Raw genomic sequence first — 108,584 nt, forward strand, 5'->3', positions numbered from 1 at the left:
GAGTTTTCAAGTATTCATTGCATTGCTCTCTTGCACTGCAATACAAATGCTCTTCTCTTCCATCCACTGAGATAAAACTTAATGCACGGCTAAAGATGGAAGTCCTTTATCATATCTCGTAAGTGCTACTGAAGTGTTTATAAATATATTGTATATATTTACACAATTATTTATTTTGCTACTACTGTGCCTCAGTGATCGTGACCTGTGTCAAGTCTTGGATAGGAAGCACCAGCTCTGCTATTGTTACAGGCAGAACTGCAGAAAGGCGGCTGCATACTTAGATCTCATTTAATTTGTTTCCCCAGGGGGTTGTATTAGTAGTGTTTTCATTAGAAGTGTTTTTACAGATGTCAGCTATCCAGATATGAAGTCTCTGTGGTGGAGAAGCAGTCAGGAGTTTGGCATTCAGAAGAAAAAGAAAAAAGTCAAGTTTGAGAGACTAATCTATAGAAAAATAATTTACTGACTTTCTGACGTAGAAATGTGCAGCAACCCCATGGCAGCTCTAACGTGAGTCATTGAAGTTTTGCAAGCAGTTATTTTCTGTTCTTAGCTTCAAGAAATGCTACAGCCTGTTGTTCCTCATCAGCAAAGACTAAAATAGTCCTCATTAACAACATTTCTGGAAAAGTGGCATCCAGTACTTTTTTTTTTTTTTCCTGCAGCTGAAATACTTGTAGTAGTTTGACATCATTTTAAACAATTTATGTTTTGCTACAGAAAGTTTTCTTCTAACAATATACATAGCAAGTAGATGATTGTGCAAGTATGGTGTTACGGAATATATGACTGAAAGAGGTTTGATGAGGCATAACTGCATTGACAAAATAAGGCATTAACATTTAAATGGGCTTACTTGTAGCAGGGAGAGTAGAGCACAGCTACTGTGTATTGCTCGTGGATTTAGCTGTTCTCTGAGAAAAGGATGGAACAACTGTTTTCAGAGATTACTTGTTAGTCATCAGATCTGCAGTACAGATGCGGAGAGGCTGTTTATCAGGGAATGCAGTGAAGGTAAAAGAAAGACTTGCATATGTGCTTGAAATTTGGGCTGCACAGAAAAGTGTGGGTGCCACGTCCCAGAACTGGGATGGAGATTTGGACACCCTGATGGAGTGGGAGGTGTCCCTGCATATGACAGTGGAGTTGGAACTGGATGGTCTATGAGGTCTCTTCTGACCCAGACCTTTCTATGCTTAGAGCAATGAAATTAAATCATCAGGTTTTAAGTTGAGCAGGCAAATTAAGCTAGTAGGCATTTTATAGAATTTAGGTTGAAGCGGTAATGGTAAGCCTTCAGTGCTTTTTATTTGCTTAATAGCCTAGTTGTAAGTGAAGGAATTTTTTGTTTTGTTTCTGGAGATAGAGTAGGATTGAATTGTTCTCCCATCAAGAGACACTGGTTGTACAGTACCCCAGGCCATTCGTGTTCTTCACCTAAGAAGGGTGTTTGGGCAATGAGATGATAATACAGTAGATGTTGCAGATGAGGGCTGTAGGGCACTGTAAGCTATTATTTGCTCTATTATCAGAGTTACACACAAAGGTTAGGAAGACCATTTGTTGCAGGCATTAAACTGACATGTAGCTTCTCATGCAAATAAGTCAGACAGCTTCGTGGTTCATTCTTAAAGCTAGCACTTTAAGCCACTAATACTCATACATTTGCATGAATATTAGTGCCTGTTTTGTGCAAACTGCTGAGCCCTCCTGCTTCACTAGGAATCAGTCAAGCAACATCGAGAATCTTTTATTTAGACTGTATAGCAGTTTTGATGTTTGTACAGCAATTTAACACTTCTGATGTGTATGCATATGATGTTTTGTATGCTCAGGTTTATTTTGCATCCTGATTTTTCTGGTGATTTCACAGCAGAAATGGGGCTAATAACTCTAAATAAACAGACTAAGCAGGATGTCAAGATCAAGACAGTAACACTGCCAGAAGGAATTGGTAGGTCTATCTACCTCCATGAGAGGGCACTGCTCTTCATGGAAAGCCTTGGACACCTTGACAGTGTGTCATAACCTAAATAGAAAGTGTTAAGCTTAGCAAGAGGACATTTTAAAAGGTGTTATCTCTGCATAACAGCATAAGGGCAAAGCAATGCTTGTGTTGCATTATTTCATGCAACGTGATGGCATCTTTCCTGAAGCAGTTGTGAGGAAGGGCTCCTGTGGGCAGACGGTGGGTTGTCTGTATAACAAGTCTCTCCTTTTCTCAGCAGCAAAATGAGAGTAAGGGGGGAAAGGTTTTCTGTGTAAGAAGTTCACAAACTGCTTCAGCCTCAGACTGTATGCTAAGGTGGATGCTGTGTTCTGAGTGCCCCGAATGTGGTAGTCACTAGTTTCTAACAGGACACTTCTTCGGCAAATAATTAGAAATTATTTAAATTACCTAACTTCTCTTAGTAAATGAATCAGTATCTTTTTCCATTTTTCTGAATAGCTATAAATTCAACCGAAGATTTTCAGGAGAAAAATGAAAAAAAAAAAGTTTTAATCTTTAACTCCTTATTTCTATCTGAAGGAAATTAAGCAAGTTGAGTTGCGTGCAGCCTTTCAGGAGAAGCTGTTCAAGGAACACCTATCAAGTTTTGCTGCCCTGGGCACAGCTGTATCAGATGTGAGGCAGTACTGTCTGCTCCTGCTTCCTTCTCTGTTGGGTAGAGGAGGAGGAGGATTCCTCATTGTGCTGATGTTTTGATGAACACCTAGCTAGTTAATGCTTGGTTGTTACAGGTGTTTGGAAAAGGTCAAGCACTGTTTGCCGTACAAATAAGCAGTTGCAAGGGTTTTAGTGAAAGCTTTTATAAGAAATCTTTTCCTGATTTACTGAGATATTAATAAAAGCAAATTCCCATTATTCTAACAGTCAGGACAGATACAGCTGGAAATAAGTCTGGAAGGCACTCACTGTGATGGGGAAGAGCTGCAAGCTCTGCTGCTTGTGGAACCTCTGCCTCTACATGTGTAACAGCAAGCCCCAACTGCTCACTGCAGCCATACGGACACACAGTGAAAGGAAAAGCAGATTTCACCAGCAGGCAGTGATTCGTTTATGATGAAAGCCAAAATACGTATTTATTAGGTAATATGCATGCATCATTTTATATGCTTTTGTTGAAAGCAATCTTGAGCAGGGAATTCATTTTTTTAAAAACGCTACTTGTGCCCTTATTTTGCTTGCTGCTCACTCAAGATAAAAAGCTTTTGTGTGAACACTGAGGGTTTGAGAACAACTACTGAATCAAATGAGCTGCAAAGCAATTTTTAGTGGGTTTGGTTATTTAGGCTTTCCAAAAAAAAAAGAGAGAGAAAACGGACATTGGGTGCTGTTCTCTTTCAGTAAATGAACTCTATTGCGAATGAAGTAATTAGATGACCCCTGTGCAGTCTGAACACATATATATGTGTTTTGAAACACACAGGTGAAGCGGGAATGTGGTCACTGGAATCCACCTAGTTGCTCTGCAGGCAGAGGGGCTTGCTCTGTCCTACAGCACTCTCCTGATTTCCCCCTGTTGCGCAGAGCAGATCTTGAGAGCTCAGCATCCAGATCACCTAAAGTCATGTTAGGATGGAACGAAGTTGTCCTTGGAGAGATGAGAGGCAGCATAACCTGCTCATTTTCCTTATGAAACTAAAACCAACCACACAGAATCCCGTTGCCACTTGTGCCTTTCCTTGCCGAGATTTCTGAAATCTTGCATTTAATCATCTCAGTCTCATAAATACATATTTTTAAAATGCTGCAACCTCAACCCCCTCCTCCAGCTCCAATTTTGTTATCACAGTATCTATTTTAATGGCTATTAAGCTGCAGTGTCCGTGCCTTATCTTTGTCAGTTAATGTATCTAATTCCACCATCCCAGAGGGAATAAACCTGAAGCTAAAGCCTGCAATATATTAAAGAATCAAGAACGCTTATGCAGAACAAACAGAGGATTTAGCTTGGATAAACAGCAGAGAGCTCAGTGTCTTTTATGTCCAGGGCTCAGGACTGGAAGAAGAAAATGACTATAAATCATCCCTGTGAAACAACATAACATAAATGTTGTATGTTTATTTAAAACTTTATACAATCATTTATCTGGGCTATAGCTCAGTTTCAAAAAGTGCTCTGCTGTAATGAGGTACTGAGACTAGCAGTGATCAAGAGTGAAATGATATATGGTCTTCAGCCAGAATTTGCTTATGGGAAGAATGGAAAGCACTTAGGCAGACACCGAGTATCTATAGCCAGCAGATCAAGCAGGAGGATAATTCAACAATAACAAAATCCTTGATAAATTTTTTCCTGTTTCTCTTCAAAATATCACATTTCTTGTAACGTGACATTGTTTTGAGAGCTAAGCAACCAGCAATTTATGCCTTAATTTTCACAATTGAATAAAGGCTGATTTGTTTTCCACGTCCAAGCTATGACATGTCGCTCCACCAGACTCTAATTTTAAAAAGGCTAAATCTTCTGGGCTTGCATTCCAGCGAGAAGCACTCCTTAAAACATGCTGCTGCTGCTGCTTGCTCATGCCCTGAGTTCCTGCAGACTCGCAGCAAGTCACAGCTAACCTTTTACTTACAGGAAAACTGAGAGCCGTCAACTACGTGTGTTCTGCCTATGGAGATGGGCAGAAGTTAATGCAGCTCTTAGCACAGGAGGAGAGCTTTCCCCACATGCTCTGTGGTCTTCCAGAGGGGTGTTTAACTGCCCCCGAAGGCACCGAGGGGCAGTTGAACCAGCTTGCCTCAGACAGGAGGGCTGCCAGGACAGGGCTGAGCCCCGGCTTTGCCTCTGCCACATCCCAGCCATAGGTCAAGCTGACTTCCATTTTTGTGTGTACATGCTTGCACGCAGCACTTCCTATCACCATATTTTTCCCCTTGCATTTCCACGCTGTTGGAGCATATGTCTGGGGAATTGCATTGTGACATCAGGGATCTCAGCAGTGTCACTGGCTGGGATGGCTTCTGCTGATGCTGCAGGTGCTGTCCCCTCCCAAGCGTCCACGTGCGTGGCAGATCTCCCGTTGCCTTAACAGCACTCTGAGGTTCCAGTGCCTCTGGGTTTTTAAAGCTTCCAGAGGTGGACCCTCAAAGCCTACACTGCTCTGCATTTCCAAAACACATTATTTCAGTTTGCAGAATTTTACTACTGGCCCAAGAATTGGCTGTAAAAAGAATAAGAAATGAGGCACACACTCTTCACCTTGAACTGTTTTATTTATTTTAATTTCACGTCGTTGCCTGTGAAGACGAGGGCCTGTGGAGACCAGGTAACTGAGGAACCAATGCCAGAGGTGAGACCTTCTCTGTCTGCACTTCCCCTCTGCTGACAGTGCCCTGTAACACAGTGCTGTACAGGGCACAGGCTCATAAATATTTCTGTGGCTATGCAGCTGCGGATGTTTTCAAGCAAATATATTTATTATGTCAATAACAATAAAAAAAAGATGACTTATTCAATAATTCATAATGGTTGCAGGGCTGCTGGAGGCGAGCATGGCTCACTTTACTTTAGATAACTTATAAATGTAGATAATTTCCATGACAGTCTGAAATTACTTTCTGGTGAGCATTTATCTGAGATTTAATTTTCTTATTAACCCAACCTATTCTAGAAAAGTAGACAGCAGTGCTGCTGTCTTCCTTGTTCTGTCTGCTGTCCCAGATGCAAGCAGCCACATCCAGAAGCAGTTGGTGGAGGCAGTGCGGCAGGAGGAGCGCCGTGTTCTGAGGGCACACAGCTTCCCCCTCCATACTGAGGTGAATCACCACCGACCTCGTGGCATGAACCTACCAATATACCAACAGCCCAGCATGTCGGGTGAGTTCTGTTCTGCGGGTGTTCAGATGCCAACAGCAGTCATGGGCAGAAAAGTGTACATGGAACAAGCTTACAGAGAACAAGATTAGGACAGTGTTTCTGGCTTGTTGTTTAAAGGCTCATCTTTACAAGGTGATACGTTTAGAGTTTATTAATAGGTTTGTAGTGAATGCGAAGTAGAGAATCTATAATTTAGAAATATGAGGTTGCTTATGGATTTAATTTTGCACATGCTAAAAAAAAAACCAAAAAAACAACAAACCTTGCTCTAACACCAATAAAAGTTAGCAACAAACATTAGAAAACTCGAGATATGTACAAAGGTGGCAGATGGCTGTGGGACTCCACTTGGTGTGGGCTCCTGTGCAGAGGCGGTAGTGCGGGATTGAGTCCCACTGTCCTGCTGTCCCACTGCCATGCTGTCCCACTGCCATGCTGTCCCACTGTCCTGCTGTCCCACTGTCCTGCTGTCCTGCTCCACACCACACAACACAGAGCACCCTTCCGCCTTCATCGCCAGAGAATTTACTGATGATATGCAACTAAATATTTAGTTGTGCAGAGGACAGCTTGTCACAGACAGCTTTGTGGCTAATGTATACAAATGCTGGTATGGTGCTGGCTTCCTCCCCGCGTGCACAGAGATACACACGCACCAGCCGCAGCCTAAATAAGCTGATTTATTTGTTTCAGTTATTTGATAAGTGCATCATACCTCAAACCCTAGGAAACCACTTAAGGAGGATTATAAGTTTTATGATGTGAAAAGATTACCCTGAGTACGCTGAGCAAAGTTTACATTCAGAGCCTGTGCAGGAGGTGAGGCAGTCACAGAGGCTGGGGAAGGGCTTGCGAGCTGGAAAAGGGATTTTCTCTATTGCTGCGCCTCTAGTCAGATTTTTACTCCCTTCTTTCACTAAAGGAGTTGCCCTGGAGAGCCTCAGTGACAGCCAGGGGGCCCAGAGCTGGGGGAAGTCATAGGCTGGGTTGGGCCTGGCACTGTTGGCCCAGCACACATGGACACAACACAGCAGTGCTGCAGTGTGACAGTGCTCATAGTGCATGCAGTGCTGCAGTGCTCAGATTACTCACAGTGCTCATTATGCTGCAGTGCTGCACTGACACACAGTGCTCACAGCACCCACAGTGGTGCATGGTGCAGTGCTCACAGTGTGGCCACACCAGAAGCAGCACTGGAGAGCCGCAGCAGCCACAGATGACACTCACAGTGTTCTGCTTTCATTCATTCCCCCGAGCAGCACAAACCTTGCTCCTGCTCTGCCCACCGCCACCGCTGCTGTGTGAGTGGCATTCGCACTGCATTGTGCTCTGTCTCCTGCACCTTTCATGAGGGAGTGCTCTTGTGTCACCAGGAAATACTGGGCAGCACACTTTATTAGCCTCACAATCCCAGGGCCCATCAATACTTGTCGGGGCCCGATGAGATCATGCCACCATTGTTAATCAGAGCAGAGGAGGAGGTGAGAAGTGGGATATACCTACAGGAAGGAATCCATTTTGTGAAATGTACTGCAGGTTCACATGCAAAGAGCTTTTTCGGCACAAAAGAGCGATGACCAGCAGATGACCAGCCTATCACTGAAGTTTAAGCTAACTTCCATTTAGAATCAGACAGCTCATATTTTTACAAGAAGAGAAGAAATATGGCATAGCGGAGACAGGCAAGTGGATCCTTCTATCAGCTTCTGTAAGGCCCGTTACTTAGAAAAGCACTTAAGAGCACCACTGCCTCCAAGCACAGGGGGTGTTAGTTAATGGAAAGCTGTTAGACTGAGGTCTGTGGGAGAAGCCTGAGATACCCTGCTGACACCCCTGGTGGAAATGCTGTCCCTTACAGAGCCTCTTTTGCACACCCAGCTGAGCGTGAAGCACAGCACTTTGTGTATCACATCTTTCACAGAGCACAAGGTCCCCCTCTATCACTTTGGGTCCAGTTGGCATAGGAATGGGAAACGAATGGTGCTCAACAGGCTAGCAGAAGAAATGCAGAGGAGTGGAATGAGCCATAGGCAATAACTCCTCCTGAAGCCATAGCAGTCACAGCCAAAGGGATGCAGCTGAAAGATCTCGGGGAGTCCACACAGCTATTTTAAGAATTCTCACAGAAAACTCTTCATCTGAGCCATATCAGCACTCCTGAGTGTCTCCCTGGGGTCTTCTGGCACAAAGTGCCTCATCCACAGCTCATGCGGTCTCTGTTCTCACGGTGCAGTGGATGCACTCTTGTGAATGTTAAACACAGCACCACACTCGTGCCTTTTGTTAGGAGGAAGGAGTAGGTTTTTAAGAGAGCATTTCTCCTTCTCTAATCTAAATGCATGGGTTCAGAGGATAGAGAGACTGGAACGCATTATTAGAAAAATTCTGATGGGAATTAAAAGCAAAAAGCAGCAATCAGAACTCAGCAGATGCTGTTACAAACCAAACACACTTGGCTTCACTGAAAAGCACTTGCCTGTATTTCTAAGTATACAGACATAAGTATGTCTAAATGAGATGCAAATATGTTTCCCTGTGACCTCTCAGAACTGCTGACCCTGCTGGGTCTCTGCGTTTCGGTTCTGCTCTGAGGGGAACATGCATTTAGCAATAGCAGCCCACTTCCAGGGCTCTCCTGGAGCAGACGCAGAACCAAACCACTTCTGTGCAAGTCCTGATGTATGTGATGACTGCACTGGGTTCAGGGACAACAAAGACATGAATTTACTGCCCATTGATTAGTGTAATTCCTGCAGGCCCCATGAAATTCTTTTAAATGAATATCAGATACAATAATAAAGCTGAGAAATCAAATGCAAATCAGCTTTGCTCAGGGCAAAATCTTGAGTTCATGCTTCTATTCCTTATCAGACTGTTCCAGGTAAGAGCGCAACTGACAAACAGAATTAAAAAGCACTTAATTTGCCAGTTTTGGTGGAGTACCTGAGGACAGAAGAGGCCATTAGATCATGCAACCTCATGTTGTGCATCCGAGGGCTTCACGTTTCCTCCAGCAGTCCTGCAGGAGCCCCACGGCCTCCCTGGCAGCACAGCACCCACCTTGGCAAAGGCACGTCTTGCAGGAAGGCACACAAGCTCACGAGAGGACACCGGTTTGGCAGTTAGCATTCTGCACCAGGGTGATGGGAGGAGAGCTCCTCAGCTCTTCTGACAGGACTGGATCCCGAAGCAACCAGCAAGAGGCAGAAAACTTTTCTAAGCCCATTTGCAAACAATTTTCATAAAACTCTTCTGTAAAACTTCTGGGCTCTGTAATTCAACGCCAGCCCTGAGCTCCAGCCTTTTACTGGAGATGTATCTTGGCCTGATCTCACGCTTCCAAAACTGGGAGCCAAGTTTTGAAAATTAAGCTCTTGGGCTGAATATGGGTTAGATGTGCCCTTGATCCAAGTGCAGCAGTTCTCCAAGCTGTTTGTACTGATTTACAGTGAAAACAGTCTTTCAATGACTCTAGGTAGTTTTTCCTATTTTTCCACCAGAAAAAGAAATAAAATCAATCACTTTAAACTGCTTTGTTTCTACTGTCTTTGGGAATCCTTATGGAACAGGTTCTGGTTTAAAACTTACCATTTCCTTGTGACAAGCATGCAACTTAGTTTTACCATCTCTCTGACATCTCCCTCAGCCACCTACCTGTGATCAGTGCTGGCTCGCTTTGTGTTTGGTTCTGCTCTCAGACAGATGTCCGTCGGTTTGCTCCTGTGCTGGAGGCTGCTGCTACCGGCACTGACCTCAGCAAATGGGACTTCCAGTGTCCTTAGGATAAAATGCAGGCAAGAGGCAGACAATAAAAGGTTTTCTACCTATGTCTTCGAAAGGATACATGTGCATAAAAATATACATATGTGCATTTCTGGTGCATGTGAGGCTTTTTTTGTGAGAATAACTCTTCCCTTTTCTTGCTGTCTTGTGTTACTCCATTTCTGCTTGTCAAATAATACAACAGCATATTAATTTAAAGCTAACTTCAGAAACTATATAGTGTCAGGGACTCATAACTTCTGGGAACTTGCTGGGGCAAGCAGTGTTATCACAATCAGGTGGGCAAAGTGTTTGCTGGCGAGGCATCGCATGGCAACTTTGGGATGCCTTTCATTCATCATCTGGGTTTTCTGTTTTTTTCCTAACAATCTGTTAGACCTCTTGGGAAAGCTGCTGTACCTTAACAAACCTCAGTGGGGGTGAGTGGAGATGATATTCAGAGCACTTTCCCCACCCGAAGCACCACAGAAGGTCACTTGCTCTCTGCAGTCAGTCATCCTCATCAATCAGAGAGGCACTGCTCTGCTTTGCACTCATTTAAACCAGGATGTGTTTGCATTTCTCATTAATTTGTCAGCTTCCATTTGGGAAGCATTCTCATACAATCAATGGAAGTCAGCAGGTAAGCCTAAATATTTGCACAGGCTGTACCTAATGAGATCGCTTAGACAGCATTTGACACGAGGTGTCACCGGGATGGGAATCCATCCTTGGAAAAGGAATGCCAGGACAGGTAAAGTGGGCACACCTCTGTGCACACACGCTTCCCTTCTTTCCTCCACAGGAAACCCAGTGCTGACCCCACACATATGGGCACCGTGGGCATGCAGTGCCAGACTGAGGCTGAGGCTGCAATTTGAACCTGTTTTCTGAGGAATGAGACTGTTGTAGGTTCCTGTAAATCAAATCTAAGCCAAGGAGCAGTTCTTCGATATGCACTTCCCAGCTCACTGCTTCGATACACGTGCGGGCTGAATCCTGCTCAGCTCTCATGTGTAGCTGGCCTTACACCAATGGATCCAGTGCCCTGCTCGTGCCTTAGGAAACCCAACGCCACGCTCGCTTCTGAGTTATAGTAGATATAAACGCTTTTTCTCTCTCTCTCTTCTTTTTTTTCTAAATCATTTTAACGCCATCATTTGTTGGGCCTTAGGGTAAAATTACATTTCACAGCTCCCTTGTTCCCATGCTATGGTAAAAAAGAGATTGATGTCTGAAATTTCAACTGTATTTGTCTTACAAATTTGTCCGACTCCCTGGAGAATAATTGTCTCATATCATTTGAAGGCTGGTAATTCCTTTGGAATGACCTCTGTGTTATAATTACAGCGAGAGCACTAGCATGTAGCTGGGCAAAGTGAAAGTTAATGTTTTTGGTTTCTAGCTTTGTTATTTTTGTTGAACTGTTCCCCTTCAAAAGAAATACCTGGAGATACGGAGCCCTACTCTAGGGGGCTTTTTGCAGATAATCCAGAGCGATTTTTTTTCTGAAGAACACTTACACGCATTAACAATTATCTGAAGGTTGCAATATATTCTTAAAGTGATTGCACATTTCTGGAATATATTAGCAGAAATGGTGGCTGTAGCATGCTGCTTACCTCAGGATCATTTTTTTTCTCCCACTCCAGACGCTTTGAAATTTTCTGGAAGCATATTCAGCAGTGGTTTATGTACTTTTTCTGTCATGATATGGGGTCGAATTGAGAATAATTTAAATACACATTCTGCTCAGGGAAGAAAATCCTGCAGAGCTGCAGAGAAATCTGGAGAAAATAGTGAGCGGGCCAGCAGATGAAGAACACAAGGCGTGTGCTCTGGGAATCAAGGCAGGCAGCATGCAGTTTGCAGCAGGGATGTCACATGGCTGCTGCTGCCCCAGGACCCCACGAGGTGCCTGGGACCCCTCCTGGGAGCTGTGGGTGCTGGGCAGTGCGTGGGGCTCTCTGCTGCCTGCGGCCATCACTGAGATTTACATGCTCAATCCTTCTGCATCAGCAAACCGATAAATACCTCAAAATGCTGTACATTATAGGGCCTATTCTGTTCTTGATTTACAAGGCCAGTTACCTATACTAACCTCTGCTAATGTGGGTGGGAATTTCTTTTATAAATCTTTGGCGCAATCAGAAGGGTCACTGGACTTAAACTGGCACAGTTCTTCTCTCCAGACAAACCTAGTGGCTCTCATCCCCTTTAACTCAGCTCTTGCATGTGTTTTTAGGTCATTATTTGAAGGTAAAAATGCCCTTTGGAGAGACTGCACACTTCATTTAAAAAGCATAGACCCTTCTCAACACAGTTGCTGTGGTCATAGTTTCTAAACAGCAGTGCTTACCAATCATTTTAGTAGCATCTTTGATAATGTTGCCATTTTTTTACTGACTGTCCACAGAAATCATGACACCCCGTAATGGATACTCTTCAATATGCTGGTTTTTTTTCCTTTGCACTTTCTTGAACAGTGTCTGCCTTAAAAAACTGAGAATTGAGACTGCTGAAGGTGGCCAGCAGGACAGTACACACTGCCCTATGCTTGTTGTCAGCATGAAAATCCTGGTCCAGGTTACCACTGCTAAATTCATCTCTATTTTTTCCTGCATATTTTCTAGTGATCCTTAAACCTCCCCCAGATCCTTTTCGTTAGGTGACTGGAAATGTTTGCAAAGCAGTATTGCATATAGGCAGTCTGGTGACAGAATTAGAGGAAGGAACTTTGTTGAAGTATAATGAGAATTAATGTTTTGGCTATTGCAGTTGATGGATGTGTTGGAAAAAATGCTGCTTTCTCTGTTCATGTCAGCTGCCATAACAATTGTTTCTAGAGAATGCAACTTCTGAATTCTCGTGTAGAGCATGGGGGACTCAAACAACACAAAAGAATATGGGTCTTGAAGGGAAAGGGGGCAGGGAAGGGAGAGAAAAGCATTGTATAAGTTTAACTACTTCCACCTCACTTTTCCCCATTGCAGTAATGAGCATAAGTGCTTCTCAGCTGCAACCCAAGCCAAATCTGGAGACAGCTCCAAGAGTGCTGTCTTTAGTACAAGAACAACCCTGCAGTTACAAAGTCACACCAGCACAGTCTCTATTCCATGTTTTTAGCCTCCCTTTGCTCCCTTTGCTGAATGCAGCAGGCAGACAGAGCCACTGGCACAGCACTGCTGCATCCTACCCAGAGCACCAGCCCTTCCCCACAGACACCCAGAGCTCTCAGAAATCTGATTCCCTTTGTACACTCCTTTCTGTAAGGGAACGTGTCCAGTTTTCTAAGTGTGTCCTACAGCCTAAGATGCTACAGAGCAGTTTTATTTGCACTGGATCAGCCACTGTTTGACCTGGCAAATGCCTGCAGAGGTCCTCTGCAGTGGTTCTCATGTTGCATGCACTCATTAAGGCACTCCTACAAGGAGGCCTGAATAAAATAATGGACAGGATATGCACAGCATTACCAGTTTTCACCAGTATGAAGGCCAGAACTCAGAAGTTATCAGAAAAGAAGAGAGTTTATAGTGGAGGAGTAAATTAGGAGACATGTCTAATGACTGTGATGCCAACACCAAGTTTTCAACATGAGGAAAGACATGTTCATTCTCACTCCTTGCATGCACAACAAACATCTTGATGGGTTCCCATCTTGGAGATGTATTAGCAGAAAATGCAAGAAAATATATCATCTCTGTCTCCTCTTCCTCCTACACAATTTGTTGCAGCCACGTAGGAGTCTCCTTGTAGTTTTTTTGGAAATGCTCATACATGAAGGCAGTGGGGGGGGATTGACAACACACAGCTTGTGCAACGAGAAGCTTTGTAGCTGTTGCATCAACTCCAGCACTCAGCTCTTGTGATCCAGCACGGCTGAAGAGAGGATTTTGAAGGGATGACCCTTGGTTCCCACCCACTACTGGGGCTATGATGTGGAAGACTGTTCTTCCAGTTTATTGCATTGGACCGAAGAGACAGCTGTGAATCAGCGAGAAGCAGAAAATGTCCATACAGCACGCTGTTTGAAAGGCTTGATCCAGTGGGAGCAAGCCTTTCATTACAGTTTAGGTTTCAAAGCTTCCCTGGTCCTCAGACAGGGGTACCCCATAGGTTGCTATGCTGCCAGCATATATGATACTTACATGATGTCCTGTTAGTTTCGGTGTTGTCAGCTTTATTCCTGATATCACTCAAATATTCACATCTAGAGAATCAGTTTCAAAAGCTAGTGGCTCTGATTAGCCCAAACTCTGTGTATTTTACTTTGATCCTCCATTTTTAAGACTCGTAGCTCATTTTAGAGGTGCTCACCTGCTCTGTTCCTGACGTCTGCATGTGAAATGCTTCATGTGAAATGCTTGCATGTGACAGCCTGCAATGAGACCTCTGTAGCAGCACTGTAGAGCTAGCAGAAAGGTATTAATTTCAGCATGTGGGTTCCCCATTTGGCAAAGGCTGAGCATCATGCTGACCACATCCTTTCCTGTGTTAGGATTTTGATACAAGGTAAATGAGCAAGACATGGCCATGCCCTTGATCTGCTTCCTCTTCTGCAGGGGTGGTGATGCCTGTGACACTGCTAGACTGAGAGGCTGCCATTTCCCTGGCCTGCCTTTGGAGTCTCATGAGGGAGAAGTTCAGGAACAATTTAGAGGTTATAGACCAGATCATAGAGCCATCATAAAGCTTTCATCAGTCAATAAAACAGGCTTTTCTTTTCATATAAAAAAAAGGACTCAGACTTTTTTGTCTTATAAAAAGAATATTGATGTTGGAACCCTGAAAACTGTCTGAACTTTTATTCTCTGTGCTTTTCTTTTCATTTCCTGTTTTTCTTTTCTTTGTATGCAGGGAGCTCTTTCATGAGAGCTTTAATGCTTTTTGATCCACTTATGGGTAAGGTGCCTCAAATAACACCTCCATGCGCCCATCTCCGATTTCCACCAACAGGTCACCAGGCAGCTGCGAACTCCAAGTTGCTGGGAGAGGGAGGTCATCACCCAGTCCTGTCCCCGCTGGAGGAGGAAGGGTGAGTAGGGCAACTGCCCTCCAAACTCCTCTGGTGCTCCCAGAGCCTCTGAAAAGAGCATCATGAGCAGCACCTACACTGAATGATCTGCTTGCTGGCTTGGCAAGAAGAGCATCCCTTCTGTGAAGCGCTTGTACAACCGCTATCACATCACGTGCCTGTCAGGCTGCAGTCAGCAGACAGAGCAGGTGCCTTAGTTTCCTGTTCCGATTATTTTTCCGAGTTTCCTTAGTAGAAACCAGAACCAATTGCTGCTCCTGGCTGAGCTCCTCTCATCTTGGGCTGCAGCCTGCAGGCAAGCTGCTGACTGCACTGCCGACCAACCTCAGCTCACCCAGCAGTTGAGAAGAAGCACTGCATCTGATCCACCTGGACTCAGGACAGCATTCTCAGGCAATTACAATAAAACAAAATAGTTTTAAAAGACACAGCAGTGCCGTCTGTCTTCTCACTTCCTTCTCTGCCTTCTCAGTATGTCCCACTCCGCAGAGCACTACGATGTACAGTTGGTGTAGATTGATCTGGCGCATATATTCTGGATGTCTTATTATTTGCAAGTACTTTGGGGAAAAGGCTTAGTTATATTTTTTCACCATATATATGCTGGCTAAGCTAATCACAGTTAAAATCCTTGCAGTCAATATAATACCACTAGTGACATCTGCTTGTGCTCGTGGTCAGGTGTCTACTGCTAATTACAGAAATTCTGAGACTAAATACAGGAAATAATTTCAGGAAGAAATTACAGATATTGTCCTTAAACTTGTGTGGCAAGGGTAAGGCACAGACTATCTCGTATGGTTTAATTACTTTTATATACTCATTTAGTGTCAGCAAATACCATGGATATTTCATGCACAAATGATACTTTCTTTACAGAGAGTGGTGATGTGCTGGAACAGGCTGCCCAGAGAGGTTGTGGATGCCCTGTCCCTGGTGTTCAAAGGCAGGTTGGATATGAGGCTCTGGGCAGCCTGGTCTGGTATTAAATGTGGAGGTTGGTGGCCCTGGCTGTGGCAGGGGGGTTGGGGCTTCATGATGCCTGAGGTCTTTTCCAATCCGAGCCATTCTGTGATTCTGTGATTCTATTATACTGTGCATTTTGGCTGCATAAATATTTTGTGACTATATGCCAGGAAGATGTCTGGAGAAACCAGTGTTGATTGACAGACTGAAATAATTTTTTTCAAATGTTAGAAAAGACAAATTCATCACATAACTTATTTGCAATGAATTATTTGTCCCACCCTGTCTCCATACAGGTGATACTGCACAGCAGCACAGCACTCTAGGGATGATGACAGTCAGGAAATGAGCTCTCTACAGCATTGTTCATGAGTAAAATCTTTACAATTTAATGATAAGAGTTTTTGAATTATTGTTGGGCAGTTGATTGAAAGTTGCTGTACTTATTTTCAAAATGTGATAAGTAAAAATTGATGTGATTTTGAAAATGGAAAACTATTGTATGAAACTCTTTAGCACCAAGAGAGCTTGCTGGATGATGGCCATATGCTGCATTTGTTCAAGTCAATTTTGCATTAATCAGTGTGCCATGAAGATTGTGTCCTATGTTTTTTTATTTAGTGGGTCGTATATTTTAAGTAGTGCCTTTAAGTGTTTTGATGAAACACATTAAAAATCCACTGTAATGCCTAGGTGGCTGACAGCGTTAATATATAGCAGGTACATTTGCCTTTGCAGTTTAAATGATCTGGAAGAGATGCTTTATTATTTATTCTTAAATTTTATCACCAACAGTCCATAATATATGAGGACCAAATTTACAGCACGTGTCCTCGATACCTTCAAAAATATCAATGAGTGTTTTCCCATCACTCAACAACAATATCAGACTTTTAAATGAAGTTTTCCATCAGAAAATTATATAAATGATCCACTGCCCTTCTGCTCCAAGAGAGTGCAAACCAGCTGAGGAGGTCTTTTTGTTAGACAGCACACGGACTATCCACACTGTAACATGTAGCTGAAGTGCAGCACTCAAGTCCCTGAGCACCCTGATTTTCTAAGTACTCACAAGACTGGCACCTGTTTGGTAGCTTATCTGGAAGGTGGTGAGGCACTGGAACAGGTTGCCCAAGGAGGTTGTGGATACCCCATCCCTGGAGGCATTCAAGGCCAGGCTGGATGTGGCTCTGGGCAGCCTGGTCTGGTGGTTGGTGACCTGCACATAGCAGGGGGTTCAAACTGGATGATTGTGGTCCTTTTCAACCCAGGCCATTCTGTGATTCTGTAATTCTGATTCTAAGCATCTTTGTGCCACAAAATGTAACTGGTCTGACGGCAGCGAGATTCCATTTGCACTTTCTGGTCTTGCCAAGGACAGCCTGCTGTCTTGATGACCCTGCTCCTACACAGCCGCACTGCAGCCTGGTGTCTGTCCTGACTGTAGAGCTGCATACTCATGTGGATGAAGGATTTCAGGGCTTGATCCTCCTTTTCCAAGTTAGGACAAGCACATGGGAGCAGAGGGACATCCTCCTGAATACATGTAAGAGGAGGACGAAGTGCCAAGCAGTATGCACATGCTGCTTTCACCAGGAAGAGCTCCCCGGAGCTCAGACGGGTACATCGGGCAGCGCTCTCAGAGCAAAAAAAAAAGCTGAAGCAGCAATGAGATGTGCTCTTCAATTGCCACCAGACATTGCTTCTGGTCTCTTGGAAAAAAATAATAGTAACAACAGTGGTCAGTCACCACTTTCTGAGGCAAAAGACCAGCCTGGTTCCTGCCGTGAGCGTGGCCTCGTTGGCATCCCGGCACGGCGCCTGCGGGGTGAGCTCCTGCGGGGAGAAGGCCTGCTCCTGGGCCAGCAGAAGGACTGAGCAGGAGCCTGCAGGGCCGGGAGGGAGAGACCCAGCTGTGCGTATGGATATTTGCAAAAGGCACAGAGCTCAACGCCAAGGGCTGGCCTCACATCAGCCGAGGTTCTGAGCGCGGGTTTTGTTTCATTGCGAGTCTATCCAAGCTCATTTGTCCGTTGCTAGTAATTTGCCCAGTGGGCCACGTCTCACAGCCCTCGGTCTTTATTCAGGCTGCGTGCCCAGTGACCTCAGCACACGCTGTGCCAGGATAAAGATTGCCTGAGGGCAGCAGACTTCAGGCCGGATACCTCGAATGCCGTTTGGATGTGCTTTTCAACCTAAAAATCTCCGTTTTTCTTAAATAAAATCAGAGATTCGGGAGGACAACAACTTTGGTGACATGATTCAAAATAAGCTCTTCTCTAAAGCATCTGTGAGGCGGAGGATGGAAATTGAACCCCCTGGAAGAAACACAGACTGCGTAACACTCAGGGAGTGGCTGATGGGTAAATGCCTGCTGGTGGCACTGCAAAGACACAGGGCTTATTTAGCACTTGTCTCAGGCTGTGAGCAGGACCACACAAACACAGCCTGTCACAAATACATATCTATGGAATGATGGCTCCGGTCTGTTACATTTAATGGCATTTCATGTGTTTTGCTGGGCTGCTGATCCAATGCAACAGCATTGAAATGCACCGGGAAACATTTCTTAAATCACTAGGAGAAAATATGAGAGGAGCCTTTACAAGGCTCTGCAGAGAAATCCACGCACGGGGCATCTCCCTGAGCCCACAGTGCCATTGTGTCTTGGTCAAGCCCCAGCCCGGGGCCAGGCACACACACACCGTAGAAGTCACTTGGCAGATTTCAAAAGCCACCTTCTCATCTCAATTAAAGTATTCTGATCTTACGTAACCAGCAGCTCCATACCACTCTCAGTGCCCAGCAGCTCCATTTGCTAAAAGGAGAGGGAGCACACAGTATCCCCACCAGCACTCCAGGCTGTGAGCAGGGGCTGTGTAGAAGCTGAGATCCAGCTCTGAGATCCAGCAGTGAGTTCCAGCTCTCTTATCTTCACCAGCTCTGAAGTTGAAGCCTGCAGTGCTTTCGTGGCCTCCCATCTAGGTCTGACCTATCCTCTGAGAGTGTGAGGATATTTTTGGCTTTTTAGAATGTACTGCGCAGATCACAGACCAGAAAAATTACAGCTGGCAATAATCTTACCTCATTTAGCCTGTCTGCCTGTCTGTGAAGGATTGCTCCCTGGAGCCTGCGCTTGTAGTATTCGTAACGCACTGTGGAGCTGGTGAAAAGGAGAAAGTGTGTCCTGAGAGGTCTGCTGTTTTGGGGAAGTGAAAAGGGTTGTGTTAAGGGTGTTTTGGGTAGCCGTTGTCATTTTGTTTTATTTGGATGAAATGCACAAGAATTGAGACAGCCTGCCAGCACCTCTCTGTATAGGCAGGTGAAAGAGATGCCCTGCATAGCTATTTATTTCTGTTGTGGTCTGTGTTTCATAGCGATCTGAAGCAGCTTCTGAGTACCATCTGAGCTGATTTGCATCTGAGGTGAGAATTAAAGACTATTGCATGTCACATGAATGATGCAACCTGAGGCTGTAATTTAACATTTCTGCTGCAGTGGCACTTCCCATTGAACCAAATATACAGATGCAGGTGAACAGTTTCCAGGCTAACACAATACCAATGACTTGGCAGCTGGAAGTTCAGATTGCATGTTGTGAAGAAAGACACACAACCAATCAACCAACCAACCCAAAAAAGCCACAAGCAAGCAAAAAGTGCCATGCACAAGACAGCCTCTGAGGAGCCTTCAAACTCAATTGAGTTTGCTGCTCCTGGACCACTTGGGCACTGCTGGACTGCAGCAGCCAGGGAGGGGGCAGTACCCAGCAGAAGTCCCTGGGTATGGGGGTGCTTTTTGCTTTTGTTTGCAAAGTGAAGCATGCACACTCAGCCCTTTGAGAGTGCTGGGATCTGGCCAAGGGTGAGAGTGATCACTTACAACCACTGTCACAGCTCCAGAGAACCATCTTAAACTTCACTTTTGGTAGGTCAAAATTTAGAGAAACTAAAATGAGAAAAATGCAAGAAAAATAATGCAGGTATTGCTTTCGTTAGAATCATTATATCAATGAATAACATCATTCTTACAAAGTTCTAGAGCTCTGTGTTATTCTTGTTTTTTAATGGGTCTGACTCTGCTTCATTAACTGGCTTCTTCTGGCACAGCACTTTCACCCATCAGATTTACCTGTTTTTAGCTGCCTTTAAAGGAACTCCAAACTGTGAGTAGTAGTTAATATTTAGCTCTGTATCACATCTGGTATTGCTTAAAGTTATGCATATTCTCTTAGCAGAGTCATTTTCCTTTCTGCTGTACAAAATGAAGCACATTGATTATAATTTGTTTTCACTCCTTTATCTTTTCTTTTTTTTGACTCAAAACTTGGTAGAAAATATTTGAAAATCGCCCCTTCCTTCCTTCCTTCCTTCCTTCCTTCCTTCCTTCCTTCCTTCCTGCCTTCCTTCCTGCCTTCCTTCCTGCCTTCCTTCCTTCCTTCCTGCCTTCCTTCCTGCCTTCCTTCCTGCCTTCCTTCCTGCCTTCCTTCCTGCCTTCCTGCCTTCCTGCCTTCCTGCCTTCCTGCCTTCCTCCCTCCCTCCCTCCCTCCCTTCCTCCCTTCCTCCCTTCCTCCCTTCCTTCTGAAAGTAACCTTGAATGAAGGCAGAAGGATAAGTTGTGCATGCCAAAAGCATGTTTCCCTTTATGAAAATCCTCTAATAAGTTCAAAATATTGGATAGAGATCTTACATTTAAGACACAAATATAAATCCAAGCATCCCTCAGAGTTCTGCAGCTCTGTGAATCAATCTAATGTTGCTGCTGGGTTATCAGGTGATTTTGTGAAACATGTGCACAGCTTCCAGTGAGGTGGACCAAAGGCCTTGAGTCAGGAAATGTTCTGTTACCAGCAAACTAGGGCAGTTGCCCAACTACAAGAATGCATTAAACTCTTAATGAAGTCACTGGGAATTTTTTTTTTTCCCCTAAAAGAGGACCTTCCAGGCAAAATGAGTGGGTAACAAGTTTATTCTTCCCTAAAACCTCCTCTGGATCTGCTTTGCAGTTTTTCCCTATTTTCTCTGTTTTTATTTAAACTACACCAAATTTAAGGAGGCACTTAACTCCTGCAACAGAGATAGCAACCAGATGGTTAAAAAGAAAAAAGTATTGCTTCCTAAAATGTTGCTCTTATCTTACTTTTCAGTTGGAATTAGTTGCTCCTAATGCCATAGAGTAGAACCATTACAGTTGGAAGGCCCCTCCGAAGGCCATTCAGTCCAACTCCCCTGCAATGCAGAGGGACATCGCAGCTCCACCGTGTTGCCCAGGGCCTGATCCAGCTTTGCCGTGAAAGTCTCCAGGGACAGGACATCAACCACATCACTGGGCAACCTGTTGCAGTGCCTCACCACCCTCACTTTATATCCAACCTAAATCTACCCTCTTTAAGTTTGCAGCCATTTCCCTTGTTCTGTCACCACAGACCCTGCTAAAGAGTCTGTCCCCTTCTTTCCCGTACTCCCCATTAGATACTGAAAAGATGTTCTCAGGTCACCTCGCAGCCTTTTCTTTTCCAGGCTGAACAGACCCAGCTCTCTCAGCCTGTCCTCATAGGAGGACATCCCTCAGATCCATAGCGTTCCATCCCTCAGATCATTTCTATAGCCCTCCTCTGGACATGCTGCAACAAGTCTATGTCCGTCCTGCACTGAGGACTCCACATCTGGACACAGTACTCCAGGTGAAGTCTCACCAGTGCAGAGTAGCATAGGGTTGGTCTTCTGGAATAGCAGGGGTTGAAACTAGATAAACCTTCCAGTGCTGAGTGTCAGCTCAGTCCGAGTGACCTGGGAAAACCAGGTCCCAGCTTGAGTATGACAATAAAGACCCATCTGACCACAAACTGCAGCGTGGCTCAGGCACACGTGGCCTCTCTAAGTCTTCTCCAACCACGGTCTAGCTACAACCCTGGTCCAGATGGAGATCTAGCTAAAGCTATGACAGGTGCCATGTGGAGCTGATTCCTTTGACATAGTTTGAAGGAATGATTTAAATCCTAGCAAGTCAGGTAAACAGGGTTTTAGATTATTTTTTCAACAAACTTTTCAACTTGTGCACTTTTCTTACTCTTTCCATACATAAACTCAGCCCACTGCCTACACTTCTCACTGGTATTCTCCAAAACCTTTCCATGTCTATTTCTTGCTTTGTTTTCTGTTCTTGTTTCTCCCTTCCTGAGATGAGCGTAGCACTTCTCTCACACTGTACTGTCATGTTTGCTAGTTCCCTTCACCTCCTTGCTACTGTTTTGTTCCCAAAACAAACCACAAGATTGAAACACAAAGAGAAGGGTTGGCACAATTTTCCACACTGAGAATAGCCTTTGAATGTGCTTTGTGTAGTTTGGACAGTGAATGAGGGCAAACAGAAGGAAATGATGGAAAAAAAGTTAAAAAAAAAAAAAGAAAAAAAAAAAAAAAAGAAAAAAAGCAGTCTGTATCTTCCCAGTTAATTCCTTTGCTTCTGTCTTCTCTGCTGAATGTGAGCTTTAATAATTAGAATATACTTACTAAGGTATGAGGTATTTGAGAGCAGACTTCCTGGCCAGGATGCATGATTGGGATGCAGTTCTGCTAGTCCTCATCCTCACAGCTGGTAATTTTCAGTTTCTAATGTTGCATTCAACTTTTTTATTTTGCTCACAAGTTTGTTTTAACAGGAAAAACAGCAAAAACTTTTAATGTATGATTGTCATGTAGAAAGTTTTCTTTGTGTTAATAAACTTATCTGAAAGACCGGGCCCAAGCATCTCTCTAGACAGCCCCACAGAGAAGTAGAGGCATCCTGTACAGAGGCATGTTAAACGCTGCATTTTCTGAATGCGTTCTTCACTGATGAAGCATGTTCATCAACAGCCATCAACATTACCCTGCAATTTGTTCTGTTCGTGGTATCACTGGATGTTGCATTCTGAAATGTCTGCAGGGAACCAAATGTTATCAAGTGGATTTCACATAGGAAAAAGAATTACTTAAAGGAGCAGCTGAAATGTATTTCTGTTCCGAATGTCCCCTAGAGGCTGGCTCATGGGGACATTCAGCCCATAAATATGGACTAAACTCTATTTTCATAATTGATTTGCACTTCATCTTTAAGTGCTAAGGAGGCCAGTGGATCAGCAGACTGCACCTTCATTCTGGTACAGTGAAAAGTCTATGCATGCTATGATCAGGCAAGGTATACCATAGGCAGTTGAGGCCAGCAGGAATCCATGTAATAATTCTCACTCTAACATTTTCAAACATTAGTGACTTACAGGCTCTGATCTTAGTTCTGAATTTCCCTTTGCTTTCATTGATTTTGTGGTATATCTTACCATTGCAGTAAATTACTGAGATCATAAATGATGACTCATGAAGCTGAGACTGAAGTCAATGCCACTGGGGCAAAAGAAATTAATGGATGCTGTTGGACAGCCATAGTGCTTTTCTGTATCTGTTGTTTGAATTTTTTCATTGTGCCTGGGCTGCAGAAAAATGGGGGATGTGATCACAAAGAATGTTCCTGTGGCTTTCTTTTGCACCTTGTTAAGTGCACAGGTGTATGAGGAAGGGCGATACTGAGGATTTTGGTTATTTTTTAAAATTTCTGCATTCCAAAGTTAAAAATGTATTGCTGGCCAGCCATAGTTGCAGGACGGTGCTCCTTACAAGGAATGCACGAGGAGAAATTAAGATAACAGTACCTAAAGTGGTCATAAAATTTGAGCAGTAACAATCATAAGGTTGACCAATAGATAGTACAAGTTTCCCCTTTGTGTTCTGTGGGTGTAAAAAAGAATCATCCCCAACTTTACATTCATTGATACTATTGGAGAACTTTGCTGGAGAACTTCTCACACTGCCCGCATGCCTGGTGTTATCTTTCCTTCAGGGGCCAAGTCATAGCGAACAATGATGAATCCTTTGAGAAATACTTTCTATGCTGCATAATATGCAACTTGGAGAAAACGCTTCCCTAAATTCAGCCACAGTATGTTTTCTAAGGAGGAAAACATAAACCAACTGGGAGTAAAGGAGCTTGCATGGACTTGCTGTAATAAAGAGCCTTTTGATAGAATTAACCTAGTTATTAGTTGGCCATCCAGAGGCTGCCTGTTACCACAGGCTCCACAGAACATCATCAGTTATGTGATGTGCAGCAATGCAGACCGCATTGATCTGCCGCATGGTGACTGTGCATTAACCAGCAGCATTTGGGCAGCTGAGATACGTCCTGACACAGACATGAGCCTGACCACTGCAGTCAGCGCTCGCTGGTGTGAGCACAGCATGAGCTGTGTATGCTCCATGGTGCATCAAGCACCAAGCATCCAGGCCCACTGCCACCTACCCACAGCAGTGTCTCCTTCTCCTGGGACACTGAGCCCCCTGAGCCTCACTGTGCAGCCACTGGGCTCTGAGGTGTGTGCACCCAGCAGAAACTGCAGCTGAAAATAACTCCAGAGACAAAGGGTGTGGGAGTTGAGGCAGAAAAAATCATCCCTCATAAGAAAGAACAACATCTTTAAGAAGAGGATTGGAAGCTGACATGCTGACATTCCTTGGCACTTCTGGCATTAGCTTGTTGTCCCCGCTGCAGTGCTGAGCAGTGAAATAGCACCTAAGTGGGAAAGGGCTTGGTCACACAAAGCTTGCACCCCCGACCAAACACAATGCAAAAACGCCGCTCTGAGGATTTCCAACATTTACAATCTGTATAGAAGAGGCATTGTTACAGAAACCTTGCCAAGTCTATAGGGCCTTTTAAATTCTTTAATAAGAAGCCTAAGAAATTTATGGCTATGTTGCTAGATGTGGAGGCCAAGTAAACTCACAATGTTGATCTTAGTTGTGTTTAAATTTCTCCTGCCTTCTGGCACTCCGAGCAGTAGTGGAAAGAAATCATTTTCTCCTAGCATAGTTAAACCTTTGGAAACACAAGGGTAGCATGGAAGAGCATTAAGAACATAAATTATGTCACACAAACAGTCCCCAAACTGGTGGTAGGCACATTTCCTCCCAAACACTGCAGATCTGTAGTGACATGGGTGGACACAGAAAGCAAACAGCCCCTAACCAGCCAGATCTGCGGAGCCAGCCCCCAGCTTACCAGATTTCTGCATCAGGCTGTTTTCATTTAAAATGCTGTTGCAAGCAAACAAATAGGCAAAAAGCTAGAGCTTTGAAACGTTATCGTTCCTTGCCAAGAACACCACTGTCTTTGTCAGATGACTGGCACTTGGAAGCATTCTTTGTTTTTCTGTCTATATAAGCCCATTTGTAATGAGGTTGGATTTGGGATGGAAACAGTAGGTGAGTTTTCTCCTTCTCTACTTTTAATTCTGCAAGTTTCAGTTGTAAGAATGGGTCCTGTCAAATCATTGCCCACTAGGGACAGGATCTTGCTGGCTTTTAGCATTGTGCCCAGACCAGGGGCATCAGCAGTGTGGTGAGAGTGCAGCAATCTTCCCAAATGCAGCACGTGCTGGGCAGAATGCTTCAGAACAGAGGGGGAGTGATCTGCCTCTCTCTTAAAGGTCTTGGTTAGAAGAAGCTTATTTTTCATTTCCTTACAGAGCATTTAATTTTAATTGTAGGGTAGAGACTGTCAAATGTCCCAAGTACTACCGTACATAAGAACAGCAGCCAGATGATCTATCATGTGAAAGATTACCTTGATTTACTGCAAGGCATAAAGCGGTGTAGTGAACCCTGAGAAAAAATGAAGCACCTATCTGAAAAGTAATTTTAAGGAAAAAATTATGTGCGACATATACATGTTCTTCTGTTGAAGCTTATTAAATTTAGACGGTTAGATTTTCTGGTACGAAGTTTCTTTCTTATTCTCATGAATATTCAGCTTTACCACCTCCCTCCCTGACGTTTCCATTTTCTTTTCATTTGTGAAAAGTTTAGAAAAGTTTAGAAAGTTTAGAAACGTTTGGAATAAGGAAAGACTTCGTAAAGATTAGAGAGAGAACCAGAACGAATGCCCACGTGTGTACATCTGCACACACAGGGAGAGGGCTTGTACTTGTCATCTGTGAGCTACGCAGGCCAGCAGGCCTGTACACTACAGGAGACACTTATTAAGAAAAATGTGTCAGACAAAAGTAGTATAAAAATCATCATAGGTTTTGATTGTTTAAATCTGGCCTTGGTCTTTACTGAAGTGTGATTTATTTCCTTGTGCTTCAAAGCCATCTTTTAAAATTATTATCAATCATTCTGCATTTCTCATACTGAAAGTAATGAAAACATACATTTCCATGCAATCGTGATTTTTTTCCTGTTGTTTTCTTTCTTTCTTTCAGTTATTTTCTTTTACATGTCTTTCACCAAAAAGAAAACAACCCAAAACCTTTAAATCAAAAAAGTATGCATACTTCTCCCTGTTGTGTGCTGTTGTTCTTGTGCCACCTACAGCACCTCAGCAACAAAATGTTAAGTAAGAAAGAAACCTTTTTACTCTCTGACCAAAATTTTGTCCCACTTTCTAAAGAAACGCAGCATTGCTGAAGTTTCATTTTTTAGCAAAATGAAGTACAGTGTTTTTCTTTGCTTTAGTAGAGTATGCTAACCATCTTCGATACTGCATGTAAAACTCACAGATTGTTATTAGTAGTTGATCTCATCTCTGAGAATGCAGCTTATTAAAATGCATTATTACAGTTAGACAGAATCATGGTTACTTTCTTTTTAATATACAAGATTCTCTGTTATACACGTTCTCTGCATGCGTCCTCTGAACAAGAATATGATGACTGCAAAAAAAGGCCAGCGAAGAAAGAAAAGGGTTTGAAGAGGCTGTGTTTATTGTTCAATAAATCACAGTCACTGTAAGTGACCTGCTGACTTCAAGTTCTTTAGGCCAAGGAACCCTTTGCTGTTCTGCAACTTCACCTCTTTGTTGAGCTTCTTAATCAAAAGTGTAAAGCCAGAAAGAACATCGAACAATCAAGAGCTGGATGATTGGATTGGTTATTTTAAATGACTACATCTTTGGTTGTGACAGATTTGGGGATAGATTGCATCTTCTCAGGCTCACTAAGTAGGTTGAATAGGTTGAGCTTTTTGTGGAAAACAAGCCCCTACCCCCTTGAGGAAAAAAACCCAACATAAAACAAATGAAGCTATCACTCCAAAGTATGCACTATCCACTACTTTAACAGCCAATTAATTTGCTACGTACATAAAAGCTGTAGGAGTTAAAAATATTTTCCCAGTACAGTGATTTCTCTACTTTTCTCTATCAACAATGAATAAATTGGTGGCATTATAATAATTTTTAATTTAACGTATAAATAGTGTGATGTGTTATTACTAAATCCCTTACCTCAGTTCAGCATGCTTGTTTGTATTGGTTCTTGTGATTTCAGCTGATGTGTTAAGGAGACATTCCAAGGTGAATGAATGAACAGCAAGAAGAAGTGAAGATTTACCTTATGTAAACAATACTGCAGACTTCTTTTCTGCACTTTCTGACATTTATGGCTTAGGTGAAGGTAAGAGGCAAGAGAAAGAGACAATGAGGCAGGTAACAAAAAATCAGAAATTAACATCTGGTTCATGACCACATGTTGCTTAACTGCTGAAAGTGGGCAGCTTTCAATGGGATGGAAGCGGATCTGCAAAGTTTTACCACTTGAGGAAATCTAGAAGCATGACTTTGCCTTAGGATTTTGCAAGCAAACAACAATTGTACTCTGCTGCTGGTGAAAAGGGAGCTCTCAACACAGGAAAATTCTAAACTAGAAAGGCAGTGGCAAGCCAAAGAGAGAGAAGAGAAAAGCTACACATGGTTTCAAGTTCTTTCACTGTCTATAATATGACTCCATAATACATATGAGAAACTGCACAATGCAGTACCTTCATCAAGACTGGACTTGAGGCGAATTAAGACCATATGACCATGCGAGACTGAAAGAGATATATGATCTTTGTAGCCATAATAAAAAGTAGAAGAGTAATTTAAAAGTCAACGTTATTATTGAGAAGATTACACAAAAGAATTAATCACTAAAACTCAAGGAGAGCCATGACTGGGAGTATGCAAATGGTCAGAATTAATCCTCATATCATTAGTCCTAGACAGAGATCTTCTCTCAAATGTTGAACGGCAAGGAATCAGGCACAGACATTTTTTCTTCTTTTTTTAATAGAAGTCATGGAAGAAAAATCCAAATTTATTGTGTTTTCCCAGCCTAGTTTTGTGTGTGTGATTATCTGTGGAGTTTTGTGGGGGCTTTTTTTTTCGTACTTCAATCAAGCTCTCTGTTGTTTTGGGTTTGGTTTTTTTTTTTTTTTTTTTGAGAATAAATTCTGAGAGGGAAGAATGAAGGAAGAACTTTACTAAAAATGCACACTTGGGAGAAGATCTTTCTCGGGTACCTCAAGTATTAGCACAGAGCAAAGAATTGCTAGAAAGATGATAGGCAGATAAAACCTCCCTCTACCTCCTTTAGAGCTTAAAACTTCCCAGATCTACTTATCTCCCATTAAAGAACAGTGCAGCCTCCTTGCTTTCATTAGCTCATTAAATAAAAGCAAGGTAAGCAACCTCACAGCAGTGTCAGATACTGCTTTTAGTTGTATCTGCCTATCTCTTCATTGAACATACGTCTTCCTCACACAAGCAGTTTCAAAAACTGAGACAGAAGCTACACAATCTTCTTATCACTGACTGATCAGACACTTCTGCAGCATTTCATCATGCGGGAATATCGTGCAGAATTACAGTAATATATTATCTCCTTTCTTGAAGATCTTGTGTGTAAGCAGAATAAATTGCTTTTTGTACTTCAAGGGGAAAAGGAGAAAGTGAAGAAAGACACAGGCAGACTAACAGACGCACGTTGCAAGTAAGGCTCAGTATGTGCATGTAATTGTGCTTTTTTAACTTGCTAAAAAGTATTTTCTATATGAAACTTTCAGTTTACTGGCTATCTAATTACACTGTATGCCATAGGGAAAAAAATAAAAGAAATTACCCTGATAAAAAGTTAAAGACAAAAAATTCTAAATAGCTTCCAGAAGAGAATCTGATCGCTAACAGTGTGTGTGCACTGTAGGCCAAAATGTTCTTGGCTTCCTAAAAAAAAAATTCCAGGTTAAAGTCTCTGCATGACTATTATACTTTGACTCATTCCATTGAGGCTGAGATTATAGAGAAAAGAAAATGTATTTTTGTGACTTGTTGTGCCAACATAAACAAATACAAGTTCTTTCTGTAGTCATTTGTAAGCTTATTTGGAGAAACTCTAGAGATGGGGAAAATGATTGAATGCAGTAATGTCAGAGAGGGGAAGAGGAAAATGAAGATAAAAATGAAATATAATAGATGGAAATGACGAGAGCCAAGATGGGAGGGGAGTAAGGACTGGAAAGAGTTTAAATCTATTGGGAAGCACTGGTATGGATGATCTGCTTTGCTTGTTGGATGAGGACATCTGGGGCAACCTGGAGAGACCCAGGTATGGCTACAGAGCATAGCCTATGATTCATTAATACGACTTTCCATGAACAGACTGTGGCAATTGTGCTAATTATGTTACTAACTACTATGCTACTATGTGTTTAGTTATGTAACTAAGATATATTTAATTATTTTTTAAAAAATATTGAAGTTGTATCAATGCAGTCTTCAAAAGTGAGACCTATTGAACGTAGTGTGAGGATTTTGATCTCTTTCTGTGACAGATTGTCCTTTCTCTCCCATTGCATCATGTTTGGATGGGTTCTAGTCATGTTTGGAGATCAAGTCTTCTAGAGCAGTGATTTATTCTTGGCCTTAGATACTTGTTGTTTGTCCAGCTATCAATGGCCTTAGTTGTTTTGCCTACGAAAATGACTCAGAGTTAGAGCAAGAAAGCTTAGTATGGCCACCAAGAAATACTGAGGAGAAAGACAAAAATCCTCTTCAGTGCACTGATTTCTACAGATCATCTTCTTAGGCACTTCACTGTTGCATGTTAATTGGTATTCTATTTTACCACACAACAGGTTACATCAGGCCCATCATCCCTCCACCTCTCTGTCTTGTGCTGTCAGACTGCTCCAAGACATTATCAGATCCCTACAGCCACAGAAGATGGAATTGATCAAGTAATCTGCCAAATCTTTTCCTGGCTTTTCGGTAGAGAAAGAAGTAACAAGTGTTACCTGTTCAAATATATTCGGATTTGTGATACTTGATTTGTGCTTGTTTCAATCTGCAGATTCTTACTGATGCCAGAGAAGCTACTTAATGTACTCCATGTCTTGGAAGCTGCTGATTTCTATTTGTTTGGGAGAAATTGTCCACCTTGTTTAGAAAAAAGCTCCAGCAATGTAACATCGAAACCAGTTTTGCTTTGTTCTTCTGATTTCCATGCTGTACTTTAATACTGCACATGATCCTCCCCTAAATCTCAGTAAATATACACAGGGACAAAAGCGAGAAGGTACCAGACTCCCAGCCCTCAATCCAAATGAAAATGTTCAGTTAAGGACTTAAAAGAAAAATATTAGCAGACCTGAGCCTCACCCCTTCTAAATCATCCACCAGAAGAGTTCCAAGAAGGTGGACCCCAGGACCCACAGGACACTTTTATATCACAGATTGGGCCATCAGCCAAAGGACTTCCCCACTGCCACCCCCTCAGACATTTGTGTCTCATTAGCTCATGACAGATTACACGGGTTTGGCAATATAATCTCATACAGCGTGACTCAATACAATTTTGTGTTATAAAGAATTTTCCTTGCATGTTTAGAAGCTTGCCTTGAATGATTGACTATCCCTGCTACTTGCAAACCAGCAGGCAGTCTGCTGGCCAATTTACCTGAGTATTTTCTCAAGTACAGTAGTTTTGTGCAATTATTCTACCGTGGTGGTTCTGGTGCTTATGTAAAAGGTCATATAGCATGAAAAATGACAGAAACTGACATATTTTTCGCAGACTCAAGTGGTATTTTTTCAAGTGGAACAAGGGGTGACTTAGTGAACTAATCACTGCTCTTTGACATATACAATGCAGTGAAATAATGTTACAAAAAGCACTGAAGGTCCCTTGCAGTGAGCAAAGCTAGTGGTTATAGTTTTGGTTTTAGAATGAGTTTTTTTTAACTGAGCTCAGATATAACATCAGCTGGAGTTTTGAAATTCTGTCTCAGTCCACTAGATGGTGATCCTTGTAAATCAGGCTTTAAGTAACTACAAAAGACTTGGGCTGTTAACAGTAAAAATACGCATTTCAGCATGCAGAATAGGAAAACTGGGATACAGCAGAACACGATTTGTCTCACAAACCTACACCCAAAAAATCCAGTGTATGGTTGAGAGTTATTTGAGCATATGACTGCACGGTGCTCTCAGTGTTACAACAGTAGAAGTATTACAATGCCTTCCGCCAGGAAAAATGAAATTGCTCTCAATTCTCTTCTCCCTGCTAATCAATTTGCAACATCCAAGCTGCAGCCCTTCTGGAAACTCAGGATAAACACTACAGCAAAGTCCTGTGATTATTTGGAGCTACCTTCAAGGCACATTCATTTAAGCACACATTTTTCTGCACGCTGTGCACAAAATTCCATAACATAAAACAAAGACTTAGCATAGGGTAATAGAAATGTTTTATTAATCAAATATATTTACATTTCTTTGTCTTCTTTTTAAATGTGTGCCTGTTATTCTTATTTAAACACAATGTAATCTTTACAGTTTATATCACATGAATACAACTACATGCATGACTTCATTGGTCCTTTGCAGTAAAAAAGATGCTAGCCGATGAAATTTTTCAAAATGCTGCCTACCTTTCTAGCTACACTGTCATTATAATTCTATAACAACAGAGGGCCCTTTCAGTGTGCTCTGCATTTTATTGGGCAGTTTATGCTCTTCAGATTGGCTTGTCTCGTCAAAACTTAACAAAATGTTGGAAGAAATACCTCATGTTGTTCCAGAGCATTTTATTCTCTGGGAACGCATTCACAGAAAGAATTTGGAAGGAACAGAAGAGTGCACTGAAGATAAATAAAGAAAAATAAGAATAATTTTGAAAAGTAACAATTGATGCCTCTCAAAAGCAATGAGCACTTACTTTTGGACTTTCACCTATTTATTCTTCAGAATCTACATCCTTTCATCAGCTGTAAGACAGCAGCACATAACCTAACGGCACCATACATAAAATAAATAGTAATTATAAGGAGAGATTATGTTGCCAAGAGAAAAAAACAGGTGTACACATCATTGCTTGCAAGTTTCTAGTATGTAATGTGGTATAATTATTACATGATTCTCAACTCTGTTTTCTCACATGGGAAAACAATCAATTGTATTTTGGAAGATCGCATTTAGGATATACAACCAGAGGTTCACAAAGGACCTAATGTCATCCTGAAAGGAATAACTCCAACAATGTAAAAAATTCAATTCCACACACTGAATGAAATCATACCTTGGCACAGGCTTTAAATAGACTTCCAATGTGTCCGGAATGGAACACAATCAAGTGAAAACAAACAGGAATACCCGAACACTTGTATTTATTTACCCATCTACAAAGCAGAGATGCCAAATGCTTCTGAAATTCTGAAAAGGCAGGCACAGAATCACAACATTCCAAGATGATCGTACTACACTTACTGCTTTAGTTTACCATGTGCAAACACATATCATCTTCATAATGGATCTAAATGTATGGTTGTTCCATTGATACATGAGCAGAAAGTCACTCAGCATTCAGGAAGTGCAGACAGGAGCTAGATTCTGTTTAGTTCAAACCTAGGGTGTATTTTAGCTTCTCAATGCTAGTTTTGCATTTGCTATATTGTAACTGAATGCCAATCATTGTACTTGAGAAAAAACCCCATTTGAAACCATGAATATTCAGTGAATTACTTTTGTATGCTGCCAAATCTGTTATGAAAGTGCCATACATAAAATAACACAGTAACTGAAATTGTGCTCAGGAATCTGGCACATCACAATAACTTACACAAGAATTTTGGGAAGAAGAAAAGTAAGTTCTGCAGAAATCCACTCTGGTGCCTTAAAAAAAAAAAGAGGAGAGGAGAGGAGAGGAGAGGAGAGGAGAGGAGAGGAGAGGAGAGGAGAGGAGAGGAGAGGAGAGGAGAGGAGAGGAGAGGAGAGGAGAGGAGGGGAGGGGAGGGGAGGGGAGGGGAGGGGAGGGAGGGGAGGGGAGGGAGGGGAGGGGAGGAGGGGAGGGGAGGGGGGAAGGAAGGAAGGAAGGAAGGAAGGAAGGAAGGAAGGAAGGAAGGAAGGAAGGAAGGAGAAGGAAGGAAGGAAGGAAGGAAGGAAGGAAGGAAGGAAGGAAGGAAGGAAGGAAGGAAGGAAGGAAGGAAGGAAGGAAGAAGGAAGGAAGGAAGGAAGGAAGGAAGGAAGGAAGGAAGGAAGGAAGAAGGAAGGAAGGAAGGAAGGAAGGAAGGAAGGAAGGAAGGAAGGAAGGAAGGAAGGAAGGAAGGAAGGAAGGAAGGAAGGAAGGAAGGAAGGAAGGAAGGAAGGAAGGAAGGAAGGAAGGAAGGAAGGAAGGAAGGAAGGAAGGAAGGAATAACAACAACATTAAAAAAAAATACCAATAAATTTGAAATAACTGAACTTTATTTCACACCCATTCAAGAGAACACTTAGACAAATGCTTAATTAGAAACCTGTGAATAACCTATCTGTATTCAGCAGGAAACTTGGCATGTCAGTAAGCACATGCTTACATGCAGTCTGCATTACAGATTCAAATGTAAGTCTCTGCAAGAGGCTGATCAGTTTGGACTGCCACAAACTGCCTCCAGAACATGAGAGCACAGCAACAGCACAAGTCAGTGACCTAACACATAGCTCACGTTTGCTTTTCAGAGCATGACATATCTCTTTTCCCATTTGCTCTATTTCAGCTATTTTTCTTGTGGGAACATCTCTTTGCTCGCAGCAATGATCTATAGCTGCTGCTCAAGTGTTAGCTAAAACCTGCTGACCCACCTAGAGGTTTCTTTAAGTCTCTAGAATAAGTGAAGATGTGAATTACTAGAAGAAAGTGTACAAAAGTCTTTTCATCAGGTTGGATGTTCTTTTTCCTTTTATTTTAGCCTTGCTAGGAACATAACAATGTTCAGATAGTCAGCTTTAAGTTATAATACTCCCTATCCAGCTTCTTTCAACTAAAAGAAAAACAACAACAACACAAAAACAAAAAGCAACATACTTATATAGTAGCTACGAATCTCTTATAGCTTAGAGGATAAAAACAGGCAAGCGATGACTGAATTATTTAATCCCCATAACTCCTCACTGAGAAACAGAGCTGAAAAGCTCACAGGACAAAAGCCTCTTTATAAGATAATCTGGTACTCAATAGACCAATGATAAAAATCACTATTTTTCACAGTGTTTTATATTTTTTTAATGGACAACCACAGAAATGGTAATTCCTGAAGTTATTCCCTAAAGAACTTTGGAAACTCCAGACTCTGCAATGTAGTTTTGCAGTGTGATGAAACAGCATCCTGATGTAAGAATGCCTTTAGATTTGAAGTTCATTTTAAATGTATTTGAATTTTTTACTGTATGCTCTTTTTCTGCTTGAGCTCTTCAACGTTTTAAAAGTATATGATACAACCAACTGAGCCCTTAGGAGTTAGCCAGCACTTCAGTTTTGGTGTAAAAGTGAACAAATGTGGTTTATTTCCTATGATCCTAGCAAATTTATTTTGCAGTATTATGTCACGACATAGCATGACCTTGGAGAAGTTAACCTCTCCTTTTCCTTTCTTTTCTTCTTCTTTTTTTTTTTTTTTTTTTTTTTTTTTTTTTTTTTTTTTTTAATTTTGTACGTTTATCAAACTACAGCTCTAGCACTGAAACAATCAATATATAAACACTGCTGGTCTCTAAAAGTGAAAATCATTCTTTAACTTGACAATATGATGAAATCTGAAGAAAATTAATGATACAAGCTTGAAAATAGCCACTGTAACTGAGTATGAAAATTGTGAAAACCAACATAACAACATCTGAGCTTTTTGCATTGATGCTGTGAAGACTTTGGCTTCCTTCCATTCATGACTGTATCAGGCAAAGTGAGCATTATGAAGCCTCCAAACCTTTTACAAGGTATCTGAGTACAGACTTATTTTGTTTTGAAGCTCAGTCCAAGAATAAAGTTTCATCTAAAACAGGAGCATTTTTCAGTTTGATCCAAGTTGAAAGAATAAAAATGTCAGTAACCATAGCCTGGATTTCTGTTTAGCTTTTCTAAACATAAGCAAACCATTAAATCAATCATTGAAACATAGAAACATTACCTTGCTATTTTGCTCCTCACAGCATCATTTGCAAGTCGACTGTCTTTCATATCTATGAGGCTGAATTTGATAGTTCTGCTAGCTTTACTACCGGCTCCTTTACTTAATGTATATTTGCAGATATACAACATTCCTTTTTTTTATTTTTTTTATTTTTTCCATTTCTCTTTCTTCCTCCTTCCCTTATCCCCTCCCCCCCCCCCCCCCCCCCAAGAATATCTGTACCAATGCAATGTCGTTGAATGAAACTACTTGTATGAAAAAGTGCACACAGTGTGAGGCATGAGACTACGGAAATGAAATGCCCTTTGGTCTGAGGAGGCTGACACTGACCCAGATATAGCTCTCGATTGCTCCCCATCCCACACAAATTTCTGTTACAGCCACATCAAGATCAACTTAGCCCAGTCCAGCCAAATCTAAGGGTTACATCTGGATTCTTTGAATCATGCTACAAAAAGGTGCAACGATAAACAAGTCCATGTGCATTCTCAGTCATAACTGTGGGCAGAAGAACCCTTGAGATTCCTCACTTTGGTATTAAATAACAATTATAAAGGCTTTTAGAATTAAAGCAATACATGGTGGGACTTGAAATGTTAACAGTCCCAAGTAACTTGTCAATTGAAATAAGACTCATCCCTAGTCATAAATAAATAATCTCTTTCCTGGTCTCACTTTCATGCCAGGATCAATATCTCTTAACATCTTATTTATTTTATTACTGCTTTTGGTTTTCTGGGACTGATTGAAAGTTGCTCAGAGGAAATCTTTGGTTTTGCTTAAGTGTCCGTGACATTTAATCATGACTTTCCTTGCAGTTTAATTCCAACCAGTCAATCAGTTAATCCACTTCAATTGATTCTGTGCTCTCTGTTATTGGCTTGCACTCATTGGGCATCCTCTGGTGTCGACTCAGCTGGGTGGCTTGTGTGAAGCTCCTCTCACACCTCTCGCACCTGGTGAAGGCAAGGGAGAAAATTGAGACCAGGGAGCTGCTCTGGGGGGGTGATGGGCTTTGTCTCATCCTGCCTAATCAGAACAGACACTCAAAAGTGGCTTCAGATTTTACTGGCTCAAGAGGTTTAATTGGTGGCTACTTCCAAGACCTTGATGCCTATGATGGGACAAGGCCTGTCTGATTCAGAACAGAGGAATCTGTCAATAGACAAGGGGAAGGTGATTTCTCCAGAGAGGCCTGTCCTGCTGCAGCTCTGATCACTGTCAGTTCAAATAGATAAAGAACAAAAAGAGATTTTTAGGAGTGAGCCATCAAAGAAGCAGCTTGTCTGCAGTTTTCTGCTCTGTAACCCTAGGAGAAATTGATGACAAATAGAATTTCACCTTCTGCTAATTTAAAATCCACAATTGCCTGTTTGAAGAAGAGAAATCAGAAAGCAATACTTGTTTAGCGTTAGAACAAGAGAAAACTCATTGCTTATCTGATCTGCAGTTTATCTGACTATGCAGTGGGGTTCATTTTAAAACAGGCACATATGGAGTTAGTGATTACTTAATTACCTGAAAACATGCACACTATTTCTAGGTTGAGAGAGAACTCATAACTATCACCTGCATTTTCTTTGCTGCCTGTTATGTCTTCAGTCTTTCTACCCTATTCTGTCTTCAGATAACTATAATCTCTGAAAAAATAAAATGTGAAAACATTAACAAAGCTATTGGATTTCTAAAAGGGAGGTAAGGTGAGGGATGTTACTCGCTCCCAGTGGATCCCCTGTCCCTGCTTTCAAATAGAATCTACTGTATCTAACCCCCCCAAAACTATCCTCTTAATTTGCATTCCAAATACTATATAGAGATGATTAATGAACTGCAAATACAGACGTACTGGGTCCCTCTTGCATAGCACTCCCTCCAAAAGCCACCTCTGATTTAATGCTGCTGTGTGATGTTTTATCTTCAGAGAAGATTATCATACAATCATCACTACCATGCATTCTTCATCTTCAAAGGAGAAATGAGAAAAACAATGGGCTAAGCTAATTCATAGTTGTCTTTTTCTCTTCACTGATATGAGTGATAGAAGGTGAATTATCACTGATGTAGCTGCTTACAAAAGAAATAGAAAAGACAGATATTTACATAGATGCATAACTGTGGAATGTTCTTCACACTAGTAGCATTTAGTAAGAAAGTTCTGCTAAAGGAGCATTTAGCACAGACATTACAGACACATTCATCCAAGTTACTGTACCAGCCTAAAATGTCAGCACTTTTAAGTTGTGTTTCTTTGATTGTCTTTCGTGGAATATTTTTAGCAGCCTGTTCCACTGTTAAAAACTGCACTGTGATCTCGACAAATGTAAAATGTCAGCTTTAATGTATCAGAGCTATCAGCTCAATGAAAATAACTCAGAAGTATTGATTACTTAATGATTTTTGGTGTATTCATTAACGTCTATGTGCAGATCATCCACTCTCCAGAGCTCCTGAAGTGCTGATGACACATTAGTGTACTGCTGATTGTTTATTAGAAAACTGATTAGTTACTGGATTAGTGTGTCAAAATATACTACCTTCCATTGCCTGACAAACTTACAAATTATTATATTATTTTTACATACATTTATATGTATCTATCACAGAGGCACTGGAATCAATTTTAAGGCTGGGGGTTAACTTAGTCAGTGTGAGATATTGCCATCTACTTGAACTTGATAGTTTTGCTATTTTGATGTCTACAAAGACAAGCAGTTTCCCTTGCTGAGTAATGGGAGGTCTGGATCCTTGCCCTATGGAGATGCAAGCAGTACAGTTTCATAGTAAGCTATAAAATCAGGTGTGGCAAGAGCCAACTTCAAAAAGCCTGGGCGAAGCAGTGGAATATGCCATATCAGGTCATCCAGGGCCACAGGTGAATCAGAGAAAGAGAATAAGGTTATCAAATGACCTAAAGCTCCTCAGTTAAACCACTGGCTATGTACATATTCTTCTTGGATCTCCTGAAAGCATGGAACAAGGGTCCCAGTAATCCTTTAAAATGCAAGTTCCTGTCCTTTGTCCACTGACTTTCACCAGTGATGATGCTCTCGTTTTCAAGCTGCAGGTTGTTCTGGGACATGTTACTACTGAGGGACAGGAATCCTCATGTATCCTGCCACTAGGAAGACACTAGAGAAGAGTAAATTTATTGCTACTGCCATTTGCTCTCTAGACCAGGTATTTCTGGTCAGACTGTGCTGTCTTCACTAAGGAGCCCTTGGGTAGAAGTCAGAACAAAGCCTTCAGCTGGACAGCTAAGCCTCATGCATCTGAGTTACCTTCAGATTGCACCCTATGTACTGAGTATTGTCTAGGCAGTTGCAAAGAGCGTGATTAAGGTTTACAGCCTGGAATACGTAAATAAAAGGCATGCAGAAGAGATGAGCATTATCCCCCTGATTCCTCTCTTCAGTTTGACCTGAAGTAGGTGTTGCTAGACACAATATGGCAGGAAAGGTGTGGACAGATACGTACTAATTGTAACTGCCTCATAGCAAGTGGGAATTGGATGAGATCTATCAAGGTCTTTCTTCTGAATTATGCTATACACTTTTCCTCTAGCAGTCATCCTTTCCTAGTCCATTTTAGCATAATAACCACTGCAGTTACCCACATCTGAGTTTGCTGAGTACATGCATGCATGTTTCTGTGTGTGTGTGTTCTGATATTACTAGCCACATACGGCTAACACTGTGCTGAAAGATTTAACAGTAGCCAAAAGATTCAAAACCGAAATGACTCCGCTGCTCCTACACTAATCATGGGAGCTGAGCCCAAGCCTGGCTAAACTGGGAGTAACCAAAATTTTGTTAAAGCCTGAAACACAGATACAATTGTTTGCAATAATGCTGCCTGCTAATCAAGAGGACACTCGAATTCCAGTTAATCCTTCTGAGGGCACTGCATATTAGTTAAACAGCCGCCAGCACAAGGTAGATTAAAAGAAACAATTCAAATTCTTCACGCAAGTTAGACAGTGTCAGTGGGTCCATGCTATCATTTCTTACAACATGCACATGCTTCCATTTTACATACAAAGTCTCATACTGTCTCACAACAATCAGCTTCATCCTACACAAAACTTCATCCTACCACAAGGCCTCTCTGTGTCACTTGGGAGGATAAGTTGAACAAAATGATACTTAAATTCAAAGACATTAACAAGTTTTGGGGCATTTCTGTGGTGCCAGGTTCTGAATTTGGTTAGATATCCCTCACTGGTCTGTGTGCTTTAGAGTGCCTTTAAAGTATTGGCATTGAGAATTATAATCGTGACTGCTTTGATTTCTAGGTTTATATCAACTTCTGTGAAAGGCTTTAGCTGAATTAAACAAAGGCCTAGCTTACAAAAAAACACTCTCATTGGATATTTTCACAATGAATACTTTAAAATTTTGATCAATAATTAAATTTAACTCTGAATTTTGGCATAGTTTGGATAAGTTAAAAAAACAACAACAAAAAGAGTAGAAAGGTAAGGTATCACTATTAGATATAACATTTTTGTTCAGCTGAAATGAATGTTCTCTAGTTTTGTATTTCCGTAAGAAAAATGAAAAGCACCTGGTTTATCCCAATCAGAAGGAATCTTTCATTATTTTCAACTGACTCCTGAAAACTACGTTTGCCCAGCCCTGACTCCGCAAGCAGGTTCTTTAGTTAACCTTACATTTTTCAGAAATAGAAAAGGCTGAGAGGAGAAGAATTTACTAAAATGAGAATCAACAGTAACTTCCCTTTTCCCCCTACCTTTAATTTGCTAGAGGGCTTTGTTCTCAGACTAGCAGCCATAGCGGAGACTTTAGAAAGATAAGAATACACAAAAACATTACAATGGTGAGGCTGACTTGATAGCTTGTAGTGACATGAAACAAAATCTCTTCTAACTGGACCTGCAGTCCAGGCTGTGTAGCTAAAGCTTTGGCTACAGATAACCTCACTTAGCATTGTTATCTATAATGAAAAGCAAATAGAAAAGTTTTCCTTCATGCATCCAGAGCTAACTAAGACCTACAGAGAAAGTGTCTTCTCACATCTAAGATTTGTAACCAACCATGGTTGATTTTCCTCTTAAGCAGAAAATAATTTGAAATATTTAAAAATACTTTCACCCTCTATAAATCAAATTTGCTTTCTAGAAATAATGCCCACACAACATGCACTTAATGGCTGACACTGCCTGCTTAATATGTGTACATGATAATTTCTCCAAATGCCACTTACAAACACAGTTGGCTTACTGAACGAGAAATGGCGAGGTTGCATTCACAGAAGGTGCACATTAACTATGCAGCTGATTGCACATTTTTACCCATAAAATTGAACTTAGTACATTTTAAATGATGCCTGTTATTTTTAATACATCTTACTGACAATGTGAGTAGTTTAGTACTTTCCATACCTGGTCTTTCTTGCTAATAGTATTGTGTGCACTGCCACAAGTACAGAACTTTTGAGGTACAGAACACTCAAAATACCTTTGCAGACAAACATATAAAACCTAAACTGCATGATCAAGACAGAAATATTTGTCCCATTTACTGTCCCTGTTTATTAGAGTTTGTTGTGTTGCTTTTTTTTTCCTTAGCTTACATAATGCCAGGTCTTGGACCCCCCCTGTTCAAAGGAGGATCTAAACAGTCAGGAGGTACCAGGACGAGCTGCAGCTATCTGTTTTTCCCCCAGCAGAGAGCCTGGATTGCTTTCTGGGTAAGTTCTCTGCCCCTCCTCCCGCAGGCGCAAGCTGTCCTGCAGGGATGTGAAGTCTGTGCTTCTAAACAGCTTTCAGGATCAGGGCATCTGCATCCCCTTATCTGACTACCAGGGGCAGGAAGAATGGCAGCTCCTGTTTTAGCTTCATGTGAAATTACCAGTCAGCTTCCTCCACATGCTTGGACAAGTCTTCCAGTGAGAAAGTGGAACTGCTGCTTCTGGAGTTCAAAGAAGGAACTGAATAAAGCCACTGACATGCACCATAAAGTAGCTGTACAAAGCATCCATATCTTTTGTTGCTCTACGCTGTGACTTTAGGAAAAGGAAGGTGAAGCCCAGAATGCATAAATACTTCAGCTTAGGCACTGTGAAGCAAATTCCAGACCACTGGTTAATTGTACTACGTACATTAAGCCTTTTCTTTCACAAAAGGAACTGTACTACAGTCAAGCCCATTTTGGAAAATGGAAAAATTACTAAAGTAACAGGGACAAATAATGGCCTTAAATGGGGCAAAAGAGCAGATCTATTGGAAACGTGACAAAAACAGGATGTTAGGGAAAAAATTAAGTGAAGTCAACAGGGTTACACATAAGTAACACCTTAACATTAAAAGAAATCTATTTTCCATTTTGACCCAGAAACCTCTTCCATTAATTACTAAAATCTATTTACACAGCAACTAGGTAAAATCAATGTGATTGCTCTCACTGTTTTTAGCTCTCTTTCTGTGGGCTCTCAGCATCCAACAGCCTGGTTCTGGCAGACTCATCGCTGAGATGCTCCCAGTTTCCAAGTTTTGCCACCTACAGGACACAGTTTCTGGTATGCAAACTTTTTTTTGTCCTGGATATGTAGCATTTGGCTCCTGGCTCTGCCCCCTTGTCCCCAACAGAGGCATGTATGGAGGACATGCTTCCTTTCAGCCATATATGGAGGCAAAGCATTGGTATCTCTGCTGAGCTTGTTATGAGGGGTTCTGACAGGCCCTGTGGCTGAGCTGGCTTACATTAAGCAGACCTGGAGCACAGTGCGGCAAAAGTGGAAAAGAAAGACAAAGAGAGGAAAATTGGCTGAGTACAAGTGGCCCTTGTAGAACAGGGGAAGACCCACTCTCTCCCAGTCTTACCCCAGCCTCCTCCTGGGAAGGCTGGGCAGCTCTCAAAGGAAGTGATATCAACACGTTACGGATTCATATCAATATACAGTTTTTCTAACAAAGTGGGATTTTCCAAATACAGTAAATATAACACTTGTGCCTGTCAATTCAAAAAAGACACACACATCAACACGGAAAAAGTGTATTCTGTCTTGGAGAACATCTCCTGGTGAGTAGGCAGAGTCCTGCAGAACAGAAAGTAAAATGGACCTGGATCAGCTGTACTATTGCTGGAGGTAAAAGTAGAGAAAGTTTCTGAGATGCAGATGTGTCCTTTGCTTTAATTTCAATAAGCAGAAACTGCACAAGTCAGCAAAGTCTGCTTAATTTAAAAAATGTCCTAATAGGTTCCTTTCTCTTAGTATTTTGGGTAGCTAAATGCTAGCAGCTTATTACTATGATCTTATCAAACTTAAGCCACAAGACAGGGTTATGTTTTCTATGCAGTGGTTCTGAGAAAAATACCAAACAAATAGATGCATATTGCACCCCCAGCACCACCTGCTCTTCATTTAACTGCTTCCCAGTTAGCTGAAGGCAAAGCTCCACCCAGCTCTTCACACAGGCATCGCAGAAAGTCAGTAACTTACAGAACTGCCTGTAACAGCCTCGACTGTATTTTCAGCTGTGGTTCTATGGCAGCAGCTTGTCATTTAACTAAAAGAATCAAGTTCTCATCAGAGGATAGGAAATCGCTCTGGGTATGCAAGGCAGCTGAAAACAAGCCTGGTTTAATTCTGATTTCGGTCACATCACAGATGGACTCATCTGCTTTAGCTTTCCAGGGGAGCTCTCCCTCACACCGGTGTGTTGCTACAGGGCGGCAGCTACACATTTCCCTGTCCAGTGGCAGCTGGCATGCTGCTGGCTTCACGTACTCACTTGAAGGGCTTTTCCCCAGTGTGCGTCCGGATGTGATTGTTGAGCGTTGTAGCACCAGCAAAGGCTCGGCCGCAGTAACCGCACTTGAAAGGTCTGTCACTGGAGTGTGTGACGACGTGGTTCCTCAGCTCCGAGGGCTGGGAGAAGGACTGGGAGCAGTGACCACACTGGTAGGGCCTGCAGAGGAAAGAGGAACATCGGGCCGTCAGTTCATCCCGTGGTCACAAATCAAAAACCATGTGGGGAGGAGCGCCCAGTCGTCCCAATAATTTCCAAAGAGAGCTGTGGGTTTGTTTCTCCGGGACTTTCTTGGTAGACACAAATCCCAGCCTTCATGGTCTTTAGCAACTACAAAATACACCTGCAGGAGTTACCTGAGAGCTTAAGGGCACCAGACCCTGCAAAGCATAATCCAGCACACTAGTGAGCGAGCACTACACATTCTGTGCCTTTCTTATTTTTTCCACACACGGCACAGTACGCCCAGCTCACAGGGAACTCCTCACGTGCTGGAGTTAGAAGGCTCAGGGAGTCCCATGGGATTGCAAGCCAGATAGTTGCAGCTACGCTCCAGGTGGGCTCTGTGACCACTTGAAATGAAGCTCTTCACAATGCTTTGGAAGAATCTGATTATTTGTTATTATTATTACTTTTATTTTGACATCACCTTTGCTGTGAGAGACATTGGAAAGATTAAAAACACTTTTATGTTTTCTTTTATATTTGCTTTTAATTATCAAGTTTCTCGCAGCCAGATGAAAATGACTTTTTTGTGATCTTGAAACGAAACCCACAGATTAGGTTCTTGACATTATCTGATTAAAACAGATCTGTTAAAAACAAACACAGGAAACAAACAAACCTGACTGAGACGTTACAAATTCAGAACCATAACAAACACACTGTAAACACAAGAAAAGAAAACAAGACAGCAAAGTGAGACAGGACAGCTGAAATGCGAACACCCTTGCTAACTGAAGTACAAAGAAGTACTGTCAATACACTTCTGCTTTGCAAAACTGATTTCATAACATATTACAGATCTTTTCCCTTTTCGTATTTTATTTAGTTCAGTGCCAAAGTCCCTAAATGTTCACCAGCCTTTTTGTTAAGAAAATAAATAACTGCAGGGAGAGGAGGATACGAATGTTTTTTTACCCACATTTTAAATCACAGCTCTTGATATATGCATCTCTAGGGCCAATGGTCAACACCATCTTAATTGCTTTCTCTTTAATAAATGTATATGCTTATGTGGCAAGAAACTGAAGCTAGAGGGAAAGGGACAGTGGTGACCAAACACACACAATTCACTTCAGTGCAAAGTAAAGTGAACTATCTCATTTGTCAACTGAACTGCTTAATTGTGGATACTTGCATCACTGAACACAAATACTATTATCTTACACTGCTTCAGAGCACTGAACCCTGCTTATAGAATTTTTTAGCTTGATTAATAACTCAGTATTGGTCAATAACTCAATAGCTTACAATTTTAACTACTTGCATTTGAAAACCTAGCTGCTTTCCAACAAATTTGAAATAAATATATAAAAGCTGTGAATAGGTTACTTAACCAGGATGATTCAGCCTTTGAAAATTACACAAATGTATACAAAATCATATTTTAAGAAAAAGATGCCGTGTGCAGAATGCCTACTTTTTTAATGGAAGACAAATAGCTATGTGTTTTCTAGTTTTCTTTCTGCAAAAGTATGGCTAATTTACACAAAATGTATTTATCCAACTTGACATGAAATTTCAAATGCTAGCTAGCAAAACAAATGTGGTATGTAAATGCAGACTTATTTGTAAGGAAATCTTAAAATCAGGAACTTTTAAGCAAAAGGAACATGTTAAAATTTGCACTATCCAAGAAATATTGATTTTTCAATAGTGAAAGGGACCATTAACATCTATTAGCCCCTGGTTATCTATTTTTAACAGCTACCACAAGAAATGATACAAGACAATATAAAACCAATTAATCTTTTTTTTCTTTTTTTTCCCTTTTTTTTAACCAGTCAATGTGATTAATTTCATACTGTGAAAAGCCACAACGTAAGTTGTACTTAGATTGCCACAATTCTCAACCAGTTATCACAGAACATTATGGTACCAAGAATAATCTTTTTGCTCTCTACACTGTCTGAAAACAAGCTTCTTTTTTATAAGGGATATGAGTATATATTATATACTCGGAACCAGTTTCACTGGCTGATGTACAAGACAAAGAGATGTGTAAAAGGTGGCCTACTGCTATATCACTTAGACTGTCTTTTTCCATTCATCTCTTTCTTGGCAGAACAGCTATTAAAAAAGTTATCCTACTTTTTTAGGTCATATATTTCTCCAGTTTATACACATATGATTCTGATTAAGAATCAAATGGGCTAAGTAAGTAATTTTTTCAAACTCGATACACGACACATTAAACAGCTCATTTTAAAAGGAAAGCCCATCTAGGCATTGCAGTACAGCAACAATTCTGAAATGCCATATGTAATTTATGCAATAGACAGATTCAAATACGCCAAGTTTTGATAAATTTTGCATACAATATTTTTCCAAAGGCATTCAATAAGTAGAAAAGTTTTTTTTTTCCCCTTTGGTAACCATTTCACTCAGAAAATTTTCCTGGCAGAAAAAAAAAAAAAAATCAATACTTTTTTGTAGTTGTTGTTGTTTTTTAAACTGGTGCAGAAGGACTGAACATGAGCAACGCTCGGTTCAGTGAGTACATTGACATGGGCAGTGCAGGGCTGTCTTTGATGTAACAGCTATGTTTTCTGCCATCACGTTGGTCTGCACTGGGACACTGAATTGAAATGGTGATCTCTGTACACCAGAGGGCTGCAGACTGAAAGAGAAGGGGCACAGTGGCAAAAACAGTGATTGTCATAGGCTGTTTTTGCAGTGATGTGCTGCTAGCTGGATTGTTGTCGCGGATCAGAAATGCTGGTTCCCACTGGAATTACTGAGAACTTACCATACCTTCCTGAGCTCCAAGGTGTGCAGGTGAATACAAGCATAGCTTGTATACTGCTGTTGCAGACAATTAATGTTAAAGCAAAATAGATGTGCAAAAGCCTGCATACCTACCTACCTGCAGGTAGCTGCATAGAGCGATTTGCAGGTATGGAAGTCATCATTTTGATGAAAGAGCTGTACCGGGGCTTGACAGCACATGCTGACTATCTGAAGAAATGATTTCTTTTCTATAAAATTATTCAACTATCATTATCAGGAGCAATGCAGTTTGGGATTTTTTCATCTGTCTGTTTTTCTATCTTGTGGATGTAACTCAAGCCTGATCAAAATCTTCTCATCTAGTATTTTTAAGAATGTTAAGGACATTTAAGGACAGCTGAGCTGATGTACAGAAACGTGCTGATGAAAGTGCTGTGCTGACAGCCATCAAAAGCAGTTCTAATGTTTTTCATTAATCACATACCTACATATTTTCCTAGTTCTCTGTCTTCCCGTCTGAGCTTAAAGGAATGATATCTACTTACCTAGAAGTAACCTCTCATGTTAGAAAAATTACACTTGTCATTGACCCCATGGACCATCAATCCAGTTATGTAGCTTTAGTGCCATGTAGCATCAATCAGCATTTTCTAGAGAGTATAATCTTACAGTTCCTGACTATATGATGGCACACGAAAGTGAAATTCAGGAGAGGATACCAGTAATGTAGCAGTTTTCAGGATTTGTAGAGATTTAAATTTTGAGCTTTTCCAAGGTTCTCAAGTTACATTTTCAAAATGAAATCAGTCAGGAGCAGTTTTCCAATTTAGAAAATCCCTCAAACAATTTTGCCATTTGGTGATATACTTTTTTATGCCATATACTTTTAGATCTTAATTTTTCTAGGAGAAATCTTGTACAGGACCAGTACAAAATCCACGTTCCTCTGTGAGTTTCATTGAAGGCTACCAAAGACCATGCTTTGTGTGGAAGGTGGGTAACATGTTAGGAGGGAACCACAGAAAAATAAACTTTTTTGCACCTGGACTAGCTGCTAACAGACAACTGTACATTTAAATTGATTCCGATTAGATTTAGTAAGAACAACTTATCCCTCCAACTATTGCCTTTTACTGCTCCTCCACTGGAACAGTGCTCTTTCCAGCCCCAAGATCTCAGTGCATCCAGCCAATATAAACATATACTCTAAATCATAAATCAAAGATCTGCTGAATTATTACGATCTTGAAAAATATTATAATTATTTTCCACCAAATTTTCAGATTCTTTCCTTTACAACGAATTGTTTTCCAGTGAGGCCTCTTCATAACCAGACTTGCTGTTGTCAGAGGTTACTTGGAATGCCAGTGCAATATTTAAGATATTAATTTCTATTGATAGTGAACTCCTGAATACCAGTAATTCTATCACTGAAAGGCTGTCACATCAGGGAGACAAACTAGCACATTGCTGTCATCTTAAAATCCCAGAAAACACAAACTGAGAGACTGACATGCTGTTGAAACTGCTTTCCTGTTTCTTAAGAGCTAAGGAGAAGGAATCAGAGTGCTTGTCTGGGCGCTGTGGTGGCACAGCCATTGGCAGCACACACAGCTGAACCCCAGGCAGGGCTGCATGGTGAGGGAGGGGAAGCTGTCAGAGCACAACCTGTAGTGGAAGTGAAAGCAAGGCATGCTGAAATGCTGCAAGCAACGTTTTCACAACCAGAATCTATGTATCTCTACAACGTGCAGTAACAGCAGTGGGGAGCTGCAGTCAGAGGAGCTAGGCCACAGCTTTCCTAGTAAAAAGACGTTTCAGAGGGAGATCTTCTAGCAAGCTGACCTCAGAGGCAGGCGAACAAAGCGGAGCCTGAGAGCACTGCAGACTGCAGTATACCCAGCACCAGAGGGGCCATGAGAAGCTACTGACAGTAACTGCAGGCCCAGCTCTGCGTGCTCTGCTGCTGCCTTGTTCTGCTAACGCAGCATGGCCACAGCCCCAAGCACGTCGTGCACCGCGTCAGCGCGTGTGGGGAGCCGAGCCCAACGGGGATCCTCGGGTTGCCTCTGCAGATGTTTGCGGAAGAGCTAACACAACCAGAAAGTCAGAGCAAGTGAGTGTTGTCAGACTTTTGAAGCTGTCAGGGAGAGGTGCTGCTCGGTGCACGCTTTGTTATTATTAACTACAAGTACTGGGAGTTTGTGAACCTTTGTGAAAAGATTATGCAAGAACAAGCATTAACTTCAGCATGATGTTTACTTTAATTGAGCAATATTCCATAGCCGTGCTATAAACAGAAATAGACAACTCTTGATCACATTTACTTTTTGTTTGTTTGTTTCAGGAGATGTTTGAATTAATTAGTGGACGTGGGGCGAGCATCAAGGTCAAAGACATGGAACCTATAAAGAAAAGGATAAAAGCAGAATGGTCTGGTCCATGGTCTTAGAGAAAAAGACCTTTCAAATTGGTAATTTAAAACGTCAAGCACCTGTTTTAAAAACAAAATGAAACAAAGCTCTCACAATTTAATTTTGGGGTATAGCACCAAGAGTGCACATATAAAAAGATCTTTTGAATAAACAAGAATGGAGAGGGTCCGATGACATCCTCAATTAATCAGTCACAGTCACAATTATATAGAGAAGGTTTTTCCTCAAATTGTCAAGATTAAATACTTTGACAATCAACAAAAACAAACATCACACAAATGTGCAAGTCATATGAGAAATGGTGCCACATGTTAGCTCCCGGGAACTGCAGACATTTGCCTTACCCAGCAACAGTGCACACTGAATGCAGTAGTCAAAGTGAGAAAGAAGTAAGCTGTTAGAAGAAACTGTGTCAGAAAAGTGATTGTGATATATATATATATCATATCATATCATATCATATCATATCATATCATATCATATCATATCATATATCATATATATACACACACTAAATTAGTCACTTTGCTCAGAGGCCTCTCCATGTCCCTTTCTGCAGCCCCCCAGATAGTGTCATTGGAAAATTCTGCAGCAGGGGAAAAAATGCAAAGCAATAGACAACAGCAACAGCGACAACGGTAACAAATAAATAAACAAACAGAAACCTGAGGAGAAAATCTGTTTGTGACTCCTGCTTCATAGAACAGTTGCTCAAAGTACTTCTGCCTGGGCAGTCCTTAAAAAAAGTACGAAATGCCTCAGAACTCAGATGGATTTAAGTTTTCATCTTCCTAATTTCCTCCATCTCTATTTACTATTAGCTTCCAAGAAGAACTGTAAAACATTCAATGGGCTAAGGTGTACCTCAGTGGGAAGACAGAAGTAACAGAAGTTAATTTTAATCTAAATTACAATAACAAACACTGATGATCTTGAAAACTCTGCCTATTTTGGGTTCATCTCTTTCGAAAAATTTATATTTATTTATCACATCATTTATATCTCAAATGGGACCCTGCTTTTTTTTCTTTTTTTCTTTCCCCTCCCCCCCCCACTGCCTAACAGAAAAAAATATATCTGTGGCTTTTTATGTCCATCTATTACCCTGCTCCCATTCAGATGTCTTCTGAATCTAAGTGGCTTTAAGGTTTGGTGAATTTTGTTGGTTTTGGGGTCTTTTCTTTGTAATTCTCAAACCTCAGATATCCTGCTGTCCTCGAATTTCTGCCCGTGAATGAGACTCCTGTTCAAATTCAAAGAAGATTTCCCTGTACCTCATGTTGTAGGTAATCAGCATTGTTGAAAAACAAACACAAAGCCAGAACAGATAGTCTGAGGCCATTTCCTAGAAAAGACAGCCCCTGCTGCTTCAGTCATATCAAAGACAAAATGACTGGTGTGCTCACAAATTGCTGACAATAAATGGGGAGCTGTTTATCAGCAGGAGCAGTACTGCAGATATTGGTGAGGAAGTACCAGCCAGAGAGCTGTGTCCAGCAGGCCAGCAGGCAGGTATGCCTTCACAAATCATACCCTATTTTCTTGACTCTAGTAAATCTTGTACTGCACTTCAGAAATTTTTCATCCAGAGAAATATTGTACACTTAAGAAACAAAGGGCAACTCTTTCCCTGCCACTGTGTAGCTGATCTGCCAGCACCTGTTTATCAACAGAAAGGTAGCCAGGATGTAAGTTGAGCATGTGATGATTCCTAAATAGGAATATGAGAAACCAGATTCTAGGACAGCTGGGATCTGCACTGTTACTCTGGTAATGCAAATGCAATGAGCTTGAACAGATTTGTATCATTTTGGTCACAGAAGAGCTCATACGAAATGTTTTTACAACACTTTTGTTGAGATGTGCTTGATTACAACAAAGAAGACATTACGAAATTGGCCTCCACAAGGAATGTACACAATTGGCTCTCCATGAGAAGACTGAGGTGCAAACCATTCTTCAGCACAGAGGAAATGCCTTTGTCACAAAACATAACATCACAGTGACTGTATTTGTGCAGCAGATTGATCCTAAGTTTGTCTCGCATCTTCTGCTAGGTTCAAAACTCTCTGTATAACACCATGTACAAATTTCTGTTAAGAACAGATTCGAAAAAACAAACTAGCCAAAGAATTAGCAAGCATGAATGTTGAAAATGTGGCCTTAGGTATTAAGATTCAAATCTTCCTATAAGTTTATATATAAGTTTCTACTTTTCAACACTTCTGATGCAGTATTCACTTACCAACTAATCTCCATTTCTTTTCCTCTATCATCCTCCCCTCGTTGCTGCTATGGGAGAGAAGCAACCACCTTACTGTCTGATCTAGATTATTTGCCTAGTATGTTTTACGATATTCTGAGGAAACAACGCCCTGCAGTTGAATCTGTTCTGCATTACATGGAGAATTTAGATACGCACTGCAGAAGCAAGATGGAAAGACAGTAACCTACCAATAATGGTGTTCACTTCAAAGGGGAGGAGTTATACTTCTGTGTTCTGAGATACATTTGTCACAAAATAATTCAAAGAAAATAGAATAACAAAGCCAAACTTCTCACCTCCAAGATGACAGTGCTAATTATCTTCAAGTGTTCTCACTAGAAAAATGAAGATTTAAGTGCCCCTTAGATTGAAAAAGAGCTCTGTTAGAAGAGGCTCTTCATGCATTATTACCTGCAGCTTGGTACTTTATAAAGGGAGACGCAGATTCAAGCAAAGGAAAGGATGAAGTCTAGTCTTCACATGTAGCTCGATGAATTGCTGAGACAGTATGTGTGGGACTGAATAACAAACCCCTTCTGGACCTGATGCAGCATTTTCTGCTCTGTAGTGAGCTTACAGTGCTTTATACTGGAAACATAGAAGTCTATGAAACTTGGGAGACTGGACCTTTCAGGACCTATATCTTACATTGGGGCATTAAATTGACCATTGTGTCCTGCAGCTTCCTCAATGTAGCACCTACTTTTGTGAAGACCAGCATGATATTCAGAAAACACTGGAATAAGAAAATGTTGAAATGTTTTTGCAGCCATGACACAATCGACTGTTCAAAGTCTATGGAGATTTGTATGGAATAGAATTTTTCATGCTTGAAGTGTCATCCTGGAAAACTGGATTTATGTGCCAGTACTTCCATAGTCGTAGTTTCAGACAAGCCAGTGTGTACACAGACATAGGTAACCAAGTATGCAAAGAGACAGACACAAGCACATTCACACAGAGACTCACAGCTAACTATTTCTACGGTGTTTTGTTTAAATGTAATTCACAATTAAATGCTGTTTTTAGAATAATCTCTGAGGGATTTAGCTGTTCTGTTCAAACCCTTTTGCAGCTGAAGAAGAGACAAAACTTGGGCAGCCTTATTTATTGAATTAATTTGATTTTTGTCTTTTGTCCCGCCAGCTATCAAAATTGTCAAATAAACCAGCTTTGATTCATAAATAATGGTTCCATTATATTTACTGTGCCACCGGTCAGAGTACCTGAAATTTTAATTCACTTGTTCAGCTAAATTTCATCCTCAGTTCACGGCCATAAAATTCTGTATTGACAAACTTTCAAACCAACTTTGACTCTGAGGTATCTAGTCAACATTTTTCTTCTGTGTGGATATTAGTTTATTGAATAAGTGGCATCTGTTTTCCTCCACATCACTAGTAGACTAGGTATTTCCTTTTGACAGCTTTGCACAATTTATGGTTTGCATGCTCTGAAGAAAAATAGTACTAAGCAAAAAATTCCAATTCATTACCTCTTAGTACTTAATTAAGTTCATACACATTGCACACTATAGGTGAACCCTGAAATGACTGTGACAGCCACTGAGCAGCAAGTTAGATTATCTTTGGAAGACAGAGAGACTTTTAATTATCTTGACCTCATTTTTCCTTCTATGATATTCATAAATTCTCCTTCTATTTTGCTGCCTCCAATAGATGTACCAAACCATTCTGAAAAAAAAAAAAAGATTATATCCTTAGCTATTTCCTTTTATCTGTACACTTAGGCACCAAATGTTTTTACAAATAGTGAAGTCAGGCAATGGTTTTTATCAGCTTACTTCACAGAGCTGCAGGTGAATTATGTTGTACAAGCTCCTCCTAATAATGGTTCAGTTTTGGAAATGATAACAGCGTGATAAAAGAATAAAGCAGTGGATCTGGCTATCAGTAGATACAGAAATAAAGAGAGCCTGGTTTTACCTGTCGGGGTTCTGCGTACACACATGCATCTGTAAGAGGATCCGCTGGGTGAAAGTCTTAAAGCATTGCCCACATTTCCAAAGATGCCAGTCACTGAACTCAGAATTTAGTTGGCTTGTTGAAGTTGGGCTTGCAAGAACTCGTTGGTTTTTGACACTGATCTGGTTAAATCCTGACTCGATGGACCCAGACTTATCCAGGAGAGAAAAATTTCTGCTACACGGAGTCTGTGGAAATACTACAGATCGCTGTGGAGTGGCAGGGGATAGTTTGCTACTTTTATTAAATGGCTGTAGGGTGTCTTGTCTGGACATGGCCTCCGTTACAGTCGAAGGGACATTCACTGGGAGAAAACAAGAAAAGTAAGTAAGATCTTTGTTAAAGCCTTTTTAAAACTTACAGAGTACTGGGAGACAGCAAAGAATACCGATATCCATTTTCTTCACACTAGAATTAAACACTTATTTTAATAATGAAAAAAAGGAGGAATGAGACAGTGAGCTGAACAGATGATGCTGATTCTGTGACACTGGAATGAGAGCTCATGCAAAGAATTGTCTGGGACTGAAAGCACTCAGAAAAGTCTGACTGTGATAAACATTGATTACATAAAAGTGATTGTCATCTGAAAGAATGCACTTCTGTACTTGTGATGCTTTGATTCTACACACTGCAGTCAGCACATGTAATTGCTATACCACAGACAGGCATGAATTTTGAAAGTGAAAAAAACCATAGATGGAATGGGGAAAAACCATAGATGTTCCTTGAAATAAAACAGAGTTTGCATACCTACGACACCAATAGATCCCTTACGAGCTCAGTGTGCAGCCACTAAGGATGTTACTACGTCTCAAACTGTCGTACAACATAAAGCGAGTGGCTTCACGACAATGTGTCTAATTAATGCTAATAGCATGTAGACTAACATGAAACAGTGCAAAGTAAATGTAGAGATATCTTTGTGCATCAATTTCTGCTCTACAAAACGGGAATTAACTATGACTTGTGAGGTGCTCAGATACTGGAGCTGTGAACACAGTACACTGCGCTCACAAACAAGAGACTTAACATTGAATTTGGATATAACATGATAAGGAAGGCAGGGCTTAACAAATAAAGAAAGCTGAACAGCTGACACGTTCCTTCAGTACCATCTAGATCATGCAGTGAATGAAACAAGACTTATGGACAGAATGGAGTCAGCTAATGGGAGAGTGAGTGTAGCTCTGTGCAAAAAGAGGCATTGCTCAGGACAGCTGCGCCCATTCTCATGCTTTCTAATCTTTGTGGGCTCAACTTCATGACATGACATTTTAATGGACATCTTAAAATTAAAAATGTTGTATACTTATGAGAACATATCTGTGTATGTTTTCACATATTTAGTTGCACTCAAAAGTGCTTATACATGTATACACAGGTACAAATTACCTAATTAAACAGGTGATTAGAAACTGCAGATTTGTTTAAGTAGGTTGTTGCAATAGATTTCTAAGAGCAAATATGAGATTCAAATTTTATTTGTGAGTTGGAATCATCCAACATTATTTAATACACAATAAAATTGTAATGCAAACTTATGGTAATATCTCATATAACATCAGTTACTTCAAAGAGTTATGTTTTACTATCTTTTCTCAATAACAATAACCCTATTATTGTAAAATTACATGCTGTTTTATTTACTGAAGTTGAGGTCCTTCCCATGGTATTCTCCCCTGGAATATCTGAGGACCTGATTTCTGGAGCTGCCTGTTTCAAGTTTTGAGATATAATGCATCTTTCATACCTCTACAAATGTTCAGTGCAAGGGGTGATGTGTATGCTTTCATTTTCCCTCAGCATCCTCACACAAGAAGTAGCTCTTTTTCTTTTTCTTTTTCTTTTTCTTTTTCTTTTTCTTTTTCTTTTTCTTTTTCTCTTATTGTTTTCATAGTAGTCCATGGAAACAATAAGGTCAGGATATTAAAAACTAAAGAATATAGGCAGATTTTGCTCTAAAAGTGTAAATACCTCTATGCAGTAGACCTGCAGAAGTCTTGTCTGAGGGTTTAAGCAACACTTAAGTCATACAGATGCTACATTTGGCTCTTTGCTCAGAGATTAATTTCATCTAGACTTGTCAGTCAGTCTGAAGATGAAACTCAAACTTCTCTCACAGCAAAATTGCAAGTGACAATATTTATATATTTTAACCATAATGCTTTGCTTTTTAAATAAAAGTTTTGTAAGCTTCAGCTCATGAAAGAAAAGATAATATTTCCACATTGTACACTGCAGAGCGTGAGTTTTATCAGCAAACATTACTGCCAGTAATTTAATTTCTTTTAAACTCCTCTCAAGCCCAACAGATTTGAAAACTCAATATGAAACAGGATGTTTATTTTTGACAGTTTAATCCCTGCTATCTTACTGTTTTATTGCTCTATGCTTCAGTACTTAAGTTGCTAGAAGATGTGAGTTCATTTTAGAATAGTTGTTTAAGTATGCAAGTACTTGATAGAAAAAAAAACATTATCCATATAATTGATTATATATGGGCAGCCATGGAGTCACTTTAGACCAAAGCCAACCAAGCAACTGTTACTAGTTTCTCCCATCATTTAGATGCATATTGATGTGAAAATAGAATAAAGGTTTTGATGCCACCTCTAATCAGGTACCTCACAAAAAACAGTCAAACTGGTGAGTGTGCTTGGAGCACCTTATCCCATTACAGATGAAGGTATCCAGCACTAGATTGCAATTGGTCTGTGTTACAAACTACCTGTGTAACTGTGCAATGATTCCTAGTGAAATAAAAATTTAGTATTCAAAAGAAGTAGAAGAATGATCAGAAATAGAGATGGCCAAGATGGAATGGAAGTTCACTGTCATTTCAGGTTACTTAACTTGTACTGAGCTTTTACCTTTTAAGCAGAAGAAACTCATATCTACAATCACTCCAGCAAAGCTTTTCTCAACATACTCAGTGTTGTGGAATGAAGAGGATCACTAATAGAGGGCTGATGAACCTGCAACACTTTATTATTTTGGCTAGGCAGACTCTTGTGATAGAACCGATGACAAATGGAGAGGGTCAAACAAATCAGCGAAGAATAAAGTAGTGGTGAATCACTTAGAAGAACAACAATTTCACACACTATTAAATTAGCAGGGGCAATCACAGTAAGAAATCTACAATTATCTGCACAAACCCCTCAGATAATTTGGATAATCATACCATGATGTTGAGCAGCTTAAGTGTACCAGATTCAAGGTTTTTATTTTGTGTACATCAGCATTACTAAAAACAGTCATTTTGTTTTAATATACCTTAAAATACTCAAGGAATAAAACTGAGTAGATATGAAATGGATTGTGCGTGTAGAAAAGCAGAACAAACTTACAATTTTCATCTTGTGCAATGCACTGGAGAGGGATTCCAAAGAAAGATGTGTAGCTGTCATTGTACCACACCAACAGCTCTGTGCCACGAGGGATATCTACACAAGCCCGGTAGAATATATTTGATCTAAACAGAAGAAAAGAGAGAGAAAAATAAAAAAGGCCTCAGTTAAAAACAGAATACTCTTGTGATATGCAGTATTACAGTAGAAACCAATTGTTCTGAACATTTCTTCAGATAACTAAATTAACTTCTTACCAATTATTCTAAAACTGACTCTATTATAATTGAAGGACTTTGTTCAGCACCTGTAGGATAGGTTAACAAATTATTTTTGCAACCTTGTTTCAAAGTGATTTTAGAAATTCAACACTATGATCAGGGTGCACACAGTTCTGTGAAGTTGACATATTTAGTAGTAAATAAATAGCAATGCTTTTCATCTGAATAAATGTTCTTTTAGCACAAGTTTGATATGGTACAACGTGTTCTTTCATAACAGCCATATATACCACCAAAAAGAGAGATCTTGGATTATTGGGTGAAGCAGACTTCAGCTTAGGGAAATCCAAAAACAGAGTAAATCTGAACATGCAGCCACAGAAATCTTCCTCTGAATGGAGTGGGAGGAAGACACGGATGATCCGTCCGTGAGTATAAATTAGTGTTACCATCAACATTGTGGCCTCACTTTGTGGGAAGACTGTGGATATTCCTAGGCCAAATAAAAGAGAAAAAAAATGGAGTTTGTAGCATAAAAAGCTAGAGCATTATCCTGATCTTGTACTGGTATAAATAGCTTCAGAGTGACAATTCTACTGCGAAAAAATTTACATAGGGACTAAAGCTGTGTCAGATTAGAATCGGGCACAAGATGAAATAAAAATGTTATCAGTTTGTAATGCCTTTTCCCCTAGGCTTCACACAGAACAGTAAAGCACCCTCACATGAGATGGATGGAAATTCGATATATACAAGAAGAACACTCCACTCTGGCTGAAGGATTACATACCAAAATGATACAGTCAAAGTACTAAGAAATGACCATTTTTTATAACAGCTTATGTAAGGCAGAAAAACATCTATAAACCACCAAAAAAAAATGTTAGGCCTCAACTGGTTTTCTCAGTGAAGAATTGCTACAAACGTTAGCCTGAAGTTCAAGATAAAAGTGTTTAGGGTGGTAGGCCTTAAATTCAGACTTTCTATAAAGAATTGGCTGTAGCAATGCAATTTGTTCCTTGTATAACACTGCAGACATAAGGAGAATCCTTTACCACATTTTTCATGGCAGTGAGATATGCACTTGTCAACATGTTTTGTCACCGCAAAGTGGCTCTTGGCAACAGGATCATAAAGATCAATAAAAAAGTGCAGATTCTCAATATTTTACTAGCAGCTGCAAAAATTTCATTTATCTTGTTATTCTCCTCGCTTACTGCCACCCTGTCTCAGGAGGGCACTGCTAGCTAAGCAGAATGGTTTTCTTGCCGTTCTATGAATATCTGACAAAAACTCTCCCTTTTGTGTCTCCTTCCCTCCTCCTCCTCTCCTCTTCTCCCTCTCCTTCTGCTCAGCGCCACACATTTCATTAATTCTTTCCACTGTTACATAAAAATGAAAATTGGAGCCGCGCTATAAATTACCAGCATCTCCTAACTTGAGAAAAATTGAGTCTACTTTGTACTTCACCCTTGTAACATTTCATCTCTCAGTTTGGCTTCCCTTAACATAAACACAGCAGCCCAGCAAATGAATGTGCTAAAAACCAAATGACACACTTTGCCGCTGAAAGAGCAGAACTGTTTTTGAGCAATGGGTGGTCTGTGAGGCACGGAGTAGGCCGGAAAAAAAAAGTGTAAGCGTACACCGTTCCTTACAAGCGTGCAGAGCTTCCAAAACTCGCAGAAATCTCTGCATGCTGAAGTACATCAAAGGGATTTTTCCCTTTTCGGATAATATTTCCTTTGCTGACATGTATTTAGTATTGTGGTTGGATGACTCATAAAGATAGCTTCATGGCGTCCCAACGCAGTTGAAGCAGAACACATGCCAACAAACATTATTGTCAGCCTCAAAATAAAAACAAAACGTTCAGCTAAGGGTCAATCAATCAAGAGCACTTTGAAGAAAATTCCATTTAGATATTACAAATCATAACAGAATGAATTTAAACCAGCTGACTTTCTGTGAGGAGGACGTCCATGTACAATAAAAATTAGGCTGGTTTTTCAGTGTCCAACTTTTCTATTTTCTTACACTTGGATGCAGTCACTGGTGATGGATGCCAGTTTTTTAAATTGTGTTTTTGTAGTTCATTTTATAAAGATCTGAAGTAATCAAAAACAGATCAACAGAGGGAACTCTAAGTAAAAAACTCCACCATGAAAGGAGACTTGTAAAATCCACTTAATACTGACAGATGTGGAATGACTTTCTCATGTTCATGTTTCATTTAGGTTTGTCATCTATATATACATACATACGCACATTTTTATATCTTTATACATATACTTATGTGCACACACACACCACCACACTGAGAAATAGTTCACAAGATACCTACAAAAACATTCTTTCATCATAGCCATCTTTATTCATTGCCTTCTGTGTTTATTTAAAATCTGAGAGGATTCAAACTATCAGATATTTAGGAGTATAATAAAATACTTGTAGTGTATAAGTAGGATTGTTATTTTTTTAATTGTGGCGTTATTTAGTCAACTGGCCAGAGAATAAAAAAGCAGAAAATGCAATTGAAAAATTTTACCACTGTTAAATTGGAACACTATGGGAAAATCAACCTTTATATATGTTTAATTTTAGTTTGCTTTTTGTATGTTTTATTTTTAATTTTAAAGATACTTTAAATAAGTTTAAGATTCCTCCTAAGGAAAAGAAACTCCACTCTCTAAAATAACTAGCCAAAATCAGGATTGCTCACTGTGGCTGGCAAACACAGGCTGCTCTTTGATGTGCTTCCTATCATGTTTAACAAGGCCAAGCAGTTGCTTCTGATTCTGAGGCAAGAGTTTTGTTTATAACTGAGATCATGTATTTATGCAACACATTGTCTAGGTTTTCTGGGTCTGTTTGCAAGCATAAAGTAAGATGTGAAATAAATCCTGTACATTTTCTCCACACAGTGACCTTCTCTAACCGGTGACACAGCAGGCCCAAGCACTGCTAGCAGCCTTGGCCAGCAGGTGCACACCAAGTATCAGCCCTAGGTGCACACATGCATCATGGCTGACTCCCCGAAAACCTAATTTCTACAGCGGCTCTTTCCTTTACCCCTTCCCTCTCACCTGCAGCATGCTATTGGCACACACAGGGCACCCAGGAGCAACAGTCTGATGTATGCACTGCCATGGCCTCAGCTCTTGGCAACCAAAGTTGAACCCATCTTCACCACACTCTGCAGCTTTATTATTGCCCTGGAAGAACACATTCACAAAAGCCCTACCGTTGGCTTTGCAATCCAAAGTAAGAGTACGAGTGACACTTACAATCTGAATTTTCACTATGAACTTTCTTCTTTTGTTGCACTGAGTAAACTGAAACACGCTTTACCTGTACTGAACCACTGTTAAGTTCTGTTCCCCGCAGTGCCTCGCACATCGGATGTACCTCATCCAGCTTGACTTACTGGGTTCTCCACCATCAATAAAGTGCTGCAATGTCCCATCTTGGTCATATATCTGTGGAAGAGGTCACAAGGTCAAGTAGTTAGAACAAATCATCAGCAATCATTTTCACTGCTTTGCTGGTTTCTCTCTGTGTCTTTTCCAGGAATTTATTGCCTTGAGATTTGTCATTGCATACTGATGCTTTTAGAAATCTACATGGAACAGCAGAAAAGTATTTTAGGAGATGCAAGTTTATCATGTTTCTTTTATCAAGCCAATCTTTTTGTATTAAACATGTTTGTGGTGTCTCAAAGATGTGACCATGTTTCCCAAAGAATATTTAACCTATTTTGACAGGCTGGCCTTAAATAATGAACTGCCAGATAAACAAGAAAATCTGGATGTAAAGCCTGCATTTAAATGGTTAGAACATCTGAGCAAGGGGCAGTAGTAATCCCCAAACAAGCATTCCTTCCTTTGCATCTCAGTTGCAGCAAGAACACACGTACTTCAGTAACCTCACGTGGCATATAAGGGAGGTGTAGGACTAATCAGACAAAAACAAAAGAGACTGGAAGGAAAAAGAGTTGAAGACAACCTTTAGAAACTCTCTGGAGACATATAATGTTTTGAAGTAGTCAGTGCAAATCAGTCCGAAGGGAATAAGAGTTTTCCTAAATATGATACCCCTGCCAAGGATGTGAGAGTCACTTAGGGTAATGTTTTAAAAAGACAATAATACCTCTTTATTCTGCACTGGTTGCTCCCTCTGAACTCGAAGATTAAGGCTGCTCTGAAGGAGCTGAAATGTGAAGATACGTATTCTGTGCACAGCTGCCCTCCTAGTGTCATTAAAAATGAAATCTAGGAAGTGCTGCTCCTAAGCACAGGATCTCACAAGCTTTTTAACCTGTTTCTGTTAACATTCAAAGTTGCATCTGAGCAATTAGGTGTTTATCCAAAGCAAATCACATCTTCAGATCTTTTTAATAATTCCATCCACCCCGAAGTTTTCCTTTTGAAATTCTATGAGCCTAACTTGATCTGTTTTCTTGAAAGTACTAACCTGTAAATTAAAGATGAAAAATATTTATTGTACTGAATTGAACACCTGTAGGGGAAGCAAATTAACAATCCTGCATTTCTATTTCAGTGTCAAGAGACGTCATCTCAGAAATGATATGAAGGTGTTCAATATTTCTGAAATATTAAATGTGATTTTTCTATGGTGCGAACAAAGCCATACATTGTAACCTGAATCCAGAGCCTTATTTCCCCATGTAAGAATTTCCATTTCAGGAATCTACCTTGCTTTTTCTCTTGACTAAGAGGGATCTGAAGTACTCAGAGATTACTTATATATTGCTATGGCATGAGAGAGAGGGAAATAAAGTTTACAGAGAAGGAAGATGCTGAGCAGTGGGACAAAATTGGGGAAAACAGAAGGAATGTCGATAGGCAAACACTCCAATACTGGTGACTTGGTTCATTTTTTTAAAATACATGGTAGCTTGCTGATTACCAGCAGGGACCTATTGTTATGTAAACATGCTAATGTTCTCTGATTATATGAGCAAAGTAGGCTAAGCAATAAAATTCTGTAATGGAAGTTGAAAAATTATACAGGAAACCAGCCATCAAAGAGGATGAAAAGAAAACAAAAACAAAAACAAAAAAACAAACAAAAAACAAAACAAAACAAACAAACAAAAAACAATGATTAAGTGTTTGGATGCAACCATTTTGGCAATATCTACCCAAAAAATTTCTGCACAGTGTTTACTATCTATTCATTTACAAGGTGCTTACTACCATAGATTAACATGAGGCAAAAGGCAATTTCCACCAATGGAGAGTTGATAGCCTCCCAATCTCCAAATTCTGTGAAACAAGAAAGACAAACAGTCATAGTCAGTACTGGCAGCCATGTCCAGACACACAGGAACCTGCACAGAACTCTGTGTGGATGGACATTCCTGAGCTGACATGAGAAACAAAAGTCTGTAAAAAAGTCATAAAAACACAGAAACTGAGCTTTCTCAGGCCATGACCTGGAGGACACAGGAGATGTTGCTGGGTCTAGACCAGGTTCTAGATCATCATTTTTTCATCACTCTCAGCATTATCCCATAGCATACCAGTGTTTTCTGTTGGAGAAAATAGAAATAACAAAGAGAAAAACACTCCATGGCTCTGCTTTCCATGGCCGGGAGGTGCTATCACCTTTTCCGTTACCTTGAATCAACTGCAAGGGCTGTAAGAAAGGGATAGAAGGTGCTACAAATGCTTCATCTAAATTCCTATGAAAACTGTTTCTAAATGCTTTATTCTTGCAAGTATTCTTACGCCAGTGACACAGTGTTTTGTTCCTAAGGGACATTACTGACATTGCAAGTAAAACTAGATAGTTAAATACTATTTATAAACTCTGACCTGCAGCACTCTTAGTACTGTTGTTACAGGAATGAAAATCCAGCTATAAAGCAGACAGCTTGTCACTGAAAGGAAAATATCAGCACTACATTGTGTCTACCTGTCCAATTACAAATATCTAATTCAGATCTGGAAAAACTTAACTGCTACGGTTATTATTCATATTACCATCATGCACCATTCTTAGTAATTTTGTATTTGTCTACATCTGGCAAACAGTACATTTGTGCATGAAGAAGCCATCATGAGGGAGCAAATAATGGCTTGCCATAAAAGAGGAAAAGTAAGCCTGCAAGCATAAGTTTTGAACACGAATTTATAGCACACCACATGGATGGACACACTCATCTGCTTCTGCATTACACATGTATATGTATTTAAACATTCACAGCGACTAATAAGAAAAACAACAACAAAAAAACCCACTGTAGAATCCTGTGAGGAGCCAAATTCACTGAAAATCTTTGGCTCGTTCACCAGATCACTGCATTGATCTACTGTGGCATAATTTTTAATGCATTGCAGGAGTCTCAGGGCAAAATAAAATATCTTTTGCACAAATCCCTGTGGTGAATACATGTATCTCACAATAGTCATTACTCTAAACTGTGGGGAAAAAAATTAGCTACTGCGTTTTTCTTCTCTGATTACTCCTGCAAATGCTACCTATGCTGCTTACTGGATCTCTCCCCCCTTCTGACTGCAGGAAGTTACTAGACTTTGTTTTTTTATGAGCATTCAGGGAGATTTTTGGTTGGTGGTTGGTTTTGCTTGTGCCTGAAATCTTTCAACACATGAAGATATTTTGTATATGGCCTGCTCGAGGTCTGAGCAGTGCATCAGCCTACCAGCAGAGACGAGTCTGACAAAAAAAGACTGCACTCGCCTTCCTGTGTGACATGCTTGCTGCTCTTTCTTAGAATTCTCATCTAATTAACTTACTTCTTAGTAGGCTCACTGATTATTAATAGGTTTCTAACACGTTACATATCAAAAGACTTAGAATGCAAAATGTACTATTATTCCAAAATTTCAGAATCACAAAAAAAAGAGCTTCATTTTCCAAGAAAGCGACCTTTTTTTCCCTTTTTTTCCTTTTTTTTTTTTTCTTTTCTTTTTATATTACTCTCCATACTAACAGCATTCAGAACATAGATACAGAGATGCATGCTCTAATAACAAAATCTTTTACAGGTTGCCACTGCTGTTTCACTGTGCCAACTGTGTAGAGTGGGGAAAAAGCAGTTAGGATCCAACGCACTGGCACTGGTCAGTTTCATCTTCTATTTGCATGCACAAATAAATTCAGTGTGAACAGCTCATATTCATTACTTATTGGATTGATTATTGATAGGTTAGAAGCTGTAGATACTTAAGCTTGCAGTGCCAAAGACGATAGCGGTATATAATGACAATAGTAACAAAATTTCTAAAGCATGCAGCATCTCACATAATTAATGGTCTAAAAACTATGAACGGCTATTATTAGGTAAAATAAACAGCACTCGCTGGAACATCTGTCACGCTGGCAACATACCAAGTCAAGGCTGGACCATGTAAGATTTAAGTTGCATAATGGATAATGCACAGTGCTCTGAGAAATCTCAGATCAATACTGAGGTAGCAGTGCTGCTTCTTGCCTAACTTGGACAGATGGGGACAAATATGATTCCAGCACTAAAGACTGTCGCACCACTTGCCGGCGTAGATGTCACAGAATTTTGGGATAACGGAGCCTGGATGTAATTGCTCAGCCACAGAGAAAGCCAAGCTGTGAAGCAATTTAAAACAATTTCACAGAAGAGACAGGGAGAGGAGAAGTGGTCAGTTCATTGGAGTTCGTTCCTCTCTATCTTTTGCTTTCCTTTGTTCTCTTTCCATGGCCTGGTGAAGGATTGTGTCTTTTGAAATTCTGCCTGCATTTTATTTTTCCACTTAATCAGATAAAAAAAGGTGTTAGTGTACAACTTAATTGACCTCTCATTTTCCTTGCAGGCAGACCAGTCCTGAAAGTGGAGTTTCTCTTTGTAAACAATTTTGTATTCTAAAATTAACTATTTTAATTATTTTTTTAATGCTGCAAGATGTTGAAAAAGATGTGAAGAAACCACAAAACATGCAAGAATTAATTCTTACCAATACCAGAGGACCCTGCTTTTTGTTCTTCACTACTATCCTTTCTGACATCAAATGCATAAGATCACAGGATTTCCCAATCACTCAGCATTAGCCTTTTTCTCCCATAATAACTTTTACCTTTGACTTCAGTGGGAAGAGTGAGGACAGCAAGGGAGCACTTCTGCTGAGTACATACAGAACTACAGAATCACTGATCATCAAGTCCAACCCCACGCTAAAACATGTTCCCTGTAGTTAATAATTCCCCTTTCATAAATCACCAGCCAAACAGATAAAAACCACAGGTATACTCCAAACTACTGGAAACATAGAGAAGACGGTTGTGATTAAACAGTCTGATATGTCAGAGATGGTAGCATCCATCCAAGTTTTATTCTTTCTGTAACAATGTATGAACCTACAAACCACAGTAAAAGTGAAAATTTCTTTACTAGTCTGGACATAAGAACTGGACAGTGTCTGCATTGTGTGAAACTCAATACTGTGAGCCTGTGCTTTTGATAGTAACAATACTGCAATATCCTCTATGAATAACTGCATACAAAAAAAGAGTTTAAAAAATATGAAAAAGTGCAATCTTTGATAAATGTGGGTATGTAACTGCCACTTCGTAGGAGACAAGCAGCCCTCCATATGTCCATTTGTCAGAACCACCAACTGGAGGGCAATCTCTACAATGCACCCCAAATCCTGGTGCAGTCTCCTCTCTAGAGCCTGTAACAGATCAATCGCTCAATCCATATTTCTCTGTCCATCAGTCACTTAGACTTTTGAAAAGGGGAAGCTATAGGAAGCTAAGGCATGGGATTTCTTTGCCTACATGGTCATTTTTGGGCTAGTTCCACTTCTGCTTCCATTGAAGGTTACATCCATTTATCTTTGTTCCTCTTCTTACTAGTGGTGGTGTAGGGTTTTTTGTTTGGTTGGACTTTTTTTGGTTTTAGTTTGCTTTCTAGCATTTTTATTCATCCCAGGCATAGAGTACTGCTGTAAGAAAAGTTCAGTAATAGACTGGTAGAGAGCATTCAGTCATATTGTTGGTAGACAAGAGCTCTACAGCCAACTTATAAATGACAAAGAAGGTTAATTCTGTTCCAAAGGAGACAAAACAGCAGTCACTTTTCTGAAAAGCCATGAGATTGACACATACAAATGCACAGTAATTTGGTTTACTAAGGCAGTGACTGTTGAGCAAAATGCCAATGGACTCCAGTCTTTACTATGACACATAAACATTATTTATTTGTTAGCATTTCTAACCATGTCAAGCTGGAAACAAACTGGATTGTATGCATGACTTGATAACTTAGTTGTTTAGGTTGGATTCTGCGTGTCAGTGCCCAGCTCCCTTTGGAATCAACACTGTCAAAGGATCTCATTATCTAAAATACTGGAAAAGTTCATGAGAGCTTTAGTTGAGAGAACTGAAAGACAGAAGACAACTAACAAAATTTCCTGAATAGATTACATTTAAGAAGCATGGTTTAGGCAGGAAATCAAATTGCAACTGCATTCATGTTTGATTAAAACAGCTGTTTAAATAATGAATGCTTTCAGGCTTTACATACTCTGAGCATCTGATTTAGAGGTGGGCGCTTCTGAATAAGCATCTTCTCACTGTCACACACTGAATGAGAAAGCTATGTCTTTACGCCTTTTGCAGCCACATCTTACTCCTTTCATTCATTAGCTTGGTGACCTGGTCAGGCCATTTAGCAAACGTTCTAAGAACAACTCTTAGTCTCTCTGTATAAAAGAAAATAAGAAATATAATGAAAAACAGAAGCAATGGTAATGCGTGGAAAATTCTCCAAGCACAGCCCAACCAAAAAGAAACACTGATGTTGATAGATAATAATAACATCATATAATCACATCCTTTATGAAGAGCCTATCTCAAAGACTGCAGTACTTTGTAAATGACATACTGTATTTTATATCACCTGTACAATAAACAAGCAAATTATTCTTGGACAGTATAAAGAAATGTCTACTCATCATATAACTCCAACTTTGATGCCTAATAAATATTATTGAATCTGTAGCAGTGAACTACACACATAAAACTGGTACGAAGAAATGGTAGTACACATGTCAGCAATCTCATTTTACTATAAGTGGAAACGTTTGGACAGGTTCCCTTTTATCTGTACAGATGTTATTGTGGAAAGGCATTAGCTGTAAAAGCTTCTCATATTCTGCCTTGCTTGATAAGTCTAACTGATTTGTTTTGACACTTAAAATACGCCTTCAGATTCTTTATGGACAGATTTATATAAATATATACGTATATATATGTGTATCTGTGATATGGATAACATCTAAGCTTCTTGGCTTACGATGAAATAAGAACAGCGTATCATTATGTAGTTATTGAAAGCTAGTTACTACAGATTATATGTGTGCGTGAAATAAATATGCCCATAACTGATTATTGACCTTGCAGTGCTTCAGCTTTTAAATAACCTGCAAATATTTTGTTGCCATTTAGAAAAATGTTGAATTTCATTTAAACAACGGTTTTGCTTTTGAAAATTTTATGTTACACACGAAACAGTGTCCATTTCCCAATGCTTTTAACTAAAGTGAAGCATTCTGAACTGGGATCAACTGCAAACAGAATAGAGATCTGAAGTAAGAGAATAAGGAAGAAACATCAGGAGTCACAACAGTAGTAAAATGTTGTCCAGCATTTGCTGGCATTGCAATACACTCTCTGAGATGCAACTTCTCCGTGAAAACGCACAGAAATGGATCCTGGCAGCCAATGATCTTTAACTGCTCACACTATCCAAAGCCATTTCTACAGTCACACATATCTGATACGGAGCGTACATCTTGTAATATCTGCTTAATGTTTCTTCTCTTTAATCTAGCCGGCGTCATCTAGCAAATTTTATAAAAGAGAATACTTGCCAACAAATATTAAAAGCTATTTAGATTTAATGTTTCTCAAAGGATTATAGCATATGAAACTATAAACATTGTTTTGAACTGTCTGCGCTAGGTGAAAGGCTTCATCTCACACTTAGACCCCAGTCCAGCAAACACTTATGCACATGTTGTAGTCCCATTGATCTCAATGGGACTGCTCGTGCATAAAATCAAGCATCTGTGTAAGCGGTTGGAGGACTGGGGCATTATTCCAGAATGTGCCACGAGAGCAATGCACTGCTGATTATGCCAACTTGATTGAATTGTTTTTCTAAGTAAAGCCTCAACAATTTTTTTTTAACTCTAATCCATGTTGGCCCTGGAACAGGGAAGCATAACACACAATGCACACCAGCAGTATCTATCAACAGGACAAAAAGGGGAGGACATCGAACAGAAGATGTACATGTGAAGCTGGATGTAGAATCACCAAGGTTGGAAAAGACCTCCACGATCATCTACTCCAACCATTCATCTACCACCAATACTTCCCCACAAAGCCATGTCCCTGAGTACAACATCTAAATGTTTCTCGATCACTTTGAGCTTTGTCAAAGGCAGTAGTGACTTAGCAGGATAGGAGAAAGGAGAGCACAGAGAGAAATGGATAAGTTTTAGAGTTACGTACCCATGCAAAATAATTTGAAAAGAGGGAATGCCCCTGGTGTACCTACTGACATAACACGCAAAGTCTGCTTTTCCACATGACAGCTCCAATATATGACTGAAAAAGCAGAGGCACTCCAGGTACGGATCACAATGAGCTGGACAGATTGCTTGGTAGCAGAGCCGTGGTAGCAGGAGAACATGGGGGGAGGAAGGGGCAGTAGACTTCTCTGCAGTCCCATTTCCATCAGGCATAGAACATGAAAAGAAAAAGTATTGCCAATCCAGCCTAAATGTGCAGAGATCTGTGTTAAAAAAAAGGGGGGGGGAGGAGGGGACAACTAAAAAAAATAAGTTGTTTAAAAGCAGAGAAGCAACAAAAACAAAAGAATCTCACACCAGTCAGCTGTAGGTGCATATTCCAACATGCAGAGAAGTTTTTACAAGGAGACTGAAAGGGCCTGATGCTGAACATTCTCTTACCTGAAATCTTACTCAATAATAACATTCCTAAGATCACTTTCTGAGCCAGACAATCAAAAAAATTACTGTGGATGATCTTTGTTACCCCAGTGTCCCTGAAAACACAACTGGTTCCTTCGCAAGTTAGTGACAAGTTAGGCAGCTTCCTGCTGCCTATCAAAGCCTCTGAACATTACTAAGTAAAATTAAATAGTGCTTGTTTCATAACTTTTGATTCTTCTGCAAGCAACCCAAAGCTCCAGGAAGGTCCTCTCTCATTCAGTTGAGATGTTCTTTCAGCCTACTTCCCTACAGTACATAAACCTATCCAGATGGGCAAAGAATTAAAGGTCAAAATAGCCACCAGGGACATAATGTGACAGTGGACAGCATCTAAGTCCAGGATGCACAAAACCAAGTTTTGGCAAATCTCATCACTCAGCTTCAAGTTCATCAGTATTTTGAGTTTTCAGGCTGAAACAGGTGAGTAGATACACTCTGCTCTGAAGCTGACTAACTGATAGCTCAGTGACCTTTAAAAAAACACTCTGAATCAAAAGACATTGGAAATTAGGAAGATGGAGGGAGAGTGAGGAAGATCACTTGCTCCATTTTGACTCAGGGCTTAGCTTGCTTCTGACCAAGAGAAAGCTGACGGCACAGGAGCCTTTGCAACTTCTGCTGACTACACTTTGAAAACATGCTCTCAGGCTGCATTTTCATAGCTTTGTGCATGAAGATGTGTCTGTGTGAAAATTAGCTTTTCCAGGCAGGATTTTAGATTTATCAATTCCAGTTTCAGTGCTCATAGGGATATTTTTAGACATACTGAAGTATCACACATAGAACATGTGTCATTTAACACTATTAAGCAGGCTAGATTAAGGATTTTATTTGTGCAGAAGTACAAACAAAGTACTCTGAGGCACTTGGAGATAGTCATTCCTTTCTTTACCTTTAGGATGTTTCAAAGTTCTCAGAGGCTCTTTAAGGATGGGTTTACATATATAAATAGCTTCTCAATGACACAGCTCCAAGAGATACTCTCAGTCCTGTAGTAAAACCAAACTAGGAAAAACAAGTTACTTGTAAAATATGAGGGAAAACAATAAAAACAAACAAAAAAATCAACCTTTCCCTCTGAAATTAAAGCTTTCTTCCAGTAACCTCACTTTCAGGGAACATGCCAAGTATTACTCTGCTGTGACAAGAGCCTAGCATAACTGACCCACTGAAGCATGTATGGCTCAGGACTGGGGTGAAAGAGTTAAATTCAGGGGTCTAAACATCAGTTTTCACTGTTGTTTCTGACAGCTCTGAACAACTGATCCAGAAGGCAGGCAGGTCTCCTTTAGATCTGTACCCTACCTGTCACTCCTATGCGGATGTCTTAGATGCTTTCCAGGGCCTAGAATGGCATTAAAAACCTCTGCTCAGATACTGGAATTACTCCACAGATGATGTCTGAGTTCAGCTCCTGCTCTGAAAAATGTTTCCCATATGACTTACAGCAAGTACTTAAACTGTTTCTTGATCCTCCAGCTGGGATGTTGATAGCATTTGTTGTGCACCAATTGTTTACCTCCACACTGATATTGTAAGCAAATATGGGTAGAGGCTGTCTTTATGCTGGAAATGCAGAACATCTATCTCAGCAGAACATCTACCCACTGGTACAGTAGAGACTCCATAGGCAGTTCTTTCTGTTCTTTTATAAATGTCTTGTTTTCGAGATCTCCCCATAAATGAGGAATTTCAGTAAAAATGACATATTTTAGGAAATATACTTAACTCCTTTGTGAGTTCTAAATAATGAGGCGCACTGATATTTTTAGTTTAGAATATTTTGGAATGTCTGGAATGCTAAGTTCCCCAGATGATGATTAAAAGGTCAAGTAATAAAGTATATGATAAACTAAGCTTGAGATTCCTCATAAAACAAATGAGTAATGGCTGCACAAACTGCGTTGCCATGTTTTCATGTTAAAAAAATGTCTGTGCCGTATTATTTCTACAAATTTGTGAGATGGTAAGGTTCTCAGAAAAGCAGTATGGCAATGCTTAGAGTGCAGCTACTGGAGGGCTGGAGTCAGGGTCAGAAAGCAGATGAAAAGGTGCACTGAAGATGAGTGCCGGTATTTCTTGCGCGCAGACGTCGATGAACAGAAACGATTTTTTCCTTGGGGGAGTGCAGGCCTGGTGTTGTTAAGTCTCATGCTAATTTTCTTTGGAAGATAGTTTGTTTCTGTGAGGATTATAACATTAGATTAGAACATTGCTTGAGTCACAATCACAGGAGCCCTCCAGAGCTGTTAAGCATTTGGCATATCTCACTTATCTCTAAGGGTGGCAGGGGCCATCAATACAAAGTGGACCATCAATCAATCTGGGGTCTTCTTCAGACGTTGCCTGTCAGCTGATCAGAGGAAGACTTTAAGGAATCAGCTTTCCATTATCAGGATTTGGTCTGCGATCAGAACAAGCCACTGAACCTTTTACTTTTCACTTGGCAAAAACATACACACTGGAAAAAAGTCCTGACAGTTCATTCATTTTGCTCCATCACTGAAGCCAGATGATGTTTGACTGGGGAGACCCACCCTCTTTGATGTTGTACTCTTCTGAGAGTGCCCCGCTGTGAAAAAAATTTTCTCCTTCCAAATTAAAGAGAAATATTTCTGCGTCCAGCTGCTAAATGTGACGTTTGCCATTTTTCAGCACGTTGGCCCTGTGCCATCTCACAGGCTGTGTTTCAAGCCTATCTTTTTCCCTTCTCCTGCTCAGCAACAATATCCACAATGTGTTAGTGTCTCCAACTTTACATAACATCAACACCAGAAGGAAAAATACCAGTAATACCTCATTGCTCTGAACTACCGCAGCAATATTTACACACGTTTCTTCTGATTCTTTTTAAAGCCAGAAATCATGTTATTACATGTAATGAAGGACAATAACACTCAAATATAATCGAACTACAAAAAGTCAACTTGAGTTTCATTCTGATTGCAGCAGGCAAACCATGCAGCGAAGCCTCTGAAGAGTACTTTACCAGTGAAGGGAGTGTGAATGTTATTAAGACTTGTTTCATGTGTAGTGAGTCCACATCAAGAAAAATGGCATCTGTTCAAGCAGCCCTCACTCTGTTTAAATTAAGAGAAACTTTTCATGAAAGCTTGAATAAACATTTAGGTTTAAGCAATCAAGAAAACCTGTATCTTCTCATATTTATTAAGTGTAATTTTTAGAGTTATAAAAACCACTGTTACAAATCGTGTATACTGTAAATAAAGGGCAGACTCATCACTGCAGTGTTTTGCCTCTCTGCTGAAGTGAGCGAAACACAACAGGTTCCAACCACTCTTCAACTGAAGCTTTCCTTCATCCTTTTCACTTCCATATTTGCTGACATGGAAAGGGATCAATATTTGATAGATTCTGCCAAGCTCATTGTTGCAAACCTGTGTTTTGCAATTAATCCCAGACTGTGACCAGCAAATCTGAGTAATTGCTTATGTGCTCATGAATCTTTACTCTGTGAAAATTAAAATCCAACCCAAAACCTCAATGGATGAGAGTGGAAGCATGTATTTTGGAAAATTACTTGGACAGTAGTATAAATGAAGCATTTCCCCTTTTAACTGTGCACATTCTAGTTTCATGCATCTATATAGCCCAGACAGACTTGATCTAGAAACAAGCAGTAATGCTGCAGCCTGCTCTTCATTTACCCTACATATAATCAATGAGCTCAGTTTTTGCAACTGTAGGATTATACAGATTTAGGAATAAATACGTATTAAAGCATCCCATACAAGCACAATATCATGAGATGCCCTCTGCTAGTAGAGCTAAAATACATCCTGCAGGGCTTCAGTCTCCTACCTAAGAAGGTCCATACTGGGATGAGAGATGTCCAAGAGACACACAGATGCTGACAGAAACAGTGTTGGCAGTTCAGCAGGAGGCAAGTTACATCTTTTCAGAACTAATCACATCCTGCCATTCTGCCAACCTGTGTATAATATACAAATGTTTTCTGTAATTACCTACTGTTAGATTTACGTGTGATGCAGTTCCAGGACTGTACAGCACTCTGTTACAAGAATGCTGCTTATGCTATTACGGTTCTTCTCCATCCTTATTTCTAATTAAATTAAGAAACATTTTTCTTACCATCAGTTCTACGCCTTCTTGATGTCATGCACAACTCTCTTTACTTGCCTCTACAGTCTCATCACGTTCCTTTTTTCTGTCCCCCATTTTATCAAGACAGCAGAAAAATGCTATGAAACAGAGGACTGACTGCAAAGGCTCCTGTTTCAACCATTCTGCATTTTTTCCTTTTTGGATGTCCATCTTTAACACCAGGCAGCTTCATTCTTCCTTCCAGCCTTTCTCAGCTCCACTCTACATGCCAAAATAATCTTAGGTACCAAACAATTTTAACTGAAAATTTTGGGAGTGCTTATGTGGACTGGCACAGAGGGTGCTCATAAACTTCAGGAATGGGAGTTTGATCCGCAAGTGCACTGGCCGTAAAGGTCAGCTTCTACACAAAGGAACACAAAGCAGATGTGTGAATTAAAGATCAATAGAAGCAGCAATTGTAATGCACGGTGAAATTTTTAAGGCATGCAGAATGAGCTGTATTTCTTCCCCAAGTATAAATTCTAAAAAGCAAAGTAAAACAAACTAGCTCTTTAAAAAATTATTTTCCAACCATCCCCAAAGTTTAACACAATGGGGAAATTTGTCAGTATGTGGCAGAGCTGAGTGCGGTATGATTTTATTGGGTACAGCCAAACCCCCCACAATATTTGTAAACTAATAATAATAACAAAATGCTCTGGAGCAAGCTATTTTGGAAAAAAAAAAAATTCATCTGGATGATTTCAAGATTTTATAAACTGAAAGAAAATGTTTCATTACAAGCTTACTGAACTTTAAAAATGAAAGTAGTTCTGAATGGAAAAATGAACTTTCTGTTTAGAAAATGTAAGAACAGCATGTTTAGATGATTTTGAACCATTTTCCCCAAAGTTTTATTCATTGAGAGTTTTCCTGAAACTGACATTTTTATGCAAACAGTTTTAGTTTCTCAGCATTCTCTAGGGAAAAAAAATTGTTTCCTTGGAAAACCTCAACAATTTGTAACTAGTTATCTGCTGTACAGCAGTGATAGGCCATTAAAGGCATACATAAAAACAGTCGTGGCACCTAAGAGCTTGCAATCTACAAGACACAGATAAGACTAAATGAATTGGGAGACCCAGAAAATGTGATGAAAGCGTAACCTTTCCCCACTCCCCTCTTGTCTCTCTCTTTCTCCCTCATGCATAATCACAAAAATTCTCTCCTTAAATACGAAAAGATTAATAGGGAGTGCAATTTTGCAGTTTTCCAGAGCTAAGTAGGAATGGTCCCTCATTCCCTTGGCAGAAGAGAGAAGCCTTGGATTTCCCTGCGGGGCACAAATCTCCACCAGTTACAGTCACAGAGAAAATGAGCCCTGAATCTCTGTCAAACAGGTCAAAAATAAACCCCTTCTTTGCCAGCTGCCTTTCTGCTGGAAGGCATAATGAAGAAAGGGCTATGGAAGCTAAGTAGTGTGGACAATGAGAGTAAACCCTCATGTTCTATGCAAGCTGTTTGTTAAAATGAACTGGTGCTGCTAGCAGTAGGCAAATGAGCCCTTCTTCAGTTCTCTTAATGCTTCACAGCAGACTACTGGACAGTGCTGACTTTCCTAACTGGCTCGACCACTACACTTAAAAATGAAAGATTAAGGAAATAACTGTGTATCGACTCTTATACATGTACTCAGATTAACTGCTTTAAAAGAATTTGATGAAGCTGTAATAAAAATTAATTTATCCATAGAAAGAAGAACTTCTTGTTCTCCAATGGCAGATTTATGATTTCATGCAGACATGAATGTCCTACAGTTCACCCTTTTTAATAAGTAATCTTTTAAAATACATAAAATATTTGTCCTAATGAAGTAATGGTTTCCTAAGGTTTTGCTTCTTTTCTGTACTGCCTACAGTTTTATGTCTTTGTTGAAATGTGTCACTTCTTAAATTATGATGTTTTTCTTAGTCCACTATATTCTTTTTCTAACCCACACTAAGAAAGCACAATTGTCAGACATTATGTTTTGAGGGCAAACTGACCTCCAATATATTGTGGATAACATAAATTTCCTATTTTATAGTTTTTCACAACACATTCCTAAACCGAACCCCCTTGGTTGCTTTGTGTCTTGAACTCACCCCACCTAATAACAGCAATCTAAAGAGGCCAAAATTTTCAGCCAAAAATCAAAGTAAGAGGTGAGAGGAGAAGACAAAAAAAAAAGTACTTCAGCATTAAGGAGTCACTGATAGTTTAGAGTCACGGCCAACTTTAGATAAGGCAGTGTACTGAGACAGCTCAAACAGCTGCTGCAGTTCCAGGACCATCATCTTTGCTGGCTCAAATTTGTCTAAAAACTCTCCAAGAACCTGGGAGTACGGGAAGAGTGAGACAGGAAAGGTTAATGCACCATGATTCTACCCTCTGCTGACTCATCCTGTCAAGAAACACTGAGGATCATCCAACAGAATACAACAGTATTTCACTGTGACAGATTTTGCTTCTCTTTCTCAAAGACTTTTCTTTCTCCAGTAGAGAGCAGAGAAGGATGTGAGTTACTCCAGGCTTCAAAGGAAAGACATTTATTTTGTCCAGATAAGTAAATTGTCTTGTAATCCCATGTGGTATCTGGATAGGAAATATATTATACTTACTAGAAAATTGAGCAACTCCTTTGAATCAAGGATGGATAAACAAACTGACTGAGAGTAAAAGACACTTACCAGAGGCTTAATAATGAGGTACATTCAGGAGCATTCCATAATTTAAAGGCTCATTGTTCTGTAAGCACAACTAACAAAGCTTAGTTTTAGGAAGGGCGTGTGTCCTTTGTCACCAAAGCTTTCACTGCTGTGATAATCTCCATGTCTACAATAATTCCAGTGTATAACATAAATATCTAAATATTTTTCACTTATTTCACACACTGCACTTCAACTGATACCACTAGAAGTTCAGCACATGAAAGAGCAAAATGTCAGTCTATCAAAGAGGACGAATTTCATCCCGGGATACCTGACTTTGTGATGTGAAAATAGAGAATAGTGTGACACTAATGATGAAGGCCCACAAAAACAAAAACAAACAAAACAACTAACCAAGCAAACAAGTAAAACTGTAACTTTTGCTCTATGCTCCTATATTGATTGGGAGAGTGACCTTTGCTGATCCCCACTGATACTCATTGGTGTCTTCAACAATCTCCTCCACAGCATCCCAACTCCACCTAACTACTTTCAGAAGTCATGCCATGGAAAATGAAATCCTAAGAGAGCACAGTCTGGAACACTGCTGGACAAAAAGCTCTTGTTGCACAGTTTGCACAGGCTCAACGAACATCACGTGCTGGACTGATTGTGCATGCAATAGGTTCAGATGCTGCTGCCATTTTTTTGAACCTCTGGAAATTCAAGCTGCTGGGTATTTGGAAAAGCATAATTGCCATGACAATACAGAAGAGTGTGTGCCCTGTATGCTTTTTGTATTTGACTTCACTATATATACAGGATATCCTGTATTATACAGAATGTCTGGCAGTCCTGAAAGAAGAAAATGACATTTCCTCTTGCCACTTACTTTTGCTACTTTTTCCACATTTCAGATTTAACTTTGTTTTATATATCTATTACTTCAAACTAAGTGAAAATTAAGGAGGGATTATTGTCCTCTAAGAATGGCAATTAAATGGATTAAATCAATGCTAAGTACTATTGTTAAATCATTGGCAATTACACATTTCATTTCTTTATATATTCTATATCCATAAAATGAAAATATTGTTTTTGTGACATATTTTCTCTGTGAGTCCTCTAAAAATGCTCGAAAGCAACAGATGGCAGTGACTATGCTGAAAAATGCTGTTTTGTTGCCGAGAATTTTGTTCTATCAGACAGTGTTATTGTGCTCTTTGTACCTGTTGCAGTTTGGAAATAAATAAAAGACACTACTTTAAAGGCAACCTTACTTTACACCTGAGGTAGAATATTACATAACACTGCAATTCTGCCCAAATGCTCTGTCAGTTTTAATGGTACAGATTTGTATTATGTGCACACAGATGAGAAAAAATCTAGTTTCATCACACACTTCATTCATATATTGCATACGGTCAGTCTTGAAATTTGTATTGATTTAATATCTTTGAGAGAAGAAATGAACAAGATTCAAAAGATCCATCACAATGCAATTATCTGAAGTTTTTCTTTTAAAATGCATTTATATTTAGTCTCAGATGAAATGATTTTAACTGTAAATTTGCAAATGTCTCAATTATAAAACTGTACGGATCTGAGATGTAATAGTCAAAGCTCAACTGTTTTATAAATACACGTAAAATATGGAATTAATATGAAAATCCTACATCATACAACCAAAACAATTTACTATAACAGGTTATGGCAATGACCAGATTATTTTTCCAAACAAGTAGCTAAACCCCATCATGCAATTTTGAACTTTTTCTGACCTTCTGATGGCTACAATTGGGAACAAATGTTCTGCAATGAAAATATTGGTGGCTCTGTGCCTGGAAAATAGTGCTTAAATTAAATAGTTTTTGCTTTAGTAGACAAATCAGGTGCATTGCATGGGAGAGGATATCAATGCAATTTTGCCTTTATATACGTCAAGTATAATAAGGAATTTTAAATTTCATTGACTTAGTGCATGTCTGCACTGCAGCTGAAGTGACTGATGCAGACAGATTTTTTCTCTAGGTGTAAATTAGTTATCCGAGCCACTAATAACAGGGTAAACCTAAGCATGTGTGTACTAAAGGCTAATTACCAAGCCTTTAATGTGAGTTTTACATCCAAAGGCAAACTCAGTATTGCTGGAATTACATAACGTATGGAGCTGAAAAACGTGCCTTGATTGAAGCTAGATAATTTCTATCTGCTGGGAGCTGAAGTTGGCTACAACATAACAAACCCTTAAAGGTGAATTGACATTAAGGCAAGCTGATAATTTCCTATGCTCACACCAAGTGTAAATTCAGTTTTTAGTGAGTTAAAGGTGCATTTACCATAACATTTACCAGCCAAGGTTAAGTAACCCAGTGTCATTTGTCTCCACTGAGAAAATGAAGAGAAACAAGTTCCTTCAGCAGGCAGTGCTCCACAAGCAAAGCTAACCAACTTAGACTAGATTCTTATCAGTATCACATATTAGTGACTGAGAGAGGGGGATGATGGCATGCAAGATGCCACAGCCTAGATAAAGCTTGCTGTTTAGAGCTCAAAACATCAGTCATTTTCATAGTACTGGTTGCAATCTCATGCTTTTGGAGGTGGGTGGGGGAAGACTGTATAAACACTTTCTATCATTAGATTATGATGACTGGACGAGCAAAATAGGAATAAGAATGATGTGAAATTCAGTTTTGTCTGTAGTGAAGGATCAACTCCATTTCTCCAGCAAAACCTAACCAGAAAGAGGGAAAATATTCCTGGTGCTCACTGCAGTGTAAGCTATCAGAAACTTTAACACTGAAGACTGTACCACATAACTTCAAAGACACTAAGATTGCATGAAACTATGTAATAGTGTCATCTAGTGACTCTTAACATATTATTATCCAGGCGCTGCGACCAGCTACAAGGAAGGCCAGCTCACAGGCTGCTGAGGCAAGCTGTATCCATGTCCAACACTGATACTTGCTTTCCGCTACGGTAAGACTTCATGGGCAGGCTGAATGCCTGCATTAGCATGCAAGTGCTCAATGAGCACACAGCCATCCTTCACTGGATATGTGGAAATCTTCATGGAATGCCAGTGCAAAGCATGGTGCAGGTCCTGTCTTGCGTAAGGAAAGCATCTGTCACAATGCTGCTGAAATGCAGCTCACAAACGTACCACCTAGGGAGACTGCTTTGAACTCAGTTCTCCAAGTAATCTGTAGAACGTTTTGCAAGGTCCTACAGACCACCAGGGAGCCTTGGACAAATTGCCTCTGGTGGAAGCAACTGCTCAAGTTGGTTACTTGACTGTTTTCTCTGTTTATGCCATCCCCCTCCTCCCCCCTCCAAATCCTGACCTATAACCAGTCCCTATACCCACTGATTAAACCATTCCTCTTTATTTCTAAACAGACTCACTGAATGGGAGCTAATCCATTCACAATGCTCTTGAGAGCTGAGCCCTTTAGCATGATGTTGAAATAGACTTTTATTTTGTTCTTGTTTTCATTTTTCTTGTCTGAAAGTCTGCTTCCCACATAAGGAAGCACATAACAAAGACCATTAATAAAAATGAAAAAGCCAAACTAATATATTGGCTTTTTTTTTCCTTTTTAGAGTTATGAAGTTCTTCATAAAGTGCAATACTTGCCAAAGAATACAGTTAGAGGCATGAGCATTTTGTTATATTTCCATTATAATTAATTAAACTGTCAGAAACGTTGTCCAAAGAGCATTCAGCTTGACAAACTTGGAAAATCTGGAAAATGTAATGCAAAGGTGACATTTGTCTGTAATTCCAGTTTGAGTTTACAGGGTATAACTTGCACTGCAAGAAGGGAAAGGGACAGGGAAGGGGAAGGGAATGGAGAAGGGAACAGGGGGGAGAAGGGAAGGGAAGGGAAGGGAAGGGAAGGGAAGGGAAGGGAAGGGAAGGGAAGGGAAGGGAAGGGAAGGGAAGGGAAGGGAAGGGAAGGGAAGGGAAGGGAAGGGAAGGGAAGGGAAGGGAAGGGAAGGGAAGGGAAGGGAAGGGAAGGGAAGGGAAGGGAAGGGAAGGGAAGGGAAGGGAAGGGAAGGGAAGGGAAGGGAAGGGAAGGGAAGGGAAGGGAAGGGAAGGGAAGGGAAGGGAAGGGAAGGGAAGGGAAGGGAAGTTTAATGATTGGTCAAGGTTTTTTGTTGCATCTATCCTCAGTTTAAAATCGTGTTTACCCTCTTCCTTTGCTTTACACTTTACAGCTTAAGTAGTTTAAACTTCACACACAAAACATTATGTAAGCTTCCAGAGAACTAAGCAGAACAAGTATTTTCATTGGTTTGATAATGAATCTCTGATTTGGCTATGAGATTAAGACTTTAAATTAAGTTTAGTGAAAACATGAACGTCGTCAAGATTTTTTCATTTGGGGTTCACATATATCACACAGCTGAAAGATCTAGGATATCTAATCAGAGACCACTGAAATAAACAGCTCATTTTTTCAACAGAAAGGGCAAACGGAGACACTTTTTTTTTTTTTTCTTTTTCTTTCTTACAGCAGTAACGACTTCAGTTCAGACTAACAAAAGAGCCTGCTCACTGCCCTGGCCTCTGATCTGACTGGCTTCAGGAGCAGCATCTCAAATCTTACATTATGCAGCCTAGTGTGTCACACCTGGGCCCACTGCAATGATGCATCTGCACTAACAATATTGAGAAATCAGCCCTACTGTGCTGTGCATACACCATAGCTCATTCAGAAATAATTCGGCTTGACACCTCATTGCATGAAGTAGATGTGTCCAGCATGAGCAAATGGTATTAGCACCTGATGATCTTTGCTTTTGGTAGTATCATCATCTCAGCTCCTTTTGGCAACTGTCTGCAGAACAGAGTTGCAACAAGCACACTGATGGACATGGACCACTAGCCAAAAAAAAAAATTAAAAAAATATTAAAGCCATGTTTAAATTATTGCTTCTGGGACAAGGTTAAAGCAAGCTGAAGGAGTAAAGGGGAAGGGAGAAGTTCCCAGATCTGTGAAGGAGGCTCTTGGCTTGCGTTTAGAAACAAAGTTATAAGCTTTTTTTTTTTTTTTCTCCTTCTTTTGGCAAAACAGATTTGGAAATATGTAACAGAAAAGACAAATAAGGAAAAAAAATCTAGCAGCATTTTATCTCAGAAAAACCCCAAACCTACTTTCTGTAATACTAACAGACAAAGAGTCTGTTGTCCTTCTTTTCCTATGCATGATCCAGAGCTCAGACTTCCTAGGATCCCCTGGGCACAGGAATAAGCTCCCACCAGAACCAAACCATCACACCTTGTTCTCTTCAGGAAGAGGAACTCCAAACCCTTCCATCTCCTCAGCAAAACACCTCAGGACAGCTCTGATACTTCATGTTCCTCACTGGCAATGCCCCATGTCATTGCTTTCTCTCCCTGCTTAGAGATAGCTCTTCCTTCTCTTGGCTTTACTTGCCCATTCTTCATTTTCACATACCCTTCTGCTCTCTCAGCTTTCCATCCTAGCTCCATTCTACTTTACAAATGCACATATTCCTTTCTAAAACGTAGTGGCTGTCAGAACAGAGTGAATATTCGGATATCCCAACACTTTCGTATGTATATGACTCATTTGAGTGAACTGGGGTTTTACTGCTCATCTGAAATTCATCTTCTGTAACCTCTCTTTTCCATTATTTCCTTTCTTACACTGAAATGATCATGTGTTATCTTTATGTTGAGACAGGAATAGGTCTCATTTATTTCTGAGGCACATGACTCCAAGGTTCTGAAAAAAGCAAGCAATGAACATATGAGATGGAAAGAGATTCTTGTACAATAGGTCATCTCAGCACTTATTCCGCTTCATGAGAATACAGTATAATAACAGTGAAGCATGGAATACTTCTGTGTTTGAGCCTGGGGTCCAGTTTTAGATAGGTAACACACTCAATATAGTTGCATTTGGATTTACAAGAACTAGACTGGCATGATTGAATTCCAAACATCGTTTCTCCTTCATATTTTCACAGAAAAAAAACGTCAAATACATGTAAATGATGCTCAAAGAAATACATTTGATACCTTCATAAAGCCCATTCTGACTTATTTATGTGCTGCAATCAAGTCTCATTTGGTAAAATAATATATAATTAATAATTGACCAACTGAAAAGTCTGCAATGGTACTGTGTAAGCCACCCAAGTAGTTAAATCAATTCCTTTCTGTTTATTTTTGCTATTTGTTTTTCTATCTGAGCTGCCAATTTTCTAACATATTAGAGAAGAAGTAGGAAAGTCTTTTTGATTGATAACAAGCTCGGATTTTTGTGTCAGATCAGTAGAGATTTTTTCAAAGTAGGAATTCTGTATGTTGCTCTTGCATTCTTAGACAATTATTCTACAAAAAATATTTAAATGCTCTTTTTTTAGCTGCTTTGACAAGAACACCAAAACAGTTCACATCACCCTTGACCCGCAGGGTGTACATCATCTTGTCAACATATAAACAAACACATGATGGGCTGTATTTTAATAGATTCTGTAAATATCAAGATCCAATTTATCAAAAGGTTTGCCAAAGAGACAGCTGTGGGGCTTGTGGTGTATGGCTGCATTCAGTGCTGTTGCAATAGCATCACTGCATGAAAATTGAGAGCTACTGTTGCTCATACTTCCACATGATTATTTCTTTGGAGCACTGGGTTAAGCTGCAGTCTGTATATGCCAATTCATGTGTAAGGGAAATATGCAGACTTCCGGGCAGCAGCCACATGGCTGGCTTTTATAATAATCCCTCTCCTCTCTCCCCATCTTTATCAGACAATTCCTCTGATGTGCTGCACTCTGTCAGAAAAGGAGGCTGAGAGGAATTTATAAGCACAGAAACTCTTACTTAGGAGACTGAGCAGAGCTCCATTTTGATAAGGTTTACACAGACACTGTTACTTTTCTTGGTTGGCTTCATAGCTTCATGGATTTTAAAGCCAGGAGTGATCCCTTTATTGTCTACTCCAGACTATGCTTCGTAAGCCATTAAATTTCATCCAAGAAAATGCACAAAAGGGAAAGGATCGGTGTCCATGGGTACCCATCTGCTACCCTCAATGGTGGAGGTGTCCATCTGCTACCCTCAATGGTGGAGGCTTGCTAGAGCAAGAATTGATGAGTCAGCCCCATCTGAAGCTGCAGAGATTATGACAAACCTGTAGAGGTGAATGGCAGCCAGCACAGAGCACAAATACACACACAGTGTAATAAAAGATGACTCTTCCCACCACATCTCAAACCACTGTCACTGGTCCAACCTCTGTGGGCAGTCCCAGGCCTCACTGAAAAGCACAGAGAAAACAGAGTATACCTGGTCACCTGAAGGAAGAAATTCCCAGTAACCACCCACTGAAGACAAACACAATGAGATCTGGTTGTACTACTCATGCAAAGCTCAGACAGGGAGATGCAGCAGTCTTACTCTCCTCTTCAGTGGCCTAGGAGGTAAAGCAAAGGTTCAGAGCTGCACAGGCTGTGAAGGCAAAGGCTCTGGTCGCCCAGCGTAGAGCACAGAGCTCTGAAAGATACACATAACAACATTTTATAGCCAAAGCATGGTACCTGCCTCTTCTGCCATTTTTTTCTATGTATAAGCAAGCACTCAAAGTCACAAATAAGACATTAACAGAGTACATTAAACCCCATTAAGCTCCATCCAATGGTGTTCTCCCAGAAGTTGACTGCCTCCACAGCCACCTCGTACTCTCCTGGGTTTTCCCACAGTTCTCTGGTTGTGGTCTCTAGACACAATGCAGCTCTTCAAAGATATTTCAGTGACACAATACTACCCATTTTTAACAATTTACAGCTGCCATGACTCTTCTGCTGGTGAGGTAAAAAGCCACAGTGTTCACTGGAGAGCTCAAAGACATGCTCCTCTACTCATGAACAAGGAGAAAGTCTCTCTCCTTCACCCTGGTGCCTTTCCAACAGACTCCACTAGGATGCAGAATGTGAAGCACTAACATATGGATTTAAAATATCCGCAGTCTTTGAAATTTCTGCCATTTTGTTTTGCCAGAATGGGGAGTAGCCTTGTTGTCTTTTTATTCATTTGCAAGTACAATCACCATGAAAGATATAACGAAATATATATGTGTCAGTAAGAAATACATGCAGGTATATAATTTTTTAAAATTCCACATTCTGGTATCACATTGTGAGGTTCAGAGCACCAGACAGCTCCAAAAACTGCTGCTCACCTAATCTTTCTGCTGCTTCTTGCTGGACTGTAGTACAAGCCTGCAAGCTGACGTCAGGTTCTGATACTGGAACACACTCCATTAATGGAGTAGAGGATTGGGATTACATTGTTGGGTGAGCTTACAGCATGCAAGTCTCCACTGATAATATTTATTGCTGTCAAGAACACAAGAGAGAGATTTTGTTTGTTTGTTTGTTTGCTTAGATAGCAAAGTTACTAGGATTTTTCATGCCAGAAAATAATAAGGAATTATGAAACTGACTTAGCTGGTGTATATGTACATAGTTGCCCTATTATGAAAGTATGAGACCTCACTCAGTACTTGTAATTGCACTGTCTGCTTAGGGTTTATCTGGAACCAGTAAGAAGTCCTGTCACTTGTACGGTCAGTCTAAACTTCCTACAGGTGAAGTAACTGGAAGACTATCTCATCTTTAAGTCTTCAGAAAATTCAGGAAGCTGCTGGTCAAGTAGACATGCAGTTTTCCTAGCTAGAACAGGACAAAGCTGTGCTGGAGGGCACTGAGATCCAGCTCTCACAACAAACATTGGCTTGCACCACTAGCACTAGAGAATGATGCTGTGTTAGCAGACATCTCCCACAAGGCTGGAAGTCCAGTTCAGGCTTGCACCTGATCAACTTAGCCCAGAGAGACAGCAAGATTGTGCCCATTTGTGCCTGACCATGGTCTATCCTTACTGTGGTATCATATTTCCTACTGCAGTTCTAAATACACTTAGGCAAAAGATCTCCAAGAATACCTTTTCATGCTCAAAAATTTTCACAAGATATCTTTTGTAGTACTTGAAAGTTTGATACCTTAAACTATGTAAAATATTTAAATGAATCAACAAGAGAGTGAGAAAAACCCAGAGCACAAAACCATGAGAAGACAGGAGGAAAACAACTAACCTTGAACACTGCCATTTCTTAATAGTTTGCTTTGACTTTCTGTGGGATATCCATAGCTTGCCTTCAGAAAAGCAGATCAGAAAGTGGTCAGCACTCCAACGTTCATGAGACAAATCTATCCTGGCTTATGAGAGAGCACTGAAAGTACCTGTAATCTCTGAGAACAAAGAGAAAAGAGACAGTAATCTCCTGCAAGAGTCACGTCTGAGAGAGTCCAGGCTCCATCTTCAAATTAATTGGCACTTTATTGCCTAGCCATCCTGCTCTCCATCATCTTCTTCAAACACATTGTTATAGCAGCGTGCATCTGACTGATGCCCCAGTTTTCCCTATGATCTAAAGTTCTGCTTTTTCTGCTCCATAGATATATGAATTTGCTGAGGAGAAGCAGAAGTCTAGCACTCCTATTTCTATGGTTTGACCATCAAAGACAACGAAGGAGGGAGAAATTCAGTCTTTCTGTCTATGCCAGTCTGATCGTTGAGTGCTTCATTACTAAGTCTTTCCCACACAGGAATTTCTCAATACTAATACTTTTAGAGATTTACCATATAAATATCAAGTTTCAGTGGCTGTCTGTAGCCACATCTAAATAAATAAACGAATTGAATTACCTGCCAAATATAAAGAATGTACATTCAGACCAGCTTTCCCTGTGAAAGAAATTTTTTCACACTTTATATAGGAATACATCTAGAACTAGAGATGAATGACCTCAACAGAAAGCTTACTGCTAATGCTCACATAAATTAAGTCACCTTCTACACAAAAAGCAAAAGCCAGAACGTTTATCTTCTTTGTAGAAATTAATAAGACAAATGCAAATACTTTTTTTAAAAAACACAAAAAATATTTTAACATACGATTTTCACTTTAGTAACAGAAGTAAAAATAATTTAAAAATGATAGCGCTATCAAACAAAAGTGAGAAAAAGTGGAAAAAAAAAAAAAAAAAGAGTGAGAGGAACACCATGGTGGTCTGTAGCTTCACTGGGCTGGATCTATTCATAAATTATTGCCAGGAAATGGATTAATGGTTTAACAGTGTAGCCAGCGATTTTCTTCATGGGTACAGCAATAAGTTTAAATTCTTGATGCTTGCCATCCTTCAAAACAGATAACATGAAGGTGAAATGTGACAGAGAAAGGAGTGTTTTTCCTGAATTTTTCATCCACAAGTAGCGGGTGTGGATGCAGTATGGAAGCTGTGTGCTACTCAGCTCTGGAGAGGGCAGGAGGCATTGCTTGTACCTCTTCATCACCTACCATGACTTCTTGTTGTGATTGACTGAGTCTTGAGAGGCTATTTCTGCTCAGAAACACAGGCACATGCAGGCTGTAGAGTGGGAGTAAACAGCATAATGTACAGTCAAAGGATGTGTGAGATTTCAGATAATATGGAAGAAATAGAGGCTCCGAAGGAAGGATAAGACATGAAGACCCAACTAAGACCTTAAAGTAATCCAACAAGGCAGTTATATCTCTGAAAAGACACCATCTGATTTGGCTTAGCAGCAAGCATTGAAAATGTACATAAAAGTAAGGGAAAATTCTGCTTCACACGATGAGGTTAAATTCCTGCAGTACTAATGCCTCTGGGATACATCATTTTTGGATAATTAGGGCATAAAAATTAACATTTGATTAAATAAACAAGAAAACACAAAGGTTAAGAAAAGAGACAAACAAATGTGGTTACTGGAGGAAAGGGAGGCTGTAGACCTCAGCCTGACCCACAGCCATCTTTTGTGGGGAATGGCAGACCCCAAGGTCAAATGGCTGTTTAGCCAGAGTTACTGTCTGAGCCCACCCAGGCTCAGATATATGGCCTCCTCTAATGCGACAGTGTATGGCTAAGACAGCCCTGAGCACAGGCCATGTGATTGCTGCCGGAGAACTCTTGCTGCTAGAAATTCACCAGACCTCTGGGCTGGGGATACAGTGGACACCATTCTGCACGAACAAGGGAAGCAAATTAATATTCTTAAAAGGCTACCTCTTCTCCCAGGTGCACCACTGGGACTGTGGCTCCATCAGAAAAGGAAAGAGAATGAAATTCAAATCAGAAAACTCTGATGCAAAGATCTGAACAACAGTACTGTACCCGTTATTTTCCTTAAGATGTCAGTGATTATTAATGTGTGCTCTGTGGAAATGCTGATGCTCACCTCCACTTTGATTCTCATTGTGATTGCATAAGAAACAAAGCTTCCTATACTCTTTTTCTGATCTTTAAATATGCTTGAAGGTTGATAGCAAGCTAAATTCTTCTGTGTTAGGCCATGAAAAACAGGAGGAGTCCAGTCCAATGAAAAACTTTGGTCACAACACAAAAATGAGACCTCTAGTTTCTCAGTAAGGACTTCTCTCTGGTGAAATGCCAGAGCCAGCCAATCTGTAGGTTTGGGATCAAGGAAAGCTGGGAACAAGAACACTGCTGAAAGCATAGCTGAGGTCTTGGACTGCTGCACTGTACCAGCTGCTCCAAAAGGCTGCAGCAGCATTAAGTGAAATTTGTAATTTTCATGTAACTTTTTGTGTATTTAAGAAGGTAATTTACTAACCTGCAACCTGTACTTTCTTTTTCCATGAAAATAGTAATCTCACTAAAAAGCCAGCTTTTTTCCTGTGATCTATCCATTTTGATTAAGTATTCTCATTATGTATTTGCTCTACTTAAAAAAAAAAAAAAGGAAAAAAAAAAAGCATTAAATGTTAGTATTTTTTCTTGAATTTTACCAGTGTATGCCATCTAGAGGCACATAACCAATCTATCCAGCTGTTTTCCTACTGTGAAATGAAGAATAGTCCTGCATCATGGAATCAAATAATTGAAAAAAATAAAATACTCTGCCATGAAAAGTCAAATTCTTCTCAGAATGTTTGCTCTGAAAGACAAGGTATCTTTTGGTCTTTTCACCACTTTCAAGAAAGAAATAAAACCATACTCATAAAAGAAAAACACTTTTCTTCTAGGAATGCAGAAACCAGAGGTTCCATTTTTGACTAGCTTAAATTCCATTCCAGAGTTAGATCACTTGACAGCAACACACAGAAGGTTTTGTGAGGCTGCTTCACTGCCATCTGCTAATTCTGCACACAGTTTTTTTAGCAGTCGAGCACAAGATGTAGTCAAGATGCAAAAATTGTTGCTTTTAGGAAGCCTACCTGGTAGAGCTAAAGAAGCCCTCGTCTACCTTTGTATGGAATGGAAAAGTGTAATAGCAAATACATGAGTTGAATGGGCAGAGGCAAGGTGGTTTAAATTAAAGTAAGTGGCAATGCTTAGCAGTGTGAAAAAAATTAGTCTGTATGTCTAGTTCCATCATATATATGTGAATGTGTATGCATAAAGGATTTCATCACAGCGTGCAGAGTTCAATTCAAGCTAAAACATGGCCAATGAGAAGAACCTCTCCTCCAGCATGCTATTCAAATTAACCAGGCACAATCTGAACTCCTGTCAGTATTATAATTTGCTTTCCTTAATGCTGCTCCAGCAAGGATGCTTCAGCACCCTGTGACAGCTGAACAATTTTTGTTCTCCCAGGAAGTAGCGCTGAGTGTGAAGAAGCCATTTCATTCAGCAGGCAGCTGGAATGGTCTGCCCAGGGCAGTGGTGGAGTCACCGACCATTGAGGTGCTCAAGAAACATTTAGATGCTTTTCTGAGGGACATGGTTTAGTTGGAAATGTTGGTGACAGGAGGATGGTTGGACAGCAAGATTTTAGACCAACCTTGGTGATTGATTCTATGATTCTAAAAATTCAGTACAGAATTCATTCAGGTATTACAGAGCCAAAGCTTACAAGCAGTAATAGTAATTCAAGCAGTAGGTGCTCTCTATTGGGCCACCTAAAGCAGTATGCTACAGTGGTATCTCCCTGGAGTAACAAGTTTAGCATTCACTGGATGAAGGTGTTGGAAACAGCTGTAGTAAGAAAGCTTCAGATAGCCTCAGCTAGAGGCTGTGATCTATCCACAATCAAAGAATGACTTCTTTCCTTTTTTAATGCCACTTCAGAGTTGTCTGTGATGCTGTGCTAAACTTGGAGAGCAGACCCCAGCAACACAGAGACAACCTATGATTGCCTCAAAAACAACGTGCTTCCGAATTCAAAATTAAGGCGTGTAAAAACACCAAGACAAGCTTTACCTTTACTGCAACTGGCCAGACCTAAATTTAGCTGACCAGTATCACAGCCCGCTCCACCGCTCATCACTGCTTTGAGAAACATTATCACAAAATGTACATACAGCATAGAGTAGGCATCTTCTGATGTTTGTCACATTGAAGGTGAACAAATATTTCTGTCCACAGTTCTCACTGCAGTCTTGCTGGTCACCACAACATGAGTTAATACAAAACCAAGAAAATATCTGTAGCCCAGTAAAACTGCACATCTCCAATTGGAAATTAAGAAGTGACCAAATAGTAACTGATATTCCAAAGTCTAACAAATAAACAATGACAAAAAACAACTATGGAACTCCAGCTCATTTTTCTGAGTAATTGGGGATCTGACTCATCTGCTTTTACTGGAGCAACAGAAGTGGGGGCAGAATTCAAGACAACTTAAGACTGAGAAACAGAAAAGAATTTTGAAAAGACAAAATTTTGTGTTTTGTTGGTTTTCTTGTTTGTTTGTTTGTTTTTACTTTCTATTGTAACTGCTTGTAAAATAGTGTGCTAACTATAACATCAGTCACCAAACCCTCCTGCTATTAAAATTTCTCTTGATAGCTTGACAAAAGCTAATTCCGTGCTCTCCATAGTGACTGCTGACATGACACTGGGCAGTAAGTAGAAGAAATAAACAATTTTTTAAAAAGCACTGATCTTTACACAAGTGGAAGATTGGCCTAGGTAACAGCCATGAATCCTACCTTTGCATACTTAATTTGCTTTACGCATGACATTTTACTTAATATAAGATTATTATTCTTGTTTTTACTGTTACTGTTACTATTATTATTGTTATTAGGATTGTAATGAATACTGAACATTCTTTCACATCCAAACACAGGGTTCTCTTTCAGGTATGGCATGAAGAACAGAGCCTTCCTGAGGCATCTGTTTCAGTAGGAATATTCATACTTCTGATAAAATCACTTTTCTCAACTTGATAGTTTCATGGATAAAATCAAACCATTATCAGAAATGATCTGAAATTACTACCTTTATTTGCTTACGCAAAACACACCAGGTTGAATTGCTGTTAAGATATTGAATAGTTTATGTACACCTTGATAAATCCACGAAACATGTATGTAATACAGTATGAGCAATAAATGTATGAGTTACAGATTTCTTACAAGATACAAAAAAAACCATTATTGATGCTAAAAATTATTCAACTAAATAAAATGTATCACTACATAGTTATTAGCAACGCAATCCTTTCTTTCTTCACAGTGAAACACTATTCTGAAGTCAAATTAAAACATTCATTCAAAGGTTAAGCTAACCGTTAAGCTAACTGTGCACTACTGTTGTTGCATGTACAGTAGCAGACAAACATGCAGATGCCTTCTGAAAGAATGGTTGGCCTATCTTGGAAAAAAATGATTTAGAACTGTGATCAAAATGATACTGTGTTATTCACTCATGCCTGAAGACCCCATTAAATCAAAGTTCCTGACAGCATCAATGGCTATCTTGTCCAAGCAAGGGCTGATTAACAACTGCAGGATACCAGCCCTGGAAGCTTACAATCTGCATGAGGCTTGGCACAAATTAGCTCATTGTGGTTCCAGCTGAAACACATGTACAGTGGCAAAAATAATCTTCTTTATTCACCAGCATTTTGAGCTTTAGCATTTGGAGGTTTTCACCGTGTGTGTATTGCTCACTTTCACACAGGTAGAAATAGCTGTCATTTTGTGGTTGGTAGCTAGCACTTTGTGGTTTTATTGTATTTGTTTTAATATAGGAAAACGTCTACAGTGCATTTGCTTTGTGACACAATGTCTTTATAATGTCTTGCAGAAATAATTGACCCAAATGAAGTTACTATACACTATATCTATTGGTTAATTAGAACTTTTAGATGCAACAAATAAAACACAGTATTGACTTTTAAATCTTCAATCAAATAAATATTTACAGCTGCAATTTGCCAAAATTATTTACCTTTCAATAATGGATCGCAAAGAGAATACACACTGCAGATTCAAATGAATGTCTTGACTATCAGCAAGCAAATTACAAACAATAGGGCAAGAAAAATCAACACAAAAAAAACCACTTTCAGGCTACTGCTGCCATCTATAAAGAGCTGGTGTAGTTTTCCTTTAAAGATGTGTGATCTTCTACATCAGTAGACTTCTTGCAATGCGTAATTGACCTTGAGATGGAGAATAACATAGCAGTGGAGTGGCTTTTCTTTTAGAGAACAATGAGTATAGATATTAGAGGACATGCCTGTTGTCAATGATCACTGCTGAAATCTGCCTATACCACACTGGGATAATCAATTTTGTAAATGATTGCAATAATCAAGGAAATTGCCTAATTTATAAATCCTGGCATACAGCATTTTAATGGATTCCTACGTTTTAATGCTGATGCTTTCAAAGCCAAATGAATTGTTGTCCAAGCTGTCACTGCACAAAATGATAAAAACATCCAGTCTTGCGGGTAACAACATCTCATGGATATTCAGACCATCAAGTACGTAATCACTCATTAGTGAATTCTGTGATAGTAGCAAAATAACATCAGAAGGCCACTGTTTCCATGTGAAAAAGCCTTCCCTGGAACAGTCCAGTACTGGTGAGTCCACACATTTAAAAAATTCCTAGTCCTCTTTGCCCAGATAAGATAGCAAGCCATTTTATTTTTATTCTTATTTCTTTTCCCCTGTGCATGAAATAATCTTGTTTCTTTAATTCAGAGGCAGGTCCAACAACTTTCTGATCATTAATCACATAAACCATTAGTGCAGAAGAATAAAAAATGAAGAGCTCCATGCTGCAGCTATTATTGGGGGGTAATTCTCCCTAATCTGTACTCAGACTTGCACTCCATACTTAAACGAGTTCCAGAAATGTAGTTATACACAGATTGCTATTCTCGGTAAACCTAAAGCAATTGATTTCAGCCAATAGTGGGCTGCCAGTACTTTACTTACTGCTCAATCTCACTAACCTGACATTTATGGTGTACTGATTGGCCTCTGTCAGTGGTGGTGGTTGTAAATTCACTTTGAAAAGCTTTGTGTTAACAGCCTTCAACCAGGCTCTGAGACGAGTACGAGCAGGCAAGCTGACAATTGCTCGACCTCCTGCCCTTATTACAGTGAGTAAATCAGGCTTTGAGCCATTAGGCTGGAGCCTGAGGCCTACACAGAAAGGATTGACATGACTAAAGGTCAACCTCTGTCACACATGTGTAACAATTTGGATAATGGAATTCTGTAACTTATCTGAAAAAAGGTGCCAAACACATAGGAGGAACGCACATGCTAGGCTGAATTTTACAGTTTTTATGTTAAGCAGACATATAAAGTCTGAGCATCATACTGAGCATCATCTGCATGTTAAAGTCAACGCATGTTCCATGACATGCAACCTGGGCAAACAGAACATATGAAGTGGCTGAGGCAGTTCTGAAAAATACTGAGCAGCATCTCCACGCAGAAAAGTGCCGGATGCAGTTTTGGCTTATCGAATCCATCTCCTACATATATTGCAATATATTTTTGGATGTCTGTATATCTCATTAAAACAGTGCATTTTTCACCCGTATTCAATCAAAAGTCAGTAGAAATAATTCACTGCTAATGTTACTGTAAATTAAGAGTAATTTCTTGCTTTGTAAAGGTGGATTTTATCCAACAATGGAAATTTTGTAACAAAGAAGAGAGGGAAGGGAAGGGAAAATGTTTCCAGAATTTGGATGATTGGATCACTTCTGAACAAGGCAGAAAGCAGTCAATTAAAGACAGAAATAAGCTTTTATATTTACTTGTGTTCTGTTGTCAGCACTTAATGTGCATTACACACTATAACTGCCAAGGTGACAGTATATGCTATGGAAAAGCAGCCACTGCACAATCTCACAATTTGGATCATATGGACAATATGGGATTTGCTGTTGTTTTTTGGTATTGCCTTCAGAATTTTCATTTTCTGTAACAGAGTTGAGATTCTGCAACAGTATGCAACTGCCCTCCAAATTTTATTGGAAAATTTCTTTCATTAAGTAGCAAGTCAAATGAGATTTGTTTTTTTCTTGCACATGTTCCTAGGGATACATATTTGCTCTGGCATACAACAAACACCTTGTTTTACATGGAATAAATATGTTGAAGATACTGAGTTATATAAAGATAAGGTGTCTTATCAAGCATGCAAGGTTTCTAAAGGAAAAGGGTTTTCATTTAGTTTTCCTAAGAAATAGAATTATCAAATACAAACTAGCTTTTGTATCTGGGATCAAAATAACTTTAGATTGACTCTATAACGTACCAAAAAAAAAATGGAAATGCATGATATTAAGTGATACAGAAATATTAATGTGGGCAAGTTGCTTTATAGCAACTTAGTGTGATTTTCTTCTATGGCACCTAAATAAAAGAAGCTGCTATGCTGAAGTTGCTCTAACAACATTTGGCCCAGTAAGGTTCTGAATAAAACACTGGGGAGGTTTCCAGTAGGCAGTATGTGAATTCAAAATCCGCATAAATGTAAAAATTAATGTGATCTGTAACAGCAAATAAATGCAAAACAACAGAAAAAAAAAAAAAAAAAACAACCACAGAAAAGCAAAACAAAACATCAAGAGAATGGCAGCAGCTGTTAATTTGCACAATTTAAGATATAATAGTAGTATCAGCAAGTTTTTTTTTAAGCTAGAATTATTTGAATTTCATGAACATGACATATTTGAAACAGGGCTGACAAGCAGTCTAGAATACAAGATGATGGATTACTGAGAAACATAATTTTCACTTTATAATAGAACTATGGCATGCACATAATTCTATCCCCTAGTGCTTTGCTGTAGCAGTGAATTTAGCCCAAAACTACAGCTTTGAGAATTTAAATACAAATCTATCAACATAACTGGAATGAGTCCTCCACTGAAAAGGTAGGGATTCTCCCTGCAGATTAATCAGGACAGAAATGGAAGGTACCACCACGTGGACTCTGGCCAGCACGTGTCCCAGCAAAATGCACACTACAGGTCTGGGTGCAGCCAAAGGCAGTGATTTCTTTGACTTCAGTTGAGGCACAAGAACTGCTGAGTACTCAGCTGGTGGTTTATTAACAGGACACGTGCACCAATGAACATCACACTGTATGTATATTTTGCACATTAATGCAAAAAAAAAAAAAGAGATAGCAAATTAAAAATATATATATTAAAAAAAAAAAGAATTGTAACTAAGTCAAGTTAAAATAAACTGAAAAAGTTAAAATAAACTGAAATAATGTATCTGATGCTGCTAGGCTATTCCAAGGAAAAGACTACTTCATCTCCAGCGAATAGAAAAACAAGCAAGACAGCAAACTGTTTATTGGGCAAATTAAGAAAAGGAAACGGTAAGGTTCCATTCTTTGATACGTCTGTCAGTAAAACTTTTTTCCTTTAAGCTGTATTCACAGGGGGAATTTATGATTTAACTATTTCCAGAACTCACAGTTGAAAGATTTGAGCCTGAAAAACTTTGGGTACTAAAATGCTCATGCCTTTTAAACCTCACATTTTATTCTATTAGAATGTTAAGTGTATATCATATACATTCCTTAAGTCTACTCTTATTAAATTTTGATGTTAAACAGAAAGGGGAAACCATGCGCAACTAGATTAATTTATCTCCAGGGAATAAGGACACATTAATAATTGAGATAATGTTTTCATATATGTTGGAATCAAGTTTGCCTTTTCAGTTCTTTATTAGAAAACACATTAGGGGAAAATTATCTCATTCTCATCAGTAGGACTTAATTGCTGAGAAAGTCTCTGTTTTCTTTGTAATAACAAAAGGATTGTTCTCATTACTTCAAAATGAAAAAAAAATCCAAAATATTATCAAGCAGTGCTGGAATAAATTTTTAGTATTACTAAAGAGAGTGTTTATTTAATACACCCAGTCCCGTTTTTGTTTTAAACAAATCAGAGTTTATTGTATTTTTATAAAATACAAGCAAACTCTGGATATGATAGAAGAGGGCCAAAGGGAAAAAAGAGCTACAACTGAAAATGACTAATATTTTTGGCTTTCTGAGGGGCAGATCTTTTTGTAAGTTATAAAAAATCATCTTGGCTGATTGCTAGAGAACTCAATAATTTCCCATGAACACCCATAGGTGTCAAGGCCTTTTGTGAGGTAATGGAATGGTATGTAATTCACCCTGAGTCGCCGTACATTATGCGATATGGATTACATACAAAGCAAACACTGACTGCATGGTGGGAACACTTGTGCAGACAGACTAAAGCATATTTCCATAGTGTTGAACTATACATCAAATGCAGTGTTTTCTTGATGTTTCCCACAACAAAGAGAACTGAAAAAAATAAAAAGAAAAAGCCGCCAGATTAGTAACTGTGCTTGAAAATCTTCGTGATTCTATTTATCTGGGGTACATTGAAAACAGAGCTGTAAATGAAAACAACTACGTATCAACTTTACTTTGAAATGCAGAGACAAAGAAAAATATATTAGAAAGCCATTTGCAATACTAAGAAAGATAATTTATCTTCATGAGGTCCATCAAGACCTAATGCTGAACAACAGATCGGTAGGCATACTGCTATTTGTAGCCATCTTGAACAGATTCATGGAGAAGAATTTACTGCAGTCACAGCTTAAAGAGGGACGACAGTAAGAAACTCCTTTAACGCTTCCAGTCACTTAATCCACGCTCTCATACCATATAGACTAAAAGAATACAGACTACTCAAATGCATACTTTCTATTGCTTGTATTTATTTTCATAGCTCAGCTTTGTAAACCCCCACACACCTTCTGCCGACTTTATTTAGCTATGTGGGTTTTTTTACTTAAACATTAGTTCTCTGATAGGTAAAACATACTGAATTGAAAGTCAAAATAAATAAGAAATGGCCAAAGCTTTATGTTTAGCTAATTCTTGGGGTATGTTATTCTTTGCTAACAATTTCTGGCATTAGCAAAAATAATCTGAGCTGCCCATGATACTTCCCCTCTAAAAAACTAAATTGAGTACTTATTTTGAAGATAAATCACTAAAAATACACATATGCACTCATTTTTGCTAGCCAGCAGGAAATCTGTGTTGTCTGTTAAGAACAGAAGACCAAACCCATGCAAAAACTCAGCTGACACTCTTTGGTGGCCTGAGTCTGGAAATCTTATTTTTTCTCGAGATCTTTTTCTTCTCTGCTTTTGGCAACTTCCCACAGACACATCCCACACCCCATCCCAACTCCTTCCTTGATTGCTTTCAACAATTTTTAAGTTAACCTGAAATCAGTCGATTTTTGCCTGTTAAAAAAAGACCAGTATTTGTAACTTAACTTGCATAACATTGATTCATATGGAATTAATCTAATTTTTAATGGATAATGTTAATAGTGAGAATTAATGTGCAATTCCCTAACTCCATTTATTTCACTAAATTTTAATAGTTTATGTAAGCCAATGATTTGACAAGTTTGCTTTATTATTTAGCATTCTCATAACCAAAGTAGTTTAAACCAGGTTAAACATTATAAAACTTCAAAGTCATGATAAAATTATATTAAAAAAAAAAAAAAAAAAGATTGACAACTTATCTTATAATGCTCTCGTTGTAACAATCGGGCTTTGTCAGAAACAGATTTAAGCCTGATTTAATAACACCTGATATAACAGAGGAATACCACCTCTACAGAAAGCAGCAAAAAACTCCCAATCATTTCAAGCCACACAGTATTTCATGGAGTAGGACACCTTTAGGTGTGCACCAGGATAGATCTTTTACACTTTAATATGAAACATTCTCTTTTCCCACAATGACTCATTTGACCAAATACTTCAAGGCAAACCCCTCATGTGTTATTACTATTTATCTGCACAGAGAAATTTCAATAGGAGGTCCAGCTAATGGAAACAGGTCATGTTTGCCAGGTAGCATGAAAAACAGAACAAAAGAATGAAAAGAAATGGTTTCCAGTCCCAAAGAACTGACCAGCTAAATGTGCACGTTTTCCATGAACGAGTTCTATACTAAGCATATCAGCTTCACAACGTCAAATATATTTGAGAATCCATTCCCTTTCACTTGCATCACCCTGAAGACAATAAAAGGGTTCCTGCTATCTTTTGGGATTTCTTGTCAAGTGCCTCACCAGGAAGCATGTGCCCTGATTTCCTGAAGATTCTGATTTGGTCTAGGTGGGCAAACACCACCTTTACACCTGTAGGCACACTCCTACTACCTCTTCGTGGCAGTTGGTCTGACAGTGCTACTGTGGCTATGGTGAACTTGACTAAGAAATAACTCCTGCCAGGACAAAGTAAAGAACTGATGGCAAAAGACCAGGTAGACAGGAGGCCACTCTTAGAAATTATAGAAGTATTGATACACACAAGGACTGCACTTGTTCCCTATTATCTGTGAGGCCTGCGTATAAAATATCATCTCTTCTTCCTAAGTTAATCATAGGACATTGTTACCATCCATGCACAAACTACACTTCAGCATGGAATCCAGCACTCCATGGGACACTGCGTGCAGGGTTGTGACCAGTAAAGGCCATACATGTCCCTTTGCAGTCAAGGAACACAAAGGAGGGTGTATGAGCTCTTCTGCCAAACCACAGCAGATTATTTAGCGTTCATCATGAAACAAACCAATCCACCACAACCTGAACACAGCAGCTATCACTGTTTCTCTCTCTACGATGGTGACAAACAGAAATGCACGCAAGTGTCAGAAGCATCTCTAGGGGAACCCGTGGTCAGTGCAGGGCTGCAGGAGGACTGAGCTGTGAGCAAGAAGTCGTGCCTGGAAGTGCAGCAGCTCCATGCACTGCCCGCAGACTGTGTCAGGGCACAGCACATGTCCTCCCCACACACCCAGGTGACACACACAACCGGGACAGTGGCCCAGCAGCTCCGGCAGCTCCTGCCTCTCAGATCAGAATTCCAGAACCGCTGTGTGCTGCAATCCCTGCTATAGCTCTGTGCTCTGTGCCACAGTACCTGCCCCAACCAGCTCTGCAATGTGTGCTCTGAGGTGCCCGTGGTTTTCTGGGTGCCCTCAGTGGGTCAAGGCTTTTGGCTACATTTCCAAACCCGCTGGGTTAGCTGACATACATTGTTGATCTGTTTTCTTCTGCTTTCACTCTGTAAAACTACAATTACACTCAACGTCTGTTTCCAAACAGCCAGCTCTGACAAGGAACAAAGGCAGCGACTTACTTCCCAGAGGTGCTGAGTGTTCCTGACGGCTCCCGCTTGGACCTTCTCCGGCAGCAGCAGGACGCCCTGGAAGGGCCCGATCCAGGTGCCCTGCTGGATGCGCTGCGCAGCGCAGATGCCGTAGGCCAGGCCAGGCACGGTGCTGGTGCAGAGGCAGACCTCACGCGGAAGGTCCCGCAGCCATTCAGGGATCTCGGGCGGCGGGGCAGCTGCGGCCGCGCTGCTTGTGCCCACCAAGCGCCGCAAGGAGTGCAGCGGGCCATGCATGGGGCACTCGCCGTTGCGGTTGTCGGCACACATGTCGCATCCTGGGGGCAGAGGGAAGCTGTTAGCACGGCGCTGCCGAGGCCCACCCGCAGCCCATGTCACGCGGTGCCCATTGGCATGCTGTGCTGGACGGCCCCCGCTTTGCCAGGCCCTTCATAAGAAACCCCAAAGGAGGGCCCGGTGTGCATCCTGCACGCTCAGTGCGTTTGCAAACCTGCCAGGGCTCCTTTCTGGTGATGCAACATTTAAGTTTTACTTTCTGGGTCACCAAAAGTGCGTGTAAGCCACCGCGGTGCGTTCCAGCCAGGCATTCACCAGTGATAATGCTTGACAAGTGCCTTCCAACTGCCTTGCCACAGCTTGGTTTATTTGGAATTGAATTTAATTTCATCCCCTTTGTAGAAGAACATGCACTCCAATTTTACAGAGTGAATGCCTGAATACATTTCTACAGGACCTCGATGAATGGCAAATGGGAGCATGTGCGGACATTTACTTTCTCATGACCACATCTAATCTCAAAATTAATATTTTGTAGCAAATATCATCTCTCCCTAGCACATATTTGAAAAATGTGTTATGTCCGGAGCACAGGGTCTGTGCCTGATGCATACAGAGGGACACGGTTTAATGGGCAGTTTTGGCAGCACATGGATGGTGATGGACTAGGTGATACCAGAGGTCTTTTCCAATTGCTAAGGATTCTGCAATTCTATGCAGCTGAGGCCACGAACAGAGCGCCTGGCTTGGTGAGCAGCTCTGAAGAAGAAAGATCGTTTTTACAAAAATGTTAATTTCCCTAACTGTGTGACTAAAGGATGATGTTGCTCTATTTTGGGATCTGGTTGTTCTTTTCTGAGCAAAGGAAATTTTGGTAAATTGTTTCCGTTACACACTGTTGAACATGCCATGAATGCACCACTTCCAGGAAAATGTTTCACACTTGGGAAACCCATTTCTATAGAGGTTGCTGAGTTAACACAACAATAAATCTATTGAAATGTGTTACTCTCTTCCATACATTTCACTTCTGTATTACTGGAAAAGCTTTTATACAAATTTATTCCAGAAATGCAAACAAACAGGGAAAACAGCAACTATACTGTAGTACTCCCATAGAAGTTTCTATGACTTTTCTCTAATAATTTTACATACAACATACGCTTACATACACAAGTGCAGCACAGTACTCACTATAGGAGTGGCAGCTCTTAGCCACAGCCCTGTGCTGGCTGATGGCAGTGGCCACAGCTCCCAGCAGCTGTGCCTCACCCCACAGTGGGCACACTCGTGCCAGGCAGGTCTTCTCCCTGCACAGCCGTCAAAGGGAACCTTCCTCTGCTCAGTTAAGGCCACGGAAGATCTGCGAAAGCTGTGTATTTAAAATGCAGCCTGTCTTGAATTTTAGGCAGGCTTTCTAAGCCCTATTTTCCATCCACCTCTTTCACATTATACCACACAAAAATTGCTGAGTTCAGAACTGTGACAATATTGGAAGCTCGTTTTCTGAGGGTCTGCTATGCCTTCGTGAGTGTCCTTCAGATCTGTGCTCCACAGAAGCTTTGCACGCCACAGCCCACAGGAGCCCAACTCAGCAGTGCAGTGCTGGTTGAAGGCCAGCAGGACACCAACCTGAATCACACCTCTGCACGGTCCTGGAGCAGTTTGTTAAGGAGATACCCCACTGCGAGGGACCCCTCCGTGGGGTTAAGCCCCCGCTGCAGCATGGGTTGCATGCTTGGCCGTATCAGCCAGAGGTGGCTGGGGGCTGATGTTGCAAGACTGCGGGGAAAAGATTCTGGCAAGTCCTGAGAGAAGATTGCTGTGCAGCCAATATTCCTACAGCCATCTCTAGGCTCAATGGATAGAAGGCAGCACACACATGTTGGGGGCTTGGGATTGTTCCCACAGCTAATTTGGAAATGGAAGTATCAGCACCACATCTTTCTTTCCTTCTCAGAAACCTGTAACCAAGCAGCCCTGTGTTTTGGGCATTTCCAAAGATCTCAAAGGTAGCACCACAATTTATCCCATGCAGGAAGCATGCAGGAAGAGATTCCACATAGAAAAAAAAAAAAGAAAAAACTAAACTAAACTAAACTAAACTAATTGGCATCTGAGCACACTTTGAATAAATCTTGCATCTTACCATGCAAGCTAGAGTGAAAATATGGGGCAGAAAAAGTGTGGGCTTACTGAGAGGATGCTTCACTACGACGTCAATTAGCACCCAGGGCAGGCCCTTCAATCCAGTCTGCCCATGATTCTTGGTCATCTTTATACACATAATTCTCCTTCCTGATGCCATGTTACCAGGGACTGTTTCAGAGACAGCGTGCCCCTGTAGCAACAGACACTGGACATGCAAAGGCTTCCTCATGTCTCCATTCAGACCACTTTTGGTGTCATTTGCATCCTACTCCCAGACATGCAAATTCTTTCAGGCACACAACTTGTAGCAACTGCCCATGATGAAGATTTCTTGACTTCTTTCCGACAATATGAATGGGTAAAACATTTTATTTCAACATCTTAAGTGAAAAGAGATTAAGAAATCAAAGAGAAGTGTAAACAAACTCCATGTCATTGTCATTTACCCTTGCAGAAAGTCACACATAATGCTATTTATTTTCTGCTGTCCAAAAACACTGGTAACATCTTAATGCTTGGCAGCTGCAGTATCTTATCTCCTGCTGTGCTCCTTTCCCTCTGTCCTGCCAAAGCTGAAGGTTTGGAAAATGGGACATCTTCTCAAATTGCTTTGGCTTGTGGCTTGTTGTAGAGAGGGAGGGAGTCTGCCTTTAAGTACTAAATTTCTTCTAAGTTGCATGGTTTATACAGATCCAGTTTTTATTTAATTTTAAAAATAATAACTAAAAACTAAATAAATATTATGAGGATTGGGAGCCCTGCAGGGTTCAATTTACTTTGCCTTCAGAAAAAAGCCAGTGCACCTCTTTTCCTTGACATGCATGGGAGGCTGTGATGCAGATGCACTTTCTGTGGTGCCATACCACCCATTTAAAGGCAGTCTGCCTGCAGAAACCCAATGCATGGACTTCCTTGCCTCCTGGGACAACAGAAGGAAGCCCTTTATAGGACCGTACTTGGTCTTACCCGCATCCTTGCAAAAAGGATCAACAATATCCCTGAGAGGAACACTATATAGCATGTAATACAACATGCACACGTGGAAAAAAAGGGTCTGTGCTGTTTTTTGAGACAGAAAGAGCTGTGACCACTGCAAGAGTCTGCAAACTCTTGGGCAAGATCCACAGGTGTGGGAGGCTCAGTGGGACACGTGTGAGCTCTGCACCGGAGTGCCACACAGTGCAGTGTGAGCACAGGCCTCATCTGAGGGCTGTACTGTGATGGCTAACAGAGATACACATTCAAGCCCCAGATCAAGAAACAAAGTAAGAAATGGGAGAAAATTGAGGAATTTGCTGAAAATGGAAAAAGTGAGGAGGACTGCAGTCGGAGCAGAGTATCTCCTGATAAAAAGTCACTAGAAATGCACTACTGCAGGTCTGAGTGCAGCCAGGCTGTATGGAAGGAGATCAGTTCCTCTCTGTATACCTTCATGGCCTATAGACGTGAGGATTAAAGAAAGGAAAAAGCAAGGAAAAAAAATAAATTCCTAGCGGAGCTGTTTGGTATGACTCTTCTGGGTACAGTGCAGTATGTTATCGTTTATTTGGCTCCATAAAAATGAGCACAGTGTAATGCCAGCACCATAACTCCATGAATATGCTTACAAGTGCTAGTGCTGAGCAAAAAGGAAAGCACTGGCTGTTGCCCCCAGAATATAACTAAACATTCTCGTACCTAAATAGCACTGCTAGCTAGAGCATATCTTAAAGGAAATCTGAGAGGAGAAAACTTTTGTCAGAACAAGATAGAGCCCAACACAGCGCTTAAACCAGCAAACCAGCTGTAACAATAAATGGAAGAAATACATTTTTGTCTCGGCAATAATACGCTTCAAAGGTGCAGTTACACTGGATACCTGCAGTTTGCTGGTATTTAAAGAAGAACGCCCTCTGACCCCCTCCTTCATAACTCACTGCAAGCACACAGGTATCCAGTGCAAGTGGCCATCATTTCACACCGTGCTGCTCCTTGTAAGCATAAATCACCACCGCCAGCGCTATGTCCTTGGCCGGGCCCAGGTACTCAGCCGGGAGGAGGGTGGCAGGGCGAGGCTGGACCCCTCATCTCCTGAAGGCCAACGCTTTCCTGGCCATCGTGCCCCTTTGTGCCTCAGTTTTCTCACTACGAGCTAAAAGTAATCTCTTTTTACTGCTGCAAAGATAAATTAATCGCTGTTTTGCACATGCTCTGAGCCTTCCTGACGCGAGCCAAGCCTTCGCCCTTTCCAACGCAGACATCCTGTCCCTTTCAGATCCCTGTCTCGGGAGTTGCTTTGCACGGGATACGCGCGGGTCCCGCCGCCCCGGGGTGGCGGTTCACCCTCCGGCGAGCCTCGAACGGCTCCGCTGCGACCCCCAGCCGGCTCCCGCGCCTGTTCCCCGCTGCCGCCCCGAGCCCGACCGGCGAAGCGCCCTCACGGGACGGTGCTCCCTCCCGAGGGCGGCCGCGTTCCGGACACACGGCGCGGTCACTGCGCTGCCGCCCTGGAGCGGAGTCGCCGCTCGGCCCGAGCTCCGCCGCGGATCTGAGGTGTCCTGCGCGCCTCGGGGACAGGGGAGCCGCCAGAGCGGCTGTGGGGCTGCTCTGCCTTTGGAGAGGCGGGTGGGGGGCTGGCTGGGGAGGAGGGCTTGTTTTTCTCTGCCTTCGATTGAACGTTTGAATGAATTAAATTCCCGTGTCAGGTATAAGGAGGGTAGGAGAATATTGTGTGTAGATAAACCTTGCCACCCCCTGCCCCTGAGAGACCCCCATATACAATGTAGAGATGATGAATAGGTTCTGGGAAAGGAGATCGAAGTTCAGTCCGCACCGGCTCCACTCTCTCCTACAAAACTACAGGGCAATTAATTGTGGCTTGTCCCCTCATCCTTCATCTACTGGTGGCACATATCGATGGAGATTACTGCTGATGGACCATTTTATCACCCTAAATAAACAGTCACCACCTTCCCTAACCTCAATCTAATATATGGCTATCTGCTATATTTAAGGGTGCTGGGTAACTAATGATGTAAAACAGCTAAATCATACAGGTTACCAGCAGCCTGGAGAAAACATCCCAACAGCCCTGGTGCCGAACGTCTTCGCCGTACACGCTTACACCTCGACACCGAATGGAACCGTTGGCGTGGGTGACACCGTGCTCTGCGTTCACTGCCGGGGCACGCTGGTGCGTGCCGGCACAGGGAGCAGTCCCGCAACGGCCGCCAGTCCTCTCCCGGCTGCCCCGCACCCCCACCCTCGGGGATCAGACCCCCGCACCGCCCTAAAACGTCCTTCCGAACCCGAAGCTGGGAGGAAAGCGGTCCCCATCCACCCGCCCAGGCTGCAGGGCCCTAACCAGCGCTGCATCTGTTCTTTAAACAGGCGTTCAATTGAACGCGTTTCCACGCTGACGCTTCGCCCGCAGCTCCCCCGGTCGGTCTCGTCCCCCGCGCCGCGCCGCGCCGCGCCCGCGGTACCGCGACGGGGCCGTATGACCGCCGCCCGCGGGGGGATCTGCGGGCCAGAGAGGGGGGGAGGTTCCTCTGTGCGGAGCGGGGAAGGGGGCGTCACACGCAGGGGAAGGGGATGCCCGGAGAGGGGCGTCTCGCAGAGACGGGGCCTCGGGGCGCTCGCCGGCAGCTTCTCGCCGCGGATGAGCGGCCCAGGGGCAGCCCGAGGTGCGGGTCCTGCCGCCGGGGAGAGGGTCTGTGTCGTGGGTGACCCCGCTCCCGCCGGCCGCGGCGCGCAGAGGGCGAACAGAGGGGAGAGCTCGGGCGGAGGCCGATCGCTCCCAACCTCTTCTGCAGCGCAGACCGCTCTTCCCTCCGAGTGGCACCCCAGGAGCGGGGAGCGCCCTGGGACAGAGCCACGTCCGCGCCGCGTGCTCCAGCACCCGGGGACCTTCCGCCGGGCCGATGCCGAGCAGCTCTGCCTTTTCCACGTTCGTGTGCGTGCGAGCGAGTGGCACCGCGAGATTCCCTCACTCCTTCCTCACAAGTTGCTTTCTCTTGATTTTTAAGAACGCGTGTGCTCGAAGCGAGCGCACCTGGTCCCAGAGGGTGGTAACGCTCAAGCCGAAATCTTTACGCAAGCAACGTTAACCGAAGCAGTGTTAGAGTGAAAGCTGCCCAGCCAGCCAGCCCGGCGAAGAAAGGCTTGGATCTCGCAGTCGAGAGAGGAGAGGTCTGCCCGGCAACTCCGGGTGCCGCCGCCCCGTCCCGGCAGCGCGGCTCGCCGCGGCCCTTTCGCAGCCGCGTTGCCCCATGAAGCCACATTCGCTATCGCGACTGGGGAGAAACGGCGCAGACATCGCCACCGGTTCTGCAGCACGCTGTTATTCCGCTCGTTCCATGAAAACACTCCCTCCAAATCTCTTTTTATCTTCCTTTCTCTTTTTAAAACCTTTATCTTACAGATTTACAGAGCTGCCCGTAGAAGTGAAACATGAATTGTCTCAACAGCTCAGCTGGCGATTAGGAGTGGATTTCAGGTTCCATTAAGTGCATGCAATTTAAGAGATCACGCTTTATGTACAGAAAATGCACAAATACATTTCGCTTTGGGGCAACGCTCAGAACAAAGAAATCTCTCAAAACAAAGTTGGTGCCCAAAGTGTAAAGGTTCGCAGTGTTAGGAGGGGACAGGAGTGCCCACCAAACAGACGCTGTGCCAACTTTTCTTCTGCTCTTCAAGGCTTACACACCGTGATTAGGACCACGCCAACGCCCATACTCTGTACTTTTAGCACACAACTGAGTTTCACGGAAACTTTCAGAACAAACTCCGCATCCGAATTGAAATGAAACGAATATGCGTTGTGCTGGGATGTTAGTGACCCTTGTCTGCTCAGCAGCCACCCTTAAACAGACATTTCAAGGAACTGGGATCACAGAATTAAAGGATTTTAGGAAACACTAGATAAGAGAGGGCGGTTGATGCAATTTAATAAAAATCTACAAGGCGAAGCCGTGGTCTGATGCTTTAACAGGGCAACACGCGTGCTCGCGAAGTTAGCAGTACATTTGGTGAATTAATAAAGTTCGTTGGTTATTTTCAGCCCACGAATTTCCTCGGTCGAAGAGGACGGGCAGAGAAAGGAACTACAGATGAGCAAAACCAACTTCGAGAGTCACGAACCTGCAGTAGATGCCGATGTTTAATAACTGGGGCGTCCCTACCCTTCCAAAAACAAAACCAAACAAACACGGCCTCAAAAAGCAGACAAACAAAAACAAAATCTAAACAACCAGTTGTAATTAGCAAAGGGATTCAAGATTTCCTATTCACCAAGAGCTCAGCGAGTTCTAACACTCGGGGAAACGGCGTTTTCTCCTCCACAAAAGCCGCGCTTTCCGTACACAGTGACGGCGTCCTGCTTTACAGCGAGCATGAAAACTAAAACTAGCTAGGTGTTAACGAGGTCTGAAAGGAAAATGATATTCCGAGATAAGAGGGAGAAAAACTTTGCCCTGCTCCATCTGACTGAAAGCTGAAACTTTTCTCCTGCCCAGCTCGGAGCAGGGATTGATTTCTGGGGATGCATCGAGGCCCAGGCTCTCCGGGCAGGAGCGAAGTGGTACAGGCAAGGCGGGGAAGCGCCGGGTGAACGGCAAACTCCTCACACGCTCCGTTTGTGGAACTACGTCCCTAGCAGCCCTCTGAGAGAAACCGACCGCGCGAGAGTCCTTCCGATGCAGCCTGCCTTCCGAAGAAGGAGCCGGCTCTCCACCACGAAGGTGGTCCCCCCGGGGCTGCAGCCCTCCTCCCGGGAGCGCGACCACCGACGCTCTCACCCGGCGCCGGGAAGAGGCGGCGGGCAGAGGTGCTCCCTAGGGAGCGCGGTGCGGACAGAATGCCGACCCGTGGCGGGGAACGGCGGCGACGGGGCGCCGGGAAGCGCGAGGGGGGCTCCGGTACGTACGGTTGTTGGGGTCGCTGGTGTGCTGGTTCAGGGGGATGATCTCCATGCGCTGCTGCCCGTACAGGTAGTAGTCCAGCTCCTCGGCCGAGCAGCGGAAGCGGGCGGAAGCGCGCTCGCCGCATTTGCTGCCGCCGGCCCCGCACAAGTCCTTGCCCTGCAGGGGAGCGGGCGCTCCCCCGGCCGTGGGCTCGGAGCTCTGCAGCGGGGCGAAGACGGGCAGCTGGGTGACCGGCAGGGCGGTCAGGCCGGCCAGGGACGCGGCCGCCGCGGCGACGCAGGACGAGGCGGATGAGGAAGACGGAGTAGACGAGGACGAAGAAGCAGAGGAGAGCGAGGCCGGGCGCTGGCGGAGGCTGTCAGCCGGGGGCTCGGGTCTCTCGGGAGGCTGGAGCTGGGCGAGGGCCCCGCTGCTCTTGAGCTGGCCGCTCTGCGGGAAGAGCTGCTGCCAGTGCTGCAGATAGGCAGGATCCACCTTCAGGAACGCGGAGCCGCCGGGGTCGCCGGGCTTCAGCATCGCGCTGCCTGAGGAGCGGGGAAGAAGCGGAGAGCAAACGTGAGACCCCCGCCCCGCCCCGGCCCACGCATGAGCTCCCCGCGCTCGGCTGCGGGAGCAGCTCCGCCACCCTCCCCTGCGGGGCCGCCGGGGGGAAGTGCGGAGCGGAGCGGCGAAGCCTGGGCGGGGGGCAGCGGCCGGGGAGCCGGAGCCGCCCCGGGGCGCCTGTGCCAGCGGCAGCCGCGCACGCTGCGTCTTGCCTTATCTCTTCCCCTCTCTCCGCGGCAGCAAACGGCTCTCAAAGTTCGCAGCAGGGAGACGGAGGAAACTTTAGCCCCACGCAGACATGCACGAGCCTGTTCCCCGGCAGACTGGGACGGGGATAGAGCTCCCAGCACACCGGGGAGCCCACCCCTGCGAGGCGGCGGGGCCGGAGCCGCCCCCGGCCCGAAGCTCCCTTACCTGAGCGGGGCACGCAGGAACTGCGCGGTCGGCGTGCGGGAGGGCGCGCGGACCCGGGAGCCCTCGGGCCGGCGGAGGGCTGAGGGAAGGGCTGTTCTGCGTCTTTGTTGACGGGAAACGGGATGTCCCCTTCGGGTGTCGGCTAGACGCGAGCCGCCAGGCTCCCTCTGCCGTGGCTGCGCATGGTAGTCACGGCCGGGCTTCTCGCTCCTCTCTGGCAGACTCCGGGCTAGACACGTGGGTTTTACGACAGCGCAAAATACAAGCGTGTGTGGTGTGTACGAGAGGGAGGGGAGGGAGCGGGAAGTTACCAGCGAGCCTGAGCGCAGAGCCCTTTTTCTGGCAACATCCCCCACTTTGTTCCTTGCTCAACTTTTAAAGGTGTCCCCTTCTGCCTTCCCTCCCCCAGTCCCTCCTCCCTCCTGCCGTCCTCCCTGGCTACGGGCGCGCAGCACCGCAGGAGAATCCGCTAGCAGCGGCCCCGCAGCCGCTCGGTGCCCGGCCTGCCCGGGCTGGGGAGAGGAGGCCCCGCTCTCCCCGTCCTGGGCCCTCGAGGTGGGTGTTATGGCCCTTCCCAGCCCATTCGCTGCTCCCGTGCCGCCCTACCGGCTGCGCCGCGTACGCCTCTCTGCCAGTCCGCGGTCACCTAGGACCTGTCCCAGGGCTCCCAGCAGAGATGGAACTCATCGCTGCGGAATTCCTCTCCCCTGAAGCCCCGTCCTTTCGGCCACCAGCAAATCTCATTCCTGTTCTCTCTGTCGGTTTTAGCACCAATCAATGAGTACGCTGGTGGAGATGCAAGCTATGGCGACATACTTCGCTAACTTCTTTTTCACTCCTCTTTCCTTAAAAAAAAATGGTGTTTCCTGACTCCTTTACTCAGCTGTTGGGTTCACCTGTCAGGGTGAATATCACCGGTTCTTCGCTTTTTTCCTACATCGTACAACAAAACTAGGCGAGAAGTGTCATCTGTCTGAGGTGTATCACACGCACATGGTATCCGACACATTTAACACTGAACAGTCAGACCAAGTGCTTTTATCACCAGAACATCTCTCTGCTGGAAGAGCAACCATCGCTGCCAGGTGCCGCGCCACTCGCTCACCGGCAGAGCGGGTGAGCCCACGCTCATTTCGCCATTCCCCACCCTGTTTCCAGTTTGTTTCTTTCCCAGCCTTACTTCTCGCAGAGCCTGGGAAAGCTTCTGCTGTTTGGATTTTGTCTGTGTCTAAGGCAAGACATTTTAACACAAATTTGAACAGGGCTGAGGCAAAAAATGTTTAGACTGGCGTCATTTTGACAAGGTCATCCGTCATCTTCTGTATAGATTGATAACACCTAAGTTAAAGGCAAACACAAGTACGAGAAAAAAAAATCTGATTCTTACGGCTTACGAAGTTGGCTATAAAACGTTCTTAATGTCTTTGATCGACCCTAGGGCGTAAGATACGATGAATTTTCAGCCGTCTCTCTCCATCAGTGCACTTTGTGAAGTTGTGACAGTCGGCGGTGGGCTGCGGGGCGGGCTGGGAGCCGCGCCGTGCGCTGCGAGGTGCGTCCGTCTGCTGGGGGCACGCGGCTGCTGGCAGCGGCTGCTGCTTTGCTGCACTGGCACCGCGTTAACGCAGTGCCTCCTTCTTCACCAGCTCCTGACCGGTGACAGTTTTATTCCGTTCTTTCCGACCATTTTTATTTCTATTTATTTATTTATTTATTTTTAACGCGCAGCTCCGCACTACTGCCCTTTTCATTACCAGGCATCTTTTAAAAAACACGGAGTTGTAGGGGCGGCAGACCCTTCAAATTCGTTTCACGCTACGTGAACGTGATGAAGTGGGGAAAAGCTCCTAGCTGATGGGCTTAAGTACATTGTCAATATCTGCATTTGCCTTCGGCTATTAACAGAAATATTCTGCGCGGGCTCATACTGGGAGGACTTCACTCCGCTGCCGCGCGGTGCTTCCTCCGGCAGCGCGCCGTGTGACCGAGCTGGAGCACGAAGCGCAGAGCCCGCAGCCCGGACGCGGCTCCTTTCCATCCCCAGTCCAGTGGGGTAAGATGGGAAAGAAGCGCGGAGAATCCCGCCGCTCCCATCCCT

The 108,584-nt window shown here is 41.4% G+C and overlaps 1 protein-coding gene across 1 annotated transcript; it reads right to left on the reverse strand.

Moving 5' to 3' along the window:
* Positions 1-35,724: 35,724 nt before the first annotated feature.
* On the reverse strand, positions 35,725-106,045 carry PRDM6 (PR/SET domain 6; the record flags this gene model as incomplete). The annotated part of the gene is made up of 7 exons (XM_079548552.1): positions 35,725-35,839; positions 42,637-42,813; positions 52,254-52,596; positions 55,646-55,770; positions 59,218-59,345; positions 97,206-97,513; positions 105,532-106,045. The coding sequence occupies 7 exons, from the start codon at positions 106,043-106,045 to the stop codon at positions 35,725-35,727; spliced, it is 1,710 nt and encodes a 569-aa protein (XP_079404678.1).
* Between the last annotated feature and the right edge of the window lie 2,539 nt (positions 106,046-108,584).

This window comes from Tetrao urogallus (assembly GCF_951394365.1).
Source record: "Tetrao urogallus genome assembly, chromosome: Z".
Lineage (NCBI taxonomy): Eukaryota > Metazoa > Chordata > Aves > Galliformes > Phasianidae > Tetrao > Tetrao urogallus.